This window comes from Cryptomeria japonica, chromosome 1, assembly GCF_030272615.1.
Source record: "Cryptomeria japonica chromosome 1, Sugi_1.0, whole genome shotgun sequence".
Lineage (NCBI taxonomy): Eukaryota > Viridiplantae > Streptophyta > Pinopsida > Cupressales > Cupressaceae > Cryptomeria > Cryptomeria japonica.
Window position 1 is genome coordinate 144457176 of NC_081405.1, and position 144179 is coordinate 144601354.

At 36.6% G+C, this 144179-nt stretch overlaps 1 protein-coding gene and 1 long non-coding RNA gene across 3 annotated transcripts; one reads left to right on the forward strand and one right to left on the reverse strand.

The window, feature by feature from the left end:
* The first annotated feature begins 12585 nt into the window (after positions 1-12585).
* On the forward strand, positions 12586-108160 carry LOC131027474 (kinesin-like protein KIN-7N). 2 transcript variants are annotated; one of them, XM_057957567.2, is made up of 24 exons: positions 12878-12981; positions 13582-13793; positions 14465-14554; positions 14896-15014; positions 15143-15256; positions 15356-15437; positions 15611-15678; positions 15866-15943; positions 58470-58615; positions 58807-58909; positions 59056-59136; positions 66983-67051; positions 67271-67330; positions 67425-67592; positions 83680-83937; positions 105231-105305; positions 105401-105456; positions 105579-105681; positions 105831-106334; positions 106428-106513; positions 106714-106945; positions 107060-107131; positions 107212-107340; positions 107715-108160. In XM_057957567.2, the coding sequence occupies exons 4-24, from the start codon at positions 14943-14945 to the stop codon at positions 107973-107975; spliced, it is 2817 nt and encodes a 938-aa protein (XP_057813550.2). In that variant the 5' UTR covers positions 12878-12981; positions 13582-13793; positions 14465-14554; positions 14896-14942; the 3' UTR covers positions 107976-108160. The 2 variants fall into 2 exon arrangements, with proteins under 2 accessions (XP_057813544.2, XP_057813550.2); XM_057957561.2 differs by lacking the exon at positions 13582-13793 and having other exon boundaries at positions 12586-12981.
* On the reverse strand, positions 87517-89135 carry LOC131027485 (uncharacterized). Its single transcript, XR_009102498.2, has 3 exons — positions 88869-89135; positions 87986-88095; positions 87517-87882 (listed from the first exon to the last, which is right to left on the reverse strand). It is a non-coding gene; the product is annotated as an uncharacterized LOC131027485 (long non-coding RNA).
* Positions 108161-144179: the final 36019 nt, after the last annotated feature.

A 144179-nucleotide genomic window follows, 5' to 3' on the forward strand; every position in this document is an offset into this window, starting at 1 on the left:
ACTTGGGTACCTCATCAGGCCTTGTTGTTGGGACCCATTTTTGGCTTTCATGCATCTAGTCCTTAGTTATTTTTTTTAGCTTCTCCCTAACTTCATCTTAAGGGGGGGTGTTAGAGTAAAGGTATTAGTTTACTTGATTAATTAAATCATATTAATTTAATAATTAAGTCACTTTTTCTCTATTTCACTTAAGCTAAATTTAGGAAGCTAAACTTAGGAATATTTATAATTAATTTATTATTAATTATTGATTGCTTTTAGGGTTTTCCTTTTTAGGTTTATTCTCCTTTTATGAGGATTGTATTGTACTTTTTATTTTATTCCCTCTTTGAATGATAATCTTTTTATTCAGAGCCATTATTGCTTTTTTGCCTCCATTCTTCTCTTGTGACAGGTATTTTTTTTGCAGGTGTTCTTGGGATCTCTGAAGTTGTATTTTCTCAACTTCTTCAAAACCTTCGGTACTCTGTGTATATGAATCTTTCCTAACCTTTTTTTCACATTGAATATGCCACTAGAAAAAAAAGAATATGAGCCACTTTGGAAACCCTCTTTGGCAAGCAAGATGAGTTAAGAGGTCATCATTGAGAGAATGAACTCATAGGGTTGAGGCCTACAAATTTGACATCATACAAGAATTATTCATAAAATTAAAATCTATAATATTGCAATTGGAATATTGTGGAATTGAGCGGGATGAGAAACAACTGATCACGAGGATTCTTTCTAAGCTTAGTCTTAACTATTCAATGTTCATTTCTAGATTCTATGTTACAAAAATGTGCCCTAGGTTTCACATACAAAATGGCTTTTCTAGATGAATTTGTTGTATAACTCACTGGAGAGTAGGACAAATTGGTTCTAATGGCTACAATTAAACCCTCTAAATCACGTATCTTGGTTGGCAATCAAGGTACAAAATAATGGAAAGGGTCTAACAAATGAGATAAGATACAAAATAACTAAGGAGAGAATAAGATAATTAGATAACTAGATCTCTTCGTTAAAAAGTAAAAAACCTAAGAAGGAGAAGATAAAGTGTTCTTATAGTAAGAGGCCTATCCATGATAAATACAAGTGTTCAGAGAAATAAATAGATCACATCACACATTTTCTAAAAAATAATAATAACAAGGTGTATGATTTAGTCAGAGTTCATTGGAAGGGTCTTCTATGGACACAGACAAAAGTAGGGGGAAGGAAAATGGTAAGGCCCTAGTTGTTGTTGCTTCATGACCAAATTATTGGATCATTTAATTTGGTGCTTTGCACCACATAGATTCTTTGGAAGATGATTTCAACTCTTTAGAGCCGTGTTATACACTTACCATACTAATGGGTGATGACACTCTTGTTGTGGTGCATATGAGAGGGCTTGTTGATGTGGACAAAGGAACATTTGAGAATGTCCTCTATGTTTCATCTTTTATCAACTAATATATCATTTGTTTATCAAATCACCCACACTAGTTCTAGAAAGCAAGTTGAATTCACTCCAAACACAATGATAATTAGTGAAATGCATAATGGGTCTATAGTTGTCATGGGAAAAGTAGATTATCAATCTAGACTATATCAATTTTATCAATTTGTTGTTGATTCTCCTTCAACAACATTTATCACTCATGTAGATGATGTGAGTTGTTTGTGGAATCAAAAATTTGGCCACTTGAACTACTATTACTTGCAACAACTCAATAAATAGGACATGGTTTCAAGGTCACCTTCTATTTGACTTTCTAATGAATTTTGTTAAGGATGAATTATTGGTAATAATTATGAGGAGAAATATGATAAAGGCAAAGCATGGACAATTTCACAGCTATTGGAGTTAATACTTAGTGACTTGGCATGACCGTTTTCACAACCATCTTTCAGCGGGGCTAGATATATCACATGTCTTGACATTTATTGATGATTTTTCTAGATACACTTGTGTTTGCTTTCTTAAATAAAAGTATGAGTTCTTTGATATTTTTTGGGTATTTAAAATCTTTTGTAGAGAAATAATCTAAGAAGTTTAACAATATTATATGTACAAATAATGGGGATGAATATGTTAACAATGTTTGAATAGTTTTGTGCTTTAGGAGCTATCAACGTGGAGCACATTGTTCCATACAATCCTTAGCATATTGGTGTAATAGAATGGAAGAACATATCCTTAAGAAGCTAGAAAATTGTATGATTCACTCTGAATATTTAGCACCTTAATGCTGGTAGATGTCATTATCTATGTTTGTTACATCTGGAACCAAGTTCCTCACAAAGTTGTGAAGGCAGTAACTCATATTCAAGCTTGGAATAGTCGAAAACCCATATTTTTAGCACTTTAGAGTGTTTGGTTCTCTTGCATGGGGCCAAATTCTAGCTGAGAAACACAAGGGTGTGGATATATAGAGAAAGCCTTGTATATTTGTTAGGTATCCAAATTATTTCATAGTTTATAGGCTTCTCCATCCCATAATTCAGGAATTGGTCATTGAAAGGAGCGTTCATTTTAAGAACAGTCCTTTTAGTTCTTCTCCTACTACTTCTCCATCCACCATCACATTAGAGACATTGTATGATGATAGCAGTTCTTCAAAGGATCCTAATCCTCCTAATCTTGATGAGGATTCTTCTTCCTCCATTGGATGGTGACAATGATGACGAGGACTCAAATTCCTCTCCTATTCATCATTTAAAATTTGATGATTTCCCTTAGACTCTACAACCATAACACTTGTACAGGCTTGTTAGACATTGGAGTCAATAGTTGATTGGTTTGGTGATCTATAAGATACTAAAAGAACAAGGTCCCAGTTTCAACGAGATCCACACATCTTCAATCTTTAGATTTTGATCGAAAATGATTTTGATAAGCTTAAGGTATTCCCAAGTGGGATGTTGCAATGTAGGAAGAATTTAATTCCTTACAAAGGAATCACACATTGGATCTTGACCCTCTTCTAAAGGTAACTTGTTCAATATAAGTGGATCTATTAGAAAAAAAATTAGCTTGCAAATGAAGGAACTTTCTTTCAACGAAGGGTTTGTTGAAGATGTTTGTAATCCACTCTTGTATAGAACAATACTTAAGGTCAATGGTGTCTTCCTGAATCAACTCATAAAAGTAGAGCATATGTGTCTTAATGTGTTTCATCCTTTGGTTCGAAGAATGCTTGGTGGCTTTTGGATATATGGATTCAAGTGTTGTGATTTGGAGGACATGTTTATTTGGTTTGTGTAGTATTTCAGTTTGTTTTTTTGTTGATAGTTTGTTTGGAAAGTGAAGTCGTGATGTTTTGAGTTTTGTGCTATCAATTGGTTTGGTTTCTAGTTGACTATGGTGGTGTACCCTACTTGGATCATATTCTTTTGGTTCAAGTTTTCTTCGTAGAATGAGTTTGGTTAGTGTTTTGGGTCTCACCATGGTATGTGGAGATCCACATTGTGTAATTTGCATTGGAGGTTAGTTTTGGGTTGATTGGTTGGCATGCTTTAATGTTTATGGACATGTTTCATTTAAAGCCAACTTTGGAGGATGTGTTAGAATGTGCAGTTCATTGGAATTAATTGGAAAGGATGTATTGTGATGTATGTGGGTCCTCTCTATCTCCTAGAGTGGACTAGAATGGATATTTTAGTTTGGGTTGTTGAATTTATGTAATATTGTTTATTTTGTCTATGATTGACCTTGTCAAAAGTTTTAATGAATAATATTGTATATAAAGGAGTGCAGATGTGTTAATGATTGTATGGGATGTGTGTGAATTGACGTAAAATAGATGTGAATGATTTGCAAGTAGATTTGGTATTGAAGATGTGCAAAAGTTAGTTGTGAAGAGCTTAGATGATGATATCTTGAGTGTGATAGTGTTTAGAGATATTGTTTGAAGTTGGATGTACTTGCCATGATATTGGTCACTTGATACAGTAGTTTAAGGATAATTTCATGATTAGGAGATCTTGTTCATTTCAATTTAGCTATCCTTTCTCTATTAGAAGACGATGATTCTCTTGGCATCTTTTTATATCTTGCCTTGAGATAGTGTGTCTCATTTCTGCAAGTCATTTGTATCTTTCCTTAAGGTTGTGCACCTTAGTTCTACAGGTTCTCCTAGGGGTAATGAGTTCTGGAGGCAAAATTGTAATAAAATATATTCATATTGTGAGGGTGATTATCACCATGGTTTTCCCCTAGTTAGGGTTTTCCACATAAATCTGGTGTTTATTTGTTTGTTGTGTTTTGTGCTTTCATGATTTATTATTGTTGTGATTTAAAATTTAAAGATCAAAATTAAGTATTTTAAAGGCCCAAGCCGATTCACCCCCCTCTCAGTCCTATGGTATATTCAACATGCATGTTGGTATGTTTACACTACTCTTGAAATTGATACTTTTTTTAAAACACATTCATTCTTGGCATGGCCAAAGGGTGTTGAGGTGACAAAACTAAGAGAGGTTATCATGGAGGGATACTATATCTACCTATAGGTCTATATTTAACATTTGTAGGTATCATGAACTTTGATAATTTTTGTATCGAAGATTGATAATTTTTTGCTCTTGGGGCTCTTAAGAGATTGCTTATAAATGATGTAGCTTGGAAGGATTGAGAGACCAAGGGAGTTAATGAGGCCCTCCCCTAGAAATCACTCACCCAGTTAGACATGTTGGTATGTTCAATTCAGCCCCATGATGCAAAAAATAGAAAATGTGCCTATTGGGGATTCATCATGAATGTTTGATTTATCTCCTCTACCTTGTCATGTTTCTCAATCAATGTTTTAGTGATAAATGAGTATTATAAGAGCCATATGAAGTTATATGTCAATCAAATTGTGGCATGATAGCCTTACTTGGGATGCCAATGGAAAGGTTGGTATTTGCCTTAATATTTTACAATGACACCCATGTTTTCATTTTCATGAAAAATTTATTTAGAAAATGGTATCTACGGGGTTTAAAAAATTCATAAGGAGATTCAATACTGGAAATTGTTTGATAGATTGATGTACAAAAACCAAACCCTTTTCTTATGATTATTTTCCCATCCAAATCATAAATTTTGATACTACTTTGAGTGCAAGATGCAACTAATTCTCTCATCTTGAAGTTTAAGAGTGGATAATAGGAGTACTTGTTTAGGGAGTTGAAATATACTACCTTAGCAACACTAGATGTCGCATTCAACCAAGCATAATTGGTGAAAGAAAAACTTGTTGCCCAATTTCAAGAATCTTGACCTTATTCTTTTATTGGTCCTTCAAAAATGCTTCAAGCTTTTAACCACAACAAAAAAATTCTAAAGAGAAAAAATATTCTCCTTCCTCTTCTTTTCATTCTCCTTCTTCTAATACTAAGAAATCTAAGTTTTGTAATCATTGTAAAAAGGAGGGACATAAGAAGTTTGAATGTTTTAAATTGAAGAAGAAGAATCTGATTGAAAAAATGTTCCCATTGAGACTTTTGATGATGATGGGACATATGATGAGTTGGAAGGTAGACTTGATAAAGTCACCTGGATGAGCGATCATTCTATTTCAGTAGGATATAATAATTTGTTTGTTGCTCATGCTCACTTAACACATGATTTCTCAATGGTTTGTATCATCGACAATGGCTCACAAAAAATAATAATTGCGAAGGCCATTATTGACAAACATCACTTGTTAATGGATCCACATCCTAATCCATATTCACTTAGATGGAAGAATAATGGTTCATCCTCTTAGATCGCACACACATGCACTGCATCTTTTGCACTAGGTCTCAAATTCATTGATCAAGTCACTTGTGATGTGATTACCATGGATTGTTTTGGTTTGTTGCTAGGAAAACCTTATCAATATGCTAGGAAAGCTCATTATGATGCATTTAATAATACATATATAATACAACAAGATAACAAGATATATTTAACTGAATGTACTAAGAGCACCACAAGTCTAGTACTTGGTTACAGATAAGCATACAAAGCTATCAATTAGGCACAAAAGGTTGCATTAATTTTTATAAGGCCATAATTTGATGATTCTAAAGAAAAAATTAATAGTCTCCAAACCACATGCTACCCTTGAAAAGTTGTTGTAGTCCTATTCACATTTGTTTCAGGAGTCTAAGACACTTCCTCAGAATGAACGATCAATCACACTATTGATAATGCTCCTATTGTATCTCTTTCTAATATCCCATTATATCAACAGTCGATTCTCTAAATTAATGAATCAAATGAAAAATTTAGGACTTATTGTCCAAAGGTTTCATTAAACCAATTATGTCCCCTTGTGTTCAAGAAGGATGGAACTTGGCATCTTTGTATTGATTTTTGGGCATGAAGTAAGATCATTATAAAAAATTGATATCCATTTCCACGAATTGATGACCTTTTGGATCAACTTCAAGGTTCAAAATTCTTCTCCAAGATTGATGTAAAAGTGGATATCATCAAGTCAAAGTTTAGGCAAAGGACACGTGGGAGACAACTTTTGAGACCAAAATTGTTCTTTGTGAGTGGTCCATGATGCCATTTGATCTTACTAATGCTCCTGCCACTTTCATGTGATTGATGCATGAGCTATTTTATGTCTGTTTAGATAAACTTGTTGTCATCTACCTAGATGATATCCTCGTGTTTTCTAACACTCATAAATTCCATCTTTAGCATTTGGAACATGTTCTTCACACACTTCAACATAATAATTTGTATGTTGACTTTCCTAAGTGTTCTTTTGGACAAACATCCATTTCCTATCCTGGATCTGTCATCGATGTACATGGAATTCAAGTAGAACCTACAAAAGTAGAAGTTCTTCTCAAGTGGCCTAATCCTTCAAATCTCACTAAATTATAGAATTTGGTCTTGCAAACTTCTACGACAAGTTCACCTTGCAATACTAAGATATTGTTGCACTTTTGCACCGATTGACAAAGAATAATGTTGGATAAAAGCACAAACTTGTGTCACATTTTAGGCTATCTAAATGGTTCCGATTGGAACCCTTTTGACCAAAAACCTTTGGTTTGAAACCATGTGGCTTGTATAGGGCCCACAAGGTTTCGATTGAAACCCAAATTCAAATTTTTTCTTTTGTAGAATTTTGGCAGCTAAAAAAATTTAATATATGGTTTCGGTCGAAAGGGTTTTGACTGAAACTGTCTATGCAGAGTTGCCTACTAGCCAACTACCTCATCATTTTTTCAAATTTTTTGAAACTTTTCACTTCTACCGTATTTTTCTGTAGTCAAAATTTTTTTTCTTCAAAAATCTAAAAATACCCTTTCGTAGATCTCAAAGTCAAGAATCTAGACATGTGATTTTTTTAATGTTTTGATGAATTTTAGTAAGTTTTATTTTTAAAATATTGCAAGTAGGTTATTTAAATTTTTGAAGAGGCTAATTGAAATTAAAAGAAAAATATTAAATCATATTAAAATATTTTACAAAATATATGGTTCACTAGAGAATATAATCTTATCCAAAAGGGTATAATTTGACAAAAAGTGACGACGAATGAAAACTCTCAAATTCAGTGATGCTGGACTTTAAAATGTTATTTTTTCCATGCATTGCATATGTATGTCATCTATTTGGAAAATTGAAATTAGAAAAAAATAAGTTTGTTTTCTTTTTTTTTGGTGACAACAACTAGAACCATTGATTTTCAACATTTTTCAACAATAAAAAATATGCCTTTAAATACATTAAAAAAATATCTTTTTTTTTTTAAATTTAAAAAATAATAGGCATAAAATTCATGAATATTTCTACATTTCACCAGTTTATATCATTTTGAAATTCAAAATAGAAATTCCACTTTTATGCGATCGAAGTTGAACAATTTTTGTTGTGTTGGTCACTTCCTTTATAAAAGTGTGACACGTGTCTGTACTTTTACCTTGTTGCATTCAAGTGGACTAAAAACCATTCTCATGCTTTCAACACATTGAAAACTAAATTATGTTTGACATTCATTCTTGTTCTACCGGATCTCTCACAATCTTTTGAGATTGAGACAAATGCTTCACATTATGCACTTGGAGCTATTCTTAAGCAAAATGGTCAGCCTATAGCCTATCATTCAAAAAAAAATTTGTTACTAAGATGAACTACTCCACATGTGACAAAGAATTATATACATTGGTCCAAGCTATCAAGTATTGGAGACAATATCTTTTGGAAAAAAAGAAGTTGTTCATGTTGATCACGTGCCACTACATTTTCTTCAATCTTTGAATAAAATTGAAGAAGCTTGACATATGAAGTGGGCTTCATATTTAGAATAGTTTCACTTGTTTATTGAGTATAAGAAGGGGAACACCGAAATGTTGCAGATTATTTAAGTCTTCCTCCTACAACACATGTTTTAAGAATGAGTGAAACTGGAATGAGGAAGTTATGATCCAATTGATTTTTAAGAAAATGATTGGGCACATACAATGGTTTCCGATGGAGTATAATGAAATTGCTTGAAAAGAGGGAGTTGTGATTTCCCATCATTTCATGAATGTGACTTTTCTTACTTAGGAAGCCTCATACAAAACACAATACGTTCCAATTTCTCCCTTGAAGCCCTTAGTATCCTCTTACTTAGTTTGGTGAGGTGTGGACAATGTGGTTTCTCTTAAAGAGCCACACCTAGTTGGGAATGTCAAGTTGCTAGGATATGGAAGTAGATGCCCTCTTGTGTGGGCATGAAATTCATCTTCCAAGTCCATTTGATCGATGAAGAATGGATGTTGTAGATTCATCTCAATCAAGTTCCATGTTGACTACTTTGATCATTGCATTGTGATTGGTAGTATATTCTCATCCAATACCAAATCTATCTTCAATGGTTGTCATCATATTTTGAGCAATCAAGAGTTGAATTTCTACATATTTTTTCCCCATCACTAGTTATGTTTTTATTTTTGGTCGGTAATAAGGTTATTGTATTAATTTCAAAATAAAAAAGTATATTGTTCAAAAATCATCATTTCAAATAACTTGTGCAACAAGCAACCCACCAAAAAACACTGCAAAATTCAGTATGGCAATTCAAAATAGTCTAACAGGCATAATCCTACCCAACAATTATCAAAGCATTATCAAAGCAGTAATACTAAACTACTATCACCACCTACAACCCTGCAGAACTAGCCAAGAGCTAAAAACTGAAAGACTAACTATTATATGGATACTCCTCATTAAACCTGGCCAAAATACACATCGCCTCATTTGTATGTGCCCTTGGTTGTAATTCATGACCCATCTCCACTCTTTCCAATAGGTGTGCTACGTTGAGAGCCTCTTCCACTCTTATCATCCCTACAAATGTTTTAAAGGCTTCCCAACCACGCCATGCCGATGCTCTGCATCTCTCTTTTACTTCATCCTCTGGCCACCAAACAAATGGTATGGGGTCCCCAGGTTCCTCCATTCCTTCCGAGATGTCAATGCCAACCCTTCGAACAACCCATTCAATAATTGACTCCAAACCACCCAAATGCTCTTCTGCAATGAGATTTTCAACACCCGACACACCTTATCAACTTCCTCTTCAAGATTGAGACTCCATGCAACAATTAGCGAGTAGATTTCCATATTTGTCCAATATCGATGACTGATATGCACGATATCCTCCCCGAACATTAGTTTAACTGCCTCCAACAACCTCTCATCCTTCTGGAGAAAAAGACCATGTATACACTTGTTCGAAACCATTCCCACAAATGGTACCAATTTCCTCTTTGTTTTAAGAGTGAAATTCACCTCCATAGTCAAAACAACTACAATGCCGTCACCTCCAAATTGAAAACCTGCTCTGCTGCAGATAAATTTCAGAAAACCACTGTGTTATAATGAATAAAATATCCACCAAATCCAACTCGCATCAATCCAACTCGCATTCATTTCACCCAACATTAGACATTCTTCAACGCCACCAAAATACAGTGTCATCACTACATTTCCATTAATGAACTGCCAAGGCATATCTTTACAACTTGTCTGCACGATCCGTCATTAACTCCACATCTTGATCATGCCAATTATCATGTCCTTCAACTAGTGCTTTGGTCCTCCAAAAAATCTCGGTGTTTCCATTTACACCGTGTTATTGTCCCAGTCATCATTCAAAAGATTACGAATATCTTCCAGTTGATATTCGTGTACACCTTCAAACAAGCTGGCCCATTTAGATAAAACATCCACTTCTCTGTTTCCTTCTTTGTGCACATGGAAAATTTTAAAGTCGTTAAAATATTTCAAATCAAATTTTATTTTTTGAACAAACTTGTTTAACATCCACGCTTGCATTTCCCCCTTAATGATTGCATTGATAATAATCAATGAGTCACCCTCCAAATGTAACTTCTTAAAGTCGAGTTTTAATCCATGCTCAATTGCCAAGAGTGCTGCTTGCACCTTAGATTCATTGTTCGTGCCCCTCTCCAACTGTTTGGCACCCCATGCTATGATGTTACCCATCCAATCCCAAAAGACCACACCTGCCCTAGACTCACCTCTATTACCTTTCGACGCTCCATCAAAGTTTGCCTTAATCCACCCTTCCTCTGGTGGAGTCCATTTTACATTCGACTGCTCATGAGAACTTCCAAAAGATGAATCATCCCGCCTAGGCCCATGAATGGGCCCCCATCACTAGTTATGTTAGCAAGTAGAGGCCTACACTTTAACTTGGGTGGACTAATTATATTTCATCTCTACCTAATTCTTCAAGCAATTTATATGCTCAAGTGAATTGCTCTCAAGTAGTTTAGGAGTCTTTCTATCCATTCAATTGCATGATAGTTCATTAAAATATTGTAAAATGACAAGTGTCACCTACCTATGTGTTTTCACAATTGTCTCTCCTATAAAGGGAATACATTTATACTGTAAGTGAGGTTGGAAATAGGTAGGATATGCAAGTTGTATTGAGTTTGTAATAATAAATATAATGTTGTTGTGTTTCTATCAGCTTCTATTGTAATACTTTATTTCTTAATAAGATCATCTAAATACATGTTTTACAAGTTGTTGTTATCTACACTCTTGTAATATAATGTTTCTTTGAAATGAACAGCTAAGGGTTATAAGTTTATTCACACACATTTGTTGTGTTTGAATTGTTAGTCTATGTTAGTCCTTATTTAAGGAACGATATAAATATTTAATGGATAGTAATGAAAAATGTTAGTATTACAAGTCGATTATTAAATAGAATGTATTTTGTATAAGCCATTTACTAGTTGTATCTTTATAAGGCAATAACACAAAGTTAAGGACTCAAGACAACCTGAAATATTGTTGTTAAAGCAGAAAAGTGAAACTATTTAGTGACTTTAATACTCCTTAGGATAAACATTGATCCATCTTTGAATATTCCCTTTGACCGACATATTGCTGAAAATGATGAATCTGATTGTAATCTATTTAGATTTTACTTTTTTCACACGTGACTATTAACTCTACAAGGAATAAACCATGTATTTTCATATTTTCAAAAATTCTTGTTATAATCCATGAAACTTTGTATATACTTTACATTGTGATATAATTATTGCAAGTATTTTTCACCAATACACCGTAAATGGTTACCCACTCCAGTCTTACAAAGCTAAAAGTGTAAGAAGATTGATCTTAGGACCTCTCTCATTTGATGACCAACTTACCATATGCTTTGAACATAAGATCTCACAAATCTTTAAAAACTATTGAAAGCATGTTAGAGAACTAACACATACAAATAAAGATTTGATTGTACCTATACTTGCAATCTATAACCTATTGTTGTTGAAGAACATGATTTGAAGCTTGCTATGCAATGATCTTTACCTTAGACAATCCCATTGAATGGTTTAACAATTTTACAATAGTTGAAAGATAGTATGTAAAAATACCATTGACAATAATGTAGCTTCAATAATGTTGGGTGATCGACACTTGAGACTTGATGCAAATGGAACACATTGTAACAAATATTAAAGCAATCTAGTGAAAGAGCTACAATTTTGCCACAGGTTGATGCAATAGTTGATGTAGAATGCTAAATAATGAGGTGAAATCAATCCCTTGTGACACATAGATGTAATTGGGTCTTCATATCCTAGATGCTTCTTCTCGATGATTAATGGCTAATATATCTCCTTAATGCAAATGACCTAAGGAGTGATAGTCTTTTATACATGACTTAATAACACAATTTGAAAGCTTTGCCACACAAGTCAACACATAAACACTACTTGCAATTGAGTTAACTTGAACTTATTATGAAATACAACATTTAGATGTATGAAGATTAAATTTACATTTACAAATTTCACTTAAGAAAAAGAAATCTAACAATTTGATAACTAAAAATTATCTAAACAATTTTTTTGTTTTGATAAAAACAAAAACAAAAAAACCCACCAATCAAAAATACCAAATCAATCAAAATAATGTACTAAAGTAATATAATTAAAATCTTGCATAAAATAATATAAAACTCCAATTTACACATTTCACTCTTAAAAACAAAAAACAAAAAATTACCTCACAACTTAGGTGAATAACCACTATGGACCTTGTTTGTAAAATAAAGCTACTATTTCCATGTCCTAAACAAAGATCCAAGTTTACGAGGGACCCAAATAATGCAGCAGCTTTCATGATTTCTTGACTTTACTCCGAAATTTTGCAAAACATTCTTAGTCAAGATACTCTAGGCTAAAATCATTACTTAATAAAGCGCATCTACCCAATATTTGAATTGCCCTTTAATTCAAATCTTCACCAGAGCGCCAATGTCTACCGTGTCTACTTGTAGTATGAATAACGTCCATATTCTGTCAATCATTTAGCAGGGCCATTCGGATCTGAGCACGAAAATCAAATGGAGAATATATGGGTCGGGATCCGTGTAAGGCCTCCTATGGAGAATGACATCTGCAGGGCAGAGTACCCGTGGAAAATATACCAGAACTCTATATCCTTAAGCACACCATCAATTACTCAGTCCTTCTGCTTTGGTAAGGATACATCACCTCTGTTTGGTATAAAATTTGTTTAGTGAACGGAAGCTGTAATGGGTACTATCCAAGTGTTTGCTCAACAATAGTGGTTGTGTTTTAATTGTGGGCTTGGATGAGACTTATTTTAGTGGGTGATGAATTTTGGGTTTGCAGCTCTACATAGGTTTATCCGCATTCTGGTCTGTAGTTTCAGAGATTATAATTTTTTTTAATGACTACACATTTCTTAGTTTTCTATTGCGTTAATGTTCTACAGCTCTGATGTACTTGCGTCTGAGGGATTTAGGGTTTAAATGGAAAGTGGGTAACTGGTAAGGGGTTGAGATATGTTCAGATTGCCCCATTGTAATCAGGATACTTATGCAAACATGTGGTGTGGTTGTGGTATAACAGTTACGGAGTATTGTGGGGTACATCAATTCATGATCCCTGTTTACTGTTATTAGCAATGTGGTCCATGCTGTTAAGGGCAGTGCCTAACCTTGTTAAGTTTGCCTTGCAAAAATAAAGAGATTCAATGTAGTTAATAGAAAATTACAAATATGTGCACTAGATGGAGCAGTGAATCATACAAACCTTTGTTCTGGATTTCTGCAGCTGTGTTGATTATATGGAATTTGAAACCTACCTGTTACATTGGAACTTCGACATGTGTGAACAGGAGCTGTAGGCTTTCTTATTGTGGGGAAGAGAACTTGTGTTGCGCTTAACTACATCTGAGCTGATTCTCTGAGTTGTGAAAACTGACAAATTGTTGAGCGTCACCACTGGCTTACTGTTCCCTCCTAAACTCTATGCTGATAGCACTGGTAAGTCCTAGGGGAGGTTAATGCATTATGGGAAGCTTGGACCATATTCTTATGATTTTTAAATACAGACAATGCTTGAATGTAACCAACAATTGTCATACCACAACTTTACAACACATCTGCTCAAGCAACTGGGCAAATAGTTTATTTGCAGTTTTGACTTGCTTACCAATGAATTGAACCTAATCTGTTAGGGCTACATTCCCACGGGAAATCTATGAAGGGGCACTGAATACTGACTTGTAGATGGGGCTAAATGTTCAAAATTTTTCTTAACAATGAATTGAAGTAGCAGCCACTGGTTTTAGTAATAATTAACATATCAATTGAACCACATTGCAGTTTCAGCAAATTATAACAATTTTAATTTTGCACCCAACTGCAGTGCATTTTGATGTCTTACATAAAAGTTAAAACCTTTGGTTTTTCTCAATTTACATGCAAGATGGCCAAAAAGTAAATTGGTTGGTTTTGGGCACCTTGGTATTAATTTCCTTCGGAGTAACATTTGCCAAATTTTGACTATCTAATTCCTTGTTTTTATTTTCATAAAGCACTCTGAGTATACAGTGCCCCATTGACGGCATATGGTCATTGTTGAAACAAGAAAACAGAAAGGGTTTCAGTATTTTATGATAGGTAATATATGATGAAACTTTCTGCTGTTGTAGATAATGTCTTTGGTCGTGATGCTAATAACGAAGATGTTTACCGAGCTCATCCAAAACAAGTGGCACTGGCAGCTGTTAGTGGCTTCAATGGTATGATTTTCTTACTTGTCCTAAGCAAGTTGATTGTTTTTCTTTGTCTTTAGATTATAAAATTGCAATGTATGCTAGAAACACAGTGTCTGAATCCCAAAACAGATTTTTTGAGGGTATGTGATGTAATGGTATTATCTCACAAAGTAATGAAATCTGCAAAACCACCACTGATAAGATGGGCACGGTTAATTCTTAAAATAAAAAAAAATGTCCAAAATTAAAAGGATCTGTTAAATTTTGATAAAAAAATGACCATTAACTATACTAAATATATTGCAATTTTCATATACTCATAAGCAGAACTCTAATAGGTTTATCTGTTTGAACATTGTTTCTAGGTACGGTATTTGCATATGGGCAAACAAATAGTGGCAAGACATATACAATGCATGGAACAATGACAAACCCGGGGATAATATCATTAGCTGTCATTGATGTGTTTGAACATATCAAAATGGTTCGGCTTCCTATCCCTTTTACAAGGCATTGTTGATTTTTTCTGATGTAAAAGACTTACAGGCATGTTCAGGTTCCAAATACAGGAAGCTAATAGCGCATTGTAACTGAATTAATGGGACCATGCAGGTTATTGACAGGGAGTTTCTCCTCCGAGTGTCCTTCATGGAGATATATAATGAAGAGATAAAGGATCTTCTTTGCCCTGAAAATTGCAAGCTCGAGATCCATGAGAATCAAGAGGTACAAGTGCTATTGATGCCCTGCACTCTTGTCTTTCAGTCTTCCTCTTGTCTTTCAGTCTTCAAACATCAATAAACTAAAGATGTCTGTGCTTTTTAGCGTGGAGTATTTGTGGCAGGCTTAAAGGAATTAATTGTCAATAGTCCTCAACAAGTGCTGGAAACTTTGCAGTTTGGAGAAGGTATAATATCTGTCCAGCCATTACCTTTTAAAGTATTTGTGTTATTCTCTTATCTTTTTACCAGGACAGTGTCATGATTAATGCAAGACTTTGAAATTTTCTTCAAAGTTATGCACACTAAGCTGAATAAGTAACTACATTTTAAAGAAATTTTTGATTTGTTGCTTTTTCAGTGAATCGTCATTTTGGGGGCACAAACATGAATGCTAATAGTAGCAGGTCACATGCAATATTTCGAATGGTAGTGTGCTTGTTCACAATATTTTTTGTTTGTGTCACACTTTTGTAATATTTTCTGTCTTGACGATTCAATTAAATTTTGTCATTTTTTTCTTTCACTAAATTGGCCTTTCAAATAATGTACTAGTTTAAAATCTCTTACTCATTGGGCCAGATTTTCTTTGAAATTTTTTCTTGTAATATTACAGGTCATTGAAAGCAAGAGGAAATCAATTCAGTCAACCACAGTGGTAGTTGATTCTGATGTTGTTCAAGTTTCAACCTTGGTATGTATCATTCATATTTTCTTGGTTAATTCACGAGTTTAATAATTTATATCAAGGATGCCACAACTTTAAGAAATATTCTGATTTGTTTTGAGTTTGGGTTTTGTATGTTTTGAAACTTTTCATTTCGTTAAAGTGTTTTCACATAGTAAGATGGCATCTTTTAAGGAAAAATTTGAGGACTCTTCTTAAAATTGGCTTGCAAAATTGATCTGAAACAAGAACATACATGACAATAATGTTTTCTTAGAACTTGCTTAAAATTTGAGAATAGTTCATTTTGGAAAAACGTAGAGGATTTGAAGAAATCTATATCAGGAATAACAAGCAATTATAAACAAATTAAAAGAATGTTATGGGTTCATAGTGGCCATGCTTGGGTGGTTTGGGTCTGGTTTGTACTTGGTCCATATTTAGGTCTAGAATGTTAAGGGATTCATGCAAGGTGTGTTTAGATGCTTGTAGGTTTGTCTTGGACAAACTCAATGAAACTTTAGGGAACTTGATAAACAGAATAGAGACATTGTGGGAAATTGTTTGTTGAAGTTTGAATGTTCTGTTTGCCCATGATCACATCCACTACCGTTAGTCCATTGTACTTGCTCATTGTCATACATCATCCACTATTGTTTGCTAGTGTTGGAGTTTTAGTGTTGCATTTTTTCTGTCAATGTTTATTTTGGCATATCATTTAATATTTCTTTCAATCTTTCAATTGATATTAAAAGTTGATGTTCACCAAAGTGCTGCAAATTTCCAAACATTTAAGTTGCAGATTCATTTTAAAGAAATATGTATGTTCGATAAGAAATTTACAACACTTAGGCAATTCTATAAAAGCCTATGATGTATTAAATGGAAATTTGAAGGTTTAAATCAATAAGATTCTATTATTAAATTGTGAAAGGTTTGTTTAATGAACTATTAACTTGATGATAAGGATTTATTAATTAATTATTTATTAAGTAAAGTCTTTTTTGGTTTCCATTTAAATATAGATGTTTTAAGGATACAATAAAACACATGGTAATCAAGGATCATCCACCATTTTCCACCAGTTACTTTAGAATGTATAGCATGCGTTGCAGATAAGTTATCTTGAAATTTGTGTAAAATGTGGCTAGTGTTATAACAAATTTGTAAGGGCTTCAATAAAGCCCCATTTAGTTTGAAGAATCACCTAATAAGATGCTATGTTACACGATGTTTTGAGAGTATTCTCAAAACATAGCATCTTTCTTTAACATCAATGTAGCTAAACAAATGATAAAACACAATCACACATCAACACATGAGAACACTAGATATTCGTGGAAGCCTAGAAGGGAAAAAACCACGTTCAGAATAGCTGCTTGGATCTACTGCCCAAATCTAGCCTCACAAAGATAATCAAGAACTTACAATATTTTGTAGGCACCAAACCATAGGGATTGCAACCTCAATGGAGACACCAATCCCCAAATATATTTGTACACACCAACCTACAAGAGACACCAATCCCCAAATGTATTTGCAGTCACCAACCTACTGGAGACACTGATCCCCTAATCCAAGAGCTGGGCACCAACTTAAATAATGAGGCAGCAACCTCAGTTACAAACAAGATACACAAATGATATATTATGTGGACCTTCACAACTCTCTCTTCAACATCAATCTGATCTTATCTATATTAGAATACCCTCACTGTATGTATAGGACTTGCATCATGATTCACAAACTTCAATATATCTAATTTTATTCCTCATTGAGCAGTCAACTTGCACAACTTTTGTCACCTCTGCCAATTGCAACGCATTGGAATGATCCTGGATCAACAACATATATGCATTACAATATCAATTACATTCACAAGTCAACCCAGAACATAATTACAACATTCACAAGTCAGCCACAAACAAAGTCCTTAAGTGAACGTGTAATAGGCTTGGTCATAAAGCCCACACGTTACTCTAGGAGTGGGTTCACACTACCCAACACGAACTCTACTAGTCTTAAATAACCTTCACATGCTTCCTCAGCTGGCGCATGCTACCCTACTCTAGTGCATCCATCAAGATCATCAACACACTCGGCCAACTAGCATAGTGAACACTTTGTCACTTCTAACTTTCTTTCTGTTGAAGCTCAACCTTTGAAACTCTGGAATTTGAAACATATTAGGCAACTTCAGTTCCAAACCGTAGGCCATAGCTCTTAGTTATGATAGAATGCATAGCCAAACACCATGATAGTGCAGCTAGGTGCACAGTTTGTCTGTGAGCAACAAACTTCAAAAACATATTGTAGGCACTTCTGAACCTCCATAATCAACTGAAACTGCTACTTGATGAGATAAATGACATTCAACATGAAAGATATCCAAAATGGTTCAACACTGTCATTTTGAATCTCAAATGCTTTGATATGATATGTCAGTAATTAATGCTTCAGTACTCTTCCAGATACCTTGACATCAATGACAACATTGACAACACCTTTGACATCAATGACAACACTGTTTCCATCAATCTCCTCTGTTCTCATTGATGGCAAACCAAAAAATGCTCCCCCTATGGCTGATACTCTTCTTTGTTAATAAACCTGTATAAATTAATATCTAATGGTAAATATTAATATTAAAATTAAAATTCAAAAGAATAAAAATAAAATTAAAATGAAAATATAAAAGAATATAGTATAATTAAAATTTAATAAATGGTTAAAAGGCATGAAATGATAAGTTGTGACTCTCCCAAATATGAGGTATAAAAGGGAGAAGAGAACTCATTTGAAGGGGGGGATAATTTGGGAATTAGAAGTGCAGATCTGATTTAAATAAGAAGTGCAGGTCTGATTGTGAAAGGTTTTGCCCCTTTCAAAGGACAAAAATAATGAAGAGTTGCACTCTTTCAAAGGGTGCTAATGGTGAAAGGGTTTGTCTTTTGCCAAAGGGCACATGTGATGAGGAGGTGTGACCTCCCCCTCAAATTGAGAGATATAAAGGAAAGGAATCAAAAGCAATTAGAGACATCACCATCGATCAGATTAAATCAGAACTGTTATTAAGTTACAGGCAGTAACATCTTTGTTCTTGGTGGTATGCGTGGGGATGTGCTTAATATGTATGCTTAATATATGAAGCCCTGATAAGGTTCTTATGCAGAATTTAGTAATATTATTAATATAGACTGCAAGATATCTATATTTGCACCCTCAGGAGAAAATTGTCTTGGACACAAGATGTCACAATTTTCTCTAAGAAACCCCCATTTGGACCAACAACAGGAAGAAATGAATGAACTGATTGATGCTAATTATGAGGAACAGATTTACTAAGAGACTTTCTCCATGAGACCCCCGTGAGATGACAACAAGGGCAGCGATCTTGCATAAAATATATTAATATCCTATTAATATGTTAACTAATGTCTAACTGGTTTACCATTGATTAGTGTGCCCAAATTGATATATTAACCTATCACCAATTAAGTGTGATTTCACCAAGGGGCCCAGTGGTTATGAAAGGATGGGATACACAAGATATAGAGATGTCTTTTGAGAGGAGGGTTATAACTTTATGAACAATCAAACACGACTCTTCACCAGTGAAGGAGAAGATACTTATACAACAATTTTATCACTCCAAGGAGGCATTGCATCAGACTTGGTATTTCATAAACACTCAGCAGTTCAACTTAATATTGCAGTTTGCTATGAGTCTTCTGTGCATAACATGGTAAATGCTGTATCAATATACATATATCTCTGCATACTATCGATTACAATGCACTGCTGTTATAATTGATTATATATTGTATTTGACTAATGATTTTTCTGCAGTTTATTTGTTATATGTGGAATGTCTGAATAATATTGGAACCTTCATATGTTCTGAATGTTCTCAGTCATGGTAAGAGAAGAGAGGGATCTCAAATAGGGGGAATGGTGTTGGGGTCACCGCTAAGCACGCCACCTCATATGCATGGGAGGGTCCACATGAGGCCAAAGGGGGGCGCAAGTGCTTTGCCGTTGGGCTTAGGAGGGTTAGACTTAGGGCACAGGGTAAATCCTTATCCTCTCTACCATGGTGATGGATGTAATCATGTAAGTGGGAGAAGGTGGCTTGATGGAAGGGGAATGGTTGTAAAGACACCCTATCAAGTTACCCATCCTAGCTTGCTATGATTGGGGTTCTTGTAGTTAGTTAAGTAACCTTGTAATCAATTGGTTTTCCCTTTAAAGGAGATAAAGGTACTCTCCCTTTGACCCTCCCTTATTGGCCAAGAGTTGTAATCTAGGGCAAACTAGGGCATTTTACAAAAGGGGACATTACAACTTGATGATAAGGATTTATTAATTAATTATTTATTAAGTAAAGGTTTTTTGGGTTTCCATTTAAATATAGATGTTTCAAGGATACAATAGAACTTTGCTATATATATTTTTATGAATTTTTTTTGTACAAACAAACCTATGGTAATCGAGGATCATCCACCATTTTCCACTAGTTACTTTAGAATGTATAGCATTCATTGCATATAAGTCATCGTGAAATTTGTGTAAAATTTGACTGGTGTTTATAACAAATTTGTAAGGGCTTCAATAAAACCCCATTTAGTTTGAAGAATCACCTAATAAGATGCTATGTTACACCATGTTTTTGGTACGAGGATGACAAGGGTGGAGGGTGTTAAACACAGATATATTGAGAAGGGGGGGGGTGAATTAGTATATGCCAAATCTCAACTTAAAAACTAATTTATCATTAGGACCATTATCGGATCTTTCTTTAACATCAATGTAGCTAAACAAATGATAAGCACAATCACACAACATGAGAACACCAAATATTTGTGGAAGCCTAGAAGGGAAAAAACCATGTTGAGAGTAACTGCTTGGATCTACTGCCCAAATATAGCCTCACAAAGATAATCAAGAACTTACAATATTTTGTAGGCACCTATCTATAAAGATTGCAACCTTAATGGAGACACCAATTCCCAATTATATTTGTACACACCAACCTACAAGAGATACCAATCCCCAAATAAATTTGTAGTCACCAACCTACAAGAGCCACCAATCTTTTAGTCCAAAAGCTGGGTACTGTTGTGACGTTTTCACACATCGCCTAATTGCAAATGGAGACCGCCACTTTTTTTTGCTCTCTAGGATAGTGGTAGAGTCTTTTGCTATTAGCCTTTTGTTTGAAGAAGTGCACTTTCTCAAGTGGCTAGGCGGTGATAGGGTTATTTTTCCCTCCTTAGGTTGGAATGCGGTCAGATTACTCTCATGGCTTAGGAGATAAATGATTTGGATGATCCCTCTCTTTGATCATCATCTTTGAAGTGGCAGAAATCTAAGATGAAATGTCAATTTGAGCATAGTAGCTATGGATTCTTGAAGGCATTAGGTTGGATGAGAAAATTGGCTAAGTGTTAGGTCATTTCCTTTGACCCCCTGAATCCACGAACTAGCTGGATCATTTCCTTTGCTCTTAAAGATGTCCAATCAGCATGAGATATGGTCAAAATCTGAAGGAAGGAAGTGTTTTTTGAGGTATCTTGATAGTAGAAGATATGACAATTGGTTCTATTGATCAAAACCTTGGATGGCAAAAGGTGAAAGGAGATGTCAATGGTGTCAATCTGAGCATGGTAGGCAAGGAGGTTTGAAGTGAAAATTCGACTAAGTATAGGGTACTTCCTTTGCCCTCCCAAAAGTTTGAAAAACTTCCTTTGACCCCTCAAAACCCCGAAAATTTCCTTTGCCCTTTAGGAACCTGTAAAGCGGAAAATAATCGAACCCTAGTCGTCCTCCCCTCCCCAACTCCGAGGAGAGAGAAGGGAGAGTCCCTAGGGTTGATGGTTTTCACTTGGGAGACTTTACATTCAAAAGAGGGGTTGAAACCCACAAGATCCAATCCCACACAATGCAAGATTGGATGCTAAATGAGTTTCAAGGGTTAAGACAGCAAGGCTACCCCCTTTTGTAAAGAATGTTGATAGAAGAATTAAGCTAGGAATGCATAGAAAGTGAGAAAGATTCGCTTATAAACTGAGTTAGGGATATGATATGAAGCTGCGGACCTGGAATTAGTAGTAAAATGTCGGGACGGTGCTGTTCTGCAAGTTTGAGCAAAAGTTGACGGGACGATGGCGCCCGGCGTGCACACGGTCCTCCGAAAAATCCGCGAAACGAAGGGGGATCTGTTCGTCTCTGCACAAGGATTCCAGATCTTCAATTTCAGCCGCGTACCTGCAACCTATACACAGAAAAGTGAAGACGATTGGGGGGTTAGGGATTAGGGGTTTGCCTTTAGGTCAAACCCCGGTTTTGGAATTAACCAAGAAATGAGAAATGCTGTAAATGTAAATGTCTGTAATGTAAAACAAGTACTAATACCTTGTTGTAAGGATGTTTGTATCCTTATATGCGAAGGTATAGATGTTGTTGTTTGTTGTATGTTGTATGTTGTAGCATGTAATGTGTTGTAAGTGATCTCCTCTTCAATGGTTGAATCCTTGTCTTGAATGCAACACTTAGCCTTGAATGGAGACTTAGAATGATCAATTGCTTGAAGGAATGCTTGAATGCTTGAATGCTTGAATGTTTGAATATCGTTTTCACCTTTTTTCCTCCTCCTCAAATGAGAGAGGAAAAATAGTTTATATACTTGCCAATTAGGGTTAAAAGACTGATTTTCCCGACCTTAGGCCGACCAGGAAAGATAATTTTCCAATTTGCAAACAAAAAGGCCCGAAGTCCCATAGGAGACCGGGCCCAAAATAGGGCTAGGGACCAGGGCGCTGGGCGCCCTGGTCCTGAAGGACCAGGGCGCTGGGCGCTCTGGTCCCACCTCCCGGGACAGCAGGGTGCAAGGAGGATCAGGCAGGGTGCTGGAAAAATGCAGTTTTTGGTGTCGTGAGCAAGTTTCGGGGTCTCCATTCAGGTTCAGTATTGCGTCGCCATCGTGAAGACCCAAATGCAGTCGAAATTGCAAGTGTCGCAATTTTAGGACGCTACAGAACCATGAAATCCTTCCTTTGCTAGCGCTGCCTTTGACTCCTCCAAGCTCCGATCTGGCCTAGCCTTTGACTCCTCCAAGCTCCGATCTGGCCTAGAATGTATTTCTTTTGACCTCCTAGAGGTCTGATCTGGACACAAGGGTTGATTGAAGGCTAGTTGAAGGTGATGCTTTGATGTTCTTGTAGTAATGGGAAGAGCTTAAGCAAATGAAGTGAATGCCTTTAACATTTATTTGCCTTGTCATGGCCGCAACCTCTCCTCTGCTCATAAGCATGAATGATTAGCATACTGTTTGGGCTTGAGATCGAAGTAAGGAAAGATTTTGATGAGGGCAAGGTTGAGGTAGCAATTCAAGTTGACTTCCTTTGCCTCCTAAGAAGTCCGAATTTCTTCCTTTGCTCTCCAAGAAGTTCGAATTTCTTCATTTGCCTCCTAAGAAGTCCAAATTTTTTCCTGTGCTTTCTAAGAAGTTCGAATTTCTTCCTTTGGCTCCTAAGAAGTCTGAATTTCTTCCTTTGCCATGCTAAAAGCCTGACCTTTCACTTCTAGCAAGTGGATTGTCAAAGTAAAATCAGACCCGAGAAAGCAAAGTCTAAGACTGACTATGACAAATCAGATATAAGGACATAAATTAGAACATTGTTAGAAGGATATATAAGGTTAGAAAACTTGGGAATGCATATACCATAAGTGTTTCGTGTTAGCGTGCTTGTTGCAATTAATCAACTGGCTACATCAACATGAGGGATGGAGGCAAATCCAACATGCATATGACACGAAAGTCTACATCAAAAACGTGGAAAGAAAACTTCATTATTCAAAGGAAACATCAAGGAAAGGCATTATAAGGCAAGAGTGGAGGTCATCAACATTAAGGATAAGATCATGCTCAAGGAATGAAGGTCAACATCACGAAGGATCAACATAGAGGAGTTTAAAGGGATGAAGAATGAAGCACAATATTCACAAAAGCGAGCATAAAAATGCATGTAAAAGAGAAAATTTCACAATAATTTCCTTCGGAAATCCAAGAATCATTGCTAGTATAGCTAGATGGAAGCTCCAAGGCAAAGTGATCAAGACAAGAAGATAGTTTTAGAAGAGTTAATCAAACTTAGAAAACAATGTAATTTGACCAAGCTTTGTGATGTTGAGTATCAAGTCTACCAAGTGGCATCCTTGTCATCACTAACCAATCAAAGGGTTCTACATGAGCATGTCCAGATGCAATGTACCTGACTCATCCATGGAGGCACAAACTTCGAGATACCTAACCTCATATTCTATTGGTTCACATTCAAGATTGAACCTAAATATAATTTTCTCACTGGCCAAAAGGAGTTTGTTGTAACAAACCCTAATTAGGGATTTCATCTTGTAATCTCGGCCATTGATTGTGAATCAATCTGAGCCACCCATTGTAAAGAGCTATCTATAAAAGGCGCAAACCTTCTCATTTGTAGAGGTTAATAGTAGGTAATAGTTAATAGATCAGTAAGCACGTTAATAGTTCTGTAATTGTAGATAGCAGCTAGAGTAGAATAGGAAGAGAAGGCATAAATTGTTGTCAAAGTTGTAAATAGACTTCCTTTTCATTGAAGTTCTGATGAAACGTGTTGTTTCTTCTACAATTGCATGGTTTCTTGTTGGATCTTCATATTAGATAATGATAATTAGATGACTGAAAGAACTTTGTGCATGATCAATGGTGAAATTCATATATCCATACTACCAGCAGTTTGCTGATTGTAGACTTGCCTTGTGTAGTCAACTGGATCTATTTAGCCAAACTTCACTTCAATTGCTACTTCTTCATTGATATGCATCGTCTTGATGGTGTCTATGTTCGTGGTGGTGATTTGAACATCATATGCTTACCTTAGGAGATCGCACTAGCTTTGTGGAGATGTTGCTCGTTTGTCAAAGCTTAACTTAGTTGGAGTTTCACCAAAGATTGTCCATCATTCCTACATTCTTAAGATTAGATTAGACTCCTTGAACCTTATGCTTTTTGTCATTTTATTTTCCAAGCAAGTAGTTAGAATCTAAGTTCCAACAACATCCAAACGTTCAACATTCAATTAGTCAACGTAAGTCCCCTTGGATTACCAACAATCACATCAACCATTGAGCTTATCCACGAGTCAAGACATGACAGTAGAAACCTTGGAGTTGTCTCATTTGATTGCGAAGCATAGCATTTGAGAGACTTTATTCAAGAGAGGATAAGATACCTTGGTATTTTATTCTGTGTTTGAAGTGCTAAAAAAACACATCAATAGGTTCTTACATCCATTCACATCCACACTACTGAGATACATATCATGAAAATGCATAACAAAAGATCCAAACATTACTTCCACCTGAAATAAGTCTTTTTCAGCCTCATTCACTGATCTAAAGGATCCAAAATGTAGTAGTAAAGTGATCATACAACAACAAAATCCATTCCATGGCACTTTGGTCTCCACAAGGTAAAACAACTTATTTTGCTCGAAGATGTTGTACTCCTTGAAAATTTGAAATCATTCATTGGCATGTAGTTGAATTTTTTCACAATTCCACATAAAATGTTGGTGGCAAGATCATGGTCAACAAAATCTATCATTTTGGAAATACATTGACCTTAGTGGATGGTAAAGAGATACTGAGAAGCAAACATTTTGAAAAAGTCATCTACCAATATAATTTGAAATGCCTATCTCTGTGGCCCCAAACTCCCATAGTGCTTGTTGTGACGTTTTCACACATCTCCCCATTGCAAATGGGGACCCCCCACTTTTTGCTTGTTAGCGTAGGTGTTTTTGCTTAGTTTGCATAGCTTGGCAATAGTTTTTTCTCCTAGCTCTTAAGGAATGTGATGTCTTGTCAGTCCAGAATGAGTGTTGAACAACCCCTGAAATGACTTAGAGTGCAATACCTTGTCCTTGGAATTGGATAGATCTAGTCAAGAAATTCACTAAGTCTAAGGTCAAGAATGGGTAAGTTGAGTCAAGAATTCCGAGTCTGAGATAGGAACTAAATGTATAATCCACCGCTTAGATTAGAAGATTTCTTGTTTTGAGATTAGAAATGTGCAATTGTTCCAAGGAATGAAAATGGAAGTTTTCCAAATTCAAGTCCAAGGGTGTGATCAAGTCAGCAATTCAAATTTCAAGCCCGGAATCCATGAATAAGCATCAAGACTAAGAAAGGAAGGTGGAAATTCACAATGTTGACAAAGTTGTTCAATGTTGTCGAAAGTGCAAAATGTTGTCAAAATTGTCGAATAAAGATGTCATTGTCGTTGAGGAAAGTTGTCAGGAAAATGAAAAAAGGAAAATGCTAAGTATGGAAAATGAAAGAAGGAAAATGCTAAGTATGGAAAATGAGGGAAAATTTCCAAGGAATGTGATACTTAGGTCGAATTTTCCGACCTTGACAGGAGGGAAAAATTAAGGAAAATTCCTAAGTTGAAAAGATAAAATTCAAGAAAAAAATAAAGCAAATTCCAAGGGAAATCATGGATTATGAAAGAGAATTCCACTTCCAAGTCGTAGAATACAAGTGTTTTCCTTTCTATTGAATAGAAATGTTCACAATTGCCTTTCCAAGTCTAATTTCCACTCAAACATTTCCTTTCCAAGTCTAATTTCCGCTCAACAATTTCCTTTCCATGGTGGATTTCCATTCCAAGGCAAAATTTCCACTCATACATTAATTTGCGCTCACTTATTTTCCACACAAGGGTAAAAATTGCGCTCAACTTTTCTTGCCATAGGTATGGAAATGTGGAAATTTTTCTTTCCATGGTGAATTTCTACCCAAAATTTCTTCCCTAGTGTGAATTTCCTCTCAAGGAGGTGGAGGAATTAGTTAAGTCTGGATTGGAAGAGAGTGGAATTTCACTAGGTAAGTGCATTTCGCCTCCCCTTAAGTGAGAAATTTCCTTTAGGCATCTAATTTCCACTCTCACACTTTCCACTCATAGAAGAAAATCCGTTCAAGGAATAGTAGGTCGACCAAGGTTTAGAAGGTAGAGGGTGGAATTCCTCTCCTAAGCCTAATTCTGCTCCCTTCATTGCTTGATAGAGGGAGAACTCCATTCTAGATAAATTGCCTCTTCCTTTCTAAATTCCGCTCAAGAGAGATGCTTGCAAACAAGATGTCAAGTTGGTCTCCCTCAAGGATGAGCTACAATTGCAAAATATCAAGTCAGCCTTGAGTGGGTAAAAGAAAAAAACAATTTAAATTATATCTAGACCAACCTTATTAGGAGTATAGGTGGCGCCTACATATGGGGGTCAGAGAATTCCATTTCAACATCAATTCATTCAAATCATTCACAATCAATTGCAAACAGACCTGGAGTGCAAATTGGGCAGACATAAAATAAATCAAGAGCAGTATTACAGGCAGACCTGGAGTAGCGAACTTTCAAGCTGACTATTAATCAGGTTTCAAGGCAAATTCAGACTGCAAGGCGAATCAGAAGCAGAAATCCTAAACCAGAGCAGAGAATTAATTTAAAATGCAAGAGTGAAATATGTTTTGAGGCTGAGCGCTCACCCCTTATTTATACCATTCAAATTCATTTCAAACAAAGACAGCCGACCTGAATTAAAGAAAGAAATTCTATATTTTGAAGGTGAAATGTACAAAATGAAGCTGGCCGACCTTGAGAGGGAGATTTCAAAGGGATTTAAATTCAAAATTTTGGAAGGAAAAATAATGCAACCTCTCATAGCTGACCCCTTTGAATGAGATTGTGAAGAATGGTAACCTGAAACCATTATCAGAATGGTATGATAATTTTGATGAGAATGGGAAAAGAACTTTAGAGGAAGCAACTGTAGAGTATCCGAATTTATATAGTAAGGCTCTAATTGAACTAATGTCATACCCAAGAGCTTGTATGAAATTTTGGACGCTAGGAGACAAATGGCAAATAAAGAAGACGAGAACTTGAAAGAATATATATTAGTTAATCAATGTTCAGTAATTTCTAAGGAAGAGATAGAAAGATTGCTCAAGTTAGCAAAGAATGAGTTCAGGAGTAAGTACAGAGTGAATAAGATCATGTTCGGAAAAATAGACGAGGTTGCAAAGGAAGCTGAGAAAATTTTGACAAAAGTTTTGTTAGATAACCAGTATGAAGTTAATCCTGTAAAAGGACAAGAAGAATCTCATCTGGGAGAGCAAAACATGATATCATAGGTTAATCCGGAAGCCGAGCAGACAATGGATGATACTTCTGTCCTGGAAGTCCAGACTGTTGAGCAAGTAGAGGTTAATGTTGTGGGTGAAGTGCATGCAGGGAAAGCAAATGAAAGGTCATTAGAAATCATTTTTACATCAAATGCAACTCAATTCAAGTGTGAATTAAGCAGAAATAAGGCAACTTCAGAGCAGAATTACAATCAGACCTGGAGAAAGCCATTCAAATCAGAACATAAGGTGATTTTTTCCAAAATTCAATGGTGAATTGCAGCCAGAGTGAGGTGATTCTCCATCAGATATCAGACTTTGAAAAGCACATTTTCAAATCAGACCAAAGGAAAGGGGCGAATATTCCAAGCAATTGACAAGTGAAACATTCTGATTTGAACAAATATTTCATCAGCAAAGTGATCACTGCCAGACCTCATCCTTTATTTTCCAAGTAGAAAAGTGCATTTCCAGAATCTTTATGCAATTTCCAGATTTGAAAATGTTTTGAGGGGTATGATTTTTGGAATATTATTTTCATTTGTAGTGTTTTGATTCAAAATTTGTTTGCTTTTCACGTTTAGTGCAAAGAGAAAAGCATGAGGATTCACAATGATGGCAAACAAATGAAGCAAAGACAAGTTGAAGACATGACAACAAGAAGATCAAGCATCAAGTCATGTGGGGAGTAATGCATTGGATGAAAGATAATAGGAAGTTAAGGACTTCACAACAATGCAAAGGAGGAAAACTACATCGAAAGACACTACAATATGGATGTGGAAAACATTTCAAGAAAGATTCCAAGACATGGAGAAGGATAAATGAACGCAAAGGATCCCACAACACAAGTTAGGAACTACACCAAGGAAATCAATGTCAAGAAAATAAAAGAGAGGAAATTCAAGATTTCAAGGATGAGGATGACAATGCAGAAAGAAGGCATCACAAGAAGGAAAATTCCTGAACATGAAGATGGAATAGTGAAATGTGATCAAGGAGGAAAGATAGTTTCAAAAGAGTTAATCTTAGTTGGGAACTTGATCAAGATGATGCAGTTTGGGAATATGAAAAATCACAATCAGTCAAGCAAGATGATGATGTTGAGTATCAAGAGATATTTGTGTTGAGGTGTTGCTCGATCATCATCAACCAATTCGGTGATGCCAAGTCAGCATGTCTTGATACATTGAATCTGACCCATCAAAGGAGGAGCAAGGGACATGTGGCACTACATCAAATACTATGCAATGTACCTAACCTCATTTCTTATTGGCCCTTCACCTAAAAGGATGTGTATTCAAAGTAATGTAATTTTCTCATTTGTCAAAGAGGAGTTAGTTGTAACTAACCCTAATTAGGGTTTTATTGTTCAAATCTTGGCTATTGATTTAGAGTCAATCCCGACCCTTGAATTGTTATTTAAACTCTATAAAAGGTTTTGCCTCTAAATTTGTAAGGGTTAAGAAGAGTAAATTAGAAAATAGGAGTAATAATAGGCAAGTAGAGTAGAAGAAGGAAGCTAGAGATTGTTGGCAAGACTTGTTAAAATTAATGCATAAGTTTCATTGAAGATATGGTGGATCTTTGTGTTGTGTTTCTACATTTTGCATGGTTTCTTGTTACTTCTCAAAGTTAATTGTAGGCATTGATTATGGTGGATACATGTGAAGATATTTGATTAATTCCTTGGTTCATACCATTAATGATTTGTTGATTGCAAGTTGCTGTGCATGGTTAGTTTGAACCTCATAATTGGTAATAGTTCGATTGTTAATGTTTCATTTGGATTGCGCCAGTAGGGTATTTGAATGAATGTTTGCAATATGAAAATATTTCAGTACCTTAGAAGATTGCACTCTTTCTATGGCGTTGTGAGCTATCTTTGGTCAAGTAGAAAGTAGTTCCATAAGGAATTTGTCTATCTATAGCATTGTCCATTATCATCATTGTCCTTAGATCTTAGATTAGATTTCCTATCTCTTTATCCCTTTTGATATATCTTTGTTTTAGGAGTTAAGTTAGTTTCCAAGTTCTAGCAAAGCGTAAGTCTCGTTGTGATACCAACATATCACATCATTTCAATTGAGACTATCCAATTGCATTGTCAAGACCCGACTAAAGAAACCTTGGAGTTGCGTTATTTGATCACATTATTTAGCATATGAGGTTTCCTTGTTCATGAGAGGATAGAATACTTAGTGTAGCGTCGTAAATTGTACGCACTTGCTAGGGTGGTACAATTTCACACCTAGTTTAGCACCCGCCTTGGCGCATTTTGTATTTTGAATTGCATTTCCCCTTTAGCACTTAATTAATTAAATTAATTAGGTCTAAGGTCCTATTTTATCATTTCCTACATCATAAAGTTGGGCCCTTTCATTAAAGTGTGCCCTTTTCATTTTATTCCTCCAATACATCATTTAATCAAAAACCCTAATTAGGTCCTATTTTGAACTTGGGGGCTTGATTTCGGGGGTCAAAACATCTCGAAATCACCTGTAACTTCGGGATTCTCTCTAAAATCATCATATCCGACAGTCCTGAAAATTTGGTGAAAAGTTGTCGGGACCATGGCGCCCGGAGTGCAACATGGTCCCGGACATTTTTCCCGAAATTTTAGGAGCGCGATCCAATCATAAAATAAAGCTTAACCCCAAGAAATTGGCAGGAGATTCAATCTCTAAGTCGGCCTAAAGTTGAAATTACGACCTAGGGTTTCATATATAAGAGCTCTCTTTCTTCATTTGAAAGGATCCGATTTTTGGCTTTCAGGGGGACCTTCTATGCAGCGAAAGAGCAGATCTTTGAAGACTTCAACAACATTCAACATCCTTCTATCAAGCATTTATCAATTTCATTCATCCATTTAGGGCTTGGAAGACATTGAAGAACAATAGGAGATTACCGACTGGAGATTGGCTTGTACTCCTCCCTTGAGGGTTGGGTATGATTTCATGTTGTTTTCATGTCTTTGCATAAGCTTCAATATATCCTTTATTCATGCTTTAGATCACTTTGCATCTTGATTTAGAGCATTTACATTATCATTTACAAGCAATTAGGGTTTACTTTCTAGGTTGCTCTAGTTTGCTTTCTTGCATTTTAGGACCTTGCACACACACTAGGTTTGCACACACAATATATTTTACAATACAACTTGGCTATTCGTGGAGGTGGAAATCACCGAAGCGGGGGTTTGACTAAGGCAAAACCCTATATAGCCGCCCAAACACCTTTTCAGATATAAGTGCAGGTTTCGGGACTCGGACGACGCCGCAGGTTGCAGATCCGGGAGAAGCAGACTGAGACCGACCTTCCCACCAAATTTCAGAGCAAAAGACCAGGACAAGGGCGTGGGGCGCCCTGGTCCTGCCAGGGACAGGGGCGCTGGGCGCCCTGGTCCTCCTGACAGACAGCATTTTCAGCATTTTTGACAGCTTTTTCCAAAGTGCAAAACAACAGTTTTCGGAGCAGTTTCAGGGGCAGAATCAGGACAGTGGCGCCCGTGCCCCCGTCCCGAACATTTTCAGTCATATTTTAACACCGGGTACGCATTTACATTCTTGTCTTGTCATTGTGTTTACAGCTTTCCATCATTTAAGTTCAATTCTGTAATCTTGTTATTAGTTCATACTTGCACTTTGGGGTTAGGGATTGAACTTGCATCATTTTATCTTTCAATTACAACAAAGGAATAGAAATCCTAATAGGTAGCCCGTGGCTCTCTCTTCCACAAAAAGAAGTAGCCAATTGTGTGATACCTCTAGGCTCTTTCGTATTCCACAAATGTGTGATTGAAAGTGAGATTAGGACATGTTTGCTTAGTGTCACTTTTTCCCCCACACACTTAGTATTTTATTGTGTGTTTGAGGTGTCATAAAAAACACATCAACAATACCTAACCCAATAGATTCTCCATTCAATGTAATTCATTACATGGCTATCATAAATTTCTTTTTAAAGAAATACTTACAAAAAAATACTGATTTTAAACTTCTTTTCATACCTGTTGTGCATTGCACACACTCCTGGTCGTCGACAGGGTCCCCCTTTGTTGCCTGCCTCTTTGAGGTCCCGATTACGAGTTTTTGCGAGTATGTAGAGTTAGGTGCAGTATAGAGCGAGCTGATCCAAGTATGCCATCAAAATTAAAGAAAGGCTTTTGTACTTGGTTTCACAATGTTGAGGGTTTTGATCCTAGGAGGAGTTGGAGATTTCGGGTTGGAAATTTGAAATGGAATAGCATTCTTGTCCCTTATAGGAACAATTTTCCGTTTTAAAGATAAAATGACAAAGGGAAATGCATCAGTGTTCAAGAGACAAACTAAGCGATTTTGTTTAAGTTGGAAGAAAGAAAGCAAAGTTCGCACATTTCTTATAGAATATCCGAGTTTACCACGAGGCAAAGGGGGCGTTAAAATCAAACTTGCCCCCTTTCCATGTTTTGCAAGAGAAAAACACAAAGTCAAAAGGAAATTTGCTCATTTACCCCTAAAATCCTGAGTTTCATTTCCATTAAAGGAGGGGCATTTAAAACAAGGAATGTTCGCTCATTTTGAGTTGAAAGGCCGAGTTTTATTTTAAGGCGTTAGGCGTTTAAAGAACCAAAGTCGACACTTTTTGTTTTGGTGAAAAATGAAAAAGAAGGAAAAGGTTCGCGCATTTGGGTGAAAAGTGCCGAGTTTCATTTCAATTGAAGGAGGGGCGGTTAAATAAAGTTAAATTCAGCGTTTTCTACCTTTTTTATTTAAGTCCCAAGCTAAACCAACAAAATTGCACATTTCATCTAAAAGTGCCAAGTTTCACTAAGGTGACTTTGGTGTTTAAAAAGCCAAAAGTTTGGTGATTTAACCGAACTTACAAGTTAACAAGCAAAAACAAAATCGCGCATTTCAAATGAAATGGACGAATAAGCAAAGTTGGCCCTTTATCAAATTTGGCGATTAAATGCAAAGTTCGGCATTTTTGAGAGAAGTGAAGCAAGGAAAAAGTCACACATTTTATTAAAAATGCCGAGTCTACAACTTAAAGGCGAGAACATAAGTTGACGATTTTCATTTACAAGAAGGGATAAAGAACAAAATTCGCCATTTCAAACCCGAGTTTTGGTTGAGCCAAGGGTGTAACAAAAGTTTGGCGTTATATATCCATTTGCAAGACGAGAAAAAAATCACCCATTGCATCCAAAATAGCCGAATTCCTTATTAAAGTAGAAGGGCAATAAAAGGGTTTGATGGTGCGATTGATAAAGCTGTGAAAGGCTTCTAAAAGTCGTGAGTTTCATTAAAGAAAAGAGGCGTTAGGGCAAACTAGGTTTGATGACTTTGCAAGAAAGGAAAATCACTTTAAAGTGTCGAATGTTCAAACAAAGGAATCACTCAAACAAAAAATTGCAGATTCATTCCAAAACATGAGTTTCATCTAGCAAGAGGGGGCGTTCAAAGTAATATTCGATTTTCTTTTATTAGATAGGAAATCACTTTAAAGGGTTGAGTTTCATCCAAAATCAAGATTTTGGCATAGATTTGAGGATTCGAATTTGTTAAAATCACCTTTAAAGGCTGAGGCTGTGTGCACTCATCATTCAAGTGTTTCAAAGAGGAAGCCAAAGCTCTCAAAACGCCAAGTTTCAAAGCATTTGCAGCTAGCCAAACTTTCAGTTATTGCCAGGTATGTTTGGAAAGCTTTAAAATTTTCATTTGGTGAATATTCATGTTTTGAATAGGCGTGGGTTTGTATGCAAAATAAATTATGTAAACTTCAAAACTTAACCCAAGCAATCATCATCCACCAAATTTGGCCCCCAACCTGAAAATTTAAACAGAGACAAACTTTGAAGATTTTGGCTTTAAACAGAAAAACACTAAACCATCTTTCCAGGCACCCTTTGAAATGCTTAGTTTACCCTTCACTATTTGGCAAAGCAAAATGAGTTCAAATTCAAAACACATTTAAATTGAGAACTGTCACATTTCACAAAGCAAACCAGCTTGATGGGGGGCATTGTTTCCAAAGTGCACACTCAAAATCATCAACCAATCCCCCCAAAATTCAAAAAAATGCACTCAATTTCTATCCCCAGTGCCTCAAAATTCAAATTTGTTAGGCAGTATACTGTAGTAATATTTTCAAATTCTGGTTACCATGCTGTTGTAATGCTATTATCCCAATGATTTCAATGCTTACGCCATCTTCTGGCATTGCTAACCTTATTTTTACCTCAAGCCTGCCTCGTAATTTGTGTCCGGGTGTGCAGGATAGATGCCTCGCCAAGTGGCAGAATCTTCCAAGGCACGTGACGCACTAGGGACATCGTAGGCATCCAAAGGTGACATTCCCTGCAAGCTAGAAAAGATGAAATATCTGTATTAGGGGGTGATATGAGATTCAAAGGTCTAGAGTAATTGGGAAAATGTTGTGGATACCGACTTCGGCCATGTGGACCTCCAAAATTTCAGGGATAGGGTATATGCTCCAAATGCATATGGGAAGCCAAAGCGAATGGCGGAGAGTGGCATTGCATATGCTGCAAGTTTCCCGCAGGCCATTCAAAATTCTGAGCTCGTGGTAGAGGCCGCAAAGCACTATCAGCTAGAGAGCCGGGTCATAGTCGCAAATGGAATGATGATTGCCGACTTCACTCTGGAGGCCATTGGAGAGGCCTTCCACATCCCACTTCTTGAGGATGCAATTGCAGTGACTATGGATGAAGCCCAAGCGGCCTATGCTATTGATCCCAATAAGTGCAGGGGGAAAGTAAATGAGGAATGGTTTATAGTAAAGAGACCCCCGACCACCAGGATCCCCAAGAAGACCTATCGTAGTGACTTCATTGAGGAATACGGGGATATGATCACACTGCTCAGCCGAGTCATGGGATTCCCCCTCTCCAACCTGTTGACGTGTCTAAAGTCGCATTGCTGCAAACTCCATACGGCCAACGCAGAATAGAATAAATTTGCTGAGTATCCTATCCTCTCTTGAGATAAGGAAAACCCTAATGCTATTTTCTACGTTTGATCAAAGGGGATAACCTCAAGGCTTCGTTTGTCAGGTCTTGACTGCGGGATTGCTCAGTGGTTTGATGTGTTTTTGCTGGAAACACAAGGGGGATTTACGGTGAAATAGGCAATTGCTGGATGAATTCCCCGAAACTTTAATGGTCTTGCTTATCAAATGGTTTAAGTCGGGTCGATACTGTTTTCAGCAGGACTGCAGATTCTCTTGGTAAAAAAAAGGGGAAAAGGAGGGATAGAGAGAGAGAGAGAGAGCTACAGAAAATATAAATTTTAACTAAGATAGCAGATTTAGTAAACAGACAGACACCTCCAAATGACTAAATTAAGCATTACCAGCCATTTAAGCACAATACTTGCATCAATCTAGTGCGATCTTCAAGGGAAAATTGAATTTTCATGCTATTAAATACAACACCAGAACTTTGACATTCATTCAGTGAGCATTTAATAACCGAACTAAGCATATGAAAGGTTCAGATTAACCATACAGAAGGAAAGACAATCAACCATTCCCTAATGGTATGAACAGCGAGGATTCTATCAGATGTTTACTTAGAAAATGCTATATAAAAGAAATAAACATAACTGAAAATTTTAAATTAATGAAGAAGGAGACCATGCACTCACAGGGAAACTTGAAAAAGTCTTAACTTTGCATTAAATCCTGTAAATTTCGCCAGAGCTTCAACAACAATCCAAAAATTTCTTACAAAATGAGGGAAAACCAGTCCCTTAAATAGGCTTCAAAAATGGATGAATGGCCAAGATCTAATCTAAACTAAAGGCCTAGATTCATCCATACAACATGGCTGCCCATACCCATAAATGGGAGGCAAATATCAACAACTACCCCAAAAGGAGTAATAACTACCCCAAAAGGTAATTAGAACTTATCCAAAAATAATCCAAAAAGGTGCATACACATAAAGTTTTACATTTAGTTGACTTGGAAGTCAAACATGACCCTTTGTCCAAAAAGTGCACTTTTCAAAATTAAAAAGGAAAAACACTTTAGGAGAGCACTTTTTCTTTTTCAGCTTCACACCCCTTTTCCAGGAATTCATCCTCGCCGTGCAAATATTCTCGCCAAAGGTCCCGACCTGCTGTACGTTCTTCACGAACATATTCCTGGAACTTGAGGCACAATTGGAATAGCAAACTGAATGGAGGCATAGGAGGATGGCGGATTTTATACTACATGCCCTCAAGGTATTAGTCTACGTGCTTCAAACCATCCTTCCAGCTCGAACGATTACGCTCGAAACACAACATGTCTGATTGAAACTGACCAGCAAAACCTAGGTCCTTAGCGGAATAGGTGATCCTATCTGTCCCTAGTCTTTCCTCCCAGTCCGGTTGTATCACTTCATCAGACAAGGCATTTTGCCATCCCGAGACCATTGATCGGAGGATCATTTTGCCGAGTTCTTGCATGGTGTTCAGAATTGTCTCGCATGCATCGTGTTCTTTATCAATGATTTCTCTTGTGTCATTCTTCATGGTGATAGTCCAGTACCATTCCTTAAGAGTGCTGATGTTATAAGGATCTAGGATGGTGGATAATGTAGGAATCTGTGCATGGGTCTAGAAGAGAGCTCTCATGAGAGGAAGAGTAGTGCCAGCCACTTCATGCATTCTAAGGGATTCCCTCTTTACCTCTAATAGCCAGACCAGGGTGGTCTCTCGATGGTGAGCCATCTCTTTTACTTCTTCGAGGATTCGTTCTCCCCTCCCTTTGATGCTTTGTATCCATTCTTTGACGGCCCTCGCAGTATCCCGTACTCCTTCAAATTTTGTTGTGGTCCTCTGTGCCAAGGCCGTTAGGGGAATGTGGGATTTAGAAGCATTGTGCAATGGTCTTAGGAGTTGATCGATGTATCCCTCGACCTGCTCGACACGAGCTCGATACATGTCCTTTTCAGTTGTTATCTCTTCAAGTTGCTTGAGCATGTTCTGTACTGAATCCTTGAATTCCTCCTTTTTCTGTTCCTTAGTGGCTCGTCCGATGGGGACAGTTGTGATGCTATAACTTGCTAGTGTGATTTGATCTGCTGGCTTGTCTACAGGCGGGGTGGCGATGTGAAGAGTACGGTTCCTTTGCTCATCTTTGGTCATCCTGGAATATGCCTTGGGCTTTTTCTTCCCCTTGGCTTTAGCTTGATCTATATGTGAGAAGATGTCCTCCAAATCAATGGGTGGCTTTGTGGCGGCCTTACGCTTGGCTCGAGCAATCAACCATTCTTGAGGTACAGTCTGAGCTGATGCTATGGTTAAATTTTCACTCTGTTCTTTGATGTTTTCAGCCATCTCACCACAAATTTGTAGCTGCTCGGTTACGGGGGGAGTGGAGGAGGTGTCAAGCTCTTTGCTTGCAACAGAGTTTTCTCCTACTTCACAGAACAATTGTCTGGTGCCTTCGTGTGATGGTAGTTCTTTAGTCTTTTCGAACTCGCGGGTCTCCTCTGTCTTTTGCTCGCCTTCAACGGTAGAGTCATCTTTGGCAGTGTCATGGAGCAGCAGTTCATGGAGACTCTGTTGGGTGGGTTCATGTACTTTGATCTCCTGAATGGATGGAATCTCTCCTTCCTCAATTTGGTTACCCGGCTCGGCTGATTCAATGACTCTTAGCTCGGCGTGTAGCATGTCGGGTGTGGGAGGATCATCCGCTCCAAATGCATCGATGTCACTTTGGGAAGGAGGAGCAGGTATATAATCCAATTCTACTACATCGTCAGACGAACTGGGGTCCTTTGACGATTAAGTGACCTCTAGCCTCCTAATGGGAATCTTCTCCCTTCTTGTTCTCTTGGATGTCCGAGTTCCTCTGCTGGCTGTAGCCTTCTTCCTTTTCTCAGGCTTTTTAATTTCTTCCCTAGGTGCACTGGAAGTTCCCTCATCTTCAGAGGATTGAGAATCAAGGCTACCCATTAAGTGGTAAGTGAACTGGACTCCTTCATGAATTAGTCGCTCAATCTGCCGATGCAACCATTGGTCTGTATATCTTGCTGGGGCTGCCATGACTGCCTCAAAATCAGTGATTGGGTCTTGCGACCAATCAATGCCTGGTAAAAGATGCCTTACTGCCTCAAATTCCCGGACCTGCAGGCAATTTCCCGAATCTGTGAGTTGATTTGGGACTCGGCGATATTCAAAGAGTCGCATTTGCTGCACACTCAGCCTAGAATATTCACGCCTTCGGACCTCATAGTCATCAGAGCAGTTTTTCCAATAATCTTTAACTGATTCCTTTGCTCTGTAGCACCTGCCATATGCTCTCTTTGCCAGATTGTCGTGATCAAAGCATTTCCTTGGAAAATGCTCTTGTAGGCCAGCTCTGCGAAGGATTCCTTTGCTTGGGTGGGGGTCTTCAGATGGACATCCTGGTTGCCTATAATCTGGGGGAATGCGAATCCAGCTTGCTTGCTATCTCTGAGTAAGATGCCGGCCGGATGTGACTGCCTTGTGACCTCCATAAGAACTATATTGTCGGTTGGGTACCGTGGAAGCCGGAGAGGGGCACCATCAAAGCCAGCTATCCGGATGTAGGAGAACCTCTGGAACTGGATGAACCAGGCTTCGTATCTTTGTACTAGGATAGTAGCTTGCTCTGAGAGCCTTATGTGTAATCCTCCCTGCATTAGCTCGACTAGGCGCATTGTGAAGGCGTCATTGACGCGCTCATATTGACCAACTGCATAAGCCGGGCTGTTCTTTTCTCTTTAAGCTATATCCCGATAATGCAGCTGTGGGTAACAATCATATACCTTCACCTGACTAGGTCCATTCCCAATTTCTCCTTTCATTATTAAACCTGGCAGTAGCTGGTTCTTGGCGAACATGTAGACCAAATAGGAGGTCATAGTGAAGTACTTCTTTGTCTCGAGTTCAATTAGCTGAGTTTAGATGTTGTCGCTTATAATCTGGGCCCAGTCGAACTTGGACTTCCTAGCGAAGATTTGCTCTGTGAAATAAAACATCCATTCCTCAAAGTAGTTGGATTTGGGAAGTCCCATAACCCTGCTGAGCAATGTGACCATGTCCCCATGCTCATTGTGAAAGTCACTTCTTGGGGTCTTTTTCCCAATTTTGACGCTTGGAGGTCTCCTCTCCTTGTACCATTCTTCATTGATCAGTGTTCTACATCTGGTAGGATTCATATTATACGCCGCTTGCGCTTCATCTATAGTCGTGGTTGCGGGATTGTTTGGGAAGGGAATGTCGAATGCGTCGCCAATGGCCTTAGAAGTGAAGTTAGCAAGGACCATGTCCTCAAGGAGCACCAATCTGGAACTTGGCTTGTAATGCCGGGCAACCTCTACTACTAACTCATAGTTTTGTACTGCTGGGGGAAATCCTGCTGCTTGGGCGATGCCACTTTCCATCATCTGCCTAGGCCTGCCGCAGGCATTAGGGGAGAAGACTCGGCTCCTGAAATCTTGGATATCGATATGGCCTAGGTTAGTATTACCGACATTATCCCAGACACTTTGAACTTTTGACTCCCTCAATCCCCCTCTTTGATACTGGTACTTCATCCTTTCGACTCGGCGAGGGATATCTGATTTGGATGCTCGCGATGTCTCGGCTGTAGCAGGCGTCTTTGATGATTCTACCGCTGATTTAGGCATTTATCCTGCACAACCAGATGCGGATTACGAGGTGATAAAAAGAAGCAAAGCGGGTTAGATAAAGAATATGCCAGCATTCAAGGATTAATTAAAAAATTTGGAAACAACATGATATTGCTAGCTAAAAGCTTGATTGATTTAAACCTGAATAGTTATGAAGCTTTTGACTATGGGTTCATACTTAGGCGTTTTCAGGTTCAATTTTCAAAAATGGACAAAGCTTGAGAAATTTTCCTAAGTTTGAAAATGCAATTTCTTGGTTAAATCTTAGGAGTAAATTCTGATTTCAATTGCTTTGCATGACGCCTTACAAACGGAAAGATGCGATTCTCAAGATTTAAGCATTTTAATCAGATTTTTCGCACCCACATCTATCCAATTTGCAAATATTTCAGACAATTGAAAGAGGTAGAGCACACTTACCTGGTGAAAATGGATGGCGGGAATTTGCACGATTTGCCTTGCGAGAATAAATTCCAAATTTGAATGGGAGGGTCTGCAATTTTGAATCTCAATGGTCAACTTTTAATTCAAATTTTCGCGGTTATGGTTTGAAAATCATTTGCAATCTTTTATTTCGAATTTGGATTTGAGACTTAGCGATTTTAATTACCTTGGCGATATGGGCGATTTGCTTCAGCAATTTTACCCTTGGCGTTTTGCAAGTTCGCACAGACCTAAGCCTTCGTCACTTCTCCCACAACGCGACTTCGGCAGAATGGGGAATTTAGCAGACTTTAAACATTTCGCAACTACCCTGGTCGTGCGAAGTTCGGAACTTAGAAGGGTTTTACAAATTCCATTCTTTGCGTTTTCTCTTATGATGCGATTTTTCGGCGCTTTGAGGAGTTTTGCAATCTTTTAAAACATTCGCGTGGTTTCATATTTGCCATTTTCGTACTTCATCCGAACTTCAGTGAATTGGGGCAATTTTCCATTTTTTTAAAACACCTTGCATTTTACCTCCAAATCGCGAATCTTTGGGCCTTCCAGGGAGTTTGCAAACTAAAAAAAAGAAACTTCCAACTTACCCCAAAGCTCTGAATTTCGGCGATTGGGGATACTTTGTTAATCTTTTCAATATTTTCGGACCTTTTGTTAATTTCGGCCCCTTGGGCATTTTTGCCAACTTTTCTAATTTTTGACATTTCACTTAAGGGGTCTGGAATTCGGCCCTTTGGGCAATTTTGCCAACTTTTTAACTTTCTGGCATTTTGGCCTTAAGGTCTGAAATTCGGCCCTTTGGGCAATTTTGCCAACTTTTTAACTTTCTGGCATTTCACTTAAGGGGGGTTTGAAATTCGGCCCTCAGCTGGGCGTTTTGGCAACTTCTTAATTTTCCTTAGCTGGCGAGAATCGCCATTCATACAAATCTCGCAAACTTATAAAAACAAACATCATGTAATCTCTCTCATTGTTTTACGCAAAAACTGGCGACTTTGGGTCCTTATGCGACCTTTGGACGCGCTGTTCTTTTACTTGGCAGAATTCGCCAGTCTCCATCATCACACGCCCATTCAAGGCGTTTTGACAAGCTTGAACAATCTTTTGGAATTCATGCCTGAGGGCTCGACTGACCTAATGGAATCACCGGCTCTTTCGCTCAACATCATCATCTTACGGACTGAACGCGGGCTCGCTCGAAAGGACACGAGAGGCTCTGCACGGAACTCAATAGAGCGAAGACGGAAAGGCTCAAAAGGGAAGGGGGACCTTATCGGCGACAGGGAGTGTGTGCAACGCACAACACAACCTGTTTGAGGAGTGGATGTTTTATTTCACAAAGCGGGTCTTCAATGGGAAGGACAAATTCGACTGGGCTCAGATCATAAGCAACAACATCTACACACAACTGGCCCAGCTCACTGAGAAGAAGTATTTCACAATGTCCTCCTACCTCGTGTACATGTTTGCTAGATACCAGAGACTTCTAGGCTTGATTCACACGGGCGAGATTGGGAATGGGCCAAACCAGGTGAAGGTGTATGATTGTTACCCTCAGCTTCACTACTATAACATAACACAGAGGGAGAAGAACAACATCGCCTATGTAGTAGGCCAGTATGAGCGCATGAATGATGCATTCACCATGCGCATGGTTTGGATGATGCAAAGGGGATTGCATCTAAGATTGTCAAAACAGGCACTGATATGGAGATACAGGACATGTTTTGTTCAATTTTCTCATTTCTCTTACCTCAGGATCTCAAGCTTTGATAGATCTCCTTTCAGACTTCCACACTATCCATCAGACAGGATGATCCTCCTAGAGGTCGCCAAACAAGCGCATCCAGTCGGGCACTTACTTAGAGAAAGGAGGATAGTAGGAGTCACATTCCCAATGACCATAGGGGACAATGATGTATACTTTGAGACTTCTGCACAAGCTGAGCAATCCTTCGAGGAACTCGCATCTTATTGCCTATAGGAGCATCTCCCCAAGAAGTACTTCGACCCCACTGGAATAGGGAAGAAGGCTTATGGTAGGCACTATAGGTATAACATGACCATAGAGGATTATTGGGCCAGCCACAAGGACGACTTTGAAGTCTGCAGGCGGGAGTACTTAAGGCTTAATGTCCACCAAATCAGAACTTTTGAGTACGCCCAAGTCTCAGATCAGATAGTTGACTATGGGGATTGCTTGGAAACCCATGACTACGAGGCAGTAAAGTACCTCCCACCATCAATCAACTGGTCCTAGGATCCAATCACCGATTTGGAAGCTCTAATGGAAGGCCCCAGATGATATACAGATGCTTGGCTATCCCAGCAAATCCAGAAGCTAACTCATGAAGGGATATAGTTCACATAAAATTTGATGGGGGGCTATGAATCTCAATCCTTAGATGATGAAGAAGCATCAAGTGCCGCAAAGGAGGAAGAGGTTGAGAAGCTCGAGAAGAAAAGGAAAAACGCAAAGGCTAGCAGGGGGACACGAGCATCAAAGAGGGTAAGAAGAAATCCCAGCGAATTGCCTAAGGCCCAAGTGCGAGAGAAAATACTAGTGAGAAGGCTAGTTGCTGCCACATCATTAAAGGACTTTGACTTAGTTGATGAGGTAGTAGAAATTGAGCGTCTACCTACTCCTCCCTCGCAGGATGATCTGGTGGTTGCTGAGGCAAATGATCCACGGAAGCCTAATGAGCAAGAAGAGAGACAAAGATCGTCTATCTGGAAGGACTTGAAAATCAGGTCAAGGAAGGAGAAATTGTGCCTAATGAGGAGGCAAGCAGACAAGAACACGCACAAGAGGACAAGAATGAGGAACAACAAGAGGCAGTTGATGCAGGAAATGATAATGCAATTGAAGGAGGTGAAGAAGAAAACAGAACTAAGGAGTCCCACGAGATTGGAGAGCAACAAGCATTAGGAGTTACTTAGCAGTTGCTTAGCGAGGTGGGTGAGAACTCAATTGTAAGCAAAGATCAAGATACAACACCTAATCAGCCTTTTTCCATGACCGATCAGTTGCGGGTATGCAGTGAATCCACTGAGGCATCAAGAGAACAGGGCAAGGAATTAGTAGTCACTTCAGGACAAACTATCCCTCATGAGTGGTTGGTAGCTCGAGCCCAGCGAAAGGGAACTGTCAAGCCACCGATAAACCTAGAAGACCTATTCTATTGATTAGGGGAATCTCAAGCTAAAGGAAAGAAGAAGCTAAGAACGTATTCCAGGATTACCAAAAATGCACAAAGGAATCGAACAATTCACATTGCTGCTCCGCCCGAAGGCAAACCTGTTGAAGAGGTGTCTTTGGCTGATTATAGCATTACATCTATCCCGCTAGGAAAATCAACAAAAGAGCAAGAGAGGGAAGAGTTCAAGGACTTTATGCAAAATATATTGAGACAACTGGATGAATTTATTGTCAAGCGAGAGATGTATAGGGCACGTGCTGAGTAGGCTGAAAGCTACATAGATCATCTACTTAGGCCGCTGCAGCATGCCACCGGGACTCATGTTCCCCCCTTGGCATTAGCACAAAAAACCACAACTGAGTTTGAGGGAGTGTGAGACACGACAAAGGCAGTTAGAGTATGGATTGAGAGCATCAAGGCAAGAGGAAGCCAGGTGGTCGAGGATGCAGCTAGCATGACAATTGATCTAGAACAAACCCGTAAAAAGATGCAAGATGCCACGAAAGAATTCAACAAATTCCAGAAGGCGATTGACATGCCTCTTCCCATCATGAGGGCATTGTTTTGGACTCACATCTGCATTCCTAGATTACAGGAAATCGTTGATGCCAGATTTTTGGCATGAAGATTGACATGGCGGACCGCATCGGCAAAGGATGGGATGAGTATAAGGGAATCTTGGTTAACGTTAGGACTTTCTGTGAAGATACTGTCAAGGCATTAGTCAGTGATTGGAAAGATAACATGGATTGTGATGAAATGAAACTGCGTTAGAATGACCGGCTGAAAAGTGATAAAATCACATACTCCACAGTTGAAATAGAGTTCGCTAGCGAGTAGCACGTGAACATACAAAATTTCGAAACCTATCGGATAGGTTGGTTTGAGCAATTGAGAAGAATGGACATACACTGCAAGGACGTCCACTTCCGAATGCATAATCCTCCTGTTCCTCCCCTTAAGGACTTATGTACTGTGTGCTTACAATTCCAGGAGTATGTTTGTGCAAAGCGTGCAGCAGACCGAGATATTTCGACATCATGTTTGGTGGGAGAAAGTGACTTTTGTAAAAGGGGGGAAAATATCTATCTTGGGATGGTAAAAAGTGCATTCCCAAGGTTATTCCTCCCCAACCAACCAAGTACACTCTTCATATTTTGAGCTCTGTGCAGGTGCATTTTTTGGGGGACAACTTTATGCTTGGTAGTTGAATAGTCGGTAGGGAGGTATGTTCCCTATTAACTAGGTATGGGCAGCCATTCCTTTTAGGCTGAATCTAGGCAACTTGTATGGTTTAATCTGGGCCATTCATCCAATTTTGGAAATCTATTTAAAGGGACTAGTTTTCCCTTATTTTTGTAAGAAGTTCTTGGATTGTTGCAGAAACTTTGTCGAAATATACACATAATTAATGGAGTTTAAAGCTGTTGTAATTTCTTGTGAGTGTATGGTTCTCTTCTTCACCATTTAAATTTATGTTATGTATTTTGCTTTCAAGTAATATATTCAGGTTTATATTTGATAGAGGTCTTTAGTTCATACCATTAAGGATTGGCTGATTGTCAGTCCCTTTGCATGGTTAGTTTGAACTTATTTATAAACTCAGTTCGGTTGTTAAATGCTTGATGGGTGAATTTCTGAATTCGGCATTTGTGTTTAATAATTTGAAAGTCTAGTTTCCTTTGAAGATTGCATCAAATTTTACTTAGTTGCGTGAATTACTGGCGAAGTTAAATCTGGTTATTATAAGGTCTCAGTCTATTACCTGAATGTATTATTTTAGATAGACTAATTAGTATTTCTCTCTTGCTCTCTCTCTTTTTAGATAATCTGAATGTTGCAAACTGTAAAAACAGCATCATGCCCATGAATTATCTGAGGAAATCAAGACCTATAGAGTCTTAGGGACCTTGCATAAACCAAAAAGCTTATTCTATCTAATAACGTAAGTCCCCTTTGTGTTACCAACAAAACACATCAAACCGTTGAGCTGTCCCGCAGTCATGACTCGACAAAGTGAACCTTGAGGTTGCCCCTTTTGATCATCTAGAACAACATTATAGATTCCTTATGCAAGAGAGGATAGGATACTCAACAAATAATATTCTGTGTTGACCGAAAGGAGTTGGTAAAGCAACTTTAGCCACGTCAACAATACCTTGCATGGCTTTCCTTTGAAATGCTGAACTTCATGTTGTCAAGTTTCTTGCTTTCCAATCTTTGCAACTGAAACCAACAATTCTCTTTCTTGTAGCACCACAATCTATAGTAGATCCATGAGAGAAATCTGAAATTTGTAGAGAATTAATTACTATTTCAACTTCTAACTCTTCTTGAGAAATCTTTTTCAGCATGCTTTTAAGTGCCAAAGCTTGAGTGAAGAGCATGATGCCAAACTCCCAAAAATGTTCCTTGTTAAAAGATTCCTGTTGCTGAAACACAATGATAGCTCTTTCCAAAATTTTCAAGGCATCTTGCCAAACCCTTTTGGAAGTCAAAATATTACCAACATCAAAGAAACCAAAATTTCTTACCTTATTCTCTATGAATTGAAAAATGAAACTATTAGGTAAGAACTTGTACTTCATTTGTTCCTACAAATTGATGGTCAAAAGTAACATATTACCAAATCAATACATGAAAGGAAATTAGTGTATTGGCAACCAATGGCATGTTGGATTCTCCACTCCAATGATGATCCTAGAAGCATAAATTTGAACACTATTGTTATCACAAAAGCTCGCACCCTTGCTGAGCTATCAACTCAGCAACCTTGTGAAACATGGAAACAACCCCGAAGTGTGGGACCTTGCGCAAGGGGATTGAATCTCTGGAGAAGGCCGATTGCCTTCTCAATCCAACTGCAGGTGTTGAACCAATTCAACACTTCAAAACTAACTCCTACGTCTATCCTAACAAATTGTAGAGGTAAAGGGAAGAGAGAAATGCTTGAAGTAAAAGGAGGTGATACACCAAGAAGAGATTGTTTCTCTCCCTACCCGAGCGACACAAATAATCAACTGAAACACACAGGAGATGCACAAACTTCAGTTGTATGAGTGACCCCAATGCATGTATGGAGGTTAGAATTCGCTGAATGTCAAGAGGGGAGAAGGTTTCTCACAAGTCACACTCAGAAATAAGTTAACACAACATAAATGAGAGAAGAACCACAAAACATACACCTATGATGAAGGTAAGAAAACATACACAACATACATCAATTGAAAGAAGGCAAGAATCGTGATTATAATACACCAATGGCCAACTTACTGTTGCAAAATACAGAATAATACAAGAGAAGTGAGAGAGCATAGAATAGCTCAAGCCAACAAGGAGAGAACCCTTTACAATGAGGCTTAACAACCTTTATATATAAAAATGGTTACTAGAGTGATCATGACCCCTGTGTGTCAGTTTGGGAGTGCAGGGAAGTGCATGCACTTGACTTTTGTACATGCAAGCAACCTAGCCATGCCTTGAAAAGGCAACCCTGAGAAGGGTGGATTGACTGACCTTCCAAAGTCAAAGTATGCAGACATGACATAAGTCACTACAACAAGCATGACCCCGTACCTCTCTTGATGGAAATCCTACCAAAAACATTAAATGCATCTCACGTGGCTCCACAAAAGAAGGTGCACAAGTCACAAAAAATGTCGGAGCTTTTAAAGCTTTGAGTGTTGATCACGCCACCCGAAAGTGTTGCCAGTCGGAAAGAAGTCCGAGGACTTCGGAAACTCGGGTTCCCGAAGTGGGGAAGACAAGGAAAGAACTTCGGAACCTCAGGGTTCCGGAGTTCCGGGGAAGGAGAAAAGAGAGCAGCAGGGAACTTCGAGACCTTGGGGTTCTGGAGTTCCGGAGAACTAAAAAAAAGGCTAAGGAAGGAACCTCGAAACCTCATGGTTCCGGAGTTCCGGAGAAAGAAAGGAAGAAAGACTTAGGAACTTAGGAACCTGAGGGTTTTGGAGTTCCGGGGTTGAAGACTTGGGAACTTGGGAACTTGGGGGTTTCGGAGTTCCGGGATCAAGGACTTAGGAACTTGGTTGGGAAGCTAGGGGTTCCGAAGTTCCGGGGTTGAGGAAGAGAAGACTTAGGAACTTGGGAAGCTGGGGGTTATAGAGTTCCGGGGTTGAAGACTCAGGAACATGGGAACCTAGGGGTTCCGTAGTTCTGGCAAGACAACACTTCACACCTCATGATTCCATTGTTTTGTCTTTGATCAACTGAGGCAGTGCTGGTCCATAGAACATATCACTGATTGACCAAGGGTGTCATAAAATGACAACAACGATCATTTGTTGATATGGAAGCAATAAAATGGTAAATTGTGACCTATTATACTCATCAAAGACTTTCAGAACTTGCATGCTCTCAATCAACAGATAATTTTCTGCCTACTTAGCTTCTTTGTAATGTCCCCAAATTATAAATACACAAATTTTGCGCTAATTGAAGTGGGGTAGGGGTTAGAGATACTTGTCACTTTGATTGAAACCCTGCAAGTTAGGAGATACACAATCATAATTCATTAAGTAGATCTATGAATTAGGAAACACCAATCATACATACATAAAGCATAGTCCTAATTACAAGATTAAATTATGCTTGAGAGAGTTCAATCATAGAAGGGCATAGAATAAGGTGACTAGATAGGGTGCCCTAGAGACTCTGTACCCTAGGCCCAAGGGCAGACCTTATCCCCCCTTGGCCTCGTGGCCCATGCCATCCATATGAGGTAGAATACCTAGTGAGGTATCGTACAACCGTTTCCCTTAATCTTGTGACCCCTATCCCATGTCTCATGATTAGTGCATCCATTCACCATGATAGAGAGCATGAGGGCCACCACAATAGGGCGCCTTCGTAGCCCCAAAGGCAGTAACCTTTGTACCTCTTTGGCCTCATGGGACTCCCCGGTCTTATACCATGAGGTGGTGTACCTAGAAGATAACCCCAACACCATTCCCCTACTTGTAATCCTGTCTCCCTCTAACATGGATGGAAATACTCAGAATATATGCAAGTATACTGGTAGATTTTGAGAACATATGCAGGAATATATTTGACATATAATAAACGAATTGCAGAATATATCTAATTGGATTTTTATTTACTGATTTATATATGAATAAACAATCATAAAGCATTGTGTCATAAATTATGAGTATGCAGTAATAATGTATATAGATACAGCACTTTATGCTATGCACAGGAATTCATACCAAGTGTAGTGATAAGTCAGATTGCTAAGAGAAATATTTAATGACTATAATAAATCAGAAACCTTTGATGTCTCTCTTGGACTGCTGGGTTTACTCTTTATATCTCTCCATTACATTCTATTGGTGGAAGAGTCACCACCTTCATGAGAATGAATCATCACTTTTCATTACTGCCTTTGAGAATAATAATAAATTATTCTTCAAATTGAACTCCCTTGGATGTCCTCATCAAATGAAACCTTTTCCCCTTTGTATCTTCCAATGTGAGGGAGTGTCACACTTCTTCATCATGTTAACCCTTTGTAATGGTCACAACCTTTCACAATTACTGCCCTTTGAGAGAGTCACAACCCTTCATTATTTATGGCCTTTGAAAGAGGCACAACCTTTCATATCTACCACTCTTTGAAAGAGTCACAACCTTTCTTAATTACCTTCCTTTTAAAGAGTCACATCCCTTCCTCATTTCTTCCCATTCCTTTCTTCTTCGATGAATCCTTCCTTAGTTCCCATGCTCCCTTCTTTCTTCCTTTCTCCTTGTCCCCCTCTCAAATGAGATTCTCTTCTCCCTTTTATATCTCATGTTTAAAGGTGTCACAACTTCTCATTTCATGCCTTTTGATCACTCATTAACTTAATTAGATTTAATTATATTTAATTTTATTCTTTTATATTTTAATTTTATTCTTTTTAATTTTATTATTATTGTTTATTAAATCATATTTCAAACAAGGGACCTTACATTCTCCTACAATACCATACTCTTCTACACAAGGATGAAGAAAATTAGAAACAAGAATTGCAATACATGTGTCGTTTACTGTATGCATTATTCTTGGTTTTCTTTTAGGCATTTTAGCCATGCAATTAAGGTTGGTTGGTTTGCAATGTTGGTAGACACTGCTTTTTCTTCCAAGTTGCTTGCAACTCTTGGCATCTCTATTCAGCGTACTTGACAGCAGACCCTTTAATCAATTGTTGACTTTTCTAGTTTGTATTCTGTTGGGCAAGTTGTGCACTGTCGTTAGTCATTGTTGGCTACTTGTAAAATAGATTAAATCCCCTTAACTGGGTTTACCCTTGTCCATGTCAGTGCTTCTTGCACACTTAAATAATCTCTCTAAAGGACCATGTCTTACAAGAAATCTGAGATATCATATCCTGATTTAATACTAATATAAAGTTATGATTCAGGATAAACACATCTATTTCAAGCATTGTCCTAACAACATATACTTGAGATGATGATTCTAAATGCCTTGGCGCATGTGGGTATATATTCGAAAATGAAAAAATTCTTTTATCTATTAGTTTAAACATTTTCCTGATTAACCAGTGATTTCTGAAACCTTTAGAACTGGTGTTAGCCTAAATTCCTTAATCAAGTAATGTTCATACCACCTAGAATCATCATAGGTAACATGATCAGGACCATAGTTTTGTAAAGCATGAACACAATAATATCAATCTTGATTCTTAACTAACTAATAATTTGAATTTTTTATTAATGATAATTATTTGATGCACGGTATTCTGATCAACTCATTAATTCAGGCCATTGTCTCCTTTCATTGTTAATGTAAAGACATGAATCTAGGTTAATTATTGCTTTGGGGTTTACTGCCCTTAGGCCATAGACTAGAAAACATTGTTTAAGCCATAATGTAGATAATTAAAAGCATATTACTTTGTAGTTGTTGGTGTAAATAATTATTCATCATGGATATTATTACACTTAAGTTACCTTAGGATAATGCATCTCATCGTAGTTTGGATATGGGACACTTAGGGAAGTGAGCACATAGGGATATAACTCGTAAGAAAAATTCCATCTTTTGTGGTCTTATCTTGCTATTACACTCCACATTCGGTGGGTCATCCACCTCTTCTGGAATATTATATTATTTCTCCTACCTACCCCTACTTTTTCTTATCTACGCTTGTTTCTCATTGAGCCACATGTCATGATTGTGTGCTCACATATCCATATGCCCTTGCCTATATAAGCAGGCCCATATTCATTGTATTGGTTAATCTAGTTGATCATTTGCATATTGATGAGAATACAGTTTTGTTCTTGTCATACTATTGTCTCTCTTTTGTGCTTTTCATTGTGCACTTGATCTTGGTAAAATGTCACATGGTATCAAAACCATTGGGGCTTCATTGATTGGTTTTGGGAGACATTTTTGGAAGGCTTCTATTTTCGGATCTGAGGAATTGCTCGTTTTGGAGGCATCCTAGAGTGTTTTCGACCTCACCATTGCGTCCGGGAGGCCGTTTCCATAAAAATCGAGTATAAACTCGATCTATTTTGGCGAAAGTAGGATTTTGGGTGTGGAGAAAATTTTTGCCCAATTCGGGCGGTACGATACGGATTTTCGAATTTCTTTAAAAAAAAACAAACAAACTTTTTTCTAGAAAAAATTTCATTTTGAAAAGGCGAATTTTTTTTTGAAAAAAAAGAAAATAAAAAAAAAGAAATTGTTTAGGTTTCGGGTGGGTAATTTAACTCCACCCCCGAACCTTTCCGTACTCTGCAGTCTCTCCGGCAGCGTTGACTTCCCCGGTCTCGGGCAGCAGCACGTCGACCGTCCTCTGCAGCTTCTCTGGCCTTCGGCGACCCAAGCCACCGGCAACTGAGCCTTCCCTGGCCACCGACGGCCCAGCCTTCCCCGGCATCGGCACTGGCGATTGCTTCGGCCACGTTACTGCGTCGTCTCCCGCCGCAACCGCCTCCCACCATTCTCCGGCCTCGACGGCCCCAACACCTCTCACCACCGCCGCCCCTGCCCCTGCCCAGTGGCCCTTGTAGTTCCCGCCATTGGCCCCGCCGCAGTCGCCTCCCGCTGACCACCGGGCCCTCCCATCGGTAACTGGCTCCGGCACCGGCCATCGGCTCCAGGAACCCCACAGGCCACCGCCCACCACCGGGCCCAGTCAACTTTTTTCCCCGGCGTACCACGCCCGCCACGTGGCAGGAGGCCATTGGCACGTGGAAAACTTTCTACCACGTCATCCGCCCAATCAGACTGTGCCACGTCAGCCTCGTCCGTACGGTCAACCAGGGGGTGCGACAACCATTATGATGGTCATACGACCGTCAAATTTAACACAGTGCTTTGTTGAAGTCAGCCAGCGTCAGCATCTTTTTTGAAAATTCTAGACCCCTCTCCGTTGAGCAATTTGGTTTTTTGGGTCAACTTTGGAAGCTCATAACTTGCTCAATTTTGCTCCTTTTTGGGTGCAATTGTTTTTGATTTGGGCTAATTTTTTGTGCTCTCCGCAATGGTGTGGTTATTTTCTTATTTTGGTGCACAGGTTTTTCAGAATTTTCAGATTCTCTCAGTTGTATCTGTCCAATCCTCGATTTTGCAACTTCAAAGGCTTCGTTTGAGCTCATATGACCTCCTTTTTAGGTGCCATTTTTTTTGTAAGTGCATATTTTTTCATCTGCTTTCATAATCTATGATCAGTTTTCAGAGATTTTAAGTGGATATTGTACTTTCAGATATTGGTCATCTTTGGCCTACTCGGTACTTGTAATTTGCTTGGATGTTAGTTTAGATCTCTTGCATTATTAGTTTGAGTCTCCTTTGGGCTCATGGAGGCAGTTGTAAAGTTGAAATCAGAAATCCACTTTACCATTTTTTGCAAGTGGCCCATTGTGCACGCACTAAGTATAAAGTGCCAAATCATCATTTTGTGGGGGGGGGGGGGGGGTCTTTGATTGAGTGAATTTGGGGAGGTGTCTTGTGTTTTGCTGCCTCTCTTTCTTTGTGCTCTTTCATTTTTTTTGCTACGAGTCCTCATAAATTTCCACCTTTTAACTCCACATAATTATGCATCTTGGAAAATTAAAACATGGAGCAAATTAATGGAAAAAGGACTCACGCATTACATAGATGGAACAATAGCAGCAACACTTGGTCCTAAGGCTGATCCTAATGCTCAGTTAGAATGGCTCACTAAGAATTGGATGGCTCTTGGAGCTTTGCGTAAGTATGTATGAGATGACCTCATTTTTCACATTGAGAAGTGTTCTACAATCAAAGAGGCTTGGGAAATGTTTCAGAAATTGTATGGTCAAGTTGATGAAATCAGAGGTTACAAGATTGGCAATGAGCTCACCAACTTGGATCCCAAGAGTTTTGATACAATCCAAGATTATGTCACCAAAGCAAATGAGCTAAGAGCTAAGTTTAAGGATTGTGGAATTGACAAATAGGATGCTTAGTTGATATTCAACTTGTTGGGCAAGCTTGCACCTGAATATGCAGCATATGTTTCTAGCTTCCAAACTCATCGTTTGACAGTGGGGAGTTCCTACACCATGCCTTCATTTGATGCTTTCACAGAAATGTTGATATTGGAACAATCTAAGTTGTTGAACATGGGGCTTCTCAAGTCTTCAAAGTCCAAGGCTTTGGTGGCTAATCAAGGGAGTCAAGGGAGTCATGGCAAAGATTACAAGAAGAAGAAGAAGCAATCTAAGTCAAAGCCACAACAGGAAAAAGGACAATCATCCTCTCCATCACAAGGTGATTTTTCATCCTCTTCCAAGAAGGAGACTCCACCTAAGAAGGATAAACTAACTTGTGCTTATTGCAAGAAGTATGGTCATGATGAGCATCGATGCCACGCCAAGCAAATTGATGAGTTGACAAATCTTCTTAAGAAAAATAACATCAACTTGCCATCCGCCTACAACTCCTTTCTCTTCCTCACAGTCTAAGGGAAAAGGGCAAGCATTTGTGGCTACAACAGGTTCTTCACATCAGTGGATACTTGACTCGGGTGCCTCTTATCACATGGGTTCTACAAAGGAGCAATTTTCTTCATTGGAGCCATCAAAGGTACCTCACATTTACATAGGTGATGATACACAAGTTGAGGTTGAAGGGAAAGGTTCAGTTGACATGGATAATGGAACATTTGAGAATGTTCTCTATGTTCCTAACTTGTCTACCAATCTTCTCTCTATATACCGAATCACTCACTATGGGAATGGGAAAAAGGTTGAGTTTACACCTGATTTAGTTGTGGTAAAGGAACTTGATAATGATGCCTTGGTAGCAGTGGGACAAGTCAATGACAACTCAAGGCTTTATTCATTCTGCCACTTTGTGCCAAGTTCTCCTTCTAGGGCCTTGCTTACTCATTCAAATTCAGAAAGTAAGCTATGGCATGAGCGGTTTGGTCACGTCAACTACCGCTATCTTCAGCAATTTAGCACTAAAGACATGGTCACAGGTCTACTTCGAATCAATTTTTCAAACAGTGTATGTTCAGGATGTTCCATGGGCAAGCATCCCAAGGAGAGGTTTGATAAAGGGAAAGCTTGGAGAGCTTTGGAAGTTCTTCAACTTGTTCATAGCGATGTAGCAGGTCCATTTCCATCACCTTCATTTAGTAAGGCCCGCTATGTCCTCACCTTCATTGATGACTACTCCCGCTTCACTTGGGTTTACTTTCTTATTCATAAGAGTGAAGTGTTTGACAAATTTCTAGACTTCAAGGCTCATGTGGAGAAGCAATCTGGGAAAGTGGTCAAGATTCTTTGCACAGATAATGGAAGGGAATATGTGAACAAAAGACTTGAGGATTTTTGTACATTTGAGGGGATTGATCTTCAGCATTCAGTTGCCTACACTCCACAACAGAATGGAGTTGCAGAACGCAAGAATACAACTCTCAAAGAAATGGCTAGTTGTATGATACATGCACGTTCTCTTGATCTTTGCTTTTGGGCAGAGGCTATCAGTTGTGCCACACACATCCAAAATCGGGTTCCTCACAAAGCTTTGACAGGTATTACTCCTTTTGAGGCTTGGGCTGGTAGGAAACCGATTGTGAGACATTTCAGAGTCTTTGGGTGTCCTGCATGGGCTCGCATTCCTCCGCAGAAATGCAAGCCATTGGAACCTCAGAGTAGGCCTTGTATTTTTGTTGGATATCCCGAGGGTGTTAGGGCATATCGATTGATGGATACTGAGACACATGAGGTGTTTATTGAGAGGAGTGTTCATTTTGAGGAAAGCTCTCCTAGCTTAGCCTCCCTTCCTCCTCTACCTTCCTCCATTGTGGATAGTGATGCAAGTGAATCAGATGATGAGACTCCTTCAACTTCGACTCGCAGGGTTATACCTCCACAGGGTCCACTTGAAGTTGAGGAGCCTTGTTCTCCACCTCCACCTAGACTTCGTTGGGCTCGACAGACACTTGAGTCAGCGGGTTCTCTTGTTGGGGATCCTTCAGATACACGGAGGACTCGATCACAGCATTGAGACCTTCCACATGCCTACATTGCTACCGCTTCCGATCCTCAGGCATTTCAAGAAGCATCAGGGGTTCTCGAGTGGGACCAAACTATGGAGGAAGAGTATAGTTCCTCGATGAAGAACAACACATGGGAGTTAGTCCCTCTCCCTAAGGGGAGAAAGATGGTTCGATGTAAGTGGATCTATCAGACCAAGTTTGCAGCAGATGGTAGTGTGGATAAGTATAAGGCTCGACTTGTTGCGAAAGGTTTCTCACAAGTTCCAGGTGTTGACTATACTGAGACATTTGCGATCGTAGCCAAGATGAACTCCATTCGCTTGACACTTGCTATTGTCACAGCTCATGGTTGGGTTGTCCATCAGATGGATGTGAAGAGCGCTTTTCTTCATGGGGATCTTGATGAGGAGATATATATGGAGCAGCCATAGGGTTTCATCCAGGATTCTTCTTTGGTTTGCAGAAGTGAGGAAATCTGTCTATGGCCTTAAGCAGGCCCCCAGGGCTTGGTACGCCAAGATGGATTCCTTTGTTCTCTCAACAGGGTTCACCAAGTGTCATTCTGATCCGAATGTCTACATTTTGTGACAGGATGACTCACACTTGATACTTGTGCTGTATGTTGATGATTTGATCATTAGATGGAGCACCGCATCCATCATTAGCAGTGTCAAATCTGCTTTGCATGATAGATTTGCTGACTGACTTGGGTCTTTTGCACTACTTTCTCGGGATAGAGATTTCACAGTCATCTTTCGGGATTACTCTATCGTAGCCCAAGTATGCTTGTGATCTACTTGCACGCTTTCATATGGCTGATTGTAAGTCTGCATCGAATCCCTTTCTTTCTGGAGTCAAGCTTGAGGCTCAGTGCTCTTCTTCACTAGTTGATGCCACATTGTATCGTCAGCTTGTGGGTAGTCTCATCTACTTGACTCACACACGCCTTGATATTTCATTTGCAGTTGGCATGGTTTCCTGCTTCATGCAGGAACCACATGAGCTTCATTGGAAAGCCACCAAACACATCCTTCACTACATCCAGGGTACACATCACTACGGGGTTGACTATGCAGCAAGCACAAGACTTCGCTTGGTTGGTTACATAGACTCCGATTGGGCTGGCGATCTTGATGATCGTAAGTCTACTTCAGGTTATAGCTTCCACCTTGGTACGGGCCCCATTTGTTGGCAGAGCAAGAAACAACATGCTATTGCTCTCTCTTCGACTGAGGTTGAGTATCGAGGAGTTGTTAACGCAGCGACTGGGACCATTTGGCTTCAGCAGATTCTCACAGAGTTTGGGTTCACCACTCCACGACCGACTGTTCTACATTGTGGCAATCAGAGTGCTATTGCAATCTCGAAGAACCCGGTCCAGCATTAGCGGACCAAACACATCGAGATTCATATGCACTACATCCGAGAGCTGATTCAGGAGTAGGTCATTGATTTGCAGTACTGTCCTACAATGGAGCAGGTTGCTGACATCTTTACCAAACCTTTCACCGAGAGTAAGTTCCAGTGATTGCGAGCTCTCTTGGGGGTGCGGGATGTCTCATTAGGGGGGGTCAACTGACTTCTTCTTCCTCTCTTATGGGGGGGACTTTTTCCTTTCTGAGGTTTTGTCCTTCTTCTTTGAGAGTCTTTTGTACATTCATCTCTCTTTTGGGGGGGAGTTTTTTCCCATTGGGTTTTCTCCCTTTCTCCGTTTGTGAGAGATTGCATTGCATAGGTTTGCTTGCATTTGCATATTGTGAATGGGTACCTATCATGGCCTAGTAGCCGGGAGCCATCTTGCATTGTTGACTTGAGTCTTGATTCCCCTAAGTTGCACTTAAGGGGGGGGGGGTGTTGGTGTAAATAATTATTCATCATGGATATTATTACACTTTACTTAAGTTACCTTAGGATAATGCATCTCATCGTAGTTTGGATATGAGACACTTAGGGAAGTGTGCACATAGGGATATAGCTTGTACGAGAAATTCCACCTTTTGTGGTCTTATCTTGCTGCTACACTCCACATTCGGTGGGTCATCCACCTCTTGTGGAATATTATATTATTTCGCCTACCTACCCCTACTTTTTCTTACCTACCCTTGTTTCTCATTGAGTCACATGTCATGATTGTGTGCTCACATATCCATATGGCCTTGCCTATATTCATTGTATTGGTTAATCCGGTTGATCATTTGCATATTGATGAGAATACAGTTTTGTTCTTGTCATACTATTGTCTCTCTTTTGTGGTTTTCATTGTGCCCTTGATCTTGGCAAAATCTCACAGTAGTATTACTCACATTAGTATTTATCAAGGGTGTAAACACTAGCAATTGTTAAAGTAGTAGTCATTGAGAACATATAATAGAGTCAAACCAAAATTTATAGTCTTCCCATTAATGTCCATCATAATCATGATATCTAAATGGTTAATTTGATCTCATTTTTCATAACTCCTTATAGCTTTGCCTTTATTAGTAATCTTAGTTAAAATGAGGGATTGCAGCATATTACACTCATATTTGTTATCAAAGAAGTTAGATAGATTGAGAGCGTTTAGATTGGATAGGTTTCTTGGGAGAGAGATCATGCAAATTTTTAAACAAGGACAGATGTTTTATACAGATACATAAGGTTGCAAAGTTAGTATCTTATCATCTATTAAAAATTCATGACACTTGGAACTTGATAACGATTTGAATCTCATATGAAAGAAGAAAATGTTTTTGACTACTTTAGTGATAACGATCCCCCATTAGCCATATCCTTCATTTATGGAACAAACAATTTCTAATAAAGCAGATAAATAAAATATGTGCAAAGCTTTTAGCAGATATCTTCAAAAGTTGCCACAATTTTCAAAAGTTCAGTTTGGTCTAAATAATCATCTATAGCAAATATTTAGCAAGCCTAATCTGCATTCCACTCATGTCTTTTCATCAATCTGATTATGGATCGTTCGGTGCGATCCAAAACATTGATGCAAAATAACTTACATAATCATTTCCAGAAGCATAAATTACTCATAGACATGGACTGTGGAAAAATCATGCCTAGAATTAAATATCATCAACAATCACTGTCTGGATTGATATCATCAGTGGTGTTGTAATATCTCAAAATCTGTTCAAATTCAGGGACTGACATTTTAATTATTGCTTTGGATATTGAGGATCCAGATTGAGGAAGCTAGGTTAGTTGGCAGTTGGCTATGCCCACTGTCCTTTTCTCTTCTCTCGTTTGGTTGAACTAAGTGAAAAAGAATGCACATCTAAGGTGATGCTAGGAACGAGTTCCATGTTTTTTGTCAAAAGTAATAGTTGCTGATGTTAAGAAAATTTTGTGGGATGTTAAAGAGGTTCTTTTGAAATCATAGTTGAGAACTTCCTTTGATTGTATGGTTGTGTACTTCTGTTGTGGGTGCTTGATATTCTGAAATTTTAAAGCTCTAGGATATGATTTCAATTGACTCTGACTTTACAGAAGAGTCTTTTGTGCTTTGTTACAGTGACCGTTTCTATGTGCAGCACATGGTAGATTTGGCTGGATTTGAACGCATTTCAAAGACAGGAGCTGATGGGTTTCGGTTGCGAGAAGGAACATATATCAATAAAAGTCTTGTCACACTAAGTAATGTGATAAAGAAATTGAGTGATGGAGTTGGCAACCAGGGGTGAGGAATTTCAACAATTTCTACTTTTTAATTGAGTAGAGATTTGAATGTTTTTGAAGTGATCCAATCAATGTACTCTTTGTTTATTTTTTATGTACAAGCAAATGTCTTATCATCATTTGCATTAAATTTTTTATTGATTGGCACGACCGGAAAGGCCTGGGCAAATAACTTATTTTGATTCTCACCAGTGGGCACATACCTTATCGTGATAGCAAATTGACAAGAATTCTTCAATCTGTTCTTGGAGGAAATGCCAAAATGTCCATAATTTGTAATGTGTCCCCTGGTCAGGTGACTAAGTATTCTAATCCTTATGATTCAGAAAATCATTTTTTTTACTAGATTATGATCAACTAGGCTTAGATTGTTTTGACAGTCTTGTTGGTGAACGTTGGTTATGTAGTTCAATTTTTTCTAAAGAAATCTACAACATGTAGGCTCATGTTGAAGAAACGAGAGGTACGTTACTGTTTGCAAGTCGAGCAAAGAAGGTTACAACATGTGCTCATGTTAATGAGGTAATTAAAATTATTATCACTATCAAAAAATATAGGTATTTTAAAATTTAAAGCAGTAAAAATTTGATGTCGGGTAGGATTTTGAAAGAAGAAAATGCTGTTTAGTGCTATATTGACAACATTTACTTGACCTTTCCCATACATGATTTAAGTTTTTTAGAATTAATTTAATTGGTGATCATTGTGAAGTAGCTTAGATGTTTGTCATTCCACTAGATTCATATTAAAGCAATGCAGAAAATCTAAGATTAAAGAAATGTCTGTAACTTGCATAGGTTGGCCATGCTTGATACCATTAATATTAGCTTATTTTTATTTGTCGCAATGCTACTTCATTGTGTTATATGTAGTGTCCCCTACTAGGCTTAGGCTTGTTTTAACCATAATTAATCTATTTCAATATACTTACGACTTAAACTAGATTGATCAGGAGACAAATCTATTTTAACGTGATTCAAATATGTAATATTCAATTAATTTATTTATTAATAAGTAAATTGTTCAACTATCATTCATCTATAGTTCTTAATGCAAATGTCAACCTCTATTACTACTTCAGTTTTAAGGGAGAAGGGTCTATGTATGTTACCAAAGCGCTTGGAGACCAACTACAATAGGTTCCCTCAAAGTTTATAGATCCAAGCCCTTACCTATGTTGGGTTATACCCCCAGGGTTTATGGGTCACTGGTCCCCACCCTATGTTGGGACTTAATCCATTGCTTGGATTTAGACTGCCCCTCCTTGGAAACATCTCATTTCCCAACTTCTTAAATATTGACAGTCGTAACAAAAAACATATTCTTCTTTCTGATATTAACTTAAGAATTCTTCTGATTTACATTCTAGTATTTATTTGTCTGATTCAAAACTTTATTTTCTATATATATTTATATTTATATACTTTTATTTATTTATAGACATTATTATATATATAACTGCAGAGCAGTTCTCAGAAAATACTGTTATAATTATAATTATTATATTATTATTATTAATATTTATAATATTACTAAATTCTGTATGAGAATATTATTGTTAATCTTATTATTAAATTCTGTATGAGAATATTATTGTTAATCTTATTATTAAATTCTGCATAACAACATTACCAGGCCTCCTATATTAAGGATACATATTAATTACTTCCCATGCCTACCAGCAAGAACTAAGATCTTACTGCCTGTAAACTCGTCATAGTTCTGAGCTGACTTATCTCGATCGTCCCACTGCAAAACTGTTTACCAGTTCGATAGTCCAGCAACTGCCAATGTCTACCCTCTGAGTTTTCTGTCTCTTATTTCTAGTCTCCATTCCTGTTGTCCTCCCCCCTTCCTCTTGTGTAGCTTGCCAACATACTTATAAATACGACAAGAAAAGAAGATATAATCACCACGTCTCCTCAAAAGAGATGCGATGTATTTAGAAGTCGTGTCCGAACATAGGAGTGACCACTGCCTGGGGGTTACGACTTTGGGCATTTGATTAAATAGAGTGCGGTGGTCTTTAAGAATTACGCACTAGGTGTTAATGTTGTAGCAGCAGGAGATATCTTTCCTGATTGCTATCCTAATCTTCATCATTGCCACTCTATATCGCTGCCTTGCATCAGCGATCCCATTACTTAGTTTGCACAATCTATGTTGCTAATGTATTATTCGCTGTACGTTAAATCATGTCATTACCTTCGCTGATCTGCATTTATGGTCAGTTGCTTTCCTTAATTAGTTGTGTTTAGTTAATGGACGTGTTAATGCATTATTTAGTGTATATTGTGTTAGATTCTAGCAGAGTTTACCTATCGGGGTTATGGAATGCACCTCATTCTTTATGTGACACCCCAATTGGGGTCACAACCCTTCACACCCTTTACACGAGTATATATCCCTCTCCATCGGGACACTTGCAAGGAAAGGACAGAATGCTATGCTGTTTGGAAGTATATACAAATTAGTTCATGGCCTGCAGAAGCATATCCGTGTGGAATCGGATCCTTCACTTGCTGTATAATTCATAGAGTTATTTGCTGTTCATATAGACACTACATAAGTATACAGTCTGCTGTCATAATTTGCGAAACCAAACTTATATATGCTGTGCATGATCATCTGCAAATTCATATAACTAAATTTATCAGTCTAGGAGAATCTAGCATCTAAAGAGGAATTAATATCCTCATCATATTAATATTTTGCTTCAGATTTTATAATATCAAAGAAAATTTAATTCTTATCCAAATTTAACACTAGGAATAGTAATAATTTATTAATATTTATCAATTATTTCTTAATTAACAATAAATTTTTTATTAATTAGGGTTTTGTAATAATAATAAATAAGAATTATATTAATTAATAAAAATAATTGCTTAATTTAGGTTATATATATATAACAATCAAGTAGGGGACATGACTTCATAGACCACCTTTCTTATAATTGCACACATATAAATACCAAGGTACACCGAACTTATTAATTATGTTAGCAGTAAGGAAACAAGGCTGATCATCTACTTGTAATCAACTCCGCTTGAAGTTCCTTGTTTATCTCATTGTGATATTATGTTTTTGTAATTTAACCGAATTTCATTTCCAACTACACTTGAATATAAACAAGTTCATTAGGAGGTTGAAACAAGGGCTGATGCTAAATTTTAATTGAATAATTGACTCCACAATGAAGGCTGATGCAAATGTAATGGCTATTCTCCAAAAAGTATGCTAAATCTGACTTGAAGGGCCAACTTTTTTAATAGATTCTTAATCAAGATTCATGTTTCTCTCGACAATGAAGGATACTTTGACTTAAAGGCCCTTCAAAAAGATGATTGTAATTTTATTGCTTATGATTCTTGAAATGTATTTGTATAAAAATAGCCAAATACCCTAGTACATGACCAAATGCAACACATAATCTTTTGAACCTTAATCTGCAAGGTTGAATGGGTAGTGGAACAAATTTGTAAATGCCAGTTGCTGTTTAAGCTTAAATAATTGACTATTTTTGAATAATATGATTATCAAAAACAAAAGTCTCAAGGAAAGGGCTGCTAATGACATATGAAAAGTACTATTCTCTGTCATCATCTTTCAATATATAAAGCTTGAGAGACCTATACATGAATACAACAAGTATGAAGCCAAGACTAGACAATTCTACAAGCTACAAATAGGACACTCTAGATGAAAGATAGTAAAAAGTTGTGGGATGCTTCAATTGGGTGTCGATATTCTATCTTAGTGTAACATCAAAACATCCCCAAGAACCTAGTGTTGTGTTCTAATATTTTGTTTTCTAGTTACGAAAAGTGAACCCACACGAGCGAACAAGACATCTCCACTGCTAAGTTTTTTTGCAAGGAATGAGTACACACATCTCGCTAAATCTCTCCATCACCATGAACAAATAATCACACTCTCTAGACATGGGGAGACATCTGCAAAGCTAATAGAGACAGTTTTCTATGGCCTTAGAAGGTGCTGTATTTGGTATATCCTTGATTTTCTATTGATTCGCTTGCTTAGACAACACAATTTGCAACACCAAATGCATCTTGCAAAGTTTACTTGCATATATGGTCAAATTGTATACCATTTAAAGGCAGTCAATGTCTTTGCAACACCAAAATGAATTGTAGCTTTTGAGATATAAGTAAAACCAACTCGTTTCCCTTAGTACACACAACTTCCCAACTTGCATAGCAATACTTCTTTGAGAAAATAATCTAGATTTGGCTTAAATCGGCCAGTTTGCCTACTGTTTGCTTGTATATGTCACCAAAGTCTTCATCATGCTTATAATCATGTTTGTTTGGTGAATTGTAAACAATTGAGAAATAGTGCCAATTGCTGAAATTTGAGGTGGTCGAAACAACATATTTGCTATCTTGTTTGTCACACCTTGCTTCTTTGATGACCAAAAATTGCTGCAAAAAATCCTTCCACTTGCAGTGCCTTGCTTGTTATAGCTTGTTTTGTGCTTACAAGAATTGGGGATGTTGATGATTGTGTGGGCAATGGTTTCCTTTAATGTCAAGTAGTGCTTTCACCTTTTTATCTCCTAGACTAAAACAAACAATTCTTTGTCATATGTGCAAAATCTAGGACCAAACCACAAAATAACCTTGAATAGTACCAAATCGGAATTCCTCCTTGCATTAGAACCTCCGTAGCATAGTTACTTGTATCCATTTCCACCTCAAATGATTGTTGCATATCAGGCAATCCAAGAATGCGTGCATGATGCAACCATGACTAGGGAGTCTTATCAAATTGCCTAGTCATGTATTCAATACAACATCCCATTCACAAAATAACACATTTCTATCTACACTAATTTCAAATATACACAATCACAAAAAAACTAAAAATTTCTTATTCATGTGCAACATTCTGGAATGCTATGTACAATTTAAGAGTATAGTCTTCTAGTTTACAATGCTTCTTCTCTAGGCCAATGGATCTCAAAGCCAACCTACTTGCCCTTCTCTAGTAGCCCTCACCCTCACATTTTCTTTCTAACTCTTGCCATCTCCTTTGGTAACCGTCTTACCCTGTTCTGCTCCACTACTTGCCAAGATATTCCTTGGCAACAGTGAACCCTTGCCTCTAATTGTCCCCCTTAAACAGATTATTTCTTCGTTGTCATATACTTCTTAGTAAGGAAATTCAACTGTTGAGAAGGGAAGAGAAGCTGTCATGCAAGCAACTGAATTCTCACAAACTTCCAATAATATTTTTCCAGGTGTCAACATTTAAAAAGCCTTCAAAATGCTTGAGAAATCTTCATCTGAGCTTTAGCACTCATCAAGAATAGGAATAGGTTCCAATTGTTAGAGGTTTCTATCTTATTAGGAATTGTTCATTTGTTGGTCGTTCATTAATCATTATTGACTATTTGATTTTTCAAAATGTTGAAGAGTTCATCCTTGTTCGTTTATTTCCTTCTTGTTGGGAGTTACTACCTACCTCCTTAGGAACTCCAAATGTTTATTCATCTTAGTCCTTTTTTGGGAGTTTTGACCCCATTGGGAACCATTATTCTTTCAAAATGTTTTAAGTCTTCCTCCATTTCATTGTGTCGGGGATTCCTACCTAGATAGTAACTGTCCCTCTTCTCGGATGCTCTTATTACCAATTTGGGAACCATTCAATAGTTTCCATCACTACTTCCTTTGTTGTTGGAAGTTTCGACCTCAATGGGAACTATCTTATTAGAGGTTCCAACTCCTCTTAGAATTGCAAGGTAACTTGTTTCTTTTATTGTCAGGCCTTTTGATGAGGACAAGAACCTTGTTAGGAATTTCTACTTCATTGTGAACTACACAAGATCTTTTTGTCCAACTTTTCTTCCTTATGTTAGGGTTGGGCTTTCGATGAGAATGGGAACTTGTTAAGGCCAATGGTAGAAATTGGAACTTGTTGGTGCTTCCTATTGCATTTTGAACCAATTGAAGTTTGTCAGTAGTTCTTGCTTTGATGGGAAGTTAAGAACCACTTGACTTAATGAAAGTTCCTTTGCTAGTGGGAACTATTTGAATCATTAGGAACTCTACAAAAAAGCTAAGTGTGGAGGAATTGTCAACAATCTCAATGGGAACAAGAATAGTCGTGGGTTCCAGTAGGAACATGAATTTTTGGTGGTTCGATGGTTTCTAGAACTCTTGAAGACTTTGATTGTCATAACTTAGCCGATTTTGCTCTAATTCTCACAAATGGATTGTGTAAATTCCTCTAGAAGTAAACTAGCAAAACAAATTCAAACACAATTTGAGGCTAAATCAAAATTGAACAGAAATTGAATGCAAACTTGAAATGTTTTTGCTTGATGCAAGATTGTTGGTGGACTTGGATGCTCTTGCATCAGACATGTTGGGTAAGAATTTTGTGAGCATGCCTTACAAAATGGAGTTTAGTAGAACTTCCGTTTTGAGTTGTAAATAACTCGCAACGTATTCCAGTGTTGTCATAGATACCTTTAAAATTTTTCTCTTTTCTCCTTAAATTTCCAACAAGAATAGATTGATTTTGCTTTTGCCAAATTTGTCCTCCTTTCTTTCCTTCATTTGTGGATATTTGTCCACCATACCCAAATCTCATCCAAAATATTGTCCATTTTCTTTTCCTTGTGCGTTTCAACCCACCACAAACCGTCCATCTCCACACAATGCTTGTTTCCACCTCCTCTCTTGTGCGATTTATCTCAACATATTTTGACCATCTCAACCAAGTTCCTCTCTCATCTTCCTCTCTTGTGGGAATCGACCCACCATAATCCGACCACCTCCACCAATTTTGTTCTTCTTCTTATGTACTCACCAATACCTGCACACCTATCGATACCAATATTATGGAAATTAAATATTTCCATCATCTCCTAATTTACATCTTCCTCGATTTCTTCATACTCTTCCATCTTCATCGCCATATTTTCATCCACCTCTTCTATATGCAAATCAACATCAATTTCATCTTTAGAAAATTTAGAAAAATAAAACATTACCTCTATAATCTCTTTCTCCTCTTTTAGTGTCGTAAATTTCATACCCTACAATTTCACATCAGATAAATCTCCCCTTTAGATTAATAAAAGACAATTGAACAATTTAATAGTTAATTTAATCAAATATGCTCATGTCCAATAAAACAAGTCTGATTCTTGACCCCTTAGTCTGATTTTCCTTGGACTAAGGGGTTAAGAATTACCAAGACTAATTAAAAACATTATTATTAAAATATTTCCCTAATTTTAGCCTTTAGTCTATAGATTATAAAGAAATAGGTTATGAATCTCCCAGTTATTTTATTCCTACAAAGGGGACATAACATTCGTTTGTGCCATGTTTCCTTCAATTAAACCTCTAAATAAAGTTTTGTATCTTTGGTGAGACCTCTAAAATAACATTTATGAAGAGTTTGTTTCGTTGGAGTTGATAGTGAACCCCACAGCTGCTAAAAATCACCTAGAACCAAAACACCTATCACATGGAGAGAAATACCAACATAACTATGCAATGCAACTTTGAAAAGAGATCTGATCTAGAATAGCACGATGGCTTATGAATTGATTAATCTGAATGAATACATCTGAATTAATACAATTGTACAAATGAATGCCTATAAAAGCAAAAAGCAAACCGCAGATGAAACTCTATGTGAGGATTGAATTCGATGGTTACAAGTGTCCTTGTCCTATGCTATGGGGCAACATGAGCTAAAAATAGCAAAAACACTCCTAAGTTTAAGTGTAATAAAGTAATACGACCTAAATAATTAATTAATCACTAGGTGATTAACCTTTTTACTTCAACACCTTTTGTACACCCATGGGGTAACTCTAATTAACATATAAGCTATTCTTACAAATCGTTTAGTCTTCATTAGCCATGTTAGCTCTGTCATTACCAAAAAACATTACTCCTTTCTTCTGCCCCCGAACAACTCAACATAAGATTTAACATTAATATCCAAACCTTTGATAATTTCCTCCACTAATTCTTATCAAGAGGGCTGTATCATTGAAATAGATATCATGAATCTTTTTACTTTTGAGATGTGCAAGATCTTTGATTTATCCTAATTAAAATCTTTATTTATTTTTATGATAGTTACATTCTATTTGATACAATATATTTGATGGTCAAATCGAATTTTGACAAAGCAATGATGTTATTTTTGCTCTAGAGGTTTGGATGCCTATTGTAAGGGAGGTTCAATTTTCACAATGTTGGTTTTCTAAAATTTTCTTATTCTTAGTTTAAAAAAAATTAAATCATTGGTTTTAGTTTTAAAAAAATTAAATCATTGGTTTTCATTTTAATAATAATTGTTACTCTATTGATGTTAGTAGGTTATGAATGATGCTGCTCTCCTAAAGCGTCAGAGGAAGGAAATTGAGGAACTTCGTAAAAAATTGAAGGTTGGTATTTTTGAAACCATCTCTATTTTCTTGCCATTTAGCTTTCCATTTTGGTATTTTTAAGATAGCAAAGAACATTAAATGTACATACATTTTGAAATACAGTATGCTATATATTGTGAAGCAAAAAATTCATTGTTTTTAAAATTACCTTGCAAGGAACAACTTTAAGATTTCAATCATTTGCAAGCGTCAATTTGAAAGATGGTTTGATTCTAGGGTAAACTTGCTGAAGACATGGACAAAGAAGTCCTGAAGTTACGTAATGAGCTATTAAAGGTATGTGGTTGGTAATCCATTTGCTTTTGTGGATTTTTTTTTCTCTAGATTTTGCCTAAATGTTAGGATTTCTTTTATTTTGATATTATGATAGATCGAGTTGGAAAGAGAAAAGTTGGCTCTTCAACTAGAGGAAGAGAAAAAATCTCAAGCAGAAAAGGAGAGACTTATAAAAGAGCATGAACAAACAATTGAAAATCTCAGTACTATGGTTTTGAATTGCTCATCCAACATTAACACATCTGAACGAGCAATGCAAAAGGTGATTCAACTTGATTTGATGATAATTTCTTATAGTTTTGGATTCATTCTAGAGCTTGACCTTATTACTTACTGATCTAATATAGGAGTTTAGATGAAACATATTATTCCATCGTCTGAGCTTGCATTTATCTTGTTCACTATTGAAAGTGCCCTGAACTATATTTGTATTGTACCTTAGTTACTGTGGAAAGTAACACATACAGAAAGAGAAGTTAGTGTTAAAGGAAAATACGTGTTCACAAAGCATGCAAAATGGTATTTGGAAGCTTTAGTCAGATCAGTTATTTTTCAAGACATTAAATTGTTGAAGGTGCAGATCTTGGTTTCTCGTTTATTTCAAGATTTTGTTTTCTCGTTCATAACGATAAATTTCAAAAGCTTTATTATTAAGTTGTAATCCAATTATTCGTTGTTATAATCTAAATCATATCCGAAGCAAAGAGACTGATTTATGTCTAGGGGTATGAAAGAAAGAATAATTTGGTTTTAACTTTTTTTAATTTGTAGATGAACTCCCACTCTGTTTTTACTTTTTTTCCAGTTTGTTTTTCTATGAACTATTCTTTCAAAAATAGGGAGCAACAAATATTTCTTCTTACCAATTGTTTGAAACTACCGAGCATTTTTAATTCTTTTAGGAAAAAGTTAACCAAGTATTTTTGTTGCCCATTCACTCAGCTTTCTTAATCTCTTCATCTGTCAATCAATAGTTTTATTAACCTTTGTTAGGACATGACCACAATGGCTCATATGTACTTCCACTAGTCTCATTTCTGCTATATGCCTGAAATTTGGGCTTTTGAAAATAGTGATGCTCATATTGGCTCAAAGCTTGTCATCATGATGGTTTGTAAGGTAAATTAAGTGCAATCTTTTTGCCATTTTTCTATTTATTGGGCTCTTCATACAATCTTGTAATGGCTTCTGTAAATGTTGTTCAATTTTCAATTCAATATGCAAGATGTATTCTGATTTGTATTCTCTATATCTATGTATTATCTATCTCTATTATAATTCTGACTATCTTCTTTGTTTTGCAGGTGAGAGGAATATTTATCGATTTCAATATCCTCTTTACAAATATCAAATGATATATATATGCAAGAGGGGAGGATCAAGCAGTGCCTTGACCGGTCATGTCCAAGACATGACCGATCAAGACACTACTTGATCACACCCTTTGATATATATTATCAACCGATGTTTCTTTAATTACCAGCCCGATACTAATCAGGGTCCACGCAACTTAGTGTATATGCCAATCGGTATTCACGATGTATGCCAAACGATGTTTGCGTGGCATATTAACCGATGTGAATCGGTGTCTAAGTTAACTAACATCGATCACTAACTAAAGGTTATATATGTCAAGCGTTGCATACTTTGCCACCCGAAAGCAACTCGATAATCATTATTTGTTTATCGCTGGGAACAAATCCAATGTAAATCGTGATACATGGTTAACCCTATAGCCATCGATGATCACCGATATGCCATGCTATAATATGATTATCGATATTGATCGACTAAGTATATTTCATATATAAATGAGGAAGGATTATCAAATGAAATAGCTTGAAGTTTTCTTGATGGTTTATCGATAGGATAAATGATTGAATGAGAGACTTCATTTATCTCTCATTCAATCATTTATCTTACCAAAGCTACCATGCATTAACACTCCTTAGCTAGGTAAGATAAATGAGAGCAGTGTATCAAGCATCACAATTCAAATGATAGTTAGCATTCTTTACACAATCCAACTTTCTAGGAAATCATATCACCTAATCACATGATATGAAGTATCACCTAAACACGTGATACAAACTGTCTATCACATCAATCTTGTGATGACAGGATATCACCTTAGCATGTGATATCAATATTGCCTAAGCACGCAATACTTAAGGATAATCATATGAAAAAATATTCAATTCTCATCTTTATCGAAGTTGTGGTAGGTGCACTAACATCTGATATAAATGTTTTACCACAACACAATCATGGCTCATCCATGACACACCAGAGATCCAACATGATAACTTGTTTGGACATTATAAGATCGTCACCTTATAATGTCTCCATAGAAGTGTTGATTATCTTGGGAGATTGTCACCTCTTAGATATGAACCCAGGGGATAAAATCCAAAATGTCCTATCATGACAAAGAAGTTTACACATTAAACATCTTATTGATATGTAAATACAGATTACAAAGCAAATTACCTTTCTATCATACCTAAACCTTTTTTGAAGTGATCAACCTTCACTCTAGAAAGAGGTTTGGTCAGGATATCTGCCGTTTGATCTCCTGTACAAACATATTCAATTGAATCACATTTTTGTCTACCATATCTTGCACATAGTGGTATGGGATCTCAATATGCTTGGATCTGTCATGGAACATTGGATTAACTGAAAGTTTTATGTAGCTCTGATTGTCACAATGTATAATAGTGGGTTTCATAGGTTCTCCAAATAACCCCACAAGCAACTTCCTAAGCCATACTGCCTCTCGAGCAGCCATAGAAGTTGCAATGTATTCTGCCTCGATGGTGCTTTGAGCTACAGAGGACTGCTTCCTGCTGATCCAAGATATCATGGCTGAACCTAGACTGAAGCAACACCCTGAAGTGCTTTTTCTGTCAGTTACACTTCCAGCCCAATCTGAATCTGTAAATCTATGCAGGTCTATATCAACTTTCTCATATTTGAGACCAAGGTTTAGGGTACGTTGTAGGTATCTCATGATGTGCTTTACTGCAACCAGGTGTATCTCCTTAGGTTCACACATGAACTGACTTAAGGCATTGACTGCATAACAGATATCTGGCCTTGTATTCACCAGGTATGTTAGGGACCCAATCATCTGTCTGTATTGAGTAGAGTCAGTGGGTTGTGACTTTGCTGCTGCTTCCTTAAGTTTATGTAAATTGGTTTCCATAGGAGAGGTCATGGGCCTACAGTTTAGCATTTCGAATCTCTTCAAAATATCCAAGGTATACTTTCCTTGGTTTAGTATAATGTTGTCATAATTTTGCCAAACTTCCAATCCTAGGAAGTAATGAAGGAGTCCTAAGTCCTTCATATCAGATTCTTTGGATAGATCTTTCTTGCATTATAAGATGATCATTTCCTGTGATTAATAAGTCATCAACATATAAAATCAACATTAGCATATTACCTTTATTTCTTTTGTAGTAGAGATTAGGATCTGCATCATTTTAGAGAAGCTTAGTTCTGAGAGATGGGTGTCAGTTCTTTCATACCAGGCCCTGGGAACCTGTTTAAGCCCATAGAGAGCTTTCTTGAGTCTACACACATGAGACTCTGCATTATAAATTTCAAACCCTTCAGGTTGCTCTAGGTAGACTTCTTCTGAGATCTCACCATTTAGAAATGCTGTCTTAACATCCATTTGGTGTACCTTCCACCCCTTTGCTGCTGCAATGGCTAATACAACTCTTACTGATGTATATTTGACAACAAGTGCAAAAGTTTCTTCATAGTCTATTCTTTCCTTTTGTGAGAAACCTCTAGCTACAAATCTAGCCTTGTGTTTTTCAATACTACCGTTTGCAGCATGTTTGATCTTAAAAAGCCATTTAGATGAAACGACAAATTTCTTAGTTGGCCTAGGAACAATCTCCCAAACATCTTTTTTCATAATAAACTGATACTCTTCAGATATGGCATCTTTCCATACTTGATGTTCAAGAGACTCTGATACATTGTTTGGTTCAGCTTTAGAGAGATCATTCATAAGGGCAACATAGCTAGTGAATTTGTTAGGCCTTTTGCCTTCCCTAAATGTCCCTGAAGGAGCAACAAACTTCTGAGCTTCTGCTACAGTCTTGGTGGCCCATAGTGGTCTTTTCTTGAGGTTTTGTCTAGGTGGACTTTGAGTTTCACTTATAGTTTCCTCAGGATTCTCCCTTTGAAGCTCTGTAGTAGAATCTCTATCTATGCTAGGGGTGGGGATATAGACTTCAGGGTCTAGAGAGCTTTAAGCTCTTTTGAATGCTAAGTCTTCTTCAAAGATCACATCCTTGCTTAATTCAATATTCTTTTGACCAGGTATATAGATCCTGTAAGCTTTGGAGGTTTCACTATATCCTACAAAGATTCCCCTTTTTCTAGAAGGCTCTAATTTTAATCTTTTCTCCTTAGGTACATGAATATAGACAGGGCATCCAAATATCCTAAGGTGGTTAATATCAGGTTTTGATTTAGTAAACACTTCCTCAGGGGTCTTATCTTCAAGATGAGAGTGGGGACATCTGTTTTGAATATATATAGCAGTGCTAGTTGCTTCTGCCTAAAGATTGATATTTAGATTCTGATCAAGAATCATAGCTTTGGCAGTTTCAACGATTGTCCTATTTTTCCTTTCAGCTATCCCATTTTGTTGAGGGTTATAAGGTATTGTTAACTCCCTCTTAATCCCTGAATTTTTACAAAACTCTTCAAATAATTCTGATGTGTATTCCCCCCCATTATCAGTTCTTAGGGTTTTAATTTTATTTCCTGTGTAGTTCTCTGTTAGTGATTTGAATTCTTTAAACCTATTAAGGATCTCTTCTAATTCTTTACATTTCAGAAAGTAGATCCAAGTTTTCCCAGAGTAGTCATTAACAAATATTACATAATACAAAAATCCCCCCAATGAAGGTACAGACATAGGTCCACATACATCAGAATGAACTAACTCTAAAATTTTACTTGTTTTCCTAGTACTATTCTGAAAAGCACCCTTACTATTTTTACATAGGGCACATCCAGTGCATGCCCCTGAATGATATTGCTTTAACTTAGGTAGACTTGTGAGAAGGTCTCCCATTGATGATAAAACTCTAAAATTTAGGTGGCCTAGTCTTCTATGCCAGATTTCATTTGCATCTGTAGTTTCATGAATTAGGGCTAAGTTGGGCTCTGTGCATAGCTCATACAAGTAGCCTTGTCTTTGACCAATTGTTTTAGCTTCCTTGATGGATGAGTTCTTTGGCCAAGCCAATACTTTGTTGTCCATGAAGGTTACTCTGTATCCATTGTCCTCTAGTGCTGATATTGAGACTAGATTTCTCTTGATGCGTGGAACATGTAGTACTCCTCTAAGTTGTAATGATACACCCGACTTTAGTTTGATGGTGCAGGTTCCAACTCCTTTGACTGGATGTGTAGAGTCATCTTTGATAGTTACTTCCTCATCATTCTCCTCTTTCATGGAGTCCAATATTTCTCTGAATCCTGTAATGTGTCTGGATGAGCCACTGTCGATCACCCAGGAGTTCACTTTGTTTGATGGTTGGTTTGTGAGTGCTGAATAGAGTACATACTTCTCGGAGTCCTCTTCCCTTTTAGATTTTCCTGTTTTGGCAAATGTGGCTTGCTTAGCTCTTTCTGGACATTTGGCAACATAGTGCCCAAATTTGTCACATCTGTAACATTGAATCTGAGAAAGGTCCTTCTTGAAGGTGTTTTTGCCGTGACGACTTTTTCTCTTCCTGAATTGCTTCTGCTTGCTTTTCTTGTTTGAGTTTGTATTTAGAACTTGAAGATCTTCATCTATATTCTTCTGTTTGATCCCTTTCTTATTTTGCCTTGATTCCTCTTGGAGATAGTTAGCCTTTATTCTATCGAATTTTGGGAATTCATCCCTTGCACTGATGCCTTGGACAAATGTTTCCCATATGCTAGGCAACCCATCTAGAGCAATGAGGGTTAATTCTTTGCTTTGGATCTCATATCTAAGGGTTGCCAGTTCATCCCTTAGGGCAGATATTCGCATGAAGTAGGCATTGACTGATTCTCCTTTTATCATGGCTATGTGATTTATTTCTCTTTTAAAGCCAAGGTTCTACTGGCATTAGATATCTCAAAAGCGTCTTCAAGTTCTTGGAACATGTTGAAGGCTGTTTCATGTTTCCTTATGATGGGCATGATATTGTTTCTTACCCCATCAACTATGATTTTAATAGCCTTATCATTTCCTTCTCTCCAAATTGCTTTGTTAGGTTCAATCTCAGGTTCTGCAGTTTCAGTCTTTACAAATGATTCGACTTTATTTTCTTTTAGAATCATTTGAATTCTGAATTTCCATGCTGAGAGGTCATCACCTCCTCCGAGTCTGTCTTCAAATCTGATAGCGCTAGCCATTGAGAGAATTGTGATGTTGAATATATGCTTGATTTGAATTTTACGTAAAATTAAACAACCTCAGGTTTGATTTAACTATAGCTCTGATACCATGTAAATGTTGTTCAATTTTCAATTCAATATGCAAGGTGTATTCTAATTTGTATTCTCTATATCTATGTATTATCTATCTCTATTATAATTTTGACTATCTTCTTTGTTTTGCAGGTGAGAGGAATATTTATCGATTTCAATATCCTCTTCACAAATATCAAATGATATATATATGCAAGAGGGGAGGATCAAGCAGTGCCTTGACCAGTCATGTCTTATGGACATGACTGATCAAGACACTACTTGATCGCACCCTTTGATATATATTATCAATCGGTGTTTCTTTAATTACCAGCCCGATACTAATCGGGGTCCAGGCAACTTAGTGTATATGCCAATCGGTATTCACGATGTATGCCAAATGATGTTTGCGTGGCATATTAACCGATGTGAATCGGTGTCTAAGTTAACTGACATCGATCACTAACTAAGGTTATATATGTCAAGCGATGCATACTTTGCCACGCGAAAGCAACTCGATAATCATTATTTGTTTATTGCTGGGAACAAATCCAATGTAAATCGTGATACATTGTTAACCTGATAGCTATCGGTGATCACCGATATGCCATGCTATAATATGATTATCGATATTGATCGACTAAGTATATTTGATATATAAATGAGGAAGGATTATCAAATGAAATAGCATGAAGTTTTCTTGATGGTTTATCGATAGGATAAATGATTGAATGAGAGCCTTCATTTATCTCTCATTCAATCATTTATCTTACCGAAGCTACCATGCATTAACAGCTTCAAATTAGGGATACCCGATTTCTGCTCTAATTGAGGTGGGATAGGGGTTAGAGATACTTGTTACTTTGACTGAAACCCAACTGGGGTGTTAAGTCGAACTGCTGAGAGAAATGTCTGATATTTATATAAAACCAGAATCCTTTGATTTATGCTTGAATGCTGCTTGGTATTTATAATTCACTATCTTCTCTGATCTGCATTCCTCTTCTGCCTGTATTCACTGCTGGATATGTTTGTTTGATTCTGAGTTTATGTCTTCCTTTAAATGGAGTTCTTAAATATTGACAATGGAAGGTTGTGTCCCGTTGATGTGTTTTTTAGGCACATGTGAACACAGAATAAAATACCAAGGTATCTTATCCTCTCTTGAACAAAGTCATTTAAATGCTGAAGATTAGCTTAAGGATCACGTGAGAGTTGAAGTACTCGCGACTCGGCTTGACTCGCCAAGCCTCTGAGAAAAAAACTTGGGAAAAACTTGGCAAAAAACTCGGCAACGTAAAAACACGCTTAATTTTAATAAAAAATGCATTTTTTTTGCAAAATTTAACGAGAAGATGCATCCAATGAGTCGATAAATGATAACAAAAAAAAAAACAAGCTGATTCTAGATATATTTAAATGCAAAGTGTCTACAAAATCGCATCCTCGTGAGGAATGCTGATGGCTGGAAGCAAAATAGTAAATAGTTTTTGTAAAACCCAAAGTAAATACATCATTACAAATTACAATTACAACTTCCTCTTCCTAGCTCTAGCTAAAACTATTTACTATTCCTCTTCCTCTTCCCAGTGGAGATGTTCCTAGTTCTGAGGGTGAGAGAAAGAGGGGTAGAGAGATAGTTCTAGATCTTGGTGGAGATCTACAAACGGGCAATATTTGAAATTTCATCATTCGTATTGATAGTTTGAAACTTTCAACTCTAAATGGTATAATACCAAGATTTCTTCAATGCTAATTATGTTGTTATATGGAGCCTAATGAGACTCGGAGGTTAAATTTTCCCTACTTCCATTAGCGTAGTTTCCCCCTATATTTTTCGACGGGGGTTTGGGGGCAGCGCCCCAAAGTTGGGGTCAAGGGGCATCGCCCCTTTTATTATTTTATAAAGGCGTCGGATGTTACAAAGTATAAGAAAGGAAAAAGACATATTGAAATGCCACTTATACCTAAATGTTATATATTCTAGTTTATTCTGATGAAGAGAACGAAACTGACCTGAAAAAACAAAAAAATGATAATTTTTTGACAGGTTTGGGCCTCTTTTTTTAGTCTAGCCGAGTTTTTTAAAGAAAATCGCCGAGTTTTTGCAAAAACTTAGCGATTACTCGGCGAGTTTTTGCTAGGAGTTAAATTCATAAAAAGTGATTGCTTCTTTGCCATTGGTGACTGTCGTGATGAAGAAGAACATCCAGTTCTTGAAGTAGAAAGCTTGTGGTGCGCGGACAAGTCGATTGAGTAGAGTGATGAAATTCCCAAATTCCTCTTTGAAATCAACTCTATGCAGTCTATTAGGCATCTTGCTTTTGCTTGCTCTACTCTTCGATAGCCAATACTTGTTGATTATCTCCGAACATGCTTCACAATCATCATCATAAACTTATTTAGCTCCTACGCTCTTGTAGATCATATTCCTCGGCTCAGGTAAGTGAAAGGCTTCACTGATGGCCGTCTCTGAAAGGTAGGCAAGCACTGTTCCATCTTTCAGCATTGTCCTCGTGTGAGAATTGTAATGCCTGGCACATTCAATCATCAACTCATAGCATTGCACTGCGGGAGGGAAGCCAACTATTTTCACTATTCCCTTATCTATCATCTTCCTTGCTATTGCAGTAGGTTGACTTGTGTACAACGAGCTCCCGAACTTCTTGAGATTAAATTTCCCAAGGTCTCCTATATTGCTCCAATGGGATGTGATCTTGGTCTCCAACGCATTGCTCTTCGAATCTTCTTTGATGAGGGCTTGACGAGTTCCAGCTTCACTAGGTTAGTAGATAGCTTATAATATCAATTCAAATCAATTTTAAACTCTAATAAATCTGAAACTAAATGCTAGCTAAGACTGATTTCTCTATCTTAACAAACCTATCTACACTTCCTCATGAATCAGCATCAATAAGAGAGGCCTGATTCAATGAATATATCGCAATTTGACTCTAATTAGAACTGTTTCCAATTTTTTTATCAGTCAAAATGCAACACTTACCTCTGATTTTTAATAGATTAACCTTGAATCTGATCAAAAGGTGACTGATAATATGGAGGAGTTCGCTGTAACTTGGACAATTTCGCCTTGTGAAGGATGAATTTGCTACACTTTAAGATGAATTTTGCTGCTCAATGATGGTATTCGATCCTCTAAATTATTGGATATGCATCTCAAATTCTCCTTTGTGAGTTGTGACTGAATTCGCTTTAGTGCTGATTGAATTTGCTGTCCTGCTGATGAAGTTCGCTAATCTGCTCCTGAAATTCGCTTATTAGAGAGGAAATTTGCTTTGAATTGGTAACTAAATGATTGCTCAAATCTCCTTATATAGGCGTCTAAATGAGGAGATGTGTCCTTTTAGGGTGAGGCCAACTTGATCTTGAGCAAATAGAATTAAACTTTCTCCCTAAAGAAGGCCGACCCACCAGTTATTAAAATATCTCCCCTTTTTGAATTTGAATTGTTTTCGGCACCAAATGTGTTTATAGTGGACTTACAACCGTCAAGAGGGAAATCGCACCTAAACAAGAGCAAAGGAAGGACTTTCTGCTCCATAGAAGTGATCAGTTAGTCAAAATTTGGTTCATCCTCTGCATTTTATTCATCAATTCAAACTTATGATTTGAATCGGTCACAAAGCATTAAGGAGTGCCTTAGAATGAACTTCGCTCCTATCCTTGAGCAATGGAAGAGCATTTCGCTCTCAAGGGGAGGCAATAGAACAAAAATACGCTCGTAATAGGGGGCAATGGAAGTTTATGATACTTAGCCAAATCCTTGTTCACTTGCTCATCAACTCATATTGAAGTCTTCATGCACAAAGGTCGTCAAATTTTCTTCATCAATAACCTTGTATATGATTTCGCTCTGAAATATAGGCAAAAGAAGTGATTTTCGCACCTAAGAAAGAGGAATGGAAATGATTTTCGCTCCAAAGGAGGAGCAATGGAAACTTTCTCTGAATCAAATTTGCTCTCTATCGACTCAAACTTGAGAAATTTGTCATTTAGCCAAGTGGGACTATCAAATCCACCTTAAGGAAGGTTTTACAAGCAATTTCGCTCCTAACATTAGGCAAAGGAAGACAAATTCACTCCCAATTAGGAGCAATGGAAATGATTCCCAAATTGAAGTTTGGCTCATCAACTTTCACTCTTAACAACTTGATGCATTGCATTATACTCGTGTAGGGTTCTTGGAAGCACTTTCGCTCTCATGGGAGAGCAAAGGAAGCTTTTATTTTTTCGCTCCTAGTGGTGAGCAAAGGAAGTTGTTTTTGCTTTGAGCCTAGAGCAAAGGAAATGGTTTCCAAACTTGTAGCTTAACTTTCTCCCTCACTTACCTTCACTTCATTGACTCAAACATTAAACTCTTCTAGCCACTCTTTCATGAAAACATGTCAAATCAACCTCAGGAAACTACTTAGGAAGAATTTCGCTCCTAAACAAGATCATTGACAGTGAAATTCGCTGCTAACAAGGAGCAAAGGAAGTAAACTTCGGTTCTGTCAGGGAGCAAAGGAAATCCTCTTATACTTAATCAAATTTTGCCTCTCATGGCCTCAAATGCATCGAATCAACTTAGAGGAGGAATCTATAAGCAATTTTACTCTTGAGAAGGGGTAAAGGAACAAGATTTCGCTCCCAATGAGGAGCAAAGGAAATGTTGTTCAAATTGATCCTCTAGCTTGATCTTGTCAATTCTTTGTCTTTGCATCAATTTAGACCTTGAGATTTTACCTTCCTAGTGTGTGAATGTATCAAATTAGACTTGAGGAAAGTTCTAGAGAGAATTTTGCTCCTGGAAGAGAGCAAAGGAAGTGAAATTTGCTCTCATTGAGAAGAAATGGAAATAGTTCTTGAGTTGAAGTTTAAACTCACTTTCACCCATCAATTTTGATTCAATCAACTTTAAGGCGTCAAACCATTCTCAATGTGGGGTCTTAGGATCAAATTCGTGCTCACTCAAGGGCAAAGGAAGTGGATTTCGCTTTAGTTGGGGAGCAATGGAAGTGCCCCTTGAAATGCAACCCCCCCTCATTCCTTGGTTAAAATCATGATAAACTTCACTTCCTTTATGATCAAAATGATGATTGAACCCTCAAAACTCACTCATTGCTCCAAATTCACTTAAGAAATTCACATCACTCTCAACTGAAAGCAATGGAAGAAGATTTCACTCCAGTTAGGGAGCAAAGGAGGATGCCTATACACTTGACCTAACTCAACCTTGATGATCATGCCTTGCACTCTTTGCTCAAATTGAGACATTTCATGATGATTAGAGGCGATTTCGGTGACTTGGGGGGTCTTGGAAAGGATTCGCTTCAGTTGGGGAGCAATGGAAGTTAAATTCGCTCCAACAAGAGCAATGGAAATTTTTTGGTACTTAGTCAAATTTTGCCTCCAGGAGTCACCTCCCACTATAACGTATATAAGTCACTTGGATGATAAAGGAAACACCTACTTTGTCGATTAGGTTTGATCTTGAAGGCTTCCTCCACCAATACCTCTTTCTCTTTATGCTCAATTTTGACCTCTCTCTTTCACTATTTTGCCATTACAGATCTTGAGCAATCGAGCTGACAATCATCTTTACCTTGTGTGAGATTTTGCCAAGATCAAGAGGCAATGGAAAGCACAAATAAGAGAGACAAAATATATGATAGAAATAAACTGTATTCTATCAAGATGAAAATACTAATCAACTGGATCATCAATCGTTCGTTACATACAATGAATATGAGCCTGCTTATATAGGCAAGGCTATATGGATATGTGAGCACACAAACATGACGTGGCTCAACAAGAAACAAGGGTAGGTAGGAAATAGGTGTGGGTAGGTAGGAGAAATAATATAATATTCCACATGAGGTGAATCACCCACTGGAGGTGGAATTATCACTCCACAATAAGTGGATATGATAAAGAAGTAACAAGATCAACACCATAAAAGGTGGAATTTCTCCTACACACACTATCCCAATGTGGCACAAACACCCAAGTGTCTCATACCCAAACTACTATGAAATGCATTTCCTAAGTAAACTTAAGTAAGGTGTAATAATATCCATGATGAATAATTATTTACACCAACACCCTGCTCACTCAAACTTGCATGGGAGACACTAGGCTGAGAGAGACTAGGACTTGACAAAAAAAAGGGGGGGTCCCCATTTTGATGGGGTGGTGTGTGAAATGATCACAACATGTCACTTCTTGTAGTCACCCTTCTCTTAAAAGTGGTGTCTCTTTTTAACGCCTTAAACTAATTGCTGCTGTTAACATATTGAAATTGCTACTTTAATTAATATTATTAAGATTTCTGAGATCACTGCTTTATAATGAGATTGCTGTTTGTGTAAACAATGTAATTGCTGCAACAGCCTTCTGCACTTGCTGGCTGCTCTCCTCCGCAATGTCTGCGATTAGCCTATCATTTATATGTCTTTTTGTCTTGGAAAGATGTTAAGGTCCGCCCCCAAGGGTTTATGTTTTATCTCATTTATTTCATTGTACATTTCATGAATAGAGGTGACTCTTACAAATAGGGGAACTTTATAGAATGTGGCGGCTATTCAAGTTAGAAGGTTGGCCTTTTAAATCTGTTCTGCTTTAAGGGGAGTGATACCCCTCTAAGCAGTCAGCTATTTAAGATAACAATATTATTATTAATTCTATTTAATATTATTTCCATATTTTAATGAGTTGGCCAGCATTTTACCTTATTTTTATCAAACTCAAGGGAGTTGGCTAGATATTAGAAAATTGTGATGTCTTATAAATGAGACAATTTTCTAATCAGTTATGTATATCAGATTTAGGAAGGTATCAGGGCGGGGGCATGACAAATCTATTAACAAGGTTGGACTTTGGTAAACTATAGTACTTGTGTTGATAACTTATCCACTAATATTTTTACCCTATATGAAAGGAATTAATATATTGGTAGTTGCGTTAATAATCTCTACAAGAAAACATACTCTTTTGTATATCAAAGGAATTAATAGTGCCTCATTTGTCTCTACCTTTACTCGAGGTTTGAGTTAAGTCCCTTCTTTTTGTTGTAAGTCACGATGCTTGATACATTGATTTTTTACAAAGCAATTTTAGTTGTAGGTCCACACTTTTGAGGAAATTTTCAATAGCGATTGACTTTAGATATATGCACTTGTGCATAAACAAGCATACCTTGGGACAATGCAACTTTTTAACAACCTAATGGAAGCTGTCGGTATTGAATTTCACAACGATGTATTTAAGAAAATTTTTCTTTACATAAATGTTTGAATTAAGAAAAGACTAACCTCTAATGGAGAGAGTAAAGAATGTTGCGTTGCAAAGACTTCCACATATTGAATTTTCATTCATGATTTTTGGATGATTGTTGGAGAGAAAAGTCCAAAGATTAAGTTTGGCAATGTGAATAAGTGTAGTTTAAAGCTATTTGATTGAATAATACATGTAAAGTAACTTGGGTGGAAGACAAGAATGTTATTAATTATATAAGAACAATACACATATCATGGCTTATAGGAATTAGCTTTTACCATCTTTGTATTTATAGAACACAAACATTGTGCTTGGTAAAGTGTCATATTTTTTATGAGGAAGATTCTTTTTGCTGTAGAATTGTTTAAATGTAAGTTAGCTTTTGGAACACACACACAAGCATATGCACATTTTTTTTATAAGAGTTTATGAGCCATAAATTTTTCTGGTTCTATTGATTGAGCCTATACTATACTATAAGAAGATATTTCTTAACCTAGATTAGAAGATTGGAACCATTAATGGGTTGTTTTACATGAACTCATAGAGGTGGGATTCAAAGTGGCTCACTTGATACACAACATGTCGGATTGTAGTTTTAACAATAAATAATAATTACATATGCTATACACCTTTCTGAGAATATGCTTTCAGTTTTTAACATAATTGACAATCTTTAGGAATGGTGATATAGGTGGTGTCACATGGAGATGCTCTAATGTAATGTCCCTTATTGGGACTTTAATTTGCCCTAGAATTCCCAAATAAGGTATGGACGATATTTAGGAATGCAAATTGTCAACTTTATATCTTGATTTAGAGCTTGCAACTAGGTTAGTTGTCATCAAGAAAGATGAATAAGCATATCATCCTAGTAAAGTTACAAATAGAATTCTACTTATCATTATAGTTTACATAATGTACATTTGGGATTACCTCAAGGCTTTTTCCAACAACCCATCCACATTATGAAGCACCATGGGAGATCATACAAGGCGCCTTGAGCCTATCCATCAAGCCTAGGAGCATGGAATGAAATACCTAATTTGGCCCCCAGCCCCACTTGGGGTTATTCTACTTGAATGGACTCTTATGCTACTTGCATTCCTTGTATGTACATTCTCACCTCCATAATGGGATGACGAATTGGCTATAAATTTTATACGACTCTTCATCATCATTAATTATGCATGAATTCCTACTTCATTATTAATTATGCATACATTAGAAGCAATAGATTATCTGCATACATTCCTACTTCATTATTAATTATGCATACATTGGAAGGAATAAATTATCTGCATACATTCCTACTTCCTATCAAATGGAAGACATAACAAATCAACCAAATCATATTGCAATGCTTTATACTTCATACCACAGTATTTGATAAGTATATGAACTGCTATTTGATAGATGAATTCTGAGTCTGCAAACTCTTGTTTGATCGAATGCTGATTTTCACTTCTTCGATGATCCTCCTTGAAATGTTGTTCTTGATTTATACTCCTCAAGATGGAGTGAAGGGTTGTGTTTCCTAATGGGTCATGACCCTCCTAGAAGTGGCGCCTCTTCCTAACATGTCTCTTACCCTTTCATTTATTAAACTGCTGCTTGTTAACTTTATGAAGTTCACTTCTTAACAAACTTGTGCGTTACTTATTGTATATGGGTCTCTGTATGCTTTAGTTTAGGCAGCAATGGAATAAATCTGTCTGGGCCGATTAGTATGCTAATCAAATTATTTGATCTTGCTACTTGATCCTTAGCCTAGATCTCAGAAAATTGAGAAGTCTTATAAATAAGCCATTCATGGCAGGGGCGTGACATCTAAGTCCAAATTTGAACTTGGGTTATTTCAATGATGAGATTGATTGTCAACCACCACACAACAGCACAACTTGACAAACTAATCTGGAGTTAAATATTATGGCAGAGCATATAGAGATGTTAAGGATTGGCTTGGGTTTGTAATATTTTAAAAAACGAGTCTTACCTCAAAAATCCCTTCTTGTGACCCGTAGGATTGGGCTTAGGTCCATTCATAACCATAAGTTTGACCCCTCATCTATGTCTCTGTGTGGCTGCATCAACTTGGATTGGGACCTAGCCTTACTGTCTCAAAATCATTGCTTATCGGTTTCCCAAATTCTTTCGGGCTTTATACTGATACTAATGCAACTTCATCTTTGTGGCAGGTCCGTAACAAAATAGTTTACTAATATTAATTATTGATTTATATACCAGGTTAAGGGTCATCACACATTTTGTTGTCTTGAATAGTACACAATTGAAAAAAAACTAAAGTCAGATTATTTTTGTGTTCGTTTTTAAATAGGATGCTAATACTTCTCTTTTAAGCAGTTTCCTCTATTTTATGCATTGTGAATGTTTTGAAAAGTATTTTTTTGAGCTTTCAAGATGGTATATAAGCATGTCTTTCAAAATATACATGTTTTAGTAAAACTTCATAATTAAGTAGACATTGGCATCAATAAATGTTTTAAAGTAATACACAATATTCTAATATAGTGGTTAGAATTTTACCTTTTATTCTACAAAAATAACTAATGATTTGTTTTTTTTCTCTTACACAGGCATGTAGTTTGCATCCAAGTGAAGAAACCATTACAATCAGAAGTGATACAGCTTGTGTTCTAGCAAGATTTGAGGATCTTTTGTGTGGAGCTGAAAACAATTGCTATCAATCAACCAATGAAGAAATTATTCCACCAAATTTTGTTAATGTTGCCGATGATGACACTTGGATTGGTTTGAATAATGTTACAACAATTGCTGAACCTGCATTTTTTGAATTTCCTAGAGATGAGCAATATAATTTTGGGACCATGGAGGTAAGCACTTTTGTATTGTGGAAACAAATAGATTATTGGTTTCTTCTTTCTTTGTTGTATAAATTTGGTTTCACGATGTATTTCTGAAGTGTTTTATTTTAGTTTATAGTAGAAGCTATTATCATGGAGTACCATTGTTTCCCATTTCAATCATTTGATGGGACTTTAGTGCATGCAAATCTCTTAGCCTTTTTATTATTTTTCTATTTACTAGCACTTATTTTGGATTTGGTAAGAAAAAAAAATTGCTATTAAAAATACGTGTAAATTTTTGTGCTTAAAATATAAAATTACAAGTTTATTAGTGTATTTTTCCAATTATTTTATCTTGTCGATTAGACATGAGAACTCAAGGAAAAAATCAATGTAATTTATATGATATATCTAAGGAACTTCTTCGGGTAGTTTCACATTTTTCAAAGGGATGGTTTTGAAATTAAGAAACTTCATTGGAAGTCCCTTGATATCTAGAAACACCCCCATATCTGTTTTGGAGATGTGGATGCATTTTAGATACAAAAGATGAACTCCAAGGGTTAATGCACAAGTCTTAGGTTAACTATGCTGCCAAGTCAGATTTGCACTTTTCACCCATCTCATTGTTTCTTATACTTGTGCCTCCAAGATCTTTTTGAGTATATAATTTTTTGATGGATTATAAGAGGAAATCTTATTTTTGGTCTCCCTGGCCTCGCTAGAAAAATAATGTTGTGTTAGTTTTTTGGTTAAGCTTTTTGGGTGCCTTAAGAATGAGAATTAGTAAACATGGCTCTTGAAGCTGTCATTAACATCAAAGAAAAGAAGTTAATAAATGAGAGCATTAACAAGTACTTAGTGTGTTTTAAGAATCTCCCTCTAGAATATGTTATGTGGGAAGGTGTATGTATTCTTGAGCCTCTAGGATTGCAATTGCTTTAGGACAAGCAATTGAGGAAGGATGGATCGTGATGTCCCTTTCTCAAAAGCATAGTTCCATGGATTTTTTTGATGGGTAGGTGGGGGGATAAGGGGATGGGTTTCGAGGATGAAGGGACCTAAGTTTGGGGATTATGACAAGGGGTGACTGTAATGTTCCCTTACTAACTAGTTTAGTATGGTGGACAGTTAGCCTATCCAGTGGGTTCCCTTAGGCTAATTTGTTAGGGTTGGGAACTTTGGAGACTATTTATCCAGTAGAATGGCAGTATCAGATGACTAGTTGAGCTCCAATAGTTATTATGAGCCTAATGCCACTTTCTACACTAGTTTCATATGGGTTCTCTAATACTGAGGCATTGACGGAGGCAGCTGTCTGGTTACTATTTTTAGTATTATTGGTGGATGCAGATTCTGGAGCTATCTTGATATTTGATATAGTTTGATGGTTTTAAATAAAATAACAATAAATTATTAATTAATAAAGTTAAATAATTTAATTTAACATTATTTTTATTTTAAATTATTAAACAAAAGGACTATAGTAGCGCCCAAAAATTAGAGAGTTTTTATTTATTAAAAGGGGTCTTTTTGAAAGTGGATGCCACTTTATGCGGTAGACATAAGGTTTTTAAATAAAATAAAGTCATAACCCCAACTGGGGTGTTGGATTTGGGGAGTCTATTTAAGATGTTTCTTGAGATCATTTTGAATATGTGGGATTTGATATTTGACATTGCTCTTCTTGTGGAGAATATTGTTCTTTCTAGGGTTTGTGAGGACGGAATCCCTTACAAATGACATTCTCCACATTGTTGAAAGACATAATCTGGAGGATTTCTCGGTGTTTTCATTCAGGAAACGCAGTTGAACTGATTGGAGACTCATACATTACTAAAGTTTCATTGCAAATCTGATTGAGGAGAATTGATTTGGAGGAGTTTCTTGAGTTGTTCTTGCTGGTTGTACATGTGCAGAAGGGCATGGAGTTTCCAATGGCTTGGTTGGCTAGGGTTTGGAGGGTCTATTATGCTGTTTGGGATCAGCCAAGGTTGGAGAATACAGAGACACCATCGCATTGGCCATTGAGGGTGATTTTGGAAGTGTGGCGTCCACTTATGGTAAAGCTAGTTTGCATATTTTGTGAACAGCTCAAACTGGTGTGTTTGAAATAGATATGTAATGCTATTATCTGGGTTGTTCCTCCTTTTGAGAAAAAATGCATTTTTATATCAGAAATTAAATCTGGAATATGTCAGCCTTATGTATTTTTGAGTATTGTAAAAAATCTGAGTTATTGGTTTGTTGCAAATATTTCTATTATTTGCACTTTATTTATCATTCTAAAACCATTGCATACACAAACCAAAAAAAAATAAAAATTAAGGTAAACAGGTCAGCATACTGCAGCGTTGTCAGAGCAATGTATCCTGCCATCCTGGAGAATACAATATGACAGAGCAGTGATATGTCAGGTTGGGAACAATTGCCTTTTCCACTACATTATCGCAAGAACATGTTTGCTCCAAATTTAGTTGTAGAACAACATGTAATGTCCCCATTTGGGATTTGCCTTAATTTAACCCTGAGACATCAATTTTAACTTAAAGTGAGAGTTGTAATATATTAATAAACATAATTTTACCTAAATTGAATACATTTCATTATAATAATTGACTTAAAATTCTAAGATTAGTTCGGAGGATGGAACTTATCTTGATAATTTTCTCTGATTTGTACCCTTGAGATATATGCCTCAACGTTCACATTGCTTCTGCTCAACTGAGCCTTCAGATTAGAGTCATAATAAAATAGATTCTCAATAACTTATGCTATAGTTCTCCCTTTCAACTTGATCTTCCAATGCGATGAAATGACTATAAGTCTGCCACACAATTCTCTTCACAAAGTAGTTCTTTATATCAGCTTTGAGACTGCTATAGATCTGGTCACAAGTCTGATTTATAGAGATCACAATCTCCTCCTTGTAATCTGCTTGTCATATACACTTTGAATTAAACTTTTTATATAATGAATTATTCCCTTGGTGAATGTATTCCCACTATACACTTACAACCCGCTCTCCCAAATATAATCCTTTTTTTTTTATATTTCTCCTCATGCATCCAAGCTTGGTATCCCTCCCTCTCTACTTGGGCACTCAGATTTGGATAAGATAGATACTTCCTCTCTCTCCACACATCTCTCATTCTATTTTATATCTTTAATTCCCATAAGAGTTGCCTCACTTCATTTGAGGAGAAATATCTCTTTGTTTATTAATAAACATAATTGTTGACTCAGACACATTTTTGTTACTGTTTATCCTTTAATTACTGACTTGCCTCTCCTTAGCATTTGCACCCCTTTTTATAAATCGATGTCAAAGATAATCATAATTATCCTAATCAAAGAAACATTAATCGTTTGGGGAATTAATCGGCAAACCAAAAGTATAAGATTTTTTGAAAAAATCATGAAAAAATCGGGAAAAAATGGCATTTACACAAAAACGTAAAAATTGCAGAAAAACAGTCAAAAACTACTTTTTAAAAATATTTAAGGGCATTTCCATAGCATAGAGATATTGTAGTCAAATAAATTAGACACTTCAACACATGAATTGTAGAAAATAGATTTTTCGTTGTTTAAATTCATATCGCTAATTACATTGCACAAAAACGTACCACAACATTAATGATATCTAGATGGTGATAGATGTCAAAATGTCGATTACAATATAGTTTGTGACTTTGTACAAAGCCAACCTGTAAACTAAGTACTAAATTCTAAAAAATCAACTATAGAAAATGACATGCTCTAGGGCAACAGGCTCTGATGATGAAGCTCCCGGGTGAAAGCCTCTCTTAGATCGATTGAACCTTTCAGGATCCCAATTGGCTTCCCTCATGATATCAAAATCTTCAGACTCAAGTGGAGTATCATGATCATCATCATCATCAACAACAATCAACTCACACTCTGGATCTATCTCATCAAGGTCAATTGGCGAGTCTTCCTCAATAGTTCCTGATTTTTGCCATGTAGAAATTAGTCTTTGCCTTACAAGTGAGAAACATAATGAATAGTGAATACAATTTCAACTATTGCAACTATATGTTAATATTCTCACCTTGAGCTTTCTTTATCTTCAAGCGGAGGTTGTGGTGAACGAATACCAAGTCATTCATTGGTTGTTGTGATAGGCGGTTGCGTTTCTTGGAATTTATGTGCTCAAAAACACTACAATTATGTAGAGTTACCATGGAATCGCTCAGGGGAACAACGAATATAGTGAATACAGTTATAAAGTCATTCTGCACATTAAAGTTAATGCCATATCTCCCTTGACAAAGCAAATAACAATGTCAGCTGTCATGAAGCAGTAGCCACAAATTCAATGACAAAGCAAACAAAATTTCCAGCATTCAGGAAGCAGAACCTCATTCTCTAACATGTTAGAACAATATTTTTTTGAGAGCTTAGCTTCTTGTATAAAAGAAGGCTTTAATTGCATAATAGATGTACAAAAGTTTATAATTACTTTCTAAAATTCAGTCAGAGATGAAAATGAAATGGGCAATGACTCACTGGAAACAAGGAATATGTAATGAACAATGGTCCTCAGAATGATTAAGAAATCCAAAAGGATCATTGATAGATGTCAATGTAGTATTGGCAAGATAAAATTGATCAAGATCCAAATAAGACGAGATCACAGGGATCTTGGAAACTGGATATAAGAATTTTAAGGCCATAAAATCAAGACATATAGTATCTAAACTAAGGAATATAGTATCTAACGGATTACATAGAATAGAAATATATAAATATAATATAATACATACGTAACAGTTTAAAGCTTACAATTATATAACATGTTACATATAACATATACTCAGTTTAAAGCTAAGTATCTAAAAATCGGTATTAAGCTTAGTATGTAGTATGTATTTAACATTAATATATTCGCAGATTGGGAATAATGAAGCCGAGAAGATTTGCAGTGTAAATACCTTACAAAATGAAGTCGAGAAGATTCACCCTTTGTCGCGCGACTAAAAAACGCCTTCTCTTTGCTTCCCTTCAAGTTCAACTTCGTTCTCCTAACCCTTGCCCACGAGCTGAGTGTAACCTGGACAAAAACGACTATTTATCGAATTTTGCAGACGTTTTAGGGTTTCACAGCTTTTATTTTTCGTCTCTTTTTTGTCGTGCGATGAATCACGATTATTTCGGGTTTTTTTTTGCGATTAACATTGAAAAAATCGTTGAAAAACCGGAAAAATCCGGTCAACGATTTGTCCGATTTGTTGGGGGAATAAATCGTCAGCGACGCCGATTGCAGATTAATCGCGATTTTTTCACGACTTCTGTTTCTTTGATCCTAATCGCTGCTCATGGAATTACTTGGTTGATCAAGTCGTGCATCTTCTTTATTCTTTCGGGCGTGCTCCTTAATATAAATTGTTGTTAACGATATTACCACCTTCTCAATGATCATTTGTTTTAATCATTATAAGATTCATTGCATATGCTGATTGCATATATAACGTGCAGTGATCTTTAATTACTGCTTATCAATGATATACAAACTATTCCTGTTGTAGTCCCATTACCATGAATCTTCTGGGGTATTTGCTACATATAATATGAAGTCGTTGTTAGAATTCTTTACCCAATCTGTAACTATCCCCCTATCTGAATACGTATATCACATCGTTGATTATATGTATTACATTTCTTTTGTCCTCAGCAAATCGCTGGTCTTTTTCAGTGGTTATGTGATTTGTTTCTTCACTGCACCCTTTTAATTATTTATGATATCAATCCTTGTTTGCTTCCTAGACTAAGTTAAATTTAATTAGTTTTGATTATATTACTAAATATCACTGTCTATTGTGAGGGGAGAATCTCTGACACCAGTAGTTTAGGATGATTGCTATTCTATTATATGTTGTTTTTCTAAATTTATTTATTATTATATTTGTTTTCTAATTACTTTGTTATTTTGTCAATAATATAATATTGTAAAATTATACTATTATTTGATAAATATGAAATTAATGTTAATATTTAATAAAAATAAGGTATATATTAAATCTTGTTTATTATTATTATTAAGATTTTATTTAGTTCAGTCTATTCATTTATTTGGTTATATATATATATATTAATTGTATTATTATTTAATATTAAATTTTATTTTAGAGCGAGCATCATCACGATTGGATTGTTTAGATGGGGACATTACACAACATAGGGTAGTAGAGAGATAAAACACAAAAAATATGGGTGATAGGAATGCAAGAGATCTAGAGAAGAGAGATTTATAAACCTGTTGGATGCTTTAGTTAGAGGGCAACAAGTTGCAGAGCAGAGAGCACAACAACAAAATCAATGGTTATGACTCTTGTTTGAATTAATGGCTTGACAAATGGGAGTGAATAATGGTGCCGAAAATGCTATTAATCCAAATAATGTCAATAATACTAATATGGGAGGCAACAATGGAGGCAAAAATGGAGAGAACTCAGGTCACGATGGAAAACTAAATCAACAAACAAGAACTATCAACTTGAGGCCTCTTATGCCTACCTTTTCACCCAAGTGGTGTAGGAGCACCTAGGACTTAGGCTCATAGTCCTTCTACAATTTTGGCTTGTACTGACCTTAGCCAAGTCAGGTTTCTAATAAGGACTCTAGGAGGGTCCAAAGTGTGTGTAATATTTGGTTTGAGTCAAGTGTAGGCCTAGTTGAGTTAGTTTTCTGTCTAGGTTTGCACTTTGTGAGTAGGTGTTAGTTTGAGTAGTTAAATTGCCTTCTTGATGGTCAAAAGAGGCGTAACTTGTTGAGAGCATTAGAGAGGTTTAAAATAGTCTTAGGAATGTTGAAAAAGACATGAATGATGATATGTGATAGGTTGCCTAAGTTGGAAAGGCAAGATTTGAACAATTGTAAAAGATGTCATGACAACTTTTCATGACAAAATTTGTCCTAAACTAGCTAGCGGTGAAGTTAGGGTTGAATCATTGCCCTAAGATGCCTCCATACGTGGAGATGCCTATATAAACCCTCTTTTGTACGGAGACAAGGCTTAGATGCATGGTATTTTGAGTTTGACAATCTGAAACTACTCATTTTCAGATAGTTAACACTGTTATCTTTTGTTTCTGCTTTGAACAATCACTAGAAATGGATTAAAACCATTGTTCCAAGATTGGTTTTGGGTTCCTTGTTGTGTCGTAGTACTGTTCTATCAATTTCATGCTTTGTTGTTAAGTTTTGTTAGTGTATTTACTGTTTTGTTCCTAGACGGCCAATTTTGGCTTGTAAATAGCAAACTATGTAAAAATGGGTGCCCCATAAAATCCCACTGTGGAAACTTCACACCCTGTTGGGACATGGTTGGCAACCCAATGTATATTGTATATATGCAAGGAGGAGCACTGGAAATGAAGGCAACTATTGTTACCACCTTATCCTAGGCGAGTCCAGGAGCAACCCGGCTAGAGAAAACAAGGTGTAAACTGGATGTATATTGCAAGGGTGACTTCAAATCTAAACTCTAGCATTTGACATTGAAGGATAGGTCCATTCAGAGTTCCAATTGAGAGGAGAAGCTTTGACAACCTTATTCCATAGCCTTACCCCTTTGTTGAACAGTCACAGCCAGTTGAAGCCTAGAAACCCTAACCAAACCCCATTTTTTGGATTCGGGCACTGTACGACAATTTAGGGGACTAAACCCAGAAAAATATTTTGAGGATTGATGAGTGATTGAAGAATCATATAACTTATTGCAGGGTCTTTTGGACCGATTCACTCAAAACCCTTAAAAACCGGATTTAGGAGGCCTAATTGGGGCTTGTCCTTGTAGCCCTATTTCTAAGCAATTTTATGAAATCGGTAAGGGAATTGAAGATTGCAAAACCTCAAATGGACCTAGTTGATCTCATTTCATGGTAAATACCACCTCCACACCTCTGCAATGTCTCATAACAGTATGGGGGTGAAAAGTGAGAAGTTGACAAGGTGTTGTCAAGGTTGCAAGATTGAGTATATGAGAAGCATATTGAATTGGTAGAGTTCCTAGTCAAAACACTTGTTGCAAACACCTTAAGATTGGCAAAGAGAGAGTCCTAGTAGAGATTGAGAAGGACTTGGAGGTCTTGAAGCATAGCTAGACCTGGTGAGGTTGGTGGAATTGAGCAACACCAACTAGGTGAAGTGTGAGCAAACTAGTGGAACCCTATCACCAAGGCACCAACACAAGTTGATAATGAGCATCACATAAAAGATTTGCAGGATCTGTTTAGACATGATTAGGAGAGTTGAGCTCTTGATTTCTAGGCTGCTATATCATTGAGGGACTATATTAATGTTAGGATGAAACATAGATCGCTCACTAGTGGTAGAACACAATTATTATTTGCAGGAAAGAGTGGGAAAGTTGACTCTTCCTTATTATGATGGCTCATGGAAGACTTTTGCTTGAGCTTGGATTTAGAAGGTAGATACCTATTTTCAGCTCAACCCTATGCTAGAGGAAGAGGCGCTTAAGTATGCAACGATACATCTTGATGGCATTGTACAGGAGTGGTGACATCATGGATGATCACCATGGGGTATGATCGGATCACCTCTTATGTTCAGTTTACAAAGAGGTTGATTGAAAGGTTTGATAAGTAAGTTTCGGAGTTACATTTTAAGGAACTACCTATTGTGACCTATTTCACACATCGCCCTATCGCAGATGGGGACCCCCTATTTTTGCTTTTTAGGGTTTTGTCCTAGCTTTGCAGTTTCATAAATCCATTTTCTCTGAGAGTTTTGAAGTCATCCCGAGCCAAAAAGAGAAATCATGCTCAGATTTGTGTTTGAATGCAGTCAAACTGCTTAGAAGGTTTGAAGGGCAAGGATCGCAATTGCTTTGGGTCATTTCTGATAACTTTCTATTTTTAGGAACTTCTGCTTTTTTGCTTTTTTCTAAATTTGGAAAGTTTTGTTTTTGGCACTTTGGGCCCAATCCGGGAAGCAGTTTTTTTGGTATGCTTTTTGCTTTTTTGCTTTTTTGCTTTTTTTTTGCTTTTTTGGAAAGTAGGATTAGGGTTTTGTTCCTCAAGTCATTTGATCAATGTCCATGTTGTCAGAATCGGAAAATTTGCTCTCTAAGTGCAAAAAGCAAAGTAAAAACCCTAATTAGAGTCTTGTTCCAAAAGATCATTCCTTAGGCCATATGACCAGTGCCCATGTCTTCAGAACTAAAAAACTATGTCTCCAAGTACAAAAAGCAAGGTGAAAACCCTAATCTAGGGTTTTTTGTTCCAAATAATTCTGGTATAAACATGACAAGTTGGAGATGGACATTGGAGTTTTAATGAGTGTGTTTGAAAAGAAGAAGTGGCATAAAGGTTAAAATTCGCTCATGGCAAGGAAAGTTAGCTGTCCATCAAAGTCCGCCAAGGTTTAGAAGGGATGGAAAAGGCAACTTGAACCCCGCCTTGGACATAGCCAAGCATATGAAGTCCGTCTTGGCATGAAGACTTCCAACTCCGCCTTGTCCAAAGGTTGGCAAACTCCTACTCACAGATAAGAAAGATGGTAAGAGTTAATTAAACTCCTACCTATGGTTAAGATTAAACCAAAAAAACATGGCAACCAAACATCTAAAGTTCGCCTTGGCTAGACTTCATCCAAGTCTGCCTAGACATGATGGAATAAAGCATGCCAAGTTTGCCTTAACATCAAATCATCAAAGTTTGCCTTGAAAAAAAAAACACTTGGAAATGCAAAGACTGTCCAAGGCATGAGAAAGTCCGCCTTGGCAAAACATTGTCCAACTCCACCCTAACACAAGGAAGTTCCAATGAAGCAAGGAGTCCACCTAAGCATCAAACCAAGGTGGCAATACAAGGGGTAAAGTTCGCCCAACACCATAAAGAGATTGTCCATTGGCATTGAAAGTCCGCCCTGTACAAGAAAGCATGAAGTCCGCTGGGCACATGAAAGGTAGATGGCAAAGAAGTCACAAAGTCCGTCGTGGATGAATGGCTAATGAATATCAAAGTCCGCCTAGGAGGAGTTGAGGTTGGCAAGGTAAAAAAATTGCACCAAAGTAAGCAAGTTCCTATCAAGCCTAAGGTTCGCCATGGAAAGGCATCTATCAAAACCACCTAAGGAAGGAAAAGCAAGGAGTTTTGGCATACAAAGAATAAAGTTCGCTAGGCACAAGGAGAAGGATAAAACAAATAAAGTACAAAATAATACATGTCCAAACACATATGAACTCCGCCCAGCTATGAAGGATGTCCAAACTCTTATGAAGTCCGCCCAAATACATGGAAAAATGGCTAAGACTATCTAAAGTCCGCCTTGGCATCAATACAACCAAGTTCGCCTAGCTTGGAAAAACATAAAAGACATGGCAAAAGGTTTCAAACTCCACCCAAGGGGATACAGATTAAAACAGAGTTTGCCAAGACATGGCAAAGACCAAGAGACATGAAAAGCATGATTAAAGCACATCTAAAGGCATGAGTTAAGATGATCCAAATCCGCCTTGGCCAAAGATTAGCAAAGTTCGCCCTTAAGGAGAAGATTAAAGCAAGACAAAAGACAAAGATGGAAGGAAGTAAGCACGTCCAACAACCTCTAAAGTCTACCCAAGCCCAACCAAGACATGGTATAGCTTAACCAAGGCAAAGTCCGTCCAAAGCATATGTAAAAACAATTGTCCAAGTAACTCCAAAGTCTGCCCATGATGAGAGGAGGTTGACAAAGATAAATGTGAAGATGTCTAAACCCTATCAAAATTCACTGAGGCACTTGAAAAAAAAAATTCCAATCATTGTCAAAGATCGCCAAGGAAGAAAGCAAGGTGAAAGAGATATTATATGGCATGGATGTCAAAAAATCAAGACAAATATGGACATTAGACACTAACCAAGTTCACCTAGGCATAAATGGAATATGTGAAGATGCCTAAGCTAGACATAAAAATTCACCCAAGACTTGGAGATTAGACATGACAATTATCAACTTGCCATGGCGAAAGACAAAAATTGGCTGAAGGAAAAATAATTTTGACAAAAAAATTGCACATGAAATCAAGGGTCAATCAACGAACGGGTTGGAAAATAAACTTGACACATCAAATATTTTTAATATTTTCCAACACTTATAATTATTTTCGAAGGAAAAATAATGTCAACACTTAGAGAGATTTTCGAAAATTTAGAAAATTTTAGAAATTGAAAGAAAGTTCTGATTTATTTTCGAAGGAAAAATAATGTCAACACTTAGAAAGATTTTCGAAAATTCAGAAAATTGTAGAAATTGAAAGAAAGTTCTAGAAGATTCCTTGCTTTGTTTAGCTAAGGATGGAATTTTGAGAGAGAAATAAAACTTTCCATTTTGGAAAGATTTAAAACATAAAAACACGAAAAAATTAAAAACAAAAAAACAAAAAAACACAAAGATAGAAGCCTCTCTATATGATTTTTAACCAGTCACTTTCAAATTCATTATTCAGGTTGGAAATTTGGAGAGCAATTGAGAAGAAGTTTTCTCTCAAGATTTTGTGGAAAATTAATTTTGAAGTGATATTTTCAAGAATCAAATTTTTCTAAGTGTTGGAAGGTAAAACAAAGTGTTTTTTTTCTGATTTTAAGACAATTTTCAGAATTAAAGATGAATTTCAGTCACAAAGAGCAATTTCAATCATAGTAGCAAAAATCGTTTAGGGAAAAAATTGGCAAACCAAAAGTATAAGATTTTTTGAAAAAATCGAGAAAAAAAAAAATAAAAAATTGTAGAAAAAGAGAAACTATTTTTTTAAATAACTTTAGGGCATTTCTATAGCTTAGAGATATAAAGAGCAAATAAAATAGAGTTTAACCCGTGAATTGCAGAAAATAATTTTTTGTTGTTTATATTCATATTACTGATTACATAGGCAAATAATCAGTTAACTTTTTAAGACGGCAGTCACCAAATACACCAAATAGTTGTCTAAGTCAGATCAAATATTAACTAAGTCTATGAGGTAACTGAGATCAAAAGTTAACAGACACATAGTAAAAGTGAAAGCCATTTTGAAGTGATCCAAGAATTTCATTGTGATTGAGGCAAGGAGTTTTGTAGGGTTAATTCAATATTTTAGAAAGCTTATCAAATCATATTCCACAATTGCAATGCTTTATATCATAGTAACAAAAATCATTTGGGGAAAAAATCTGCAAACCAAGAGTATAAGATTTTTTGAAAAAAATGGGTAAGAAATTGGATTTTAAAAAATCATAAAAATTTGTAGAAAAATAGACACAATCTACTTTTTTTTAAAACTTAAGTGCATTTCCATAGCATAGAGATATAGAGAGTAAATAAAATAAAATTTAACCCATGAATTGTAGAAAATAGATTTTGTTGTTTATATTCATATTGCTGATTACTTAGGCAAATACTCATTTAACTTTTTAAAAGGGAAGTCACCAAATACACCAAATAGTTGTCTAAGTCTGAGATCGAAGATTAGCTAAGTCTATGAAGTAGCTGAGATCAAAATTTATCAGACAGAGATCCAACAATCGTTAGGAATTTAGTAAAAGTGGAAGCCATTTTGAAGTGATCCAAGACTTTCATTGTGATTGAGGCAAGGAGTTTTCTAGGGGTATTTGCTAAGTCTATGAAGTAGCTGAGATCAAAATTTATCAGACATAGATCCAACAATTGTTAGGAATTTAGTAAAAGTGGAAGCCATTTTGAAGTGATCCAAGACTTTCATTGTGATTGAGACAAGGAGTTTAACCCATGAATTGTAGAAAATAGATTTTTGTTGTTTACATTCATATTGCTGATTACATAGGCAAATATTCATTTAACTTTTTAAAAGGGCAGTCACCAAATACACCAAAAAATTGTCTAAGTCTGAGATCAAAGATTAGCTAAGTCTATGAAGTAGGTAAGATCAAAATTTATCAGACAGAGATCCAACAATCATTAGGAATTTAGTAAAAGTGGAAGCCATTTTGAACTGATCGAAGACTTTCATTGTGATTGAGGCAAGGAGTTTTCTATGGGTAGTTAAATATTTGAGAAAGCTTATCAAATCATATTCCATAGTTGCAATGCTTTATATTCCCTGATGGCAATTGGTAAGTCTTTTATATAGGGTAGAATTCAACAAAAGGCATTTGTTTAGCTGAAGTAAAAGATTAGCAAGCCACTGGTTTTGGCAATACCTAGCTTGCAACTATTATTTTAGGTAGAGACAAATTTTAATGATTGTGTTGGAGGCTCTTTTATTACAACTATGTAAGATTGTTTGTTGTCATTCAAATTTATTTCGTGGAACACTTTAGATATATTGCTCACATAATGAATTATATGTCTTTGTTTGAGCAAAAAATAACTATATCAATTATAAATTAAAAATCATATATCTATATCTACATATATTCAATATGTCTTTGAACGTTTAGTGTTTTGGTAGAAAAACTCCTTGGTGAGGTAGCCACCAAGGTTCAAACGCCTACTGGGCCATTGAACTCGTGGGCTTTCTACCTTTGTTGGGTCGTTGAGCTCGTGAGTTTGAACAAGTGAAGTGTGGGGAATGATGAACCGCTTGAAAATGGACAAAATAACAAAATTTTTCAATGTTGATTCCACATTGACTCTGATTTTGCCTCAGACCAACCCTATTTCTAAGCAATTCAATTATTTCATGCGTTCTTCTAGGGTTTTGCAAGTTTTTACAATGATATTTTGGGTTTTTAACATGATTTTAATGTGATTTAAATGCAAAAAGTCTTTGAGAATTGGGTCAACGCTTGGTCAACGATTTTTTGGGGGAATTAATCGGCTAGCTCCAGGATTCAGGATTAATTGGGTATAATCGCGATTTTTTGCAGACTATTGCTTCATTGATTTCAATGATCCAAAATCTGAATTTGACTGAATTTTTCTACCTTCTGGTCTTATTTCTCTCGAAATTCATCAATTTCTAAGACCAAATCCTTCACTTTCAGTCTGCTTTTTCGCAGAAATTTAGCTTTTTGACAAGCTGAAAGTGAAATTTTCAAGTAAAAGGGTCTGAAAATCAGCAAGTTGTCTTGAAAATAATACTGATTTTTCATGTGTTTTGTAGGTTAATGACCACCAAAGGAGCACCTTCCAGAAAAAGCACCAATCAAGCTTGCCAGTAAAGGAGTGCAATTAGATTCAAAGATCAAATCTAACTGGAAGAATGTCACAGACACTAACCTTGGACATGTGGATTTAGAAGAATTCAAAAAGAGAATGTACATTCAAGATGGACACCTGTCGACACCCATTGCTCGTCGGATGATGAGAAATCGCATCGTCCAAGCAACTGGATTTCCTTAGGCTAAATAATGTGTTGAGTTGATAGTTGAGTTTGCTATGCACTACAATGAATAATCAAGAGAGATCATTGCACGTAATGGAAGGGTATTAGCTAATCTTTCAGAGTTAGTCATTCAAGAGACGTTTGGAATACCAAACTACAATAAAACCTCATACAAGACTAAAGAAGATACCAAAAGGATCTATGATAACCAATCTGAGCTCTGTGTGGCAAATGTCAACAAGTCTTGGTTGGAAAAGAAAAGACCCCAAGGGAAAGTGCCAAAGAATCTGTTGCGCCCATCCTTCAATGAAGAATATGGTGACATCGTCTTACTGCTGAATAGAGTAATGGGCAGCCCTCAAGGTGCACCATTTGAGACATGGATGTACTACTTCATAGATGAAATTACCTCGGGAGTCAAGATGTTCAATTGGTCCCGCATAATCAGCAACAATCTTCATGAACAGTTGATAAATTTGGAGAAAACAAAGTCATTCTACATGAGCTCCTACATTATCTACTCATTGGCCAAATTTTTTAGATATTTCAGACTAATCTGCAAAGGCGTAGTTGGCAATGGAGAAAATGAATTCAAGTCTTATGACTGTTATCCACAGCTGCAGCTTAAGGAGAAGAGCCATTTCAAGTGAGTCAATGATACATTCTTGATGTACATCACAAGGACATTACAAGGAAGAAATCACCAAAGGTTATCTCCTAAAGCCAAAAGTTTAATTAGCAAGTATGGATCATAGTTTATCCAGTTTCCGAAATTTACATACATAAGAGTTTAAGGTTTTGATGGTCGTCCTTACCGATTTCCAATCTATCCAACCAACATGATGGTCCTACTTGAAGTTCTCAGACAACTAGAAATATATCAGAGCTTCAAAAGAATAAGGCAAAAGGCAGCTATATCCTTTCCATTCTTTATTGGAAATCTGGAGGAGTCTTGTTCGATAGCATAGGCAGTCGAAAGTGCCAGACTAGAAATGCAGTGGTATCCCTTTACATTCTATCGGTCCAGAGCTAACTATGATCCTCATAGCAATATTGGATCAGTGAATGTAGAAAGATTCAAACATAGAGGATTTTTGGGCAAATGTTGTAGATGAATTTGACATCAGGAAAAGGTTATCGTCTAGACTACCAATAAGCTTGATCAAAACAATTGAATCTTTCCTTGTGCCTGATCAACTGGAAGATAATGCTGAATATACTCAGCCTAGCTTTGATGAGCGTGCACCTCTTTCTCCTATCAAATGGTCAGAACCAGAGCATGTAGACTTGACCACCTTGATGCGGCCAGTTGTGAAATATTCCAGGTGGTGGGTTGATCAACAAAGTCACAGATTAAGACGGAGAAATATAACCTTGACTTATGACCAGATGGGTGAAGCAAAAGAATGTTCTTCAAATGCAGAGGCATCTCAAAGTGCCAGGCCAATTGAAAGTGCTAAAAAGAAAGAGAAGTCAGTTGTGAATGAAGGACCTGCTCAGAAGAAAAAAAGGCTAGAACCATCTCGTCCTGCCGCATTAGCAAACATAAATGACATATTGGCCACTGATGAGTCATTGGTAGAAGTGGAAAATGGACAAAATGTAGAGTCAATCCATCAAGAAGATGAGCAGCCCTTGTCTCCTACATGCATAGAAGTATTGGAGTCGGACAATGAAATGGATGTTGAGGAAGGTGAATTTCAAGAAGAAATGATTTTCGCCCTTCGAGGTATCACATGTGAAGAAGGCAATCAGGAAGTGGAAGGCATTGAGCAGCCCACTGTTCCTGATTTGTTGAAGGAAAAATATAAAGTAAAGACACAAGAAATAGAAGTTCAAGAAGAGGATGATATGGTAGATTTCTTGGCTAGATTAGAACAAGTTGCAGTAAAAAAGCCAGCTAAAAGGTTTTCCACCATCCAAAGAGATGAAGCCGACTATAGGACAATGCAGATAGTTGTGCCAAAGGTTGACAAAGCAAAAGATGATATTGCTCCTCATGAATATGAAATTACCACGATCAATTTGGGACCAACTACCAAGAAGTAGGAACTTGAAGACTTGGATAATTCAGTTGCTTCCATGAAGGCAAGACTAGACAAGAAAGTAGAAAAGAAGAAGGAATATAAGAAAGAAGTTGAGCGCTTAAGGGATTATATTCTACATTTGACTAAGCCGCTTGATCAAGCAAATCTAGAAGCTCCTCCACTTTTGAATTCATAAGAAACAATCAAAAGTTCTGAGGAAGAAGTAGTGACTGCCAGAGAGACCAAGGCATGGATGGAAAGCATAAGTAAAGAGGCAGCCACATTTGTGGAAGGGTTAGCATTGACATTTGGACAAACCTCCTCTTTACTCTCTAGGATTGCAAGCATGGTAGTAGCATGGGCTTACTTTCAAGACATTCCAGACAAAATTATTAAAAGGAGTTCCCAAACAAGAGTTGATAGATGGGAATATAATTGAAGCAGGGGCAGCATATGATTTCAGTAGTTGGCATTATACATTGGTTGCACAAAGTGAGGTCTTGGAGAAGGTAAAGGTTGATGCCGATAGAGTTGAGGAGTAGATAAAATAAATTCAAGACAAGGCTTTCCTTGTAGCTGAGAAAGTGCTTGAGAAAGAAACCATCCAAGAGAAGGATATGCGGTTGGAAAACCTAAAGGTCAAGACACAGGAAATCTTCTCCACTGAATTTGTCTAAGGGGTCAAACCTTCTGTCCATCAGAGATGCTTTCCAGAAACAGGAACTAGATGGAGAAATCACTTTTGTTGTATGTGCAGATGATTTGGAAGGATTGGAATTTAGGGTCAGTATGCTGCCACATGTCACAATGGAGGAGGTTGATCAGATTGTGTCCAAGTTCATTGAACATTCTACCTCTCAACAGGAAAAGGGGGTGCAATCCTAAAAGATAGCACCTTGTGCCACTTGTCTTGCATGCAGTGGGTATTAGTTTTATTTTGGAAACCCTAATTAGGGTTAGATTGTCTTAATCTCGACCATTGATCTTAGATTGATCTCAGTCTTTCATTTTTTTTTTCAGAGCTCTATATAAACTCTCATTCTCTCATTTCATTTGGTTGTGGAGAGATTTATGAAATTGTTGCGTAAAGCTACTTGAATCATAAAAAGTTCATTATCAGTATTGTTTTGAAATCTTATTGTTATCAAGTGGTTGCATGGTTGCATATTTTCTTCAACACATAGAATAGATTTGCTTTAAGTAATTTGCTTGGAAGTTGTTAGATGAATGAAGGATTGATAGTTTAGATTGGTGAAACTTTTGCTCATACTTTCTTTGGATGGATGATTTTCGTTCAATGTGTTAAGTTAGCCCGAACTTTTGATGTGGATGCTTAATTTCTACTTTGAGTAATATTGTTCAATTGTTGGTATTATTCATAAGTATAAAAATTAGAAGATTGCACCCACTTTGCGTAGTTGTCCAAGAGTGGCGAAACAAAGTATTGTTATTGGTTTCACCCAGTCTTTACCCTCTCTTGAGTTCATAGGAATAACTTAGAAATAACGTAGAACTTTCAAAACCCTTATCCTTTTTATTATTTTTTTTTAAAGTCTAAAATCTGAAAATCCAAAAAAAAAAGAGAGCATTCATTGCCATATTTGTCTAAGTCCTAGTTTGTGAATGACATCTTTGTCAAGCATAAGTCCCCCTTGTATTTTAGCACACACTACCCAAGAAGCTATCCACATAAAGTCGCTCGTTCGCACATATAGACCTTGGAGTCGCCTTGTGGTCTTTCTCGCAATCTTGGCACAAGTAGTGATTTTGTTTAGGAGAGGATAGAGTATCCTTGGATATTTTATTCTAATGTTTGGTATATGATAAAACGTACAACAACAGGCAGATGAATCAACATTCAGGCAATTGGTGGGCAATCTCATCTACCTTGCTACTACTAGGCTTTATCTCAGTTTTGCAGTGAGCTACATTTCACGCTCCATGACAACCCCCAAGGCTGATCGTTGGGTAGTAGCAAAGCGTGTGTTGCATTATGTGAAGGGCACCTCTAATTTTAGTCTTCTGTACAACAAAAGTCACGATCCTAGACTCTTTGGTTACAGACTTAGATTGGGCAGGTTCCGTTGATGATAGAAAATTAACATCTGGGTATGTTTTCAATTTGGGATCTAGTGCAGTCACATGGACTAGCAAGAAGCAGTAGGCAATGGCTCTTTCCTTGACAGAAGTAGAGTATCGAGGAACGGTTAAGGCAGTTTGTGAGGTAGTTTGGCTTCGAAGGATGCTTTCAGACATGCAAATGTCTCAAGTAGGTCTTTCTCCCCTTTACTGGGACAATCAAGGGGTGCTCAAACTGGCCAATAATCCGGTCTTCCACGAGAGAATCAAGCATGTTGAACTTCATTGTCACTTCATTCGGAAGTTGGTTGAAGACGGATCGGTTCAATTGTTGTATGTTCTGACAAAGGATCAGACAACATATATTCTCACCAAGTCTTTGAGCCCGGACAAGTTTGTAAAATTTAGGGGGCAACTTGGTGTAGTTGATAGATTGACCATTAAGGGAGGGTATTAGAACAATATCTTTATTATTAATTATTAATGGTCAATAATGTAATTTATTGTACATATTATGTAGTTTCTATTTTTCTTTAGTTTACAATTGTTTCTTAATAGAAACATCATCTTCATGAATGCTATATGTACACTTTCATTCTTTTAATAAAATCATCGCATTTCATGAACAATGCTTACTAATCTCTCTAATTTCTAATTGTTATGAGGTTTTATAGTTATTTGGCATCATCTATCATTCATTTGTTGCTTATTTGAATAGTAAATGTCTGTTATGTTCGTGTCTCAAGAATAAGTCCAATGAAGACCCTTAGCTTATGAATATATTTCCAATAGGCAAATTGGGTGGTGCAAGCAAAATAATTTAATAATTTAAGCTATCAAAAGTAACTTAAAGCTATATTAAAAAAGACAACTTGTGGTTTACTATTAATTGAGGTCTAAAAATAGTTACCAATAATGACACTATGAATGGGTCCAAATTCAAAAGTATAGGTTTGAAGGAGAGCAAAAAATAAAATAATAATTAATTTTTCAAAAATCCTTAATATGGAGGAGTTGAGGAATGGAGAAGCTTCCCAATTCATTTAGACATTCATTTCTTTAGAAATTGAATATTGTTTACCTTTTTTGCCCTAATACAAAATCCTTTTGGCAAAGAATGGATTTGCGGACAAAAATTCTTGTATTTATTTGACTTACTTCATTCAGGGATTATTATTGAGTGGAGTAGTTGTAAATTATCAGTGTGTATCAGCTGGTGTGAAGATTTCCAATTTACTAGAACTGTTTATTTATTGAATATGTTGAAGGATGGATGGATGGATGGATGTGTGTGTGTGTTGCCATACCAAATATCCTATTTGTAGCCTAATTAATTGTTAGAATATTCCCTGCTATTTGTAGACTTGGCCATAATATCTTGAAGGATCAAATGTTGTTGAATTAATATTAAAGGCGACTATTCGTTAGAATGGAGTCAATATTAAGTTGGCTTAAAGAGAACCTCTTGTACCTTTTATGAAAATAAATATTCTGATTTGTTTGGCATAAAGGTTGTGACTCATTGAGATAAGACTGTGCTTAATATTAGTAGCTTGTGCAGCAAAATAGATGATAATTTTTGTGGTTGCCATACAACATCCTCTTAGTGGCTGCACTTTAATAAGGTACTCCTTCCAATTGGGCCCCTGGTCTATTAAAAAACATTCTAAATATATTTTCTTATAAGGGAATTTAGATACCAATTATTGGATGTTAATTATTTTTATTTTTTTATTTAGTGATTAACTATAATAAAATATTCTTTCTATTGAGTGTATTGTAATTTTTTACATAGTCAATAGCAAAAAATTTCATAAGTTTAGAAGTTGTTTTAAATGCTGTGATTTTGGATGGCTATGTTGTCACACCATTAAAGACCATTTTCATTTTTGACATTGCTACTTTGAATGATAATTCGTTCGGTTCTCCATTGGATTCAATTGTTATACTTTGTTTTGGAAGGCTTGGTTCTAGAATTAGTTTTAGTTTTGTTTCATTAGGAAGGCTTGTTGCCAAATAAGCTTTTCATTACTTCCAAATATTTTGTATCTATTACTTATTTGATTTATGCAGCTTGTCACCAACAAACAATTTTCTATGATAATTAGTTCAACCTCTTTCACCACATGCTCTCACCTTGCCCACATTGAGATTGTCGTGATCAAAAGGTGTTAAGATTCATGCATTGTCTATTGTGAATTTGAAAAAGAAAAATAAACTTGAGTTCAAAAAATTACAATATCTAAATTAAATTCTAGAATTTATTATTAATTAGAATAGTTTATGGTTTTAATTTATTTTGCATCTCACTTTACTCTCTTCTAATTAAAATATACAAAATAAATGCATATTTTTCTAGGCTTCTCAATTGGGGACATTATGAATAATATGCGAGTTGTCTTAATAAAATAAAATTATTGGTTGCAATTCAAAATAAAAAAGGTCATATCCCTAACTTATCCATTAGCTTATAGGAAATGAAGAAATAGGTCCTTGATTAATTAAATTAGAAGAGGGTACATGACAACCCTTGCTTCCCAAAATTGCATGTCCTCAAGCAATGCAAGTTCAACAGCTCCAACTCTTTTCAAATGACAATCATCTTTAAGAGTTGGGAAATCTATGTCCTCAATTCATTGTGCGATACACTAGTTTCCTTCAACTTCTTAACTTCTCGTCAGATCTGTTTCTGTGGTTCTTGTGAAGCCTTCTCCATTCTGTTGAAGTAAATAGGATAATCATCTACTATAGTTGTTAAGCATTGTATTGCACTTTTTATCATTGCTGTAAGACTTTTAGATGTTGCCTTCTCATAGTTGCTTATTATTATCAAGTATGTACATCTTATTTCCTATTATAATTAATTTATTACAATTGCTTTGATATGTTGACTTTCATTGTAGACAACCAGTTCAAGTGAAGCAGAGAGAACTGAAATGCGGCTACAGAAACTTCTGGAAGAAAATGCTCAACTCAAGGTAGTACAGAATCATTTGTTAGACATAATTATGGAGGTTTTTAAATATTGCTTTTGATTTTTGACATTTGTACTGTATGTTTTTTTCCATGGCAGGCACAACTAGCTGAAGAAAGAAAAATAACAAACATTTACAATTGTTTCATCATAAAGTATGCTTTCCATATCCTCACATTTTTCAACCCAAACAACTTACTTTCATCTTTTCTGTAGTGAAACCAACCATAATTCCAGAATTGACACATTTTTTAATCTTTTATTGAGGAATTGCTAGAATTCTTGAACTTCAGGATGGAGAAAGAAGGATTAGGGATATACTAAAAGAAACATGGATGCAACTACTGCGTACACAGGAAAATGAACAAAACCTTAGAAAAGTAAGTTTGAAAGCATGTACTTTCTTATTGAAAAGTTCATTTTTTTAATCATGAACACCTTAATGATTAGATATCTGCATTTTGCAAGCCACGCTTCAGTTTTGCAAGTTCATTCATAGTTGAGCCTCATATAAAATCCATGCTTGTAGGAGAATATTTCTCTTCTTCTTTCCAAAACACGGGCAGAGATGCTGCTTGATCAAATCCGAGGTCAGCTTGAGTTTCTTGAGAAAATATTGACTCAAGCATGTAGTGAACACACAGAAGTTCACCTCTATAGTATCATGGTAAAGGACATGGTATTGACAGCTACTAAACATGCAAGAAGCATTGGAGATGCATATGCATGTCTGCAGCTGCTTCATGATGATTTTTCATTAGAAAAGATAGATTCCTGTATGAATTTCAATGAAATATTAGACATCGGTCAGGAGGATATGTGTAACATTGCTGATCCTGATGAGCTGGTTATGAATCTCAGTAAGAAAGACTCGGAAATGTCACACATGCATTATCAGACAGATTCTACTGTTAATGATTTGACTCTTATTGACCCAAGTTTTGATTTGGTTGATCTTCAAAGCTGGGGGAGGCACTTAACTCCAGAGGAAAGGGAAATGGCATTCAATGTTTTCAAGAGATTCTGCATGAAGGTAATTTTCTGTAGTTTATGCACTGATATCTCAAAGACAAATTTTTATGTTGCACAGGAATTGCATTTTGAGCTGAAATAATTAAAGTTGCAGATGGGAAGGGCCCAATTGTTGGAGGCAAAACTTGCAGCTGCAGAATTACATGTTGTTGAACTCAAAATTGAAGTTGATGATTTGCGGTATGTTGTTATATTTGAATATTTTTGGTAAAATGTTTTTAAGCATGCAATCCAGTATAGCACCTGCTATTTGAAAGTGCAGAATGCTTGTATTTATTGACTGGATCTAAAGTTTTTTTGTTTATTTGATAACATAAATGATTATTGTAATACCAAAATTCTATAATTCATTTGACTTCAATTGATGGTCTGAATGCCAGAGCTAGATTACAGGTTCTTAATGTGAATTCTCCATCACATGGAGAAATTGAATTACAGAAGTTGAGGAGTCAGTGTGATTGTTACAAGAAAGAGATTGAGCTTCTTATGGAACAAGTTCCTACTGCTCAGCAAGAAGCTTACAAGCGGAATGAAATTGCCAAGATTCAAAAGGAAAACACAAAAGCCCAGCTACGACTAAGAAATCTTGAGAGACAGATATCACATGTTAAGGTGAAAAATATTTTCATATAGCATTTTTATGGAACTATCTACTTTAGCAAATGGCCAGAAATTTGGTGACAAGTGGTTCTGAATTACTATTGTGCTTATATATTTTACCTGCAGAAATGGAGAAAGGAACTTAGGAGGCTGAAAGAAGTTGATAGAGAAAGAGACACTTTATTATCTAGGCTAGAGGTAATTTTTACTATTGTACACTTTTCTTTGGCTAGTTGAATGAATACCATCGTAACATTTCTTACTGTATTTGTATACAGGAAGCTCTGAAAAGAAACCGAAGTTTGCAGCAAGAATTAGTAATGTTGAAGGAAAAGACTGCATATTGCTCTACAACAAGGAGAACTACCTCAAAAGTTCAATCTGCCAAAAAGTCTCTTCAAGCCCAGGTAAGCTGAGATCTGAAAGCTGGATTTGTTTTCTAAAGCCAGACCTTTCAACTGGTGGCTAGATGGGTTTCTCCTTTTACTTTATCAAAGCAACTTGAGGATTCACATTTTCTTGAATCAGATAATTTACCAGTTCTGGTTGCATTTTCTGTTTTACATGTACATTAGCCACAGATTGATATAATTCTTTTAACATACTAAATATCAAATAATAACCTATTAGTTTCAATTGTTAAGCAAATCTAATTTTCTACTTATGATTAATGTAAGAGCCTCAGAATATCATTATCTTGAGGAGGCAAATCATATGTGGGACAGAGAAGAGGTCCTGATCATAAAAAGGTTGTGTGAATTAACAATTGTTCATCATGCAGGATGTGGCTGTTTTGGAAAGTCATGTTTTCGAAGCAGAATCTGTAGAAGTTGATGATGCACTATGGAAGCAAGAACTCGACAAGGAAATTGGATGTGCTAAACTACCAAGTAGCTCAGTGAGATTGCAAACAAGACCTCCCTTAAAGATTATTGATGTAAACAGGGAAAAATCTGCTAAAAACTCACAACCTAATTATCTAAATGAATCTGTTTATAATGGGATTACAAACAAAGAAAATATCTTAATATCTAAGAAATAAATCTCAGGGGCCATTTCATGTCAAAGAAACATTGACATGAATGGTCCTGTGCTAGACATTCTGAAATTAGGAACCTGTAATGTCCTAATATATTCTATCTGTATCATGACAAACGGTAATCATTATGTAAATATCACAATTTGAATGTAACATATTTAATTGGTTCTGAAAGATTCACAAAATCATTAATGTGATTCTGAATTTACTTTTCTAAGTTCTAGTCAGTGTTCTTGTTATGTTAGGCCTCCTAACGTTTAGCCACAATGTTTTTGCCGTTTTATTATGAGATGCTGTTTTCATATGGGCATGTACTACATTCATTTATTATTGTTATTGAGGATAATGTGCATAAATGTTCATTACTCAGTTGTACATTCATTTATTATTGTTATTGAGGATAATGTGCATAAAATAAAATAAAGAAATAGCACAGTCAATGCTGAATTAGAAGCCATGGGCATGATATGGGCTCATTTTTGTGGGCATTAATGATAAAGGACAACGGGAGTATGGTGCAAAGAAGGGCACCACTCATGACATTATGAGATGTTTTAATGGGAGAGCAACAGGAGAGGAAAATTCACAAAAGGAGAGCAAAGGAAAATGTAAGGAGAAAGGGGAGACCTTGTAGGTCACATAGAAAAGACATTCTCTAGTAGAGAAAACCAAAGGAAGAGACTTTGCACATGCTCTGGTAGAGAAAACGTGAGGAAGGAGTAGAAGTGGGTAGGCACATTGAGGAGAAGAGGAGGAATTGGTTAGGGTGTGAGAGGAGATGGGAAGAAGCCAAAACTTGAAAAGGATGAGAAATAAGCAAGCGATGGAGGAGAAACAAAGGAAAATGCATAATTTTTAGTAGTTAGAGATAAATATTACCTTCTTTGCATACAAGGATAGGTAGAAGAAGTGCAAGGAAGGGGATAATGCAAATGCTTGGTAGGGAAACAGATAGGGATATTAGGTAGAAGAAGTGCAAGGAAGGGGATAATGCAAATGTTTGGTAGGGAAATAGATAGGGATATCCATCAAAGCATTAAGAAGAGAGGACCTTTGCTAAATGTTGTAGTTGCAATGGCTTTGGTAGACATGTATGCAAGATGCACAAGCATAAACAAAGCATGTGAATTGTTTGACAAAATATCTAAAATAAATGTGGTCTTACGGAATGTAATGGCTGTTAGACATGCACAAATTGGATTTGTAGAAAAAAGCAATAAGAAATTGCATAATGTTTGACAAATTCCTCCATGCTTACATTAAAAGGGGTTTCTTTTGAGCACAAAGAGGCAGTGAATGGAATTTGCTAGCCACCCACAACCACATCGTTAAGGGGATTCAAATTTTGTTGGTAAGAGAAATGTGAGGAGAGAGGAATGCAGGGAGTGTGTATTTGAAGGGTTCGAGAAATCTTTTGGCATGCTGAGATGAGGTGTGAGGATGAAGCAAAGCAATTGCCTCCCTATCACCATGGTGTAGCTGGGTTTGTGAACATCGATCAAAAGACAATCATATGCCTCAATCAACAATAATGTTAATGGTTATGGCCTGTTGGAAAAAAAGATACTCAAAACCGAACGACGATGGATGGAGATCAGTGGGAAGTCGTTTAGATCCAATCAGAAGTTTAAAACTCCATATTTGCAACAATATTGGTTCTCCAAAGGATTGGGAAACCATAAGAGCCGAATGGGAAAGCTTGATTGGCATCATTCTCAACAGTTTTTTGCCAACAATGGCCATAGTTCTTTTCCTAATAACATCCTTGTCTTCCCTCTAGGGTTTTTTGGGAAGCCGATAAATCCCCCTTTGCCAAAGAAGGCTTGGTCTCAAAAGCATTGGCAAATTTTGGATTCTAGAAATAGGATTCTAAACTCTCACAAGTTTCCTTCGGCGAGTCTTCTGAATCGGCCAACTAAGCCCTTCCCTTTGTCTTTTCAGTGCTCGGTTAGTAAGAATCCTCTTTCCTTCGGCTTTTGTGCCTCTTTCCCCAATAATAGTCCCATTGAAAAGAGTTCCTTGCCCAACCCTTCAATTAGCAGAATGTTAAGATTTGGGAAGAACTCTTTTCATCAAAGGAATGCCGGAGCATGATTTCAACCTTTGTATGTAGGAAACAATCAGAATAGGAATTTTCATCCCCCTTAGAAGCAAGTTTATCAGCCTTGCAGTCAATCTCTCTTTCAGAATTTATGAAAAAGGGAAAGCAAAAGTTAATCAGTTTGTCCAAGAGGGGTTCTCAGCGTTATCTAAGCAAGGGAGATTAATTTCAAAAATCCGAGAAGGGGAGTGTAGCAATGAAGAATTGGATAGAATCTAGGGAAACAAAGCACTCGAGATCCCTTCCTCGCCATCTTTCCCAGAAGGAGTGAATAATGCAAAAGAAATGGGTTATGACAAGCAGAGTAAAGTCAAAGAGACTGAGGTAAATGTCACATTTTCAGAACATTCTTTCCACAGATTTAAGAATTTCATCAAAAATCAATTATTTGTGAATTTTGGAATAGATCTCTAGCAAAAAACTTTTCTTTGATTGTGTTTCCGAAAATTGGGAGGGAGTAAATGAGGTCATACAAATAGGTAATGGAAATTGTTTTTTTATTACTCTTTTCGGTTCAAAAGAGGATAGAGATAAAGTTTTTAAGATCAAATCATGGAGTTATAGATCTTCAAGTCTATATATGCCAATTTGGGTTCCAAACTTTAATCCATTCTCGGTTTCAATAAAATTTGTCCCTTTCTGGTTGCATTTTCAACATTTGTTGCTAGAATATAGAGAAATAGAGATTTTGGAGATTTTAGGGAACTCGTTGGGTATCTTTTTGAGTTTAGATCTAAACTTCTTTGAAAATCCAACCTTCCAGTTAGGATGTGCCTTCTCATGAACACTACAAAACGTCTTCTTGCGTTACTTAATATCACATCTAAAAATGGATGTTGGTCTCAAAAGGTATTTTATGAAGATTTAGATTCAGTCTATGAGTTATGCCACCTTTCATACCACTATTCTTTAGCTTTCCCAGATTATAAGACATCTTCGTCTTTTGTATCCTCCCCTCCCTTCTTTTAAGACTATTGTTTTCCATCCGTTTCCCCCTCCCCTCCCTCTTGTGAGACGTCTTTTGTTCTTTTCCCGGAGATCTCTTCTGTCATAACTTGGTGGGATCAATTGTCTTGCGTAGACAATTCTAGTTCTTATGTAAGGGAAGCCCCTGGTTAGGATTTAGATGTTATTCTTCAGTCTTGGATTGAGGACACTCAAGTAAAAATCATATAGGAAATAGCAGATGAAGTTCTAGGGAAGGCTCCAAAGGGATTGAAGGTTGGAAGTGGAGAGAATTTGAGTCCTTTTGGTTATTAATAGAAAAGAAGATGGATGTTTTAAAGGAATTAAGAATAAGACAGATTTGAGAAATTGCTTCAAAATTATTTTCTAATAGGCCCAAAATTATGGAATCTCAAGAATTTACTATTGAGGATAGGGAAGAGGCCACCAACATATCAGTATTGAAGGAATTTCCTCAGGGGCCAGATCTAAATATTTCAAAGGAAGTCAGAATGTCTTTTCTAAATAATAACAAGGAGATGGAAATTAGATATATTCTTTCTTGGTTCTAGTTCATGTCTTTTTCTAGGTTTTGCCCCCAGTTAAGGATTGTTTTGAACAAAGACAACTCTGAGGATGCGAGATCTCCCCCCCCTCCCCCCCATCCCTCTCTCACAAACATCAGAAATCAATTTGCTTCAGGGGGACCTTGAAATCTTCACTACCCCCAAATCCAAGAGTGGGAGACCCCTGGGCAGTTCAAAGAAATTGAAAGAAATTAAAAAAAAGGAACTAAAGCAACCTTAATTGGAGGTATCAAGCTTAAAAAAGTTAAAAAAGTTTTAGAGAATCTTGGAGAAAAATAATAGCATATACATCCAAGGGGTGCATTATTTCCTATTCCCCATAAAAAGTGGGAGGTTTTACCTTCTTGGTAAATGCCAAAACATGTGGCATAACCTCCTAACATGAAGACGGGGAAAGGAGTTGAGAAAGTGTGCAAATAAGGCCAAAAGAGGGAGAGAAACCCAACTACCCCTAACCCACTTAGGAAATGACAAAATAGTGGTTATGAGAGGTGGCACAAGAAGTCAAAAGAGGGCGTGTAACTCAACTACCCATGTGAGGTGGAGAGTTACACATGTAGCCGAAGTATTTCGTCATGTGTCCTCATATAAACCACTCCTAATAACCTAAGCAAGCTTAATAATATATGTGTAGCAAAAATAAATACCCCCCTAACATAAGGAAAATAAAAAACCTACATTAACACCTCCCTTAAGCCTAGCTTAGGTGGGTGAAAAGATGGGTCTCGACAAATTAGGCCATGTTAGGTACCCATATACATAGATATGCCCCCCTAAAGAAGAAGCCCCCATAATAAGAATAGCCCCCCCTGCACCTATATATAGAGAGAGAAAGAATGAAGGACTAAGAAGCTCCTCTTGAAGTAGACACCTTTCGCATCCCAAGCAAAGATCACAAATGAAGGAACTTGCTTTCGGTGAAGGGTTTGGTGAAGATGTCCGCAGTCTGCTCCGATGTAGAACAATACTTAAAATCAATGATGTCTTCCTAAATTAGCTCTCGAATGTAGTGCATATGTATCTTAATGTGTTTCGTCCTCTAGTGATGAACTGGATTTCTTGAGATCTGTATAACACTTTGATTATCACAAAAGATGATGTTAGGGTTTTTGATTGGAATACCAAACTCAGTGAGAATATTTTGAAGCCAAATAGCCTCAATGGTGGCATTAACTGCCCCTCGATACTCAGCCTCTGTCGATGAAAGAGCAATTACAAATTGCTTCTTGCTCGACCAACAAACTGGACCAGAACCAAGTGAGAAGCAATACTTGAAGTAGACTTGTGATCTCGAGAATCGCCTGCCCAATCTGAATATGTATATCCCACCAAGTCAATATCCATGCCTGTTGCATATTGAATTCCTTAATTGTGAGTACCCTGAATGTAGTGGAGGATCCACATAACTCCTTTCCAATGTAACTCATGTGGCTCCTGCATGAATCGAGAGACCATACCCACAACATATGAAATGTCGGGTCTTGTATGAATCAAGTAGATGAGACTCCCAACGAGTTGTTGGTATAAAGTGCCATCAACCAAGGGTGAAGAGCACTTAGCCTCAAGTTTGACCACTGACAAAAATGGAGTAGGTGTAGGCTTCTAGTCATCCATGCGAAATTTGGAGAGCATATCAAGTGCATACTTGGTTTGTCCAAGGAAGATACTTGAAGAAGACTATGCGATCTCAATCCCTAAGAAGTAATACAAAAGACCCAAGTCTGACATCAGAAATCTATCATGTAGAGTAGTTTTCACTGCTTTATGGTGGATGAGTGACTCCTTGTGATCAACAAGTCATCAACATAGAGAACCATAAATGTGAGAGTTTCATCTTGCTATAGAATGTATACGTTCGGATCAGAATGGCATCAAGTGATACCATCTGTCAAAAGGAATGAGTCCATCTTGGTATACCAAGCTCGAAGAGCCTGTTTTCCTCCTAAAGGTCACCATGAAGGAATGCACTCTTCACATCCATCTGATGAACTTCCCAATGATGGGTTGCAGCTATAGAAATGACAAGTCGGATTGAATTCATCTTAGCAAATGGAGCAAAAGTCTCAGAGTAATCAACCCCTAGAACTTGGGAAAAACCTTTTTCTACTAAGTGAGCCTTATACTTATCAACCGACCCATCTTCTGCAAATTTTGTTCGATAGATCCACATGCATTGAACAATATTCCTTCCCTGAGGAAGATGAAGTAAATCCCATGTGTGATTCCTTTCCAAGGAATTAAACTCTTCTTGCATTGTAGCATCCCACTGGAGAACACCTGAAGCTTCTTGAAAAGACCGTGGATCAGAAGTTGAAGCAATGAAGAGATGTGTAGCCTTCTGAAATTGCGACCTTGTTCTTCTAGTATCTGATGGATCACCAAGCCAATCTTCTGCTGACTCAAATGTTCGTCGAGCCCAAAGGGGCACTGAGGCTAGAGATTCTGGGGGAGAATCATCATCCTCTGAATGATGATTATGAGAGGAATGTGAATCCTCTTCATCACTGTCCCCATCTGAAGTGAAGGAAGAAGACTCCTCATCAAGATTAGGAGGATTAAGATCCTCTAAAGAACTGCCATCATGATGCAATGTCTCTAATGTGATAGTGGATGGAGAAGTGTTATGAGAAGAACTAGAAGAACTCTTCTCAAAATGAACACTCTCAATGAACAACTCATGGGTAGTGGGATGGAGAAGTCTATACCCTTTGACATCATCTGGATACCCAACAAATAGAGAAGGCTTGCTCTGTGGATCCATAGCCTTGTGTTTCTCTGTTGGAATGTGGGCCCATGCAAGAGAACCAAATACTCTGAAGTGCTTAACTATGGGTTTCCGACCAGTCCAAGCTTGAAAAGGAGTTACCCCCTTCACAACTTTGTGAGGAACTCAATTCTAGATGTAACATGCACAATTGATAGCCTTTGCCCAATACTGAGGTCCCAAAGACTTGGAGTGAATCATACAATTTGCCTTCTCCTTCAAGGACCTATTATTGCGTTATGTGACACCATTTTGTTGAGGACTCTATGGAACTGTGTGTTGCATGTTGATACCTTCTGAAGCACAAGAGTGTTCAAATTGATTGTTAACATATTCGCCCCCATTATTTGTATGCAAAATCTTGATGAACTTCCTAGATTGTTTCTCTGCAAAAGCTTTGAAATCTAGAAAATTCTCAAAGGCTTTAGACTTTTGTTTTAGAAGGTAAACCCATGTATATCTGGAAAAGTCATCAATAAATGTCAAGACATATCTAGCCCTATTGAAAGATGGTTGTGGAAATGGTCCTGCCAAGTCACTGTGTACCAACTCCAATAGCTGTGTAGCTCTCCATGATTTGCCTTTATCATACTTTTCAGGATGCTTACCAAGAATGCATCCCTGACAAACTCCATCAAATCAAATAGAAGGCAACCCTGAAACCATGTCTTGATGATTAAGTTGTTGCAAGTAACGGTAGTTCAAGTGGCCAAACCATTGATTCCACAAACGACTCACCTCATCTGCATGAGCGAGTAACACTATCGAAGGAGAGTCAGGAACAAAGTGAGAAAACTGATATAATCAAGACTGATGATCTTCTTTTCCCACGACAATAGTAGATCCATTATGCATTTCACTGATTACCACTGTATTTGGTGTGAACTCAACTTGCTTGCCAGTATCGGTGTGAGTGATCTAATAAATAGATAAGAGATTGGTTGATAAAGATGGAACACAAAGGATAGCTTGAAATGTTCATTCACCCACATCAACAAGCCCTCTCCAATGCACTTCAACAAGAGTGTCATCACCCATTAGTATGGTAGGCATAGAACATGACTCTAAAGAGGTGAAATCATCTTCTGAAGAAGCCATGTGGTGTGAAGAACTTGAGTCCATTATCTAAGAATTGGGTTGTGAATCAACATCAACTTGGGCCTTACCCTTTCCTTTCCCCTTACTCTTATTTGTGTCCTCTGAAGACCCTTTAGATGAACTTTGTTTGACTGAATCAAGAACCTTGATATTATTCTTTTCAAAAAGATGTGAAAGGTGACCAATCTGTTTCTTTAAACACTTATGTTCATCACGACCATGCCTCTTACAATAAGAACACTCGACCTTCTCATTCTTAGGTTGTTCACCTTTTGATGAAGATGTCTGATTATCTGCTTTTGAAGTAGCAGATTTTTTTATCTTTCTTCTTCTCTCCTTGGTTCTTTTTGTTCTTTTGTGCCTTGATTTATAATCGAGGCATGTGACTTAGAGGGTTTTATTGTACCCATTTGAACCAATTTGTCCTGCTTCCTAGTGAGTTCTACAACAAATTCATATAGAGAAGGTATTTTGAATGTGGTACATAGGGCACATTTTGTAGTATAGAATGTAGAAACAAACACTGAATAGTTAGGACCAAGCTTAGAAAGAATACTCAAGATCAGTTGCTTATCATCTTTCTTAGTTCCACAATGTTCCAACTATAATCTTAAAGACTTAAGTTTTGTGAAGAAGTCTTGTATAGAGTCAAAATTGGTTGGATTCAACCCTATGACTTCATTTGGTGTAGTGACAGATTCAATGTGAAAAATAAGGTTATGAGAGACTGACATACACAAAGTACCAAAAGCGTCATCACAATTATTAAACCATTTAATCTTTTTTGCAACATCTTGAGGTTCACTTTCAAGTCCCATAGTAACATGATGATATCCATGTCTTTTCAGATATATTATCATCTTAGACTTCCATTCAAAATAATTATATAGTGTTAAAAGAGGAATTGTAGATGCATCCATGATAGCAAAAAAGAAGATTGGAAAGATTTAAGAAGAGTGCAAGAAAGAATACACAAGAGACACCCCTCCTTTCCACTAGTCTCAAAAATCACACCCCCCCCAAATATTACAAGGTTGACACTTTATAATTAGTGTGTTTACAAGGCCTTTTATCAGATTACAATGCTTTTAAGGCTTCAATGGCCAAAAATAGAATTTAAATACAAATATTTTTGATACAATATCTAAAAAAATTATCCTTATAGCTACTCAATGCATCTCAATACCTTTCCAACAAGTATTCGTTTTTGAAAAACAGAGTTGTGAGGTGAAAGATATGACCTATTCAAGGAAAAAATGTAGCTGATTCAACTTGCAATATCTGATGAAAAAAGAAGAATATTTCAATGATACCTGTAAGAATGGAAAATGCTGATTTTCATCTTTCCGTCAAGTACTCATTTGCAAAAATCCAACACCTGAGGCAAAAGTTATGCAACTTGTAAGAGAGATTATTGAATTTGCCTGCTAGAAAAATGGTTCATTCCCTATTCAAATTCGATTTCTGCAAAAAAAATATTAATTTTCTTGGAACATCATAAAAACCCCAAATTTTTTTGATGCTGGGAAGAAAACCCAGAAATACTTTTTCCTTAAAATGAGAAGAAGCTGGAATTGTGAGGCCAAAATGAAAACAACTCTAGTAAAAAATAATTCACTCTAGTTTTTTTACTGTCCCCTCCAAACTCTGATTTTGGTGAAATAACAATCACTTTTGACTTCCTCAAGCCTTCTGGACACTCTGGAAATGCTAAAGAAGCCTCCAATATTACCAAAAAACTACAACCACCTAGATCTCACAAGTACACATATATATAAAACCAGATTTAACTAGAAGCTTATTTTCCTTTAAACTGTTCTAATTCTCCAGGTCACATGAGAATCTAGGAGAAGTGCATACTTGGTTTTTAAGGAAAATATTAGCTTTCTAATAGTCTCAAATCTCTCAAATAAATTAGAAAAGCAATGAGCTATACCAGACAACATGGCTTTGATACCATGTTAGATTCTACGAGAAGCGAGAACCAAGCCAGGATCTAATGTCGGTCATAGATCACATGCAACTCCAAGCAACATATGATCCAATATCAAAATAGCTGAATGAAGATAAATCTGATATGAGAAAAATAGAGATGAATAAGAGAATTTGGAGAAGACTCTCACCGAGCTATCATTGAACTAGTGAAGGTGAGAGTGTAGTGCTTATTATATAGAAAAATAATAGCATATACATCCAAGGGGTGCATTAACTACTATTCCCCATAAAAAAGTGGGAGGTTTTACCTTCTTGGGAAATGCCAAAACATGTGACATAACCTCCTTACATGAAGACAGGAAAGGAGTTGAGAAAGTTGGCACATAAGGCCAAAAGCGGGTGAGAAACCCAACTACCCCATAACCCACTTAGGATGAGAGGTGGCACAACAAGTCAAAAGAGGGTGTGAAAATCAACTACCTATGTGAGGTGGAGAGTTACACATGTAGTTTAAGTATTTCACCACGTGTTAGCATAAAAACCACTCCTAATAACCTAAGCAAGCTTAATAATATATGTGTGGGAAAAATAAACACCCCCTAACATAAGAAAAATAAAAAACTTACATTAATATGCATAAGATAAAAATAAAATTTTATTAATTTCTCCCACTACCATGAGAAGAACTGTACTTAAGGATATAGTTTTCTAAAAATATAATTTGCATAAAAAATGCTAATTGTACTTGTGCATAAATATGCATGTTTGTTTTTTATATTTGTAGTTGGCATTCATGTGCCAAAGACCTTTTATATAAAGAGGCAAATTGTAATGAAATATTTGTCTCTGATCTATATGGTTAGATGATCCTTGATCTCATGATCAAGATGTTTGTAATCTCAATTTGAATGAATATAAAGTTTTATTAGCTGTTGATCAACAATTTATGCGTGTTTATTGCTATTTAGCGATTTGTCTCTATTTTTTATTTTCTTCATTTGGTATCAGAGCTATTTATTTTCTTCAATTGGTATTAGAGTCATGTTTGAGAAATTGTTTGGGTTAAATCAGTTGCAGAAAGATCCAAGGAGATTCTACTATTAAGAAGGGAGGTCAATGTGAACAGAAGATCGTATTTTTCAAGACGAAGCTTTGTTGCCATATTTGAAGTCATAGGAAGATCATAGATCAAACAAGGATGATTTGCATGTTGAATATCATTATTTTTCAGAACAAAAAGAAATCCATAGAAAGCCGCTAGTGGAGATCAACGAAGATCACAAGTCATTTATGCAATATTTTTTTAGAATGGGAAGCTATCCAAGTTACATGGGCAAATTGTTTTCAGTCAATGAAGTCAATCATGTTGTCAATGTAGAAGCCACCATCCAAAGGTGAATTCCACCCTCCAAAGAAGGGAGAAAATTCAAACTGACATTTGCATGTCAACCATAGAATGAATCGAGGTTTTGAATAACCTCATGTTTGAAAAGAAGGTGCAATTAGATAAGTTGCAGCCCAAACAAACAAAGAGATTGCTACAGCAAGAAGAGATCGCAATGGTATTTAAAGATCGTGTTGATGTTGAGAAGTTCCAGCCAGTGCAATAGAGTTTGAAACCACCTGTGAAATAAGAGAAACCCTCAATTTGCGAGGAAGCCAAAAAGGTCTTAAAAGAGGCCATGGTTTTTTGTCAAAAAAAAAGGAGAGAAGCTCACTACAGGAGGAGAGAATATTGCGATTTTTGTGAAAGCAACATAAATTATTGTAAATGAATAAATAAAAAATAGAGACAAATTGCTACGCAATAAACACACAAAATTGCTACTCAACAGCTAATAAAACTTTATATTCGTTCAAAATAAGATTACAAACATCTCGATCACGAGATCAAGGATCACTTGACCATAAAGATCAGAGACAAATATTTCATTACAATCTGTCTCTTTATATAGAAGTCTTTGACATATGAATGGCAACTAAAAATAGAAAAACAAACATGCATATTCATGCACAACTATAGTTAGCTTTTTATGCAAATTATATTTTTAGAAAAGGATATCCTTAACTTCATTTCTTCCTATGCAAGTGGGAGAAATTAATAAAATTATATTTTCATATCATACAATGGATTGTGGTTCAAACTATAATTGATTTCATGCAAATGAACAAATTAGCATACCAACAAAAATAATTTGAATATTTTAAACATCATTTGAACCCTTTGATACACTAATTTTTTTTAGATATTACCAACACAAAAAAAAACAAAAAAAAACTTAAAATGTCCAACTCTCGCAACAAATTTACTTTTGTTAATCATAATAATACATGTTACAAAGCTAGTAACTACATTCCTTCGTTAAATTTTGTTAAAATAAATTTCATTAAAATAAATTTCGTTGAAGCTTTACAATGTAAGTAGTTTAAAAATGGAGCGGACAAAAGAAAAGTTAATCTCATTCCTTGTTGCAATGTAAATATTAATTAAACAAGAAAAAATAGAGAAGGGGAAAGATGAAGTTAGTTACAATTTTTTAATGCAATGAAAATCGAACAAGTGTCATGTAGTGGTTAGTACTTGTTGTCTTTATAGTATTGCAATAATATTTTCTTTTCTATTTTTATTATGTGTCTATCAAAATTTAACTACTTTCATCTTCACTTTTGGCATTAAAAAGTAAATGAACTAAAAAAAAATTATGCATAAAAATATTAAAGTTAAAGTTAAGATATTATATTATATTATTATATCCATCTTTTGTAGTATTATATTATTATTATATAATGTTTAATTAAATTATTTTAAGAAAATTATATTACTAGAATTTGTTAAATATTTGTTTGGTGGATGTGTAAAATAAATTTGATAAGAAAATTTAAACATGCTAAATATTATTTTAACGTACCTAAAAATTATGCATCTTAACTTTATAAAAATTAAAAAAACACATATCAAAACAAAAAAAAATAGTTATAATTGGTGGAGAAACAATTGAATAATAATGAGTTAACAAAAACAATGTAATCGATTGCAATAGTACTAGCGTAACGACAAGTACTAATAAATTTGTCTTATTCAAAGTCTAGTTAAAAAAAGTCTACGAGATTTTTTATAAGAATTTTAAACGGTTTTATTTAAGCAGGAGACTCATCAGAAAAACTCTGACGAGATATCATGCAATTTCTGTGGGCACTCCATCGTCTATCAGCTAAATATTTATTACTTAATTAATTAGATGAAAGTAATAATTAGTTTTTGAAATGATTAATTACTAAAAAAAGTGATAATTTAAATTAAATATAATATAATCAAAATATTTAAACATTAATTTAATTATTTAAAAATATTTAAATAAGATTAAAATAAATATAAGATAATTTTATTTTTTATGAAAAATATTAGAAAAATACAATTAAATAATCATCTTTATTTTAAAATTAGTGTAAATTGTTATCTTGGATCAAATTTAATTATTTCATTTGATTAAAAGGGGTTTTTAAACAGTTCAAACCCTTTTACAACAAAAACAACAATCAATTAATACAATTGCAATAGAGTTGACCAAAGTGAATTACACCATTCCATAATTAGATTTCGAAGGACAATCATCGTTAACTCGAGTCTAAGACGTGTTTTGGACCTTTTTTTTTTTAATCATAGTCCAAGACAAACGATCATCAAAATCCATAGAATGGAAATGGAGGGAAAACTTTGTTCAAATTGCAACTTTGGATCAACAAGTGAGGAGATGAATGTCTACCCGAAGAGACTGAATGTCTAGCAGAAAGTTGATATTTTATTTAACTTATTGTTTTAAAGAATATTTTTGAATTATAGTAAAAACATTTTAGAAATAAAATATTAATAATATAAAATAAAATAATATTTAGTTAATATTTTTATTTCCTATTTATCTTGAATTTTTTTAAAGATTTAAAATAAAAATTAATAATAAAATAATTAGATGAAAATATTTGAAAGATTATAAATGAAGAGAAAACAAATAGAAAAGCTAACAAGAATTTGACGAAATTATAAGGAAATACTAAAAAGAAAATTAGAAATAAGGGAGGAATTTAGGGTTGCAGCTATTTTGGCTCCACAAAGGTCAAAAAGTACACTGTGATATTGACAACTAAAAAAATCACAGCCGTAAATCGTGAAATCAATGGTCAATAACGTGCGTATAACCTTCGTGTTATACGAAAATCGTGATTTTTTGGAGCCAGAGAGTCAACAAGGAGTAGCCATTCTAGATTAGTGAATTCTTGTTTTTGAATTTTGTAAACTTTAAATTTAGATTTAAAATTTGAAATTTAATATAGTTTTAATTTATTTAAAAAACAAAATTGGTTGATAAATTACAACAACGAATTGCTCCCTTTTCTATTAATCAAAGAAATAGTACCTAATTTGAAAGTAAAATGTCCATATTAATACTTGGGCCTACAAAAGATCAAGAACTTAACAAAAAACTTGGAATAAATATAGAGATAGACACAAAATAGGTGTACATTACATTAGACCAAAGGATCTTGTTAAATGGAAGGATCTTAGTGACCAAACTATTAACTCCTAAAATTGCTTAAATTATGTTGATGTTTTAACACTTGGTTTGGAGTGAGACCAGAAGTGTGTTTTGTTTCAAGCCTCCTCGATCTTGTGGATATTGTTTTTCTTTTTCTACATTACACCACCATCTTCATTTGGATTCTTTAGAGATGGAAAGGTTGAGATAAAATTAGAGTTGAGGTGCTCTCATTCTTGAAGATTTAGGGCCCCTTTTCGATCATTGAAAGTTATAGAGATCATTTAGCCTTTGGGTCTATGGCATCTTTCTGAAAAGTCTCTTGAATTGAGTTGTTATTTCTTTTTGGAAAGTCCAAGGATCTTGAAACGACATGCAAAAGAGACTTTTGACCCAACTCAAGATCTAAGAAAGATTGACTTCTTACATCTTTCTTATTTCCAATGTCAACATTTGAGGAGGATTCTTTCCTTCTAGTAAGACTATCAACAATGTAAATTTGGGAGAAGCGTATTTCCACCATGAGGCTACCCATTTTGATTGAATTTTAAGGTTTGGACAATTTAGTGCAATGTGCCTAGTTTTATAACCTCTCATACAATGAAAAGATAAATCTTCATAGTATAGTGATTGTGTCCATCCTTGATCATTCACATTTAGAATTATGTTGGAAGATCTTTGGAAGTATCTATTCCTTCATAATTTGTGAAGGAATCGTATGAACAAAATCTATTGAATCTTTATCTATTGTCACAAAATTGTCGATTGAGTTGCTAATTCCTACAAAACAAGATTCAAATTAGTAGTGGAGGGAAAGATTGATAAGATTGCCTAGAAAGAATCCTAGCAATGACAAGACCATTCCCAATAGGCAAATATTTTAGTGAAAAGCTGAAACCGAGTCATCTGCCTCACTGACCAGACAACAAGAGGAGTCTCCATTAGCTTGACAAGATATGCCATGTCCCATGCCATCAAAATCCTTTGATGGATTCTCAAGTTGTAGAAACCAAGCTCGTAGAAGAGTTTTCCAAACATTAGCATTGTGAATACTTGGATGTTTCATTATTTGAGTTTTTTTTTCAATAAAAGAGGGGTAAAAACTTATTCAACAAATTGAGAATTACAGAGAAAGAAGGGCCAAGAGCCCAACAAAGAACATAACATTAAATATCGCTATTTGCATCAAGTAACTACTCCAACGTGTGAGTTAAATCCAAAGATAATTGTCCCCTATCCATAATACTCCAACCTTCCCTTTGATCAAAAGCCCATTTGGCCAAGTAGTCTGCTACTCCATTCCACTCCCTAGTAGTGTGAGTTAAAGTTACAGATTCCAAAGACCTACACAACTATAAAATTTGTCTAATAACCAGGGCTAAGTGCCAATTAACATCATCAAACTGCTGCTCATTTAATAATCTCCACCACTTGTGAATCAAATTCACAAATAATCCTTTTCCAACGAAGAACACAAATTTGTTTTCAAGTTTAAATATAATTTTTAATTTATTTTGGAGAAATCTTAATAGATCTAATAATTTGTATTAAAATTCGAGATATATATAGTAATAATAAATTCATATAAACTACAATAATGGGCATGTAAAGTATTTGGGTTATTTAGAGTTTTTACTTATTTAAAATATTTGGTCTTCCTGTGAAGTTGAAAGATTCTTATTGAGTCCACAAGGGATCAAGTCTTGCTGAGTGCAAGGCTCCAATATCAGAAAGGAATGAGGTCGAGATCGTGCCTTGGGTGAATTTGACGGAATGGATACCCCTCATACCCCTTAGTCCACTTGGATACCCCTTAGTGTGCTCTGAGTCAAGAGAGGTTCACCCTAAGACTCGTGCTCTCATATTCGATTTATAGATGAAAAATCCTCCATCAAAAAATATATTTTTATTATTTAAAGTTTCAAAAGCTTTTTAACTTTATTTTTATTTAAATTTTTTTTAATAGCATTCTTTACTATTTTTTTTATATAATTTTTTTCAAATATTAATATATTTTTAGAATACTTACATTATTTAATAAAATAAATAAGATGGTTAGAAAAATAAGATATGATAAATATTAGATATATTATAATAAATGCAAATGAAATAAAATAATATTGTAGTATATAAATTATAAAAAATTAAATTGTGATTAAAAACTATAAGATTTCATATGCTTAAATTAATTAATTTTAATAAAAAATGCATAAAAAATGATATTAGTGATTTAGTTGTTACTTTTTATCTTTTTATTTTAAAATTAATGTATGCAATTAGTTGTTAAATGTTGATTAATTAGAAAAACTTTATGTTATTAAATATTTTTTTAATGTACTAATCATTATTTTATGAAAATAGTTGAGTCTTTACTAGCATTTATAAATTAGTTTTTAGATTTTAAGATAAATATGCAATTTCTTTCTTAAACATTTTACTAATTTTTTAAATCTTAATTTTATTTTAAAACTTTTAAGTTTGACATATAAGAAAATGACTTTTCAAGTTTTAATTTTTCTTTAAATATATTTAAAGTAATTCTCTAATTCTATTAGAGTTTATTTTTGAGTTTTCAATTGAATATATAGTTTTATTTTATTTTATTGTTTAAAGTAACTAACATTAATTTTTATGCCCCCCTTTTCTAGTCAAGAGGTGAAAGAGGTTGTTTTTTCTATGGCCCCTGAGAAGGCTCCAGGTCCTGATGGGTTCACTGCTCTGTTCTTCCAAAAATGTTGGTCTTTTCTTGTTGACGAGATTCTTCTTGTCTTGGAGGAAGCCAGGAGAAATAGATCTATTTTAAAAGAAATGAATACTAATCTTATTGCCATCATCCCTAAGATAGAGAATCCTAAGTCTTTTGTTGATTTTCACCCAATCGCTTTATGTAACAGATTGTATAAAATTATTACTAAGGCAATCTCTATGAGGCTTGCTAGGCTCATCCCTAAGATTATTTCGGGTGAGCAGGGTGGTTTTGTTCCTGTTAGGGAAACTGCAAAAAGGGCCATTTTGGCACATGAGGTTCTGCACTCTATCTCCACCCTATCTATTCTTGCAATGATTCTCAAATTAGATATGATGAAAGTTTATGATAGGGTAAGTTGGCAAGCTTTATCTTCTGTTCTTAGAAAATTTAGTTTTGGGGTAAAGTGGGTGAGATGGATTTATGAATATATTTCAACTACCAGATTTTTTGTTATCTTGAATGGTTCCCCTTGTGGTTTTTTTGCCTCATCTAGAGGGCTTCGGCAAGGTGATCCTTTGTCTCCTTTTCTGTATCATTTTGGTTGAAGCCTTTAAGTAGATCTATCCTGGCTGCTAGGGAGGTTGGTCTTTGGAAAGGTATTAGTATTCCAAATATGGCGGAGAAGCACTCACATTATCTTTTTGCTGATGATACCTTACTGTTTGGGCGAGCTACTAAGGCTGAGGCAAAAGTTATTAATAAAATTATCATAGATTATTCAACCTTTTCTGGTCAAAAAGTGAATAGTGCTAAATATAAGATCTTTTTTCTTAATGTTTCTCCCTTGGTAAAATCGAGGTTGGTTAAGTTTTGGGGATTTAATGTTGGACACCTCCCTTGCAAGTACTTAGGGATTCCTTTTTTTACTGGTTTCTTGTGTTGGTTGAAAATTTTGTACACTTGGGGAAATATACAAAACAATGGTTTCAACCACAACACACGAGTAAAAACTCTCCTAATTAAGGGAAGGCTCCCCCTATCTAACTAAAACTGAAATAAAAACAGGATGGTACAACAGTCTTCCTTCTTTCTTCAAGAAAGAAAATATCCTTTTCTCTTCACAGAAAAGGATAGCGATTGAATATGAACAACATTAACTACTTTCAAGTGAAATGAGAGAAAGGAAATGAATTTTCCTGAAAGTGCAAAGACTTCCGTGACTTCCTTCGGGACGGGACAACAATATCAAGCTCAAAGACTTGACTATTGGAAGTCCTATCTACCCTTTTCTATATTAAATTTTACAACGAATAAAAGATAACAGCTCAAAGACTGGAATAATCTATTCTTTCAACACAAAGACAAGAACTAATGCAAGTTCAAAGACTTGCTTCTATTACTTATCAAACAGTAAATTTTCCTCAAGAATATACACAAGCTCAAAGACTTGCTAGTCCTTCTAGAGGTTTTCCTATTTTTATTAATCTTCTCTACTTGCAGCTCAAAGACTTAAAATCATATTGGGCTAAGCTCCTTAAGAAAAAATTTGCATAGAAGAAATAAAAAGATTCAAACTCAAACATGTAACTCAAAGACTCAAAACATGAGTAAACCTTCTTTATTATTCTTCAAAACCTTCAATTCACATACATAAGCTCAAAGACTTCTTGCTATAAATTTGGCAGAGTTTTTGCTTGCTTTCCAAAAGATGATAATTACAATGGACACCTCAAGTATTTATAGAAGAGGAGCCTTGAGAAAAAGGAGGGAGGATCCTAACTAACTTGAGAGATTCTCTCAACCACCAAGACTCATTCAATAACTAACTGAGACTTCATTAACTAACTAAGAGTTACTCCAACTAACTAAGACTTATTCCAACTACAATCCTAATCGGACACAACTTGTAGTTGCCTTACATGTAATTACAAAAGTGCAAGTAATGTGTAACTTGCATTTTACAAAAAATACTTTTACATGTAACTTGTCAAAACTATTACAACTAAAGATTACAAAAGAGGGAAAATTCAACTAGTATTGAAAAACACTTAAGTTGCTTTTTGTGAAGACACAAATCCTTTAAATTTATGGATGCTCGCTTGTAGTTCCTCGGGATTCGGTTCATGGGTATTCTTGGCAACAACCATAGTCTTCACAATAGTGTCGTGATAGCGGAGGAGCGCAAAATTGTTTTTATCTAGGATAGACTGGATTTCATGCAGAAAGGCTTGGTGTTTCATCAATGCTTGAATCAAAGCTGCCGAGAATTGTTCGCTCCTCCATTCATTATGAATCCTCATCTGTAAATCAGCAAGAACTTCTTCTTCTGGAATAAACTCTCCATCCTGACTTACTATGTTGCAAGTTTCACAATGTGAGACAATATCTCGGTAAACTTCGCCCCAAAATCTCTTTGCATCACCGATTCCCTCAAGGAGAGATTTAAGAACAAGGGTCTTGTTTTCTAGGAGTTCTTCAAATTCCAAGTACATGACCCTGGAAGAGATGATGGCGTGCTCCTTTAGAACACTTAGCTGTTGTTGGGATATGGTACGCCAAATTGTCAAACTTTCTTCAACACTTTCCAAATTCTTTTTGAAAGTATTAGAAGTTTGATCTAGTTTCTCCTCAACAGTTTCCAATTTAGACATTATTTGAAAAATGTCTTTCATTACCTGTACACATTGATCATGAAGTTGATCAACCCAGGAATCCAGTGCTTGTACTTTATGAGCAGCCCTTTCCACTCCACGCATTGATTCTTGGGAACCAGAGGAACCTATGGAGTTACTTCCTTCAGTAGCAGGTTTTGTAATTCTATGAACGACTGCCATAAGTTGTCGGTTCTCCTCTTCTAGCTTGTCTTTCTTTGCTAGAAGATCATCACACCTTTGCACTAGAAAACTGAGCATCATGTTTAATGACCCCATGCATTTGCTTGCCCAACTCTTTCCTTGTAACTTTATAATCAGCAGCTGCCATTTCTTCAAGTGGCTTATCTGCAATAGGTTCCACAATTTCAGCTACCTTCATCTTGTTGCTATCAACAGTTATCCTAGAGATAGTCTTGGCCTTCTTAGCAACTTTGGATCTGGATTGTTTCAGTTGCTGATAATCAAAGGCATCAGGTGAGATTTCTTGCTTGTTCCTTTTCGGGGTGAAAGAACTAAGCCATGGAGGCAAAGTCATCAACTCCCCTCTAGTAACAGCCATAGGCAAAGGAGAAGCAGTTTCTGTTTGAATCACCGTGGTCATCCTGGGAGGAATATCTGTTTGGACAGTGACCATGGTTTTCTCAGTTACCAATGGGCATGAGGATTGCCTCATGAATTCTTCAAAACCAGAAGTGGAAGTATCAATTTTTGATAACTGAATGCAAGTAGGAATATTCTCAGGAACTTTCAACACACTCTCTTGTTGATGATCAGGAGATGGCCCGTATGCTGAAATGGGAATTGCATTATGAGGAGACTAATCCACAAGCAAATCAGGAGGAGAAAGAGGCGTCTCAATGGAAACTAGAGGAATAACCTCATGAGGTGAGTCTGAAACTAGAGACTTAGGAGCATCATCAGATTGCTGCCCCTCTTCTGGATTATCTAGATTGATCACCTGAACAAGGAATCGTGATTTTTCCTTCCCACGAATAGTTGTCTCCTCAGGAGGAAGCACTACTGCACGACTGACTTGTAACTTGATCCTTGTGCCCGAAGATGAAGCACCCTCCTTGTTGTCAATCTGAATCTCAGATTTCCATCCAAGAGGCCCCGTAGAATCATCTTCTTTACCAACCTTGATTTTTATAAGTCTAACAACATTACTTTTTAGCCATGCGTTAGTGTTGGCCAAGATAGGCTGAAATCTGTCAAGGATGGAGATGCACTATTTGTGCGACCATTGGATCAAAGGAAGTGGAGCTTCCTCAACCCTTTGTGAAGTGTATTTAGGATCAAGTATATGCCCATCATCAATCATCCCTTGTGGGATATCCACTAAGTTCAAATCAACAATTTGGTCAACAATGAGCATGCAGTAATCCATCTTCAAGACTTCGGCTTCTGTGCGGAGATCTACCCAGATGTCTTCAATGCGATGAACATGCACAAAGGATTTCTTGATCTTCTCCTTCATACCTCTATAATCAAAATCAGCTCTAGTTTTAAACCTTTTGAGCTTGATTTCCTGCAAATCAGTCTCCATGGCCTTAACCTTTACAGATGTGACAAGGGAGTATTGACCAATTTTCAATGGGTTTGTGGTAGAGATCCCCATTCCAACCTTGTGCTTAGCAGACTGAAAAGTGTGAACAACCATGATTTGTCTTCCCAACTCCATAAGAATTATCTTATCGGTTGGGTATCTCGGAAGCATGTATGGCTGACCATCATAACATCCTATCCTCATATAGGTGAAGCTTTGAAATCGCATAAACAAACATCCATACTCAGACACCTTGTTCCATGCCTCATCTGATACTCTTTTGTTCCTGAGATTTCTGTCAAACTGACATATGAAATATCTGAAGAATGCATCTTGGATCCTTCTGAAATGTAGTCTGCTGGGTGTCAACAGCAACTGGTCATAAAATTCCCAAATTGATATAAGTGAGTGATCACCCTTTGTAGAAAGACCTGGGAAGTGTCTAAGTGATGTTGCTAAATATACCAAATAAGAATTCATGAAGAAGGTCATGGTGGTAGGAATTGCTGCAAGTTGTTCGCACAAGGCATCACTGATGACTTCCCTCCATGAAATGTAATGTGACTGTCGTATGAACATAACGAACTGATACATCCATGGCCCAAAGACATTGGAATGCTCAAGGCCCATCATCCTGGTGAGAAGAGTGATGGTGTCTCCTATCTCCTATTTGAAATCACAACGGTACAACTTTTCCCACCTTGAGAAGGAAGGTCGTGGCTCTTGGATCCACCTATTGATGTGCCGCTTGCAATCTTTTTCCCTCTTCACGTAATATTTCGCTGCACTTTCTTTGGTGATTTCTATATAAACAGGTGCAGGAGGTATTCTGATGACCTTCTCAATTATATATGCATCGAGACGAATTATAGCTTCACCATCATCATTTTTGATGACTCTTGATTCCTTGTCAAAACTATGGGCGCATGCAAGAACGAACTCAGGTTCTAGGGCAGCCACTGGGAAGGAAGATGCATGATGGACATGGCTGTCCAACAACCGCGGCATGTTATTATCTTGTGGATCTTCTACCCTGTTGACGAATTCTGCCATATCAACGTGCCCTATCTCTGTGTCTCTGATGCGATCCAAAGGAGAAGAAACCTGGGAAGGTGCAACCTCATTTTGATATTTGTCATATTTGTATTTCATTTTCTTTGGAGTTGGAGATGTCCACAAATCTGACATTGATTGTGAACCTGGAATGCTGTGATGAAGACTTAAAAGAGTTAAGGAAACATCATAGTCACCTACAAATATCATTCTTCCTTCTCCAAATGGGTAAAAATTTGATTCTTGAATTCCACGATTTTGTGAGAGGAAGAGAGGAAATATGTAGAAATGGGAAATCTTGACTTTGACCAATTTTCGATCTTGGGAGAATTTTCGCGAGTATACAAGTTGGAAAGGACATACATGTAATCGGGGTTTTAAAACCCGAATACAAGTACACTTGTAAATTCAAAAATGGAGAAATAGACGAAAAATGAGATTTTGACTTGCGAAAAATGATGGAAATGGGAAGTACGAATATGGGGAACATGAATGGATAGAAATGGGAAAATCTAGGAAAGTCATTTGTGTGGAAATGGGAAGAACTCTTCAACATGTAATCCAGTTTTAAAAACCCGAATTTTCAAGGGAGGGGTATTTCACACTTTTCGACTTGGAATTTCAACCAAAAAATGATTAAATTTCTTAACCGTAGGGGAAGAACAAGAGTTTTTAGCGAACTTGTATTTGAGATTAAAAATCCTGAATACAAGTAAAGAGGGAATTTTGGGAAGAACAATGCAATTCAAAAATTGCATACCAAGGGGAAAATTTCTCTCACAAAAACCGATTTTTGGGGGAAGAACAACACATGCCAAAAATGCAACTAAGAAAGAAAGAAAACAATAAAATAATAACATAAAGGAAAGAAAGGAAAGAAGCGATACCTTTCTTGAAAATGCAAAATGCTTCTCCAATAATGCAACAATCCTTGGAATGAAGAAGCAAAATCAATCAATAAACCCAAACCGTAATGCACAAACCCTTGCCACGCTTTTGAAAAATGTCTTTAGCAGAAAATCGTGGCACAGAATGCAAACTTGGAGGTACAAGAATAGGTCAAATCTTCCTCAAACCCCAACGCCTTAGCATGGAAAGCAAAAATGATTCATCTTGTTAAAGATTCGTAGCATTAAAACCCTTCCAATTTGCAGCCAAAGGAATCATGTGGAAAAAAACGTGGCCATCATTTGCATCTCCAATGACATCATTAAATAGCTCGACACTCCTCCTAAACTCCACGCCTATATGAGAAAGGGAAAAATGATTTAGGAGAGTGAAGTTTGTTGAAGATTTAATCCCTCAAAAAGTGGCATTTATGAAAAACGTGGTTGCTGATTTAGGGTGAAAAACCAGTCAATGCAACTTCCAAATGTCACGAAAGGTGTCCAAGAATGCATTAAAATAAGATGCAAACCAAAACGCTTCCTTCCTCCAACAATCTCTCCACAAAATTTGCCTTGAAAAGGTCAAAAACCATTTTTCCTTGCATTTCGGGTTTTTTGGAATGAAAGACAAGTTCAATTTCGCACAAGGGAATGACAATCGGGTTTTTGGGAGAGAATAACAAGTTTTGATTTCACTTTTTCCACTTACAAGCCAAAATTAGGATTTTTAAGACAAATAGAAAGTTTAAAATTTTACTTTTTCACTTACTAGGCCAAAATCGGGTTTTGTGGAGCAAACTGCAAGTTTAAAATTGTCAAAAATGCACTTGCAAGGCAAAATCGGGTTTTTTGGAGGGGAATACAAGTTTTAATTACTTGTAAAAGGGAAATAAAATTCCTAGAAAAAGTTAGAAATACTTGCACATATGTAGTGGGGATTTAAAATCCCTATTACATGTGAAAATCATTAAAGTAGGGGTTTTTAGACCAAACTGCAAGTTTACTTGTAATTGAGCCAAAAAATCCCTATTTTGACTAAAAAAGACCAAAAACAATAAAAAAGATAAAAACAACAAAGGGGAAATTTAAAACAAATTACAAGTAACATCTTTTAAATAAAAGTGCACATGTAATAAGTCAAAAATTCCCCTACAAAGACCAAAACAATGAATATCATTAAAACTTGCAGTTTGAAGAAAATTCTCCACCTGCAGTCGAGGTTTTAAAACTAGAAATTGAAGGAAAGACATAGCAAACGAACCTAGAATTTGATGAAATTCAAAACGTAGTTTGAGGATGGATTGAAGATTAAGCCGGTACAAGGATAAGTCAAAATTCTACCTCGAGAAATGTGCCATAGAGTAAAATTTTCATTTTTTCACAAAATTTTTATGTAATGGTCCTTCATTTTTGGAAACAAAAATGAGGACAACAACTGGCTCTGACTGGGGAATTATTTCATTTATCCTTCAAGATTGTGAAAGAAAAGAATCTAGAACTCTAAGTGCCTTCCTCTTATCCATTGGGTCGCAGAGTCAAACAAAGCAAAAACAAACAAACAAAAGACGCATAACAAACAAGAGAAAGACATTATTTACAAGAAGTTACCTCGAATCTTCATTCAAAGTAATGCTTCAAATGCTGACCATTATAAGGTAGCGCAAATGGTGTACCATCATGATAAGCCAAGATAAAACTATCTTCTCCAGCAACACAGTGAATAGTGAAGGGTCCTTGCCAAAGAGAATCAAATTTGCCATGTAAACCTTTCGGTTCCCTTCGCTTATCCCAAAGAAAAAAATGATCACCAACTTGGAATCCTTTTTGCTTTGCTTTCTTATAAAAAAGAACTTTAACTTGTTGCTGATGTTGAGCAATCCGATCTACCACCTGTGTTCTTTGTTCTTCCAGCTGAGAAAATACATGATCCTTTTGTCTAAAGCATTCTCATAAGTTTGGTCTTCAATTGCTTTAGCCAACTTGAGAGCAGGAAGTTCCAAAGTGATGGGCATCTCTGCATTGATCCCATAAAGAAGCTGAAATGGTGACATACCAATAGCCCTTTTAGGTGTAATTTTGTCTGCCCATAAAGCATCAATAAGAGCCTTATGCCAGGACCTTTGATTTTCTTCCACAAGCTTGCGAATAATAGTGATCAGATTCTTATTACTAGATTCTGCCTGACCATTACCTTGGGGATAATAATCAGATGAATGAGTTAACACGATATTATACTCAAAGCAAAATTGTGAAATTTCTGAGGAAGAAAAGGTGGCTGCATTATCAGTGACAATTTTGAATGGAACACCAAACCTGGAAATAATATTCTCCTTGAGGAATTTGCATACTACCTCAGAATTGGCGTTCTTTACCAGTATTGGTTCCACCCACTTGGTGAAATAATCAGTAGCTGTAAGGACATATGAGTGACCTGCACTTGAAGAGGGATTGATGACACCAATAAAATCAATACCCCACTATCGGAAAGGCTCTTCAACAATAACCGGCTTCAATGGTAATGCTGCAAGCTTTGGTTTGCCTACAAACTATTGACAATGTACACACTTACGGACCCACCAGAAAGCATCTTGAAAGAGTGTAGGCCAATAAAACTTTTCTCTCAAAATTTTGTGAGTAGTCACTGGCATAGAAAAATTTCCACCACAAGCCTTGTCATGGAAAGATTCCAACAATTTGGTTTGTTGTGCTTTTTCAACACAACGAAGGAAAGTACCATCAATTGTTCTTTTGTACAAACCAGTATCCCATAATACAAAGTTCACATCTTTCAACTTGATGCTTCTTTTTTCCTTGAATGACAAATATTGTGGACATTCGCCATAAGTGAAGAAAAATACTATATTAGAGTACCATTCATCAGTAGTACTAACAAACAACACCTTGGGAAGATCTTCAGAGTCATCCAATTCTCTCTCCTCTCGAATATCTTCCGCCATCAGTTGACAGAGTCCTCTTCCTCGAACAAGCTTTGTAGGCTTGATCTCCAAGTCATACTCTTGGATTTTAGCAATCCAATTTCCTCTCTTTGTGCCAAACTCCTGTTGTGTTAAGATAGATTTGACTGATGTATCAGGAACTAACACAACGGTATGAGAATTCAAGATGTAAAAACGGAAGTTCTTAACTGCTTTAACAACTGCATAGGCATTCTTCTTAATAGAGGAATACTTGAGTTAATGGGACTTCAAAGGACAACTCATGAAAGCGATAAGAAATTCAATCCCTTCTGAATTTTTCTGCATCAGAATAGCCGACAGAGTATGCTCAGAAGCATAACTATACATGATGAACTCCTTGGTGTAATTGGGACAAACCAACATGGGTGCATGAGCAATTGCATCTTTGATTTCATTGAATGCTGCTCTTCCTTCAGAATTCCAATGGAAAGCAGACTTTCCTTTCATCATATCCACAATATGACGAGTCTTTTTTGCAAAGTCAGGAATGAATCTTTGCAGAAAATTTACCTTACCAAAAAAGGAATGAACAACAGTCTTGTTGGATGGCAAAGGGAGATTCTGAATAGATTTAACCCTCTCAGGATCAACTTTTATACCTTCCTTGGAAACAATATGACCAAGAAGTTTTCCCTCCGTCACCCCAAAAACTGACTTCTTGGGGTTAAGAGAGATGTCGTGCTTACGGCATCTTTCAAGTACATGTTGTAAATGAAAAAGATGATTCTCATGATCTTTAGAAAAAACAGTAAGATCATCAAGATACACTACAATATACCTTCCTACAATACCACAGAAAGCCAAGTCCATAGCTCATTGTAAAGTAGCCCCTACATTGATCAACTTGAAAGGCATTCTGCGATATGCAAATGTACCCCATGGAGTAGTAAATGCAGTCTTATGTTGATCAGGTTCACTAACCTCAATCTGATTGTATCCCGAAAATCCATCTAGCATAGATAGCATCTCGGAACTTGTCACCATTTGCAAAACTTGATCCATGATTGGCAATGGATAATTATCCTTGAGTGATAGTTGATTAAGATTTCTGAAATCAACACAGATATATATTTCTCCATTCTTCTTATGCATTGGTACTTTATTCGCCAACCATGTTGAATGATGGATGGGAAAGATAATCCGAGCATCAAGCATTTTTTGAGCTTTAGAAAGAATGGTACCTGAAATCTTTGGATTATACTAGCGTTGCTTCTATCTGAAAAGTTCTGCACCAAGCTTGAGAGGAATGTCATGCTGCACTTCCTTGGGTTGAAAATATTTTAGATCATCATATGAGTATGCCAAGACATCATGGTATTGGCGCAAAAGCTGAATAAACTGATCTCTCTCATTTGGAGTGCAGTTATTGCCAATATTGACAAACTTTGGATCTTCATCAGATCCAATATTATATTTCTCATATCCCATAGGAGAATCAACACTTTCTTGTTGTCATCTTGATATAATGATCATGTTGATCGAAATTTTTTTCAAGAGAAACCAACCCCTTGGGAATTTTATTTCCTTTCAGCTGAAGGATATTTTCATCTGACTTAGATGATGTATCAGACATTGAATTTGATGACAAAGAAGTAGGAGAATTACTTCCTTCAAAATACAGGTTGTTCAAACCATCCTCAACTTGCAAGAAATTATTAATCTGCTTGTCATCATTGAAGATTTGCTAATGATCCCAATTGTCAGACACACTAGGTCTGTAGATTATCCCAATAATATATTTATCTTGACCAAAGTCAAGATGGATAATTAATGAAGTAGCTAAAACAACAAGAGAATCACCTCTATCATTGTATTCATGAGGAACAACTGAGATATTGAAAGAATCAAAATCTTCAATATTTTCCCATACCAAATTGCGGTAATGCTTGAGTCTATCATTCTTAGTTTGATATATGTTTCTCACTTGACAAACAATTAATTTTGCATCACCTTGGGTATGACGATTTCTAATTCCTCTTTTCAATGCAACGCTCATTCCTAACAAAAGTGACTCATATTCAGCCGTATTGTTAGTATTAGCAAATTCCAACTTGAAAGAGTAAGGGAAGATCTCTCCCTTAGGAGATATAAGATCTACACCAGCTCTGGATCCATTTGTAGCGCAACTGCCATCAAATTCAAGAGTCCACACATCATTTGAACTGTTGTTTTCATTGGAATGATTAGAGCTGCCTTCATCCAAGATGGGTGCATTATGAAAAGAAAAGTTGTCATCTTCTTCCATAGGAGAAGATGAACTTTCCTCTTGAGTAGGTGAAGAGTGAAACTCATCTTGTCGAGAAGATAATGGAATACTTTCATCAGCAATAAGAGAGGAGACTTCTTCAACCATGACATATGAACTGGATGACCCATCTTCTGATGCTTGATCCTGATCAATATCAAGAAACTTTTCATTTGTTGAAAGTAGTGAAATGTCGGAGCTACTTGAAGGATAATCTTTAGAAAATTCTGAAATTTCATCTATGTGGAGATAATAATTCTCGAAACCTGAAGATTCAAAAAGAATCTGAGCATGGGGATCATTAGACTTGACAACCATGTACTTGGTTTCTCTTTCAGGAATTAACTTCTGCACAAAACCTTTGACAGGTATTCTTGCTTCCGTCATATCCATGTTGAGTTCACCTCCAACATCTTTACAAAAATTACGGCCAAGTAACATTCCATATTACGCAGGAACGTTAGCCACCAAGACAGTCATCTTTATTTTATTATCTGAAAAAGTAGCAAATGCAAATTGAGCATCTTTGATTTGCCCAATAAGAGGCACTTGTTTGTTCTCCATGGAATAATAATGACCAAAAGTTTTGGTCAAGGTCAGCCCCAAAGCTTGAGCAACTTTTGTGAGCATGACGTTATCAGAAGCACCAAAATCCAAGACACAATTGCTCAATTGAAAACCATTGATCAACAAGGAAATGTAAAAAGGTTCTATCTTTCCTTGGGTGGTAGATGGAATGGTCACCAAATGATTGGGCAAATTCTCGGGTTCTTGTGGGGTAGTATTCTCAAGTACAGGATAAGTTTCCTTACTTTTAACAAAATCAGCTAATCTATCAAATTGATCAGGATTAGCTTGTAAATACTTAACTTCGGACATTTGAATCTTAGTCTTCCTAGCATGGTCAATAATATCAAGAGCTTGATATGAACCAACTAGAAAGGGATTAACATTGTCCGATAGTGGTTTGGGGTTGGGCAAACTGGGCTTGGGATCAACAGATGAAGCAAGAGGAGGACTTTTGTTACTTACTTGGATTTTCGCTGCATCCTTTGGAATATAGGGCAGCGGTGTTCGTGTTTTAGCAATAATAATAGGTGGTTGTAAATCACTTGTGATCTTTGCAACTTCTTCTTGTTGGGCCAACCAGGTCTGGGATCTTGTTGTTACAGCAAATGCTTGGCTATGAGTCCTTTCGGTAGCAACAGAGTCATCATAGTGCATGTAACGTATAGTAGAGTCGCCAATCACTTCTTCTTCTTCTTGTTGAGGAAGAGAAACTTCATCGGACTGATAATCAAAATAAGAAGACTCATTTTGATTAGTCTCATAATAGCCAACCACTGCCTTTGAAGGAGGTGGCTCAAGCACAAGTCTCTCCGGAGGGGGAGGCAACTTGGGTTGATTCTTGGTAGCATAACTGGTAGCAGTATTAGGATATGTCCTTCTTGGGATATCCTTGTATGGTGCGGGGTAGGAATTCTGAGATACTTTCTTCTTTAAAGAAAGAAGTTCATTTGCTAACTTCTGCACCATAGGATCAGTAGAACCAAAAAATGAACCCTCCATATGTGAACCTCCTTTGGTCCGATTAGAATCCTTTTTGATCTTACCAGCTAGGATCAAATCATCCTCAATTTCAGTAGCCATTGATTGAGAAACTTCTAAATCAGCAGGAGATGCTAGCCTTAAGAAGAAATTGACCTCGGGCAACTGAGTGTTAATGAAAAAACACTTGAGGTTCTCAGGAGTAGGCTTAGAATTAACAGGAATTCTATTTGCTAATTTGTTAAATTTAGCAATGAATTCATGCATGCCTTCATGCATATCTTTCTTCATTTGTGTCAACTGGGCCAACAAGGCATGCTCATCTTTCGTATGCTTAAAACATTCCTCGAACTTGTCTCTCAATGAGTTCCACGAAACAATCGAACTAGCAGTAAGATTGAAAAACCAATTTGCTGCAATACCTTGAAGAGTCTCTATGAACAAATGAATAGCAACATCTTGATGTTCAACTCCAAGAACACCACATGCTATATAGAAAGACTTGACATGTTCATCGGGGTGTTTCTTTCCATCGCCATAGAATTTGGGAAGATTTTTACGAGAACCTTGTGGAAGTGGATGAAGAGGTGGGGTTAAAGCCAAAGGACCAAAAGCTACTCCCCATGGACCAGGAGGAGGAAGCGGAGGTGGATTAGCCATATTAGATAATGAAGGTATCAGTGGTTTGAAAAAGAAAGAGGAATTTTCACTTGGGATAGATTTCTTCTTTCTTGAGGGAGGATAACTTGTGGTTCGTGATAGGGAAGATGTACTAATGAGTAAAGAGAATTTAGCTCTTTCAACAGGAGATATTTCTTCTAAATATTCACCTTTCTTCCGACGAGCGTAAACATGCAAACTTTCCAGCTTAAAGAAATGAAAGAATTTCCAAGCTGCTCTTTCAAAAACAACAAGACACTAGTCTTCAAACGAAAGCGTGAGGCTTCCGAATGCGTTCGTGTCCCCAATAGATTCGAGAAGAATTTGTTGGTGTTTCAGATGGGCCAAACAAATTTATATAAGAAATTATAAGATAGAATTACCAAAGTACTTCAACTCTCTCAAACCCTAGCAGAACAAGACACTAGACCTCAAACGAAAGCGTGAGGCTTCCGAAAGCGTCCGTATCTCCAGCAGAGTCACCAAAAAACTATTGGTTGAAAATTTTGTACACTCGGGGAAATATAAAAAATTGTGCTTTCAACCACAACACACGAGTAAAAACTATACTAATTAAGGGAGGGATCCCCCATCTAACTAAAACTGAAATAAAAACAGGATGGTACAACAGTCTTCCTTCTTTCTTCAAGAAAGACACTATCCTTTTCTCTTCACAGAAAAGGATAGCAATTGAATATGAACAACAGTAACTACTTTCAAGTGAAATGAGAGAAAGGAAATGAAGTTTCCTGAAAGTGCAAAGACTTCTGTCACTTCCTTTGGGACAAGACAACAATATTAAGCTCAAAGACTTGACTATTGGAAGTCGTATCTACCCTTTTCTATTTTAAATTTTACAAGGAATAAAAGATAACAGCTCAAAGACTGGAATAATCTATTCTTTCAACACAAAGACAAGAACTAATGCAAGTTCAAAGACTTGCTGCTATTTCTTATCAAACAATAATTTTTCCTCAAGAATAGACGCAAGCTCAAAGGCTTGCTACTCCTTCTAGAGATTTTCCTATTTTAATTAATCTTCTCTACTTGCAGCTCAAAGACTTCAAATTAGATTGGACTAAGCTCCTTTAGAAACACTTTGCATAGAAGAAATAAAAAGATTCAAACTCAAACATGTAGCTCAAAGACTCAAAACTTGAGTAATCGTTCTTTATTATTCTTCAAAACCTTCAATTCACATACATAAGCTCAAAGACTTCCTGCTATAAATTTGGCAAAGTTTTTGCTTGCTTTCCAAAAGACGATAATTACGATGGACACCTCAAGTATTTATAGAAGAGGAGCCTTGAGAAAAAGGTGGGAGGATCCTAACTAACTTGAGAGATTCTCTCAACCACCAAGACTCATTCAATAACTAACTGAGACTTCATTAACTAACTAAGAGTTACTCCAACTAACTAAGACTTATTCCAACTACAATCCTAATCAGACACAACTTGTAGTTGCCTTACATGTAATTACAAAAGTGCAAGTAATGTGTAACTTGCATTTTACAAAAAATACTTTTACATGTAACTTGTCAAAACTAAATTACAACTAAAGATTACAAAAGAGGGAAAATTCAACTAAGTATTGAAAAACACTTAAGTTGCATTTTGTGAAGACACAAATCCTTTAAATTTCCGGATGCTCACTTGTAGTTCCTCGGGATTTGGTTCATGGGTGTTCTTGGCAACAACCATAGTCTTCACAATAGTGTCGTGATAGCGGAGGAGCACAAAATTGTTTTTATCCAGGATAGACTGAATTTCATGCAGAAAGGCTTGGTGTTTCATCAATGCTTGAATTGAAGCTGCTGAGAATTATTCGCTCCTCCAATCATTATGAATCCTCATCTGTAAATCAGCAAGAACTTCTTTTGGAATTAGCTCTCCGTCCTGACTTACTATGTTGCAAGAGGCCCTTTCACAATGTGAGACAATATCTCGGTAAACTTCACCCCGAAATCTCTTTGCATCACCGATTTCCTCAATGAGAGATTTAAGAACAAGGGTCTTGTTTTCGAGGAGTTCTTCAAATTCCAATTACATGACCCTGGAAGAGATGATGGCATGCTCCTGTAGAAAACTCAGCTGTTGTTGAGGCATGGTATGCCAAATTGTCAAACTTTCTTCAACACTTTCCAAATTCTTTTTGAAAGTATTAGAAGTTTGATCTAGTTTCTCCTCAACAGTTTCCAATTTAGACATTATTTGAAAAATAACTTTCATTACCTGTACACATTGATCATGGAGTTGATCAACCTAGGAATCTAGTGCTTGTACTTTCTGAGCAGCCCTTTCCACTCCACGAATTGATTCTTGGGAACCAGAGGAACCTATGGAGTTACTCCCTTTAGCAACAGGTTTTATAATTTTATGAACGGCCGCGATAAGTTGTCGGTTTTCCTCTTCTAGCATGTCTTTCCTTGCTAGAAGATCATCACACCTTTGCACCAGAAAACTGAGCATCATGTTTAATGACCTCATGCGTTTGCTTGCCCAAATCTATCCTTGTAACTTTATAATCAGCAGCTGACATTTCTTCAAGTGGCTTATCTGCAATAGGTTCCACAATTTCAGCTACCTTCATCTTGTTGCTATCAATAGTTACCCTAGAGATAGTCTTGGCCTTCTTAGCAACTTTGGATCTGGACTGTTTCAGATGCTGATAGTCAAAGGTGTCAGGTGAGATTTCTTGCTTCTTCCTTTTCAGGGTGAAAGAACTAAGCCATGGAGGCAAAGTCATCAACTCCGCTCTAGTAACAGCCGTAGGCAAAGGAGAAGCAGTTTCTGTTTGAATCACCATGGTCATCCTGGGAGGAATATCTGTTTGGACAGTGACCACGGTTTACTTAGTTACCAATGGGCATGAGGATTGCCTCATGAATTCTTCAAAACCAGAAGTGGAAGTATCAATTTTTAATAACTAAATGCAAGTAGGAATATTCTCAGGAACTTTCAACACACTCTCTTGTTGATGATCAGGAGATGGCTCGTATGATGAAATGGGAATTGCATTTTGAGGAGACTCGTCCACAACCAAATTAGGAGGAGAAAGAGGCATCTCAATGGAAATTGGAGGAATGACCTCATGAGGTGAGTCTGAAACTTGAGACTTAGGAGCATCATCAGATTGCTACCCCTCTTCTGGATTATCTAGATCGATCACCTGAACATGGAATCGTAATTTTTCCTTCCCATGAACAGTTGTCTCCTCAGGAGGAAGCACTACTGTATGAATGAATCGTAACTTGATCCTTGTGCCCGAAGATGAAGCACCCTCCTTGTTGTCAATCTGAATCTCATATTTCCATCCAAGAGGCCCCGTAGAATCATCTTCTTTACCAACCTTGATTTTTATAAGTCTAACAACATTACTTTTAAGCCATGCGTTAGTGTTGGCCAAGATAGGCTGAAATCTGTTAAGGATGGAGATGCACTCTTTGTGCAACCATTGGATCAAAGGAAGTGGAGCTTCCTCAACCCTCCGTGAAGTGTATGCAGGATCAAGTATATGCCCATCATCAATCATCCCTTATGGGATATCCACTAAGTTCAAATCAACAATTTGCTCAACAGTGAGCCTGCAATAATCAATCTTGAGGACTTCGGCTTCTGTGCAGAGATCTACCCAGATGTCTTCAATGCGATGAACATGCATACAGGATTTCTTGATCTTCTCCTTCATACCTCTATAATCAAAATCAGCTCTTGGTTTAAACCTTTTGAGCTTGATTTCCTGCAATTCAGCTTCCATGGCCTTAGCCTTTACAGATGTGACAAGGGAGTATCGACCAATTTTCAATGGGTTTGTGGTAGAGATCCCCATTCCAACCTTGTGCTTAGCAAACTGAAAATTGTGAACAACCATGATCTATCTTCCCAACTCCATAAGAATTATCTTATCAGTTGGGTATCTTGGAAGCATGTATGGCTGACCATCATAGCATCCTATCCTCATATAGGTGAAGGTGGGAAATTGCAGAAACAAACACCTATACTCAGACACCTTGACCCATGCCTCATCTGATACTCTTTTGTTCCTGAGATTTCTATCAAACTGACAAATGAAATATCCAAAGAATGCATCTTGGATCCTTCTGAAATGCAGTCTGCTGGGTCTCAATGGCAACTGGTCATAATATTCCCAAACTAGTATAAGCGAGTGATCACGCTTGGTAGAAAGACCTATAAAGTGTCTAAGTGATGCTACTAAATATACCAAATAAGAATTCATGAAGAAGGTCATGGTGGTAGGAACTACTGCAAGTTGTTCGCACAAGGCATCGCTGATGACTTCCCCCCATGTAATGTGATGTGACTGCCGTATGAACATAATGAACTGATACATCCATGGCTCAAAGACATTGGAATGCTCAAGGCCCATCATCCTGCTTAGAAGAGGGATGGTGTCTCCTATCTCCCATTTGAAATCACAATGGTACAACTTTGCCCACCTTGAGAAGGAAGTTTGTGGCTCTTGGATCCACCTATTGATGTGCCGCTTGCAATCTTTTTCCCTGTTCACGTAATATTCCGCTGCACTTTCTTTGGTGATTTCCATATAAACAAGTGCAGGAGGTATTCTGAAGACCTTCTCGATTATATCCGCATCGAGATGAATTATAGCTTCACCATCATCATTTTTGATGACTCTTGATTCCTTGTCAAAATGATGGGCGGATGCAAGAATGAACTCAGGTTCTAGGGCAGCCACCAGGAAGGAAGATGCATGATGGACATGGCTGTCCAACAACTGCTGCAAGTTATTATCTTGTGCATCTTCTACCCTATTGATGAATTCTGCCATATCAATGTGCCCTATCTTCGTGTCTCTGATGCGATCCAAAGGAGAAGAAACCTGGGAAGGTGCAACCTCATTCTGATATTTGTCATATTTGTATTTCATTTTCTTTGGAGTTGGAGATGTCGACAAATCTGATATTGATTGTGAACCTGGAATGCTGTGATGAAGAATTAAAAGAGTTAAGGCAACATCATAGTCAGCTGCAAATATCATTCTTCCTTCTCCAAATGGGTAAAACTTTGATTCTTGAATTTCATGATTTTGTGAGAGGAAGAGAGGAAATATGTAGAAATGGGAAAATCTTGACTTTGACCAATTTCGGATCTTGGGAGAATTTTTGCAAGTATACAAGTTGGAAAGGACATACATGTAATTGGGGTTTTAAAACCCGAATACAAGTACACTTGTAAATTCAAAAATGGAGAAATATACGAAAAATGAGATTTTGAGTTTCGAAAAATGATGGAAATGGGAAGTACGAATATGGGGAACATGAATGGATAGAAATGGGAAAATCCAGGAAAGTCATTTGCATGAAAATGGGAAGAACTCTTCAACATGTAATCCAGTTTTAAAAACCCAAATTTGCAAGGGAGGGGTATTTCACACTTTTCAACTTGGAATTTCAACCAAAAAATGATTAAATTTCTTAACCGTAGGGGAAGAACAAGAGTTTTCAGCGAACTTGTAATCGAGATTAAAAATATCGAATACATGTAAAGAGGGAATTTTGGGAAGAACAATGCAATTCAAAAATTGCATACCAAGGGGAAAATTTCTCTCACAAAAACCGATTTTTGGGGGAAGAACAACACATGCCAAAAATGCAACTAAGAAAGAAAGAAAACAATAAAATAATAAAATAAAGGAAAGAAAGGAAAGAAGCGATACCTTTCTTGAAAATGCAAAATGCTTCTCCATTAATGCAATAATCCTTGGAATGAAGAAGCAAATTCAATCAATAAACCCAAACTTTAATGCACAAACCCTTGCCACGCTTTTGAAAAACGTCTTTAGCAGAAAATCGTGGCACACAATGCAAACTTGGAGGTACAAGAAGAGGTCAAATCTTCCTCAAACCTGAATGCCTTAGCATGGAAAGCAAAAATTATTCATCTTGTTAAAGATTCGTAGCATTAAAACCCTTCCAATTTGCAGCCAAAGGAATCACATGGA

Excerpts from the sequence above, each read along its gene's own strand:
- LOC131027474 (XM_057957561.2), top strand. The coding sequence starts at position 12,846 with ATGGAGAATATATGGGTCGGGATCCGTGTAAGGCCTCCTATGGAGAAT. Across the intron at positions 14,555-14,895 it reads AGCTGTTAGTGGCTTCAATG|GTACGGTATTTGCATATGGG; the intron begins GTATGATTTTCT and ends CATTGTTTCTAG. Across the intron at positions 15,015-15,142 it reads TGTTTGAACATATCAAAATG|GTTATTGACAGGGAGTTTCT; the intron begins GTTCGGCTTCCT and ends GGGACCATGCAG.